Source organism: Carassius auratus, chromosome 31 (genome assembly GCF_003368295.1).
Source record: "Carassius auratus strain Wakin chromosome 31, ASM336829v1, whole genome shotgun sequence".
NCBI lineage: Eukaryota > Metazoa > Chordata > Actinopteri > Cypriniformes > Cyprinidae > Carassius > Carassius auratus.
In genome coordinates, this window is record NC_039273.1 from 15,451,486 (window position 1) to 15,595,664 (window position 144,179).

Genomic DNA, 144,179 nt, shown 5'->3' on the forward strand with positions numbered 1-144,179 from the left:
CTCATTAATACACACGACTTTAGCATTTCAATGCATCTCTATATTTAGGCAAACAATGTTATTAAGGACACTAATAGGGAGCTCAACAATTTTTCTCAATCCGTTTTATTGTTTTTTAAGCCACCTGCCATTTTTCTTCACCATGTGCACCTGTTATGGTTTCAGTTCACATTCAGTGAATTTGTGCAGCCTTGGTTGTTAATGCACTACACATCTGTTCTTCAAGGGACTCATAATCAAATTCGCTACATAGCATAGTTAGGATATTGTAATTATAATAATGTAGGACAAAACAAAAGAGATTGGAAAACTGACCAGGCAATGGTATTGAATCTGAATAACACAAGTTCCAATCTTCCGCTTCCTATACAAATGTGCACTTTATTCCATCACCAAGCCCCATAATTCATTGCTAATTAGAATTGCTCCAGAATACACAAATGCTCTAATAAAAAAGGGGAAAGTCATTAATTGAGTTCTCTAAGTGTTACACTGTATTCCAGTAGCTGTGTGTGTTTGTGAGCACAAGCATGTTGGAAAGACAGACAGTCATTATGCCACTAGATGACTTGTCTTTGTTAGTCACTGAACCATTGATTCAAACATATATACGTATTGATTCATTATAAATGATGTGTTGCTGCCCAGTTCATGTTTTGACTTCATTTGCAATATTGTGTTACTCAATATTAACTTGTTTATAGTTGAAAAATAAATTATATCATACTTGTCTGAAGTCAATATCATGCTTGTCTGCACTGAAAAAAAATGATTATGGCCCCAATTAAATTAAGCTTAATTCAATTGTGCTAGTTTAATCCATTTAAATTTAGTTTTTGATTTTAATTAATAAATATTAATTGGTTTTAAACGAATTACACGTGTGTTAAATCCAAGCCATGTGAATTAATTAAATTCAGTTTGAAAATATTAAGTTGAACTAATTTTGCTGAAAGTTAATTTTATATTTTGGTGATAATAAATTTGTTTATTTAAATATAGCTAAAATAAATTGATTGCAACCACTTAAACCACCATAAAAAATTTTAGTAAATTCAATGAATAATTTTTTTTTCAGTGTATTTCCCATCATGCACTGGGGCATGAATAATTAAAAATGTTAAGTTTACACAGAGTTTACACAGTATTTACACAGTTTTATGGTTGCTTTTGATGTTAGTTTTAGTGACATTCATTTTTGTGACGCCTGAAGTTCATTTTTTACTCAAAATGACCCATTTATACTCAAACACTATTCACTGATTGTTACCGTAATTGTGTGTGGTGTACCATGTATTGAGGTCTCTGAGAAACGGTGACTTCTGAGTTACATTACAGGCACTCTTGTTTGGGAGAGCAAAATATCTCTTGGATCAGAAAAATAACGTTAGAGTTGAAAATGATGGGTTTGCTTTATTTGTCTGAATATTAATGAAAGAGACTATTCTAATTAATTTTACTATGTAGAAATTAAACAATTAAATTAATCTGGTTGCACAATTAATCTGAGTAAATTCTACTCAAAAAAGTTTAGCTAAAATTATGAATATAATTAATCTGAAATTACCGAAAGAGATTAATAAACTCAATGTATAAAATATAAGTACAACCAATTTATAAAATATAAGTAAACTCAACTTATAAAATATAAGTTCACTCAACTTAAAAAATATATCTGGATTTAGATAAATTTATTTCGTGCAACCCCTTGACATAATAAAATTAAGTAAATTCAACATAACATTTTTTTCAGTGTGAATACTTGTCTGATTCACGACTTTAAGTAAATACAAATCAATTATTAAGACCCTATTGTTCATCAAAGGATTATTATTTTGTTTTGTTATATCACCTATTCATATTGCACGGCAAAAATTACTTAATTTAGAAAGATGATTTTTTTTTACTTTTACTTTTAAAATGAATAGTTTGACCCCAAAAAATCACACTTCTGTCATAATTTACTGGCCATTATGTCTTTTCATGACATTCATCAAACTTAAATTCATCTTTGAAAAGCAAATAAACATATATTTAATGACATCTGACACACTTTCTGTCTCTCCGTTTAAAGTCTACTTTGAACTTTTTTATGAAAAAGTTTGTAAAATGCAGTTAACCATGCTTCCGTTGACTAAATTAAATCTGTTTATCATATAAAGTGATAAACAAATATTGATTAGAAATACCTCCATTGGTGTTTTATGAGTTTGGAATGAGGGTTAGTAATTGATGAACTTTTTAAAAAAAATGGGGAAAAACTGAGGATTGTTAGACATTTTAACCATAAAACAAGACAAAAATACTAATGAAGAAAATTATTTAGCTGATCCTTCACATCATGCAACTACTTGTATACTACATTTATAGCAGTATAGTCTCCCTGGAAAAACCTTTTGTTCTCTTAATAACACTTGCCAACACCAACCGATGTAAGAGATATTACTGTGAAAACAGTAGTGAAATTCTCATTTTGCACTGCTGCGGTTTAACATACACATATACTTAACCTATGATTCATAGCTTTCATTACTCCTGCCACAATGCTAATTAAACAAATATAGCCGGTTTATAACAGCCTTGTCATATAATTAAAAATGTTCAATATACACTGTTCAAATAACACTTACTTCCGAGGCTCTGTTATATGAGAAAACACTCATTGTCCTGCCTCAGTCAAGCAGGCAGTTCAAAAAAGGCCTTTCGGTGGAGGTTCAACTCTGTTTGCTTCTGTGTAATGCAAAACCTTCCTGAAAGTCTGGACATCTGACAGTGGCTTGACGCTGAGCTGTGTTAATTACTGTAATGGCACGCATTCTCATTAAGACATTGTTTACATGTCCCGGGGCCTTGTGGAGTCCAAGTGTCGGTCTTGCTCACTAATTTTTTCACGACAACGATGGCCTTGTTAGTGTAGACAGCTGTTCCTCCCAGTCAAAGACAAGGCCGTGGCAGTGGGGGCAGGCTTCATTGGGTCAGGACAAGCAGTGGCACAACTTGGGAAAGGGGAGGGCATGAAAGCATGTGCCCCCACTGCATCAGAAATATCACAAGGCTGGAAGAGGAATAAGAAGAGGGTGCCCTAGGACACATAATTCACACAACCCCCCACCCTTTTCCAGAGACACCCACTTGGGTGTCCATGTGGCAGGCTCCCACAGACCCGCACCCTTTACTAAAGCAAACATGCATGCAACCACAATTGAAAATTGATGCAAGAAGCATCATTGGTGGAATTTGTATCTCTCATGCAAATATGCATATACAATGCCTTCAGGTGTAGCCTGAAATATTGTATTCATAAGATCCAAGCACATGAATGATCATGGAAAGTTTGCATTCTTAAAAATAAAGGTGTCAATAGGTGGTTTCCAGAGAAATGCCATAAAAGAACCATTTTGCCATTTCGTATATTGCCTTTCATGTATTATGGAATGTAGCTGTTTGTGATATTTGAAAAAAAAAAAAAAAAAAAAAAAATGTAATTATGATATGGACATTTTTTAAGCCAAAAGTGCACAATAAATGAAGTTATTGTCTCCCAAAGGAAAGAACTGACTCTGAACAGCCTAAATGACTTGTCAGTTATTTGAGTACCCAGTTTATTTGAACCAGCTGACTCCACTGAATCATAACCTGTACAGTAAGTATATATTTTTATATTTTCTATCGGAACTATTGCAATACAACTGCAGGCAGCAGCTACCCTAATCTTGAGCCTGATGAGGGAGAGACAGCAACAGTTGCTCCTGAGCCAATGGTTCTGGTGAGTCAGACATTGACAGCTGTAATATTGTGAGATAGTAGCATCTATGTAGTTGTGGTGGGGCCTATTTGGAGGAAAATCCAGGGCCGTTTTTTACTCCCTGTCCTTGGGCTCACAGAAAGGGGTTTAGAGAGACTAAATTTTAGAGCTGCTTTGAATTAATTGTTTGAGAATCATTGTAAAATGAGGTTATATTAAATGCATATTTTGAGAAAACTAAAGTGTTTATTGACCTTGCAAACATGTAAACCTATTATAGGAGACTCCCAAAACAATATTAGGAATCTTAAAAATTTTTATAATAGAGGCACTTTAACAGTCTGAAGAACCTTTTTTCCCCATATAAAATTGCAATGGAAAGGTTCCCTGGATGCTGGTTATTCTTCATGGAACCATTAAGAATCTTTATTTTTAAGAGTCTGCATTAATATTATTTAATACTTCCTAGATGATGTCTAACTAATGACTTGCAAAATTGTTGTTTTTCTTCATGCTATATTTTAATAATATCAAAATGCTATGTTGATATGAGTTTACAGACAATAAAATTAATAAAGTTAAATGAATAGATGTCTAAACAGCTGATACAGTAAAAACATCGCAATAATCCATGAGCAATCCACACGACTTATTCCTTTAATCACTCAACTTTTTAAGCATGCACAAACAATTAATAGAGAAATGACAATATTAATATCTCTATCTCTCTCTCATATGTGTACGTGCATGTGTGTGTAAAATAAAACATATATAATTGAAATGATTTAAAAAAAAATATTTAAACAATTACTTATTTTAATAGTAATATAGTTAACAACAACAAATGCCCATCTCGGAAGTAGCAGCTTCCCATGCACTCTTGATTAGCTCATGAGAGAAGTATCCTATGCCTACTCATTCACTTTTGCAATAACCACAGGTGAGAACATACGTAGGTTTATCCTCTACTCCACTGCAGACACCAAAAGCATGGGATATTAGAAAGGAGTTGTTCCCTCGCCAAAATCCAACCAAATCTTGGAAGAACTCTCTTTCACTCACTTCCGTCTACTGCTCTGAATGCCAATCAGCTCGTACCAACCTCCATTTTTAGAAGCTGGCATAGTAATCAAACCAGATGATGGCATATCTCTCTCTCTCTCTCTCTCAGAATTTTTTTGAATTTCTTAATGTATTATCACTATAATACATTAAGTGGGAAGTCGTGGCCTAATGGTTAGAGAGTTGGACTCCCAATCGAAAGGTTGTGAGTTCGAGTCACGGGCCGGCAGGAATTGTGGGTGGGGGGAGTGCATGTACAGTTCTCTCTCCACCTTCAATACCACAACTTAGGAGCCCTTGAGCAAGGCATCGAACCCCCAACTGCTCCTTGGGCACCGCAGCATAAATGGCTGCCCACTGCTCCGGGTATTTGTTCACAGTGTGTGTGTGTGTGTGTTCAGTGCTCTGAGTGTGTGCACTTCGGATGGGTTAAATGCAGAGCACAAATTCTGAGTATGGGTCACCATACTTGGCTGAAAGTCACGTCACTGTCACTATAGAATTTTTTTTTTCTTAATGTATTATCACTATCAGATGATGGTATTTAGATCAGTAGCTACAATTTGTCTGTGTCCATGGAAATGTGACAAAAAAAAAAAAAAAAAAAAAAAACATGTCTGCTTATTTAATCGGAGTGTGCTAGCTCTAAAGCTTTAATTTCAATATCATCTAGCTGAAAATGGTATTCTTTGTTGTGCACCCTTCTATTGCTGCCACAGAAAGCCTTTGAAAAACAAATTCAAGTGAATTAAAGAGAAAAAGATTAATTTGTCATTAAGGCAGAGCCTAATTGCAGTCAATTCCGAGCAAACCTAAATTCAATTTATGCTCATTAAAATGAATATGCAGTGCGTTTCTCCCCATCATTGCTTTGAGCTCGCAGATGAGAACAAGGGAATAACTTCATCCTTATTAAATAGAGGGGAGTTTATTTGGCCCTATTGTAGGCTAGCCACTTTGATTTTGGCACAGATCAAAGAGAAGAGCAGCTGGAGGAGAAATCAGGTTGAAACCAAGCCTCGGAAAATTGACGGAAACGTGAGCGCAATAATACTTAATAATTAAATTAACACATACAATGTCGAGCGAATAAAGTCATCTGCAAAGAAACATGCAAATGTAATTTGCATAATTGACACTGGTCCCCCTTCACCATACCGTTATCTCCATGCATCACGTCCTCCTCCCCCTCCCCTCATAAATGAATAATGAAGATAATAAAAGATGTTGCTAAAATTGGGCACAATAACAGCAAAATTTCATCAAGGCCCCCGCGCTCTGATTAATCTGCTCTTGCAAATCAGCACAGAGAGGAGAGAGAGGGCGGGAAGCGCGTGATTAACAACGCCGGGGACCGTTGCGCTGGGCACGCTGCCCTGCGCGCGGGCCGCCCCTCCGCGCGCAGCTGCGCTCGCGCTGTCTGGCGGTGCCGCCGCCCGGAGGAACACGACCAACTTTCCGCTGCCGTAATTTGTAATGTCGTTAACCCCTCGCGTACCGGTGCGTGGTTTAAAGCCTCATTAGGCTCTTTCCCGTTTCGTATTCCTCCTCGAGCACACCTCTCGCTTAAATTAGCCTACCTTGGAAACAAATGAGAAAGCCCGAGGCTTTTTTTCTCTGTTTATTTGGGGGTTTGCGATAGATATTGTCCCCCAACTTGAGGCTGGTTCTTTAAACGATTTAGTGCGTGATGAAATGGAAACTAATTTAGTTTGTTAGAAACTTGATTACAGTTCGTATGATGTTTTGTTGGCATTAAAGATTATGTTATTACCGCGCTCTCGTTGATTTAAAGGTGCTTGCACAGGCTGGTGTGTCCTTTAAATCACGGAGACTATGAAACACTGAGTGTAATAGAGCATAATTGTACAATATCTCTGCCATTTAATTTGATGAGTAAACACAGCATGAAGCCATAGGCTACACAGACTTCTGTGAATGCTTAAGAAAAATATGACTCAACAAGTGTTTCTCTCTGTTCCTCTATTGGTCAAGAAGCTGACAGTACAGCCATCATTTAAATAATAGCTGTGCTCATTTAACATTGTTTACCAGGAATGAAAAGCAAGCAGAATCACTAATTACGTTTGTCTTTAATAGTAGCTTGGTTAAATTCATGACTGTGGACTATAGCTTAATATCACTGAATTGAGACTCAACATGATTTTGCTTTATGTAAAGGTAGGAGTGTCATGTTCTTTTCTTGGTCATTGTCCATCATCTTTAAGACATTTTGCATATTTCCCCATTTTTAATGTACAGTGGGTATAAGTGGGTATAGAAAAGAATCACCCCCTTTAAAATAATCATATTTGGTTGCTTTGCAGCCTGAAATGAAGACAGACACCGTTTGTGTTTTATCCAACTCATTGCAATGTATACCATCCAAGTGAAAGTTTCAAAAGCTTTATCAACTCCTAGAAGCACGGTGAAGCCTATTAATAAGAAGTGGAAGGTATTCGGTACAACACCGACCCTTCCTGGAGCAGGACGTTTCTCCAAAAGTCTGCACAAATTTGGCTTTGTCTGAAAGGGTTCCAAGAAGGGTTGCCACATGCAGTCAGGCCTGAGCTTTGCCAAAACGCACCTTGATGATTCTGAGGCCGCATGGAAAAAGGTGTTATGGTCAGATGAATTATTTGGCCTCAACACCAAACTATATGTATGGCGGAAATCCAGTAAAGCTCACTACCCAAATAACATCATTCCTACTGTAAAGCATGGAGCTGGTAATGTCCTGCTATGGGAGTGTTTCTATGCAGCAGGGACTGGAACACTTGTCGGGATAGAAGGAAAATCTAAAATTGCAGAACAATTCAAAACCTTCCAACATAACAATGACCAAAAGTACACAGCAAAACTGACCAGACAGTGATTGAAGGAGAAAAAGTGAATGTCCTTGCATGGCCTAAAGTCAAAGCCCAGGCTTAAACGCCATTAAAAATCTGTGGAGTAACTGCAGTCCACAAACGGTCAGCATCAAATTTAATTGAACTTGATCCATTCTGCAAAGAACAGTGGGCAAATGTTCCAAAGTCTAGATGTGCAAAGTTGGCAGAGACAAATCTTAACAGGCTAAAGGCTGTAAATAAAGCAAAAGGTGCTTCAGCAAAATACTGACACAAGAGGGTGATCCTTTTTCCAACGTAGTGATCCGGTACTTTTGTTGTTGTTGTTTTTTTCCTGACATGGTGTTATATCTTGGATATTATAAGTTGCACTGAGTAAATACAGTTAGATAAAACAAAAACTGCATCTATCTTCGTTTCAGGCTGCAAAGCAGCAAAATGTGATTACTTTAAAGGGGGGGTGATTATTTTAAGTACACACTTTATTTATTTTTAATTACCTCACTTTACAAGGACATTTTTATTCATCGTCATTTTAAATTAGTGGCATTTTTGTGATTAAGAGCTGAAATTACTGTTAATGGTTAGTTGGTAATTGCAGTAGCAATAAGGTTGAGCTATGCATTTAGTATCAGATAGATACAAGCACCCCCCACCACACACACACCCCATAATCAAAAAGACAACAAATTAAAAAACAACAGATGGGAGACGAGAGCACTCTGAATGTGCGAGCTATCAGTTGCCATTCGCCCAAGTTCTTAAACACATATCACACAACAGAGAACACACATTAAGAGCACCTATATGAGTCAGATATGGGAATGAGACTTCAGAACAAAAATACAGAACAACTTTCACTCTGTTTCTCCCTCCCACTGATCGTCAGGCTGCGATTTGCTACGAAGCATTTCAGATGTTCAATAAGCCCACATCAGTTCCTTGAGATATTAATAAAGATATCGATGTAACAACTCGCCTCTTTCTTTTGCACTTTAGAGATGAAATACTAATGGAAATGAATTGCTGAAATAGCTAAACAATCATTCAGTGTTAAATTCTGGAAAGATGAGTTATTCAGTTAACTTCATTGTGAACAGTCATGGTGTTAAGAAATGTGGATTCCAACAAGTAAAAAGCTCTTGTCTGACAGAATTTATAGTCAGTTTTAAATCATTTGGACCATTTTATTCAGTAAGAATGCATTAAATTAATCAAAGGTGACATTAACAATGTTACAAAATGTTTCAAATAAATGTTCTTCTTTTCATGATTCCTGAAAAATGTATCTCATTTTTCGCTTCTTTTTTTTTTTTGAAAGCACAAGTAGTACAAAATGTTTCTTGAGCTATTTTATAGCTATTTTACATTGCAATAATATTTTATAATATTACTCTTTTTATTGTATCTTTTATCAGATTAATGTGGCCTTGGTAAGCATAAAATACATATTTCAAAACCATTAATAACTCTTACCCCAAACTTTTGAACCGTATTGCATATTTGGCTAATTATCTTTTTAATGATGACTACTTTAATATAAATGAATGCAAATGGACAGTTTTTTTATGATATTTGAAAAACTGAAAGTAACTCATGAGCTGTGCGGGACAATCTCAGTGTCAGTAGCGGTTCGACCTCCGGGTGTTATTTCTGCAGGCGTAGCTAACCACGAACCTGTCCATTGTGGCATTAACACCTTTGACATCATTAGCACTATAATCCCTCCACTCATTAGTGTATTAATAAAGGCTATGAACATCTGTGAGTTTCACCGGGACACAAAAAAGCACATGAATGAATGACACTTTCCCTTATTTAATGACAACAGTCTCCCTCAAGCACCCAGCAAAGATCACCCATGACTTAATATTCCCGCAAGCCAGCCAGTCATTGCCATAGCCTTTCTTGCAAATTCTGTACAATTAGTGGCTTCTTGCATAGCCGGAGACATAATTTTATTTTAACCTCCTCTGTCCAATTAACAAAATGTAGGTTGGGAAATAAATGGCAGACGCCGGGGCAAATTAATTATGTGTCCTGCAAGATGTTAGCCAGCGAGCACCACACCAAGCTGCCATTGGAGGCGAGGGTGTGTGTGTGTGTGCCATATGGCTTGTGTGAGAACGGACATCATTCGGGGTGCAACAGTGAACCCCCTGGATGTCTAGCAGATCTCACTTGGATTTCTCACTTTCGGTTGCACTACATGCAGAGTGACTTTGTCTCTTTAAAGAAGAACAACATTATATTTTGTTTGTTTGATGAGTCTGTGAAAGTTGCCAGCAGTTATGAAAGCTTTTCAAAATCTGGGTACAATTATATTGTTTGCTCTCATATGTCCTTCCAAAATTCTCTCTCTGCAATATAAACGTTTCAACAGAATCGGTTTGTGTGACTCATTGTGCAATATCGCCCTCTAGAGATTAAATTAAGAATTTTGCAAATCCGATTTCTTTGCAGCAATCACTGTTTGTTTTGTGTGTGTGTGTGTGTGTGTGTGTGTGCTATTGTTTTTGTGACATATCAGGACACAACTCTGTATAATGACAGGGAGGTATTCCAACGAGAGGGTGACTTATGAGGACATAGCCCATGTCCCCATTATTCAAAACGCTTATAAATCATACAGAATTAGTTTTTTTGAGAAAGTAAAAATGCACAAAGTTTCCTGTGAGGGTTAAGGTTAGGGTTAGGGTTGGTGAAGGGGGATAGAATATACAGTTTCTACATTATAAAAACCATTACACCTATGGGATGAACCCACTTTTCACAAAAAAGTGTGTGTTTATATATATATATATATATATATATATATATATATATAGCTTGGTTACACATTTTTCATAGTATGTTGAAAAACATTTGGCGCAGACACAATGCATCTTTCACTCAGAAATTGCTAGTAAATTTCACGATTAATTACAAAGTAATCACAAGTAACACGTTTAATTTAACAAGACATTTTGAAGTTGAAAAGTTGAAATAGAATTTTCTAGCCAAGCCAAAGTTTGCATGAAAAGAAACTCTAAAGTATGAAACCATTAGGGTGGAGAGAGTGTTATATTTTTAATAATATAATCAATGTGCATCCACTGAGGCCAAATTAAACAGACCAAACATACATTTTTCAAGAGAGAAGGCCTTTCACAGCTTTGCCTAAGCATGGAAAACATCAAAATGCATTAATTCCCCTGGCAGCTGAATGCACTGAAACAGATCTGCTTTCGTCTAAATATTTGATGCAGTTTTTGGTGGTCTGAGTTGACTCAGTGTGTATAAACATGAGGTGTGTTCTGTGCGTCACGGCTTAGGTGGCGGATTTGTAAGCTAGAACTCATGAATGTCACAACATCCTTGTTCATACACTGGCCTGTACCGTGCTTGATAAACATAACTACTGCCATCTGTTTCAGACTGCAAAAAGAAACGGAAGATAAATCGGTGATTACACATTGTGTTCTCGACCAGTTCAAAATGTGGCACATTCAAAACTGGAAAAAAGGGAAGATCAGAACAACAATAGCTTAGTCAGCCCACCCAAGGAAATAATCATCCTGCTGAACAGCAGATGGGTAAGGGACAAACAAGAGTATGCACAAAACAGACAAGGAAAGGTCTTTTTAAACACATGTGGTAAGTAGAAATGCAATGCATTTTTGTTTGGTTCATATGCTTTTGAACAAAACTTTGATTTTTCAAGAATCATTTAAACATTTCGGCTTGTTATGTTTAATTTTTTTTTACAAATACCAAGCTTTTGCGAATTCACATCTCATAATATTTTACAACATGAACTAATCTTGCCTTTCCTCTGTAATACTGTGAAGTGCTTTGACACACTTAAAAGCACTATATAAATAAAGGTGACTTGACTTGACATGAGAGTGAGTAAATCATAATAGAATTTTCATTTTGGGGGGGAATTATACATATTAGCCACAAAAAAAAAAAAAAAAAAAATGGATTATTAAAACTTTAGCTTTAAGATAGTGGAGATAAATTATGTGTATAAAGATATAAATGTAAAAACATAAATATATAAATGCAAATATTTATTTCTCTTAATTTTTTCTTTGTTAGTTTATAAACACATTGCAAAGTGACTGACAGATATTGCATGTTGTAATCATTTGTGGGATTAAATTCATGTTATTAACTCATTCAAATCAGAAATATCTCAACTTACAGGTAAAAAGAAACATGAACGAGGAGCTTTATCTGGTAAACCAGGGTTTGCTTACCTTATTTCTGAGCATCCGAGGTGACACGGGTAATTCTTTACATTTGTTATTTGCTCTGGTTAATATGGAGATTAAATTAGGTGCTGCTCCCTTTAACCCAGACATTGACAGCTGTGGTGTCTTAAAATTGATCTCTCACTCACATTCAAAGGGGATTAAGGATGAAAATGGCAAACGGTTTTCATGTGTATAAAAATGTATATCTGGCATAAGCTATGAATAAATGAGCTGGGGAAATGGTTATGAAAACCTGTGGATGAATGGTCAACACCTGCTGTGGTTTGAACTGCTTTTTGGTGGTTATTTTGCTTCAGCTCTTTGCCAGATGCAACATTAATCCGAATCGAATTAGAATCACTTTCATTTGCCACATGTAGAAGAATGTTAAAATAAACCAGAAAGGTATATGCAAGGAGCTATTTTCAATAAAAGCTCAATTAAAACGGCGTTTTGGATGTTTTATTAAATGACAGCCTTATATAACATGGTGTGTGTTCAAAAGTTTCAAAACATAAAAAACAGACTGTACTTCATATGTGGTGTTTGCAGAAGGTCTGTCACATATGCAAAAGCATGCAAACTCTACAATACAATGAAACATAACCAAATGTGATTTATGATGTAACCCAAGAGAACAGAAATACATCTCATGCTCTTCTGTAATTGGCCATGATGAATGCCTTTAATTGTTCGGTGCAGATAGTCATCATTCTAGGCATACAGGCTGTGTTTACATCATTCGGGGCAGCTTTGTCTTAATTAAGTGTCTATGTGTGCATAGATTTCAAAAGGGGGAATGGAGTGGATTTTTCTCAGATTACATGCTTTTAAAGCAGAGTTTAGTAGAGTTGGTTCTTATATATCAGAAACATCTTAAAGAGGAAATTATTTTATCCATTTATGATTATGCTTCTAATTTGTCCCTGCGAAGGCTATAAATTAATATTGTTACAATATGGTTAATATAGTTTATTTTATTTAAATTAAGAAAATGCATATATACATATACACACACACACACACACACACACACACACACACACATATATATATATATATATATATATATATATATATATATATATATATATATACATATATATGTATGTATGTATAGATGTATATATAATTTTGGTTTTAGTTTAGGATAACCCTTGAAAACTGAATTTACAGTAGATAGAATCATCGTTGACATTAATATTATAAGAGAGGAGAAAAGGAGGAATCATCTAGCCCTGAAGTCAGGTTGCCATTGCTTACAGGTAGAGCATCAAACACATTGTGTGCTTTATGTGTGATCTGCTCACAAATAGGTTTAAAGGAATATTTCACCCAACAGTGGAATTCCATTTAACAGAAAAATTTCCAGTCAAAGTTCGCCAAAAGAGTTTGTTTACCAACACTCTCTAGAATATCATGTATTGTGTTCTGTAGAAGAAAGAACGTCATACAGGTTTGGAACGGCATGAGGGGGACTATATGATGACAGAATTTTCATTTTTGGTTGAACTAGGCCTGCTGCTTTAAATTTCACGGGCACAAACATGATAAATAATTTAACTATTAACAATTAAAAATAATAATGAATTATGTTTCGATAAATAATTCCACTCCTTTGTTACATTCAACTGATTATTAATGCTCAACTAATACTTTAACATAATAATTTAATAGAGATCAATTTAATGTGTAACAGTATGAATACAAATTTGAGAATTATTGTTATTTTAATCATACACGCGTTCAAAACACTTGCGTTTCCACGTCCCTGTACCCTGAAAACTATTGCACTGGTTTCTTGAAACTTCGAAAGCTTTTTATACAATCACTGTTTATACATCAAATAAATAATAATAAAATCTAATAATAATTTGTATATCAAATAAATAATTTCACTCCTTACTGTGTGTTACATTCAACTGATTATTAATGCTAAATTAATACTTTAATATTATAATTGAATAGAGATCAATTTAATGTGTAACAATATGAATACAAATGTGAGAATCATTGTTATTTTATTAATTTTATTATAAAAAAATCTGTATATCATGATAAAACCATTTAAAACTATAACCAACTAAATCTTAATTGTGATATTACAAATTACCACTAGATGGCGTAAAATACATAGTAATGGCCAAATACATGGATTAAGCTTTTTTGTTGTTGTTGTTGTTGTTTAGATGTGATAAGCAATAATAATAACTCGAATGATTAATTCTTAAATATAAATTACTTGTGCCTTTTGTAATATGAATATAAAGTAAGAAATACATGTACAGAAAAAATACTAATAAATAATAATAAAATATTTTGCAAAACTGTTAATGTTTAAGGTTCCACTTCATTCATAATATTATTATTAATAATAATAATAATAATAATAATAATAATAATAATAACAATAATAATAATAATAATAAAAAAAAAGTTTATAATTCATAATGTCATTTAAAACAGCTAACATTATTACATTTAAAAAAAATGAATGTCTCAATGAAAAAGCTTAAGTGTAGAATTTATCACTAGATGGCGTAAAAGAGATGGAAGAATTTAGTCCTCTAATGTGAATGTTGTTACCTGACAGCACTGTTATTCCCAACACTAAAATGAATGTAGTATTCAGCAGTGTTTATACTCAGTGTTTGTACATGAGTCTGATCATATTGTGTGTAAATGTGTGCGTGATACAATGTTTCAATCAGTCACACAAACAACCATTGAGAATGACAACTCTCAGGTCATTTTTAAATCAGACTAAATTATGTCGTTCTTCATTGTGCCTTTATGCGAACTCAAGAAGCAAGGAGAGCAAAATATGTCAAAACTGTACAGATCTAAAAGCACAGCTGTTAACCCTATTCGAGCCGGCATGTGTCTCTCTCAGGTATGACAGTACAGTTAGAGAATCCCTCCTTCATGCACAGTATGACGCATCTCTGATTTTCTTGATTACTCATGAGTCATGAATCATGACCAACCTGCTCACATTGCAAAAAAAAAAAAAAAAAAAAAAAAAAAAAAAAAATTCTATTAATACCCCTGTTGCCCCAGAGACTGGTTTTACTGGTTTCCCTTGTGAATGCACAAAGCTAATGTGTCATTTATGCTTTTATGGTAATACTCTTTTCTCCATAAAGTTGTTAAAAGCTTACAAAAAGTTTATCTCAGTGACAAATCTTTCAGAACAGTAACACATGATTCCTCATACAGCAGAACAGCGAGTCTTCATTTGATTAACTGTGTAATAGAAATCTACAATACTCTGTCATTCTAAAAGAGGAACTCCTGGGATGATATATTGCCATTTATTTTAGTCCAATATCTAAACCCCTGTACTGAGCATATTGGTGTAACCTATATAAAATCAACTGCAGATTATCATGGATGATAGAGAAACACATGGCCTTACACAGGAAGCCCAATTGTTACCACAGGAAGTGTCTAGCTCTTAGCTCTTTGGGAGCTGGGAAATCAGAAAGCCAGTGGTGGTTTCAGAGGTTTCAAACAGGAGATGATTCCCCATGGTATCAACCAAATACAAACCAAAGTTTGACCAGAAAACAGAAGAAAAACAGAATGAACAGATTTATGAAAAATGTACAGAGATATCTATCTATATATATATATATATATATATATATATATATATATATATATATATATATATATATATATATATATATATATATATATATATATATATATATATATATATATATAGACATATAATAAACTAAACTAAAATATCATTCATCAAATAAAATATTTTTCATCGATAAAGAGGAGAGTAGACAACATGACGAGATGAATGGATCAAGCTTACAGTCCTTACAATTGGTGCATTATTTTTTGTTCTCATTTCATTATGTAACTGTCAAAAGTAAATGATTTACATACATACTATATTTGTGTCTTGGCTTGATAAAAAAAAAGGCAGAAAAACAGAAGTACTGTTTGTGTGTTTGTGAGAGAGAGAGAGAGAGAGAGAGAGAGAGAGAGAGATTAAAAAAAGCTATTTAAAAAATAGGCTAATAAATAATTTATAATATAATATAACCCTATTACACAGACACCCTATAACACAGGCCTATTATATTATAGTTTATTATGGCCTATTTAATATAATATATTATATTATTAATATTATTATTATTTATTATTATATTATTATTATTCATTACTACATATACCTTGTACTGTACATAAAACTCAGTATAAATGTAATAAATAAACAATATAGCCTATAAAACATCTATTTCCACATTTTTGACAGGCTGAAGCCTACAGAAAACACTGAGCACCAGCTAGTCTTGTGTAAAAATGTAATTTCACAAATGCATAGGAAATACTCTCTGCTGTGTCTCAGTAACTGTCAAACATTAAAGCGCTGATGTAATCTGATACACTCATCTAGTAAATATATAAGAATGATCAAACTCTATATTTGGCAGCGTGGATGGACGCTCATGGGAAAACGCTAGCAGATAGTCTCTGATCACATGACTGGAAGTGTAGGATCTGACTCCAGCTGGGAGAGAGAGAGAGAGAGCGCAGAGGAACGGAGCAATACACGCGTTCAAAACACTCGCGTTTCCACGTCCCTCTACCCTGAAAACTATTGCACTGGTTTCTCGAAACTTTGAAAGCTTTTTATACAATTGCTGTTTATATATTAAACAAGGATATTTGGGCAGCGTCATGGGAATTGGGAAGTTTACCGGCTGCGCTGTGGAATAGCCCAAGTCGTGGATCCGATGTGTCTTCTTCAGAATCAGGAAGAAATACGAGCTTACTTGGAGAGAAGTGAAGAGGTTTAACTTCTTACTGACTTTTCCTCCCCTTTGCTCTCTTGAGTTTGATTCAAAGTTATTAAGAGGCAAGATGGCGGCCGATCCCGTGCAGGTGAGAGAAGTATTAGATCTTTTATTTACCAACCGCGCGCTTTTATTTACTAACCCACTATGTTCGCGTTACCTTGGTTTTCATCTTCCCACTATATTAAAAATTCAACTCTTCTTAAGCATTATATAGTGACTTTCAACTGTATCTGAAAGGGTTAAATGTGGCCTAGAAATTTTGACACACAGACCAACTGTTACTTCAATCCCAGCATGTAGTGATTAAACTATACATTTCTGTTGCATATGAAATGTATTGTATGTATAATAGTATTGTATTTGCATAAATAGCTCCAGATGGCATTACTCAATGTTTTGTACCTCTTTGTGCTTATTCGCATAATCTCTTTTACTAACTAACAAGACCTTAATGTTATGTTTATTCATCTGCATATGTACAATAGAGCTATATGTTTACTATTTGAAAATGAAATTAGATTCCTTTTTGTAAACTGCCTAAAATGCACTAATATGTCCTTTCGTTTTCTCAAAAGAGAGCTGTTTTCATGAAGGAAATATTAAATGATTTACAACGTCTGTCTAAACAGGAGTGTATTTGTGCACAAGAAATAAATGTAGAAGCTGTGGAGCATAACCTCTTCTTTCGTGCCTGTGTCATGGGGGGAAATCTGGAGTAAAATCTATTATTAGTAAAATATCCTGAACGATTCCACCCTGGCAACTCCCTGAAACATTGAATGCTGTATGGCAAAGTCAGTGTTTGTTTGCTTGCTTTTATGAAACAAACACGTTTCTAAAAACACTCATTATAATTTCAAGATATAGAAGGCGCAATAGGCAAATTTTGATTTTATTAAGAATTAATTTAGATAATTATAAACTGGCTTTTTGCAAATTGAAGGTCATGTAAATGGATATTTTGCCTTATGTAAGGGTTTTAGTCCAGCTGTTGCCTAATTTGATCGTCTTCACATCATTGGGGATGCAACAAAATTTGATGTTTATTTCTTAAAAGACTTGTTTCTGTAAATATAATGTTATATTTTTATCTTTTGGCTTTTAACTATCGGTAGTTAAAACCTTTGTTTACTCAGTTGTGTGACAGTCTAGGCGTTGTACTGTAACAACTGTCATTCTGAGGACACAATGTTTCAAACAAAATGATTCAGGTGAAAACAATGCAAAGGAGTAAATAAGCATATTAAGTAGTATAGAAAGTGTAAATGGTTGTGAATCAGGCCTTTTGTGAACAGGATTATTTCTAAACTCGTGTCATTCTGTTGCTTTGAGAGGGAATTGTGTGATTGCTGTGTTTGGGTTGTGTCTCCTCCCCATCTAATTGCAGTGAGGCACAACTGAAACCCAGCAAGTTAAATGGTACTAGTTTGTATGTTCAGAGGGACTCCGGCAGGTTGGTTTTGGCTGGAGTGTTGGATAAGTATCCTCTGGCCCTTATCTGGGGCCAAATCGCCTGTGTTACTGAAGAAGAGAGGCATTAGCTTAGAAATGCCACAGTCTTTGTGTAGCTAGGGAAGATGCTGTACAGATAAGCACATTTTTATTTTCTTTAAAGATTATTTTTAAAAGTTTGATGTCAAACACACTGGCATAAGCAGTACAAAAAATATTTCAGTTTGTTTGCTGAAGATGAGGGCAGGTTTCATTGGAAAGGTGAACGAGTCATTATCTGGCTCGGCTCGGTGTTCATCTTCAGTTCTCTTTTTACAGCAGTTCAGTCAATGTACTGTTTGAGTACATTACTCCGGGATATTGGTTTGTTTGAACTCGGAGGAAGCCACATTAAAAAATTTAACAGCTTAAGTCATTTGTGGATTAATGCGTATTGGAGACGCAAAATTTTTAAAACGATTCAGTTCGATTTGGTGAACTGGTTCAAAAAGATCTGGTTACATCGAATGATTCATTTTTTCTTACTTTTCTGGATATGGACAGTAGACCGTGCACACAGCTTCAATGGAGGGACTAAGAGCTTTCAGACTAAATCTAAAATATCTTAAACTGTGTTCCAAAAATAAACGGAGGTCTTACGGGTTTGGAACAACATGAGGGTGAGTTATTAATGACATAATTTTGCAAATTGGGCGAACTAACCCTTTATTCTTCATTTTTACTTGGTAGGTCACCTGACATATATTCCCATTTAATCTAGTTCTATAAAGAACCCTGTGTAAGATGTTACCTGAATGATCTGTGTCAGAGCACAAGGTCTATTGGCTTATGTGTTTGCTGTGAGTGCTGCAGAGGTACTTAAGCTAGTGGGTTAGAGGAAAGGCTTTTCACTGGCGTGGGTGCTGGGGTCATGGTAAAACCATAATAGGATGAACTCTGAGATAAAACTCACAGGGTGATGCTCAAACCCTCATTGGCAAAAGTAAATCAGAACACATGGACACTAGAACTATAGGGATATATCAATAATAGTTAATGAAATATTATAAATATGAAAAAAATGAAATATATTATTTAAAAAAAAATAACAGTTGCCTTTTAGATTTTTTTCTTATTCTCTTTTTAATAATTCATAGTTTATATTTAATAATTTCCAGTTATATGTGCTAATACAACCCTCTACGGACACATTGGGAATTCAATCGCCATTGGCTAGTACATTTTTTAGTTTACTCGCCAGACTGATATATATATATATATATATATGTGTGTGTGTGTGTGTGTGTGTGTGTGTGTGTGTGAGAGAGAGAGAGAGTGTTAGAGAGAGAGAGTGAGAGAGAGTGTGTTTTTAAAGTGGCACAGCTTTTTAAATACCTGAATTACACTCTTAACTGTCAGTCAAGCATTATAATATGATATCTGGATAATCAAGTATTATTTAATAATATATCTTTAGTAATTATAATTAAAGCTTGGTAACCGTATACAAATGCATTGACATTTTAACGGAATTTAGGACTGGTAGTGGGGCTTTGTTGATCATTCAGTGTTTCTGTAAAAAAAAAAAAAGGAAAAGTGAACAATAATACTGATAAGATGATAATAATAATAATTATATTACTTCTGTTAATAAGAACAGTAATGGATTCATGAATATTAATCAGGTTGTCTGCGTTCGGTCAAACTGATTTGCTCAGTAGGTGAGCACCAGCCAATGAGATTGCCGTTTGCACATTAGTTCCGCCCACGACTAAGGAACTACGTTATTTTTACAGGAAAATACAACATAGAATATCATTTAGCACGTATATGTAGCACGTCAATTCTAGGGGTGCTCCGATCACGATCGGCCAATCGTTAATGCGCATCTCGTCAGTAAAGCCGGTTCTCTAATCAGCGGTTAATTCCATCAGGTGCGTGATTTCACATAGAGTAGCTGTTACTACACAGAGCCGTTGTTAACTGAGAAGATGCGCCAGTAAACGCTGAAAATGAACGTGGATTTGCGCAGCTTCTCAGTTAACAATGGCTCTGTGTAGTAACAGCTGCTCTATGTGACATCACACACCTGATGGAATTTACCACTGATTAGAGAACCAGCTTTACAGATGCGCATTAACGATCGGCCGATCGTGATCTGAGCACCCCTAGTCAATTCTGCATGTATGTAAGACTCTCAATCACTCTCTCGCTCTCTCTCACTATGCCGTGTGAGAGAAAGCGACGGCGAGTCATGCGCCTTCATTTTACAGCTCATGGTACGTCAAACACAGGTACACTGTGCATCCATTGAGATGAACTGAGAAATATCACAGATCACTTGACGAGAAAGAATTCTGAAGCGCGTAGTCAAAGTGTTCGGTGAGTGGAAATAAATGTGCGCTAAAATTATACTTAGCCGTTAACTCACACACTGGGTAGTAAAATTTGAGAATTTATTAGCAATTGGCTAATATTAGACATCCTTTAGTGGCCAGAATGAGAATTTAGTCACATTTGCAAGTGATTTACTCGCAATGTAGAGGGTTGTAATATAACAATAATAGTAATATACAGAAATATTAACCTGCATTATAGACAGTATTAACCTAAGCATGTAATGCAAAATAATCAATAAATCTGATTTAAGTGTTTCAATTCACTTAAACAGAGTTTGAATCATGAATCAACCTCTAAAGCCTTTTTTTTTATAAGGCAGTTTTAATCTTAAATTAATCACTAAACAAGAAGAAATACTGAAACTAGTAACAAACTAAAATGTTCTGGGAAACTTGATGCATTGTAGTTTTAATCAAAATAATAAATATTTATTTGAATACTAGTACTTTTCATACAATAAATGCCACTCAAAGTGCTCCACAAAAAGAAAGATTGTTAATAAAATTTCATTAGTTTTTTCGCAGATGGGAACTCAGAATGTCAAGGGGAAAGAGTGAATCTGCAGTATTAGTTTCAGTTTTTCTCTATCTGTTTGCTTCACTGTTGTCCAGTTTTGCATTTCATTGAACCAACTCTGACCGCACTGAGGAACACCAGTTTCAGAGATTTCCTCTTATTTAAATATGTCTTGTACGCATCCTAGCAGTTTGAAAATGAAATGTGCAGTTAAAATGCTCTACCAGGTGAGCTACTGAGAAAGTTTGCTACCTCAAAAAAACTATAAATAAGGATCTGGTTATGTGATGCAAACATTAAAATGTATTTATTTACTAATCATTCACAACTGTAGAAGTGTTTTGAGGTGTACAAGCAAAAAGCAAAAAAAAGTGTACAAGCAATAAGGATAACCGCACCCTGGAGAGGATTGTGAAACAAAGCCCATTCAAAAATGTGGGGGAGATTCACAAAGAGTGGACTGCAGCTGGAGTTAGTGCTTCAAGAACAAGACATGGGTTTCAGCTGTCGCATTCCTTGTGTCAAGCCACTCTTGAACAACAGACAGTGTCAGAAGCATCTAAAGACAAAAAAGGAATGGACTGCTGCATTTCTTTTGGAAATCAGGGTCCCAGAGTCTGGAGGAAGAGAGGAGAAGCACACAATCCATGTTGCTTGGGGTCCAGTGTAAAGTTTTCACAGTGAGTGATGGTTTGGGGTGCCATGTCATGTGCAAGTGTTGATCCACAGTGTTTTCTGAGGTCCAAGGTCAACGCAGCCGTATACCAGGAAGTTTTCCAGCACTTCATGCTTCCTGCTGTTGGCCAACTTGATTTCAATGACACAGATTTCATTTCCTAACAGGACTTGGCACCTGCACACAGTGCCAAAGCTACCAGTACCTTGATTAAGGACCATAGTATCCCTGTTCTTAATTGGCCAGCAAACTCGCCTGACCTTAACCCCATAGAAAATCTATGGGGTATTTTGAAGAGGAAGATGCGATATGCCAAAACAATGCAAAAGAGCTGAAGGCCACTATCAGAGCAAACTGTGCTCTCATAATACCTGAGCAGTGACACAGACTGATCGACTCCATGCCACGCTGCATTGCTGCAGTAATTTAGGCAAAAGGAGCCCTTTTACTCAACTAAGTATTGACTGCTGTACATGCTCATACTTTTCATGTTCATACTTTTCAGTTGGCCAAGATTTCTAAAAATCCTTTCTTTGTATTGGTCTTAAGTAATATTCTAATTTTCTGAGATACTGAATTTGGTATTTTCCTTAGTTGTCAGTTATAATCATCAAAATTAAAAGAAATAAACATTTGAAATATATCAGCCTGTGTGTAATGAATGAATATAATATACAAGTTTCACTTTTTGAATGGAATTAGTGAAATAAATCAACTTTTTGATGATATTCTAATTATATGACCAGCACCTTTAAATCTTTCAGATGAAAATCATATTTGAGGTGGATGAATGATAGGCAAGTGTTTGGATGTTAATAAGCCATTAATGATCTGTCAGTCATGGACTTCATACGTCATTTATTTATTCTGCCACACCAGAGCAAACAGAAGTGGAGCATAAAGAGAAAGGGCAACTCGAATTAAGTTAAAAATGTAAATATACAGCTTATAGTTTATTTATATAAAGGGTAAATTTGTGTATGAAGTTGGGTATCATTGTGTTATTATGATGCCCGGTCCCACCCACTCCAACTGACATTTTTTCCTGACCCGTCCCACTCATGTGATTAATAGTGATTTTATTTCCCATCCCGCGGGATTCACAAAAAAAATGTCAGCCTCTAGTTTGTTATGCAGTGTGGCCTCTGTGTTCCCTGTTAATGGATTTGTTCATCAGCCAGGTACTTCTCACTGGGTGGAGCATTTAATATGGGAGAAAACCCAACCAAGAGTGTTTTTGTTCTTTGTAGTGTTGTCAAAAGTATCGGTGTACTGAATGATGCCAGCATTTCAATTCACATTTTAACAGTTGTTGAGTGGACTTACAAACATCTCAGATTGGTCGTTGTGTTCATGCGCTCGACAGATATGTCTGTGATTGGCTAAAATGCTAGCAGGAAATGCTGGGATCTTCACATTTTTCAAATTTCAGGACCGACATTGGTGACAACACTAGTTATTTTTGTATATGTTCACCTCCCCCCCCTCCCCCCACCCCGTCTCTGACTCATGTTGTTGGCATTGTCTGTCTTCAGAGTCAACTCCTGCCTTTTCTCTTAGCTGCATTACTTTCTGTGTTTAGCCAGCCAAAGCCTTTACAGGACTCTCCAGAGACGGCACATAGAAGTTCCCCTGTCTCTCACTGCTATATTTAAGAAAGCTGAGAAGGTGAGGTTGTTCTCAAGTCACACTAGGTTCTTGGCTCTTAAAACAAGTTTACATCTTCGTCTCCGTCCTTGTGACCATTTAGATATAGTCACATTTACCATTGTTTGTCAAAATCCAGTCAGTTTAAATAGGAATCCCCTATAACAAATTTCAAAACATACCAAAATAATTTCCCAGGCAGATATCACAACAGGTTCAGGTTTGATCTCTCTTGCTTTTTCTAGCATGATGTAACTGGATTTAAAATTAGTAATAATTTGATGTGTGGTTCTGATTGGTTGAATTTAAGGAAGTAGATGTTTGATGTCTTTGACCCTGGTTATTTTCAAACCACCATGGCCTCAGTCTGAGTCGCCTTCATTCAACAGTAGATTAACAAATGCTTATCTGATATCAGGCTTACCTTGAATGGAGCTCTTCCCTGCCAAAACTAGCTTAAACGCTGGACTGATTTCCACACATTCACAGGCTCCTCTTGTTAGAAGAGCTTTGTGATGCTTTATATCTTTGCGTGGGAATGTATATTTTGAGACATTTCTGGACCCCTTAGATTGCTTCAAGGGTTTTGTGCTATTTAGAGAGAATGATGTTGGGGTCTGTGTGCGCAGCTGGAATCGTCAATTTCTTCGTAAGAACCAGTGGTTTATTGTTTGGTACATAGTCATTAAACACATTTTATTTACCTTTTTGTCATGTGTTTATTAGAGGTTGGCTTTGGGTACCTCATAAATTGATTCTGTTTTGATTCAAAGAGTCACAAGGAATCATACTTTTCTTTTTACAGACATTATGTTGAGGTGCAAATCGTCAGTGATATTCTTCATAAAATTCCAAAAAGAAGCCTAAAATACAAAAACAAAAAAAAACTAAAATTACAAAATGAAAAAACTATGTGCATGCATAATAACGTAGAATCAGACTTTGTTGTTGTTGATGATTTATCCAGAATCATTTGAGAAAGAATCTAGGCCTACAACAACCGATGGACAAAAATTATAATAATCCATAATGAAAAAAATAAAATAAAAATCATCAACTGTTAAGTTTTTTTCATTTTGCAAAAAAGGCTTGTTTTCATTAAACTTCACAGACTTCACTAAATGAGCACAATAAAAAAGCAGTTGTTCTGAATAAATGCATGTTTTGTTATATTAAATATGCATTTAGTTGTTTTTGAAAATTTAAATGTAGATTTAAAGATGTAACGACATTTGAGAGTAGTTACTCTAAAGGAATTGTTGTAATGGGATATAGGCCTAAATGTAATCTAATTCATATATTCATAGTGAATGTGTGTGTTTAGTCTGTGGTTTTGTTTTTCTTTACTATGACATGTTTTAAAATGTAATTTTTATATTTTAACCCATTGTGCACATAGCATATAGCATCCATAGAGACACCATCACTATTATCAGTATCATTTATCAAAATAAATGTTAGTAGAAGTGTGATGCACTTCTTTCTGTTTTTTGCTTCCACCGCTACTGAAAATGATATGATTTCTTCTGGATATAGACTAGCCTATAGCTTTATGATTTATGGTCTTTTGCACTTTAAAGCTTGTGGTGACCTTGGCTTTCAGACGTTTATTCCTCCCTTTTTTTTCAGGAAGCCTCTAGTTTTAAATCACACCATTTGGTGTTTTTTTTTTTTCTTCGCTCTGTGTGGTCACATCTAGTTGATTTGAAGCAGTTGGGCTCCTCAGTCAGTGATCTGTGTGCTGACCCCACCCTGCTGATAACACGCGCTCTGAATGCCAAAGACCATGTTTGCTGTATGTCTATAAATCTTTCTCAGGAGGGGTCTTCTCAGTCTCTGTGCTGGTATGTTTGTGTGAACTTTTAGAACTTCAGGCCAGGCTGTAGTGAGAAGGTGGTTTAACCAACATAAGTGGAAAATTATTCTCAGTTGAACTTGTTTTAACCTCACAAAATGAACACTTGAATCGTCTTATGTATTAACAGGTTAATTGTGTTGGATGGATGAGGGCAAACTGTCCTAAAGGCTGTAAATGTCTTATAAATGGTGAATTGGTGCAGAAGTGTCTTAAAGGGATAGTACACCCAAAAACATTTAGCATTTATCAACCTCAACGAGTTGATGAGTTTCTTTCTTCTGTTGAACATAAAAGAAGATATTTTGAATAATGTTGATAACCAAACAGTTGCTGGTAGCCGTTGACTTGCAAAGAATGGAAAAAATAACATGGAAGACAATAGGTACCAACAACTGTTTGCTTCCCAACATTCTTCAAAATATATTATTTTGTGTTCAGCAGAAGAAATAAATTCATACAGGTGTGGAACAAAATAAGGTTAAGTAAATGATGACAGGATCTTAACACACAGCCTTTTTATGTGAACATTGAGATTTAATGTACCGGCATTGATTGACATTGTTTGACCTCTCAGTATTTTTGGGGGGTTAATTACATGATGCTCATTTTTGATAATTTAATTTCAACAAATCAAGTCACTTGCTATTTATTACAGTGATTCCCAAACTGGGGGGTGCCATGGTTACCACCAGGGGTGTGCGAGAGAATGATTTTGATGATCTGTGTGCAAACATGCTGTGTTAGATATCGCACTTACTAAGGTTATAGTATCCTTAAATATTATTTTTTTATGACTGAAATTTTGATGTTTTCTAATATAGAGTTATATATAGGGCTTGACATTAACACCCACCAACTCGCCAAATGCGAGTAGATTTCAGCAGTGACATGTTAACTCCCATTTTGATGGGTTGAAATGTATATACAATAACAGAGCTCAACATTAATGCTTGTCTGGATTAATTCTCTGAGAAGAGAATTTTACTTGCTCCACCAGACAACGAGTCTGATTAAAACATCTAATTATTGGAGCACAGAAATTTTAGTGATGATTTTATTACATTTGGTATAAACGGCAATTGATAATGTATTGACAGTATAACAAGTTTGCGCCAGGTGAGGCTGGTGCAGCCTGTGTTTAAGGGAATCTCGTGGATAAATCAAAACAAATAAAGATAACTGCACACAAAAGAAACAATGTGGTGAATGTAGTTTTTATATTTATTACATACACGACATGACAAAGAGAGTGCAGTTTTCCCTGAAATGCACGGTTGAAAATTTAACATGATTCATGAAGATATTTTAGATTTAGTCCGAGAGCTTTCTGTCCCTCCATTGAAAATGTATGTACGGTATACTGTCCATGTCCAGAAAGGTAATAAAAACATAATCAAAGTAGTCCATGTGACATCTGAGGGTCAGTTAGATTTTCTTGAAGCATCGAAAAAACATTTTGTATTTGTATCCAAAAAAAAAACTAAATTATGACTTTATTCAGCATTGTCTTCTGTTCCGGGTCTGTTGTCAGTGCGTCACAACACTGCAGTGATGCTGCTGACGTACGACGCTGCTGACGTGTTATCTTTGTTATTGGGTGCACCAGAAAACACGTCAGCAGCATCGTGAACGCACACTACAAAATGAATCCCTTACTTGCATTGTCTGTACATCTGCGCCTTGTTCTTTAGGATGAAAGCATTTGTGGAATTCAGTCATCGAACGTGCACACATTCAACAAAGCTTGAACGTCTCTGATTTGCCATTGCATCCCTAAGCTCAACAGGATTTTATTCACAACTTTGAATAAAAAATATGAACAGCGATTATATTAAACAATGTTTCTGAACTCAGAAGATTAAATGTCAAAAGTTAATATCAATTTAAGAAATGGCATTCAAGTAAAAAAAAAGTAAATAAAATTTAGCAGCAATATCTCAGATATTGTAACTTATTCTGAATTTCGGTCAGTTGTGCAACCTTTTCTTTCAGAAGAGAAAACTCAGCCAGTAAGCTTCAATTAGCGACAACTTTATTGAGCGTCATCCTTTTCTTTTAGTCATGCAATATATGCACATACACATACAGCCTAGTGATACGCGGGTCGGGGTTTTTTTCAACCCGCGGGTCCCGCGTTTATGAAATAATTTGGCCCGCCCCAGCCCGCAAATAAGGTAACATTTCTTTACCCACCCCGACCCACGCATCATCGACATCACGGAAGATACGTTGCTACTAGATCCATATTTCTTGTTCACTGAAGCTCCTCCCTCCACAGCAGCTCGCGTGCGGACTCAGCTGATAAGCGCGTGCTCGGTGCTATAAGCAGCGCATGCACAGTTCGTGAACAGCTCTGTGAACTTTTTCATCCTGTCAAAGAGTTACTCAAGATGTGACGGGGCATGTGATTTGTTGAATGTAGTGAACGATTCTGCCCTTCACTGAACGAGATCGAGAGATCTTCTCATGCGTGAATGAGTTGAATGAACTGATACATCTCGTTTATGAACAAAATTAATGAGTGTACAGGGTCAGTGAGCCAAGCATGTAAATCTCGATCAGCAATCTGCAGATACAAAGCGCACTTATAGGTGCTGTGCAGATATGCTTGTTTTCATATTTAGCATACAGAACATAACTCCACGTTTAATCCCCGATTAATGTGAATATTATTTATGATGACCAAACAATTAAAATGTTAATTATGCACGAAAACCTTGTGCTTTGTTCATCTGAACAACTTATTTAAACTATTTAATGTGATTATGCACACATTTTAATAAAGCCAAATCAGTTTAGTTAAGCCACTAATTCTGGCATCTCGCTCGCTGTAGTGCTTTTTTGCTGGTTGCGTGAGGAGAAAGAACACAGACGTCCATAGGGAGGCATTGGAAGCGTGCGTTGCACACACCAACATGAAATACGTCTCTTACAAATCTGGAACGCAGTCATTCTTTGAAGTATCGATACTAATAAATTTAGGTATCATGACGTTTTTCATTTCCGAGAATCGCGATACTTTTGAAGTATCGGTGCACCTTGCAACACTAGATACAACATAAGCTAATTTTATTTTAATGCTGCCGTTAACACTTTCTATTCATTTACACTTTGTTAGCAACATACGTAATAGTTTTATTCTGTTTTATGTGTAGGGGCATTTATGTCCAATTCAGTGGCATTTTTGTCCCAAGACCCCGTGGTCAGCAGAAGGCTAAGCCTTACACATGCTCTGTCTATGTTTGTAGTTAATAGATTTGTCTGCTTTTAGCCTTACCCTGGAGTTGGTTCACCTTCTGCCTATGCACATGTATGCTTGCATGTATTTAAGGTGAAAAGAAAATAAGTTATTTTTGGCTTGATGGTTATGCCACATGGTATTTTTAGAGTCATTAAGAATGAAATATTTATAAAATCTTGTACAAAAGTGCTTTCAAATAAAAACAATTCCTGAATTACAGAGTATATTTTTTATTAAACTGAAACCAAATTTTATTCATATATATATAAGGGCTGTCAAATAATTAAAATTTTTAATCAAATTAATCAGAATTTTCAGTGGATTAATCAGGATTAATCACTATTTGCAATTACACCTGAATCCTAACCATTTTTTTTCTGAAATGCATACCAAAAGATAAATAACAGGACACAGATACATAATTTTCATGTATTGATTCATCAATATGTGGTTCTTTTTTTCTGAATTTCAAAAGTTTAACATTTACTTAATCAAATTTACCTGAGCACTATATCAAACCATGCCATTTAACTACAGATAGTGTAAGAGTTTTAGGTGAACCAGTGGTTAAATATAGCCACATATCTATGAAATTATGCATAGAGAAACTCGAAAGAATGAATTTAGAAACACAAACATGCGCCCTCTGCACTCTGGGCACTCTTGTTTTTGGGAGGTATTCATTTGCTCTGCCACAATACTTTAGGATCGATATTTTCACGTTCTGAAGGCTTCAAGTGCTAGTAAAACCAAGTAAAAATGCATATGCTTTTCCAAACAGCTGTAATTTTCGCTGCATTGCATGTAGGCGCAGTGTGAAACACAGGACGCTATAACAGGAAGAAGCTCCAGCATATCAACAACCAAAGTCGTCTCTGTTCATCGAGCTTGGCATGAATGTATTTGAGAGTAACTGGGGTAAAACCTTAAGCTTCTTCTGTGTTATCTTCGCTCGCCGCTGTTTTTTACTATCTTGAGAATTCAGAGATCGACGAGACTTTCCTGACCTGAATAATTTGTCACACTGCGCATGCGTGAAATGCGGTTAAAAATTTGACGTAATTAACGTCAAAAAACTAATTAACGTCATTAACGCGCAATTTTTGACAGCCCTTATATATATATATATATATATATATATATATATATATATATATATATATATATATATATATCTCATGTACACTCTTTGTCACAGCCACTTGCGCTTGTCTGAAGGTGTTGCGTTGTTCTTGTGAGGATCAAGCTGATTAGCTGGTGCTTTATTCCGTTGCATAACAACCTGAACTGGATCATACAAATGGTGCACTAGCATGTATGTGAAAGTGAATTTCCATCATTCTGCAGCAAAGAAGGAAATTACACACACAATACAGACCTCTTATTCTGAGAACTTGCTGTTACGTTGCATCTTGAAAACGATGCAACATTCCAGCATGCATTCTATCTAGTCTCTGAATGCCTCGGATAATTAACAAAATTTCTGCTATCTCTTTCTCTCTCCTGCTCCTCAGGGTGATACTCGGGGTCAGATGGTCTCAGAACGTCTTGGTCTTGGCCAAAATCTGGACCTCTCGGATACCATGGTCCAACAAAAGCTGGATGAGATCAAGGACCAGATAAAACGAGAGATCCGCAAAGAGCTCAAGATCAAAGAAGGAGCTGAGAACTTGAGGAAGGTGACCACAGATAAGAAGAGTCTGGCTTATGTGGACAACATGCTTAAAAAGTCCAACAAGAAGGTGGAAGAACTGCACCAGGACCTTCAGGAACTGAATGCACACATAGTGGTGAAGGACCCAGAGGAGGTTGCAGGTATGGCTGAATTCACTCCATCTGTGTCTTTAGCTTTTGTATTTAATGTAGCATTTGTTCTTAATCACTGACAAAATTGTACTGGAAAAAATTACCATAAATCCTTTATTTTTTTTATTTTTTTTGTGTAGTAGTATTAGGGCGGCGCGATACAACTTGAACAACATTTATATCTTGACATTTTCCAGCTATTTAATTATCAATGTTGAATTTCTTTATTTGCACTGAAATGGCTTAAAAAATTAACTAATTTAATCTGACAAACCATAAATTATAAGAGTAAAATTGCTTAAAAAATTGCTTCGGGGGTCCCGAGTTCGAGTCCTGGAAAATGGATGGCAAAACTAATCTGACATGGGCTTCAAGAAATGAAGAATATCTATCTCAAGCCTGAAAGGGTGCCATAGTAATAAAATGGTTTAATGGCAATGCCATGTTTTGGACTGAGATAATAAATACCCTAGCGTTCTTTGAACTATGATGAGGGACCATGTAAATAACATGGTATGTAAATATTGTTATCATAATGGTACGCATTCAAGTACCATGTTATTACCTTCTCATGATGTTACTGTACCTTGGTACAACCACAGCACTTTTTTTTTTTTCTACTTTGGTTGTACAACCAAGGACTACAACCAAGCAGTTATCCATGGATATTACCGTACCCTCTAATGTACTGCTAAAAAAAAATCACCACAACAAAGAACAATGATAATGATTTGCGGGGGTTTAAGGGATTATCCAAAATAGAAACTTTTGCATTTGAGCTTTTGGTTATACAAGAGGCTTGCTGTTGAATATTTATATTGTTGCTTTTTTTAACCATCAGGTAGTTTGAGAAGGCAGAACAAAGATTATTTATGTGGCTGTCTTTATTTCCCTGCAAACTTCATTGTCAATATTATTACAATAGTATAATGTGACTCAGATCCTGAAGTTAATCATCTATGAATGCAGATGCAGAAAATGCAATATGACAACAATGGATGAAAGTCTCATCTTTCAGATTGCGTCATTTGTTCCAGGAAATTCAAACAATAAATGCTGTTTTTGCACTCTTTGATGTTGGCACGACAGATCGCTGTGTAAACACCTTAGTTCAAACAGCAGCACAATTTTTTTCCTCTTTACTACTAGTTTTAATGCTAAATAAATGAATGAACATTTCAAACATCATGTAATTGCTCAGTCAGTGTTTCAACTGCGGAAAGACGACAATAAAACACCTTGTAAACAAAATGTTACACAGCATTTTATTTACCTTAGATGTACATAGCTCATCAGTTCTCTAGAGAAATTAAGTCTAGAGAAGAATTTTTCATGAATTATTAGACTATTTACTCATATTTTACTAAATTAATATTTTGATATGTAAAAATTGATAGCCTGAATTCACTATAAGTCGCTTTGGATAAAAGCGTCTGCTAAATGCATAAATATATTATATTTAATTAAATTGTTTTCTTAATTATTTAATGTTTAAATCTTTTATGAAAAAGTTATGAGAGCCACTATGTAAATAATTATATTTCAACATATAAAGATTTTATCATTTAGAAGTTAATTTGAAAACTGAGTTATGTGCAATTTATATGTTTTGCATTTTATTTTATTTATTTTTTATTTTATTTTTTTGAGCATTGATTGTTATATTTAAAAATAAATAGTAATCAAATTAAAATCTGTGCTCTGTTGTTAATTTTAACCTTGTAAAAGGGCTCCCTATTAGCTTAGGTAGGTTTTTATTCCTAAGAAATTCATTATTTTAATATATATAATAATTGCATTATTATATACTTTGTAAATTATGCAAAATTGCAGCATTGAAATGATAATTTTATTTTGTCATATAGTACCTCTCTCAGTGAATGGGACAAATATTTTACTGATACTAGTAAAATCCATTTATTGAATAATGTGTGTCAAATAATGTTCTTAGTCTTTTCTTCCTGTGGGGAAACATCCCAGCCAGAAACTACAACAGTTTACTATGAATTAAATGAAAATTAAATGCAATTAATTGTGTAAACAAAATACTAATAATGCCCAGAAAAAAAAGTGTGACTTTTAATTATAAACAAGCCCGAAATACACCTAATATGCATTCTTACAACCATCTAAAACATATTATATAAAGGTCATTAAGTAGACATTGTCATAGTTCATAAGCAATCGCTTGCAATAAATGTGTGCTATTCATTGATTGAGAATCACTTTGAAGCAGTATGAAGCACTATTGAGCTTGTAGAACCATAGACTGTATAAAAACATGGACGTAGTGTCTGTGACCACACCCATAGGTTTCCGAAGAGAGTTTTTGAAACCAAAAGTGGGTGGAGCAGGCTGTTTTAAATGTATAGCACTTTGGTGCAACGCTGTTGCTGTTAAATGTGCTTTAAAAATAAAAATGACTTGACTCTAGTGGCCACGCCCTTAATTATGCACAACTTTAAGGCTTGGAATAATTTAAACAGATGAGTTATAAAAAAAATTCACCCCCTCACAGTTGTCATAAAGGGCAAAATTTGCTATATAGACCAAAATAATTTTTTTGCACCAGGCTGTAAAGTTTTTTTTATTTTTTATTTTATTAAACCATTAAGTTTAATAATTGATAGGCTGTATTCGCACACGTGTTCCTTAAATACATTTAACAGTTCGCACACATTTTTATTTGCAACTGAATCGGCTGCACTGTCGAGCCCTGTGAAATATCCACCGCACACAGAACGAGCAGACAAAGAACATGCAGGCCGAGGGGAGATTTAACAATAGTTAATCGATCGCGGATGGTTTCATTATTTTGATTGGATTCAAAAATATATATATTAAACATACATTTGCATAAAGCATCCATATTTTTGTTTTTAAAACTCTTAAAAATATTAATTTAAGGTACATTTAAAACAGATAAAAATGTGCAATTAATTTGCGATTAATCACTAGTTAACTTATGACAATCATGCGATTAATCTCGATTAAATATTGTAATCTATTGATAGCCCGTGTGTGTGTGTGTGTGTATATATATATATATATATATATATATATACTGTATAGAGAGAGAGAGAGGGGGGTTTTTCAGGGCCTATATAGATTATTAAAGGGGGGGTGAAATGCTATTTCATGCATACTGAGTTTTTTACACTATTAAAGAGTTGGAAAGAGTAAAACTGCTTCAAATATCTCTGTGTTGTTAACTTAGCTATCGGCGCGTAAGCACATCAAGTAAACAACGTGCGATGTTGTCAACAAACTGCACTTTCCACATGTACAGCTTAAAAAAAAAAAAAAGACGACATAAAGTGGAACTTAGTCATTTTCCAAAACCGCGAAGCAAATATATACAGTTTCAGTAGTACATACCACATAGAGACGTCGTTGCTGATGCTGCTCTTGTTAAACCTTTTAAACCTGAGGTGTCCCACCGGCGGACGAAAAAAATTCTAAATCAAATTCCTAAGCAACCCCTGAATGAAATAACACAAAATAGGTATCATTTTAAAGCTTATAATCTCAGCTTTTTTATGAATGTCATTATTTCAACTCTTCGATCAACTCTTCGATCTACCCTAGCTGAGCAGTCCCTCTAAACCGAAGTGTACCACGGGCAGGATGCCATTCCCCCTGTGCACCAATATAACTAATCATAATTTTCAAACCACTACCTTGCTTAACAAAGTCTGTGCTTTACAATGAATGTAGACACTTTGCTTAACTCCAAAGTAGTGCCGAGTTATTGCTGATAAATGAAAAAAAAAAAAAAACATGTACTCTAATTTGTCAACAACATCATACAGCTTAGATAGTTATGTCATATGTCATTTGAAAGGTCTCATTGAGTAGAATAAAACAAGTATAATCTTTTCGCACGTGAGTTTAAAATATTCTAGCTGAGGCCCTGGCGTGAGTTTATTTTTTTTTAGACTGCCGTTATTTTAGAATTTATTGCCTTATTGTTTCCATGGCTGAATACGAGCTGTGGGATTTACAACACGCAAATTCATCATCTCCACGAGTTACTTATCTTGAGGCCACGAGTTGCTATCTTGAGACCACAAGATAGTTTTTTTTTTTTGGACAAAGTGGGACAAGAGGGGCTCCGTATTATTGCTTTTTCCACAGACATCAGCGTATATTTTACAAATTTTAAATGTATGTTTTTGCTAGTACCTATGTTAGATTAAATGTCTGAAACTTTAAATAAGCATTAAATGGTTGAAAATACTGAATATGTGTGATAATGACAAGCGTTCTTATTCGGAAGCAGTTTTGTTCTTTGAAAAGTACTGTAACCGTGAGCAATTTCTAAGTTTCGGTTCCAAAAACGGTTCTGGTGCAACATGTCACCAAGCGCTGTGAGCAGCCTTACGCCGGTGTTCTGAGTATTCGGCGTTTCCCGTAAAGGATGTCACGAACCGAGTAACAGACATGCCTCCCTGCCTCTTTAATTACTGAGCACATTGATTCCAATGACATGCATTCCACAGACTCGTTGCGCTGTCGCATTTTTAATTGCCGAACACATTGTTCCCCACGACTGTATGTGCACTCGCACCTTTGATAACTGTGCACATCATTTTGTGTGACTGTACATCTCACGGCAGCGCGCTGCACCTGCCATCACTAAATTACATTATATTTGTCTCATATTGTCATTAATATACATACTGGCCTCAACTTGGACCACTAAATAAATAAACTGCTTTTGTTATGCAAGTATGAGGTTTAAATTATTTAATGTACGGGTCATTTCAAGAGTAATAAACAAAGTGATAGAAAATATTTATTTTAATGCATTTTAAACATTTAAAAATGTGGAAACCACTCATTGCATCACACCATCTCCTGACTGCATTATTATTTGTAAAATAGGGACTTTATGGTATACATGTTTATAAGTTTAACCGTTTATACTTCATTAAGGGAAATTAACTATTGTCTCAGCCCTCAAGGGACTATTTGGCCAACAAGCTTATTCCTGCTTGAAAAGCAAAACGTTATTGATAGTGTAAAAAACATCAACTTTGAAACACATGCTTATTGATGGACTAGCTTTACTCAACACTACTTACTACCTTACAGCAACGATACATTCAGCGAAGGTAAAATAGTAAAAAAAAAACATAATAATAGTTCATTAAAATGGAACCAGAAGCCGAACCGGAAAATAAAAAAAAATACCCAACCCTACTTATGAAGATCTGTACACTGTTATACATATATATATATATAAATTAAGTTGACAGTAAGTAATAAACCGTATGGAGCATTGAGTTGTTTAGTATTGTGCTTTTTTCCTTACCACTATTTCTTAATAATTGTTTAATGATTTTAATGGAATCGGAATCAGAACCGGAACCGTTAGCTGGAACCAGAACCGGAAAATTTCTAAAGATTCCCAACCCTATATATAAAGCAATTTTATGTTTAGTTTTTTTCCCCCTGCTGTACCAAACCATGACATCAAGACCGAGAGATGTACTGAACCGTAATGTTTGTGCACTGTTACAGCCCTAGTGTGTAAATGTTGCATTATGCTCATGGCATTGTGGGTTATGACTTATAGTGTGACTTCGAGAACAATGAATGCAGACTCATAATTACAAGGCTGTATTTTTATTTATTATTATTTTATTTTTTTTCTGTAACTAGTGCTACAGGGGACTTCTGTTGTTTAAAATCATGACTTTTATTTTCTCTGAATGCTCATGGCATTTGTTAGTGTTTCACCAACTGTATGCCTTTTCTTAGTTTTATTAGCATTCACACCAACGAATGATGACTTTAATTCTAAGCACGCACTTCAGTTATTTTCCATGAAGGATTTTAATTGGCTGTGAATGTATTTATCAGTCATTACCTGGAGAGAAAGAAAAAAAAAACCTTTAAATAAAGGTCAAAGCTCCTTTTGTAATGTAGATTTCTGAGGGTGCACTCTTGTCATAAATTCATCTATTACTTTTCCTACATAATTTTTAACAAAGAATATTGGTAAAATGTATATTTGGGAGTCTTAGACCTTTCCGATTAGATTAGATTTGATTGTAATATAGTATAGTCAACGTAGGTGTCCCGTATACGGGACGGGGTGACATTTAACAGGTTAAAAGTGTTAAATAATTTCTATGTGTTGCTATATTTTTGGTGTGCTTGCTATCAAAATTAGAATATATATAGTTCTTGGTGTGAGTGGATCAAGCCCAGATATTTCTTCCAAGACTTTTTATTTGTAGTTTCTTTTTAATTTTTTTTCTGTTCAAGGTATGTTTGCTGTATATGGTGTATTTAGACATGTGTTTTATTGGTCAGGCAGAAGCAACCTGCCCATCTTCAAGAGGGGGAGTGTGATAGAGGGATTAGAGGAGAAGTAGGACAGGAAGCTTGTCTTTCCTAGCACTTAGTAGTGGGGAAACCCATGGCTTGTGTGAGACTTTTCCTGGTTCGTTACACAAATGCTTCATTGAATCACTGTACTGTTTATTTATAAATGTTATGTTATTTATGTATGTATTACTGCTATCCATTTTCAGTTTTTTCACTTATGTAGGAAATATTCAAATTGTATGTTGCTAATTGTATGTATGCTTCAAATGTGCATTGTGCTAAGATATTACTATAAATGCAGTATTAATATCAAATACAGATTGAATGTTGTTGCAAGCAAAAATACATTTACAAGCTTTTTTTTCTAATCTGAAAATGGTCTTATAAACTGTCAAGATAAGGAACATTTAAATTTATTAATTCAGTGTATCAAACAGAAAGGTAAGCACTACAAACTTTTTTTTTTGTCATGCACTCATGACTCATGACAAATGCACATGCATTTTAACAGGAAATTAATGAAAGTTTTTGCTTTATTGTGCAGAATAAGTGAAATGGAATATGTAAAGTATGTATAAATGGTACAAGTGAACATCTCCAGTATTTCCATAAGACAATAGCAAAATAAGCAAACATTTATATAGGAGTATTCTGAATTCTGATACTCTGTATGTATGTGTTATAAGAAATCTGAAATAATCACTTTGCGATCAAGTACAAAGAAGGAATACATGGGAATACCCAGCATGTGAATCATGCAGGGAGTTGTCCTATCCTTGGAGGAATCAATTGCATTCTTGTTTAGTCTATTTCTAACAAGGTCAAATTAAATATTTTTTCATCTGTCAAATTTAAATAACAGGCCTGCTTAATAGTCAAACCAAAGCAGTATTATCTAATTAGTCTTCATGTAGTAATGACTGCCAGTTATTTAAATGGTTTTATTTATATTTTAAAAAAATATTTTCAACAAAATACAGAAATCTGATGCAATTGTACTTCTATGATGTGCAAATCCAGCGTTGACATGGGCCTTGTTTATAAAACATTCGTCACTGAAATGAAAAGAACACACTTGATACACTCCGTTGCTGTCCCGGAAAAACAAACCGCATCCACTGTTCATGTTACGCTGAGTTCTTGGGGAAGCTGAACATGGTAAACTTTCCCTCACATCCAAAAATGCACTTATTTGGAGACATTCTCAAACAAAGCCTATGCAGCGCTTCCAACAATTTTGAAGCGCGTTGATGTGCGCAGTCTTGCTTTCCTCTGGTCAATGTGTGTTCATGGCCGCGTTTTTCTGGGAGAAATGCTCATATAAGGACTTTCGTTCTCGTCTATGTCATTAGATCCATGATTGAAAAAAAACACAAAACTTGTACCAACCCGGAAGTAAGATTTTCGGCACAGAAATTATCAGTCACTCTTGGAAATTATTTTTTAAAACTTTGGCCATGTTTAGCATGAGAATCCATCTTCTTTAACACTGTGAACAACTCTGAATACACGAAACACCATTGTATCCCCCCACCCCTTAATATTAAAGGGATCATATGATGCAATTTCAAGTTTAAAAAAAGCGAAAATACTTTGTTTGGTCTTCCAAAAGAAGACACAACTAGAAATCAGTGGTTAAGTTGTATTTATAACACTGTTCCAGAACAGTTCAAACCAAATAGTCGTGTTTGTGCAACGCATTTTATGGAGGACTGTTTCCTGAACCTGGGAGAGTAGCCTTCAATGCTGGCTTTTCTAACTCACAGCCTGTATGTTTTCATATTTAGATAATTTGCCACTGACGATTCAAATGCGAGTTTTGAACAGAGTTAGACTAGTGCTTGTCATTTCTCTGATCACAAATGCAGACATGGTTTTAGGTTAACGTGACGCAATGCAACACAACATGTAAAAACACTAAGTGATTATAATCAGTAATTATGTCGTACCCACTGGATGAAACAAATGCCTCGTTTGTAATGGTATTTATTGGATTTCTCTCATTGCGCCAGGACACAGCATCACATATGTTAAGGGGCGTAACATTTATGTTACACACACAAGGCATTCAGCCAATCACAACGCACTGGGACAATGAGCTTTGTAAAAATCGACACATTTCAGAAATATATATATATATATATATTTTTTTTTTTTTTTTACTTTAAACTACATAAACAGATTTCATTACACCAAATACACAATATAATGTTCTTTTTAACAATTTCATATAATCCCTTTAATGTTTTGCCTTTCTCCTCTATATGTTATGACAGAGTTGTCAGAAACAGGGCTTCCACTTTATCTTTGCAGGTGTATAACTTCTTGTCAGGACATGAGTGGATGATTTCATCATTCTAAACCTAAGATAATCATAAAACAAGCCTGAAGTTCATGGAATGTTTGTGTGTGTGTGTGTGTATGTCTGTGTCTGTAAGTTTCAGAGAGCAAAATTACAAAAATAGCCATAGGCCATTTATGTTAACAAGTTCTAAATTGCATGCATATTTTAGTAGTTTGAGTATTACTTGTTTCGGTACAGATTAAGCAACTTTAATACTGGCAATCCAGTTTTGCTCCCATCTTTCAAATTTTCTCTTGAGGTGTTTTCTGCTCATTTTTGTGTTTGCTCAATCTTGTGCAAGTCTTTCAATGATGGCCAAGTTGTTCTCACAGAGAGTCTTTGAGAAACTGGCGCACTGTCACCTGAGAGAACATTTGCATTTTTCCAGCCTGCTTGAAGTCCTTCACTGAGTGTTATTATATCATTGTCATTTCTTTTTATTACACAACTCGTTATCAAAAACTCAACCAAAAAAAATATTTGGCTACACCTTGCTGCACAAGTTCTGATTTCTTAAGGTTTTTAATATTTACAATGTGTTGAATGTACCGCAAATTTGTTTTAATAGTATTTTTTCTGTTATCACAACTCTTCATATATCATTAGGGTTTTTTTTCACCCTCTGTGTAAGCACTACCCCATTGTTTAAAAAAAGAAAGAAAGAAAAAAAAGGGGTTTACTTCTTTTTTTCTTCTTCTTTACTTAGTCTCAACCTCAGACATCACAGACCATTCACTGACTGTCTCTTTCATATGCAACCTAGAAAATATTTTCTTAATCTAGCAAGCTCTAATCTCACTGGTTGATTTAACACAAACCATTTTAATCTGAGCTTCTTAGCTTAATGGTAATTAAACAAAATCTGAATTAACTGTATATTTCAAGTATTAGTTCAATTCCAGAATAAAGATTTCCTGATAATTCTCTCACTCAAGATGTTCATGTCTTTTTTTCTTCAGTCGTAAAGAAATTAAGGTTTTTGAGGAAAACATTCCAGGATTGTTCTCCATATAATGGACTACAATGGTGACCAACAGGCTGAAGGTCCAAATTGCAGTTTAAATGCAGCTTCAATGTGCTTTACACGATCCAGCCAAGAAATAATGGTCTTATCTAGCAAAACAATTGGTAATTATCTTATATATATATATATATATATATATATATATATATATATATATATATATATATATATATATATATATATATATATATATATATATATATATAAAATTTACTTTCTAATCACAAATGCTCATCTTGCACTAGCTTGATTTCATGCATTATGTAGTCACGTTGGAAAGGTCAAGCATGACATAGGTGGAAGTACCCACACAGTGTTTACAAAGCCAACATACAAGGCATGTCAAATGTCCTTTACAAAAAAGTTAAAACAACCATGTCAGATGATTTTGAAGTTGGAGAAAAAAGTGAGATTAAGCTAATCCTTAAATCTTTTATGTCTGCTTGTGAGTAGGTAGTTTAAGTGGCTAGAATTATATAATGTTGATTGGACTGGACCTTTTGCCATTTAGTTAAAAGCCTGGCTTTATAAGACCTTTATCTAAAGGTTCTCAAACAAAAACATAGCTTTTAGCATCATCTGCCACATTTTATTTTTCAGTGTAGCTGTTTGTGGTTTACTTTAATAAAAATGAAAGTGTGCTAATGCTAGCTGTCCTGCGTTTAGCTTTTTCTACCTGCATTAAAGGATAATTCATGGGTTTAGTCACATTTCTCCCATATCTCCCATATGTTTAGTCACATTTCTTCAACATTCCCAGCATGCTGTATTGTTGTTTTAGTGTTTTGTTAACTCTTTGATGTCGATTTGTGTTTGTTCAATGTCAGAGTACCCACTAACCCCAGACACCCCCAAGAGCGAAGCTCGGACGTCCACCAACAGTGGCAGACTGGCTGCTCTGAAGAAACAAGCCGACATCGAGCTTAAAGTGAAACAGGGAGCGGAAAATATGATTCAGATGTATTCCAACGGCTCTTCCAAGGTAGTAGTCTGCCTTTAAAGGATCTGTGGTGTGTGGTTTGTCTAGACTAATGCTTTTGCTTCTGGTTCAAACAGTTATTTACATGGACATGGAATCTAAACTTGTTTTTTGTTTTTGTTTTTTATTACAAATCATAATTGCAAAAATAATAAGGTCCATTTCCAAATATTTCCAAAATCATTCCCACATTTTTCCATTAAGTAGTCCTGCCCCAGACTCACACCATTGGTTGAGCCAATGCAGTGTTGCGCTGTTTAGAATGTTTTGATGGCACCACGCTGCCACTGCATTTACATTTTTCAGTTAAATCAACATTAAAGTGAAAAACTTGTAACCTCTACATATTAAGGTGGAATAGGAAAAGTATTTCAAAATTCACTTCATCTTTATGTTACACTAAATACTTCTTTGCTTTAACTCCCAGAGAGGATAAGCCGTTTGATCTCTTAGATTCGTCCCAAGAAATGAAAACAGATGTTAGCAAACATGTCCTCTAAAATTGAGTGAAATCTCCTCTCCTATTTTCAAAAGAGGTAAAGGAAGCCAGACTAGACTCATTAATACACATATGCCAATGTCATGGTTGTAACCCCCAGGGTGCAGCTGACATTAAGGAGAACTGGAATAGAACAGTTCAGTTATGTTTCTCCACCCTCTCCCTCAGGAAATCAGGCTTTGGTGCTATACATGCAGTGTGTTTCAAAACATACATGTAGTATCAGTAGAATTGTTCTCATGGTTTGGCTTTGGTCTAGAGTGTCTGACCCTCCTTTTCTCTATTTTATCAAGGACGCCACTGTTAATTAAAGAGGCTCTGTGGCTAAAATTAGCATCTAAGACTCACAAAGGAGTTTTGTTAAATCAGCAGTCTTTTTGGTGATTTAACAGAAAAACATACTTAGCATTATGGCACAGGACTTTCTTTTGACTCGAACTGATTAAGCGACACTCCTTCATTTCTGTTGGCCAATGACTGCTCTGTTTAAGAACTTCAAAGGTGCCTTTTTTGCTCCACTTGTGGTGCCAAATGAAATTGCTAACTCTGTGTCTTCCAATGCTAGGCCAAACTGGTAGTCCCTTCCCAAACTCAGTTTAGTGGTTGGACTGTTAAAAAAAAAATGTATCTGTGTTATTTTTTTACTTTTTAAAGTGGTGAGTCCTGTATGCAACTTCCCAGTTGCTTTAGATTTCCGGAGGAAAGGCCTCTGAGGTAACGTCAGCCTCTAATGGCTACTTACAGGAAGTTTAGTCCATAGAGGTTCCTGACTCGCAGTCACTAGATTTAAATAATTGGTGTGACAAGGAAACATCTCTTTACAATTCAAACACATTATGTATGGATTTGTTTTTAATTTGTGGGTTTCAATTAAAAAAAAAAAAAAATGACAGAAATGTTAAGAATATGAATTAAGATTAAGGTATGAGAGGCCATGCTATAATGTATTGTGAATGTAGTTACAACTAAAGTGTGTTTGGTGCTACAGGCAGCCCCTTAAAGTGTGACTCTGTTTAAAATCCAGTAAGGCCTCAAGGACCATTTTTTTATAAACTGTACATAAAAAAAAAATCTGAACATTTTTATTAAATACATTTTTAAAGTTGTCAAAAGTGACAGGTGTTTAAGGATATGTTTAAAGGAGTTTTTAGGTTACCTCAAAAGGGAACTTAGGCTACGTTCACACTGCAGGCTGAAACGACCCAATTGCGATTTGTTTTTTTGCTCCTATGCGACCTGTATCTGATCTTTTCATAACAGTCTGAACGACACAGATCCGATCTTTTCAAATGTGACCCAGGCCACTTGGGTATGTGGTCCTAAATCCGATACGTATCCGATCTTTTGAAATGCGACCTCCATCTGAACGGCCAGGCCCCATGTATCCGACCCGTACGTCATTGATACGCTACAAACGTCATAATTCTGCATTGAAGTAGGCGGGAATGAGAAGAGCCACTCACATCAGTATCCCACCACTCCTGGCTGCGAGTCGACTCCGCACCCACATGTTTCTCTGTACCGATGTTGCTAACACTGCTCTACAAAACGCCATGGCCAAAAACCTTGCTGTCCTCCTCCTTTTCAATTTTCTTCTTAAAACGAGAAGATTGTAATTGTGCTGGCTCCGTTGGGAAAATAACTTTATTATTGCAAAAAGAGCTCTGCTGTTGACTACACTGTTGTTGACATCCATGTTTAACGTTAGCTACTTTCGCAAACAACGAGTGACGTCGTTCACCGTTGAGTACTCTTCTGCGCATGCGGGTCACTTCTGGGTCATTTCACGTTTACACAGGAGATCACAGAAGGTCGCATTTGATTGGAAATGGGAATGGTCTTGCAAGAAAATTGCATTTTTAAAAAAAAAATCGGAATTGAGCATTAAGCCCTGCAGTGTAAACGTAGCCTTTAATGTGTTAAATAAAAAAAATATGTGATTTAATTTTTAAATATTTAGGTCTGTACATCATTTATATCCTTCTGCTTGCTTAATCTTGTAGTGTCTGGCATGCAAACAGCAAAACCATGAGTGCTGCATAGTAATCTGTTGTAAAATATATAATATATAAAGTAATCATTGCTTTATGTACATGAAATCTTGATTCATACACTACTGTCCCAAAATTTGGAGTCTAAAAGATAATTTTAATCTTTTTTAAGAGTATCTTATGCTCACAAAGGCTTCATTTATTTGATTGAAAATATAGTACTATTGTGAAATATTACAGATTAAAACAAGTTTTATAATCTATCTAATCCTATTCTATTCACAGGATCCTTCAGAAATAATTTTAATATTGGTACTCAAGAATCATTTCTTATAATTATGTGTTCAGTCTCTTTACACACAAATATTTTTTAGGATTGTTTGATGAATAAAGGTCAAAAGAACATTTATTTGAAGGTGTAGATCTCCTTTTCTGTTTATATTTGTATATTTTATTTTATGAACTGTGGATCTGCATATAATGTGCTGCTTGTGCATATTTTATTCCTCTGTTCGTTTCTGAACCTCCAATGTCTTCATTCGTAGGACCGCAAACTGCTCGCAGCAGCTCAACAGATGCTTCAAGACAGCAAGACAAAGATAGAGTTCATTCGAATGCAGATTCTCAAAGCCAGCCAGACCAGCGAGATGAACTATGAGGACAATGACAGTATGTGGTCTAGCTGATTGCCTCTGTAATTATATCTGTGATTTGCAATTTAAATGGGCAGGAGTGTGGTAATAAAACATAAATCTGATGTTTGCAGTGACTTCAAGTAAGCCTATAATCAGTCCTCTGGACCTGAGGATAGAAGAGCTCCGACATCACTTCCGGATAGAGTCTGCTGTGGCGGAAGGTGCTAAGAATGTGATGAAACTGCTGGGTACAGGGAAGGTGACGGAGAAGAAAGCTCATTCAGAGGTCGGCTCCATTTCTAAATTGTAATGATATTTATAGTCGCTTCTCATAATTTTTCTGTAAGTCATATAAACTCTTTCATGTCTATATTTATTATATCCAGGTGTTCATTTAACTATGTACTTTTAATTGCCTAAAGAGCCAAATGTTTACAGCTTTATAGCATAATTGTGGTATGACTCGGGATGAATTAAAATGATTTAATTGTAGAATGCCTGTGGAAGTAATACTCTGTCAGTTTCCTGTCTGTTGGAATTATTTTTTAATTTAAAATGGGATACAACACATTTCAGACCTGCTACCTGACATTAAGCAGCTTTCTTAGACAACAATAGACTAGCAGGGAAAAAAAAAACATTCAAGCTAGTTTCACATGATAGCAGCCAATCAGAAAACAAGCCACTGAAAGAAATTTGTGTACTTCTGAATCAGTATTTGAAGATGTTCCTGTTTGCTCTCCTGGTAAAGCAAGGTTAAAACAAAATCAAAAAATAGATTGGTTAGGGCTGCACAATATTGGAGGAAAGTGATTAGGGGTGCTCCGATCACGATCGGCCGATCGTTATGCGCATCTCGTCAGTAAAGCCGGTTTTCTAATCAGCGATTAATTCCATCAGGTGCGTGATTTCACATAGAGCACCTGTTACTACACAGAGCCGTTGTTAATAGAGAAGATGCGCAAATCACGTAAATTTTCAGCGTTTATTGGCCCATCTTCTCAGTTAACAACGGCTCTGTGTAGTAACAGGTGCTCTATGTGAAATCACGCACCTGATGGAATTAATCGCTGATTAGAGAACCGGCTTTACTGACGAGATGCGCATTAACGATCGGCCGATCGTGATCGGAGCACCCCTAAAAGTGATGTTGCGAAGTGTTGTTTTTCTGTGATATTGCGAATAGAAAAAATTTTCACCACATGATTTGAATAATGCTATTTTGTAAGAATTAATCTATCTAGTAATTTATGGGATGACCATGTAGGGAAGTGCATCTGGAAATCTACATAATTATATGAAAGCTGAAAAACTAAGTAGTTTAAAACATTAAACACAGTATTGTACAGTAATAATTATTATTTTAACATTTTTAAATTGTTTTCTAATAATAATAATAATAGTAATAAAAACATCATCTTTAATAGTTTTTGGTGTAAGACCATTTTTCACAGAGAATTGAATCCTTGTTCTCTGAGGCAGCACTGTCACATTGAAAGAAATGAAAAATTTATGTCTGTATGCAGTTGTAAACACTGTCTGACTTTCTTGCAGGCTCAAGCCCGCTTGAACGAGTCCAGTCAGAAGCTAGACCTGCTGAAGTTCTCTCTGGAGCAGAGACTCAGTGAGCTGCCCAAAAGTCACGCGAAGAGCAACCTGATTATGGAGGAGTTAGCAATGGTGTCTTCCCCAACTCTCAGTCCCCGCCAAAGCATCATGTCCAACAGCAACAAGTACAGCACTGTGGCAAAACCCGCTGCTCTGACCGGTAACAAAGCTGAATCCGTACAGTCACATAATATTTACTGTCCCCATTTTAGATTGGTTTTAGAAATGACAGCTTGTAACAGAGTTAAAACCTATTTGTTCCATTTGAAAAATGTCCATTGAAAGTCCATTCTGCCAAAACTGTGATGCTTCAAAACGTTCATTAAGCGCTTGTAAAAGTAATCCTTATGAATTGAGGATTCGTAGCTTTTATTCAGAGAAAATACTGACCAATTCACATCAGATGTGGTCAATGGAAGCTCAAAGGTGCTTGCTTGTTGCACAAGTATGTTTGAACTGCCATTGTCCATTTTTGATGTGTTCAATGTATATACGTTGAAAGACTACACTGCGATTCACATGAATAACTTTTATGATTTCTTAATATACTTTTGAACGGTAAAGTTTTGTGGGTATTTCAGGAGCTGGACAGAATTCTTTCGGTTTTATTAAAAAAAATCTTCATTTATGTTTTGAACAAAAGCTATGGGTTTCAGATAACATGAGGGCGGGTAAATAATGACAGAACTTTCAGGTTTTGGGGAACTATCCATTTAAAGTTTGGTTAATCAACCAAGAAAAAAAAGAAAGCAAATGGATTCCACTATAAGTCTTCTTTTATTGTTAAGTGCTAGTTGATAAAATAGCACCCCCAATTGTACTGGAGTATATAGGACAAAATCCATATGCGTACATTTTATTAATAGATGAGTGGTAGATGGCATTGGATGAAGAAAAAATTCACCTATACATGGGAGAAAATTCTGCCAGTGTTCACACAAATTTCATCTCCATGAATAGATCCATGAGAATTAATTCATTGTTTCAGTTTATAGTCTTGTTCTCTGCCAATATTCACTCCCAGTGTGAATAGGCTCTTTAGGCTTTTTTCACAACACATGGTACTGTACATTCAGCCCTGTTTGAGAGGGGCAACAGCTGGCTGAGTTTAGGCATGTAAGAGCTACATTCAAATTTTTACACTGTGTCAACACACTTGGTCCCTTCCCCCACCCTTCCTTGGCTTTATCTCACACAACTTTGATCTTCACTCTGAAGGAGAATGAGAGCGCTTACTTAATAATTATAGACTCGTAGTGCATTCCATATATGGCTCTATAACTACTGTCTCTTGAAACAGACATTTACAATTGCTTGCACACTTATTATCTTGTGTTAATCAGAATAGATGTGTTTGGTGATTTACATCTCAAATTACGCAGCACTTTGGCTCTGAGTCGGGTTTCTGTTGTAAATCCACAGGCACATTAGACGTGAGGCTCATGGGCTGTCAGGACCTCCTGGAGAACGTCCCAGGTCGCTCTAAAACAGCATCTGTTCCTCTGCCCGGCTGGAGCCCCGGTGAGGCACGGTCCTCATTTATGACCCGAGGCAACAAGAACAAGTCTGGCAGCAGCCGAACCCTCTCCAAGTCAGATGATCTATCCAGTTGAGTGGCTTTATTTGTTTTAAATGCGTATTGAAAATCCAAGTTAATATCATTCCTTAAAATCTTGAATGGTTTCATTGTGAAGCAGAACAAATAGAGTAACCAAAAAAAACTAAATTTCAAAAACAATAGACTGCGTTTACAAAGTGAACCTTTTTCCATCCTCACTCATTGTCTCCGCCAAGAAATTGATTATACTTTTATTCTATACAGTGTTATTTTATATGGAATATAATAATAATAAAAAAGAATAAAGTGAATAAAATACCATTCAAGTTTGTCCGTATGATGTTTTTTATTTCTATATTTCAATTGCTATTGATTCATTGCATGATTAATAACTAAATTAATCACAATTAATAGCATATATCAACATTTGCTTAAATAATCTCCCTGTAAATTCAAAGACATGGAATCAAAGAATCTATATTTGTTTTTAGAGTATTTTTTTTTTTTTTTTTTTTTTTTTTTATCATTTGCTGACAAATGTCTTTGGGTATAGTTTAATTTTCATCACAGCATTTTTAAATAATAAATCGCATGAAATCAATGTATAAAATACGAATTTCCCTAATAATCATGTTTCTGTTCTAAAGTAATAGTTAAAAGTTGTTTTACACTGTTATGACAGATGAAATCAGTGCCGTTCTGAAGCTGGACAACACAGTTGTGGGACAGACCCATTGGAAGCCAGTTAGCAACCAGTCTTGGGACCAGAAGTTCACGCTGGAACTTGACAGGGTAATGCATGAGAAATTGCATAAAACGCGCTTGTCAAACCACAGTCTTATCCCATAATCCTCTCGACACATGAGTAGATGAGCACACATATACACACATGCTCTCCATTCCAGCCTCTCTCAATTAATTTAGGATATGTTAATCCCAAATTTGACCCAGTTCTTATGGAAACTCAGACAAGGCAGATCAGAAGTCATCGTTCATAATCTCTTCACTCTCACATATATAGTTTACTTTTTGTTTATAACATTATGTTCATAGTTCACAATCAGTATTGTTACCCAGTTTTTTTTTTTTTTTCGGCCTATCCCGTATAATGTATCTCCATTCCTCCACATTACGAAATTGGCTTATTTTGAGTTTGCTTTGTATTCTATTTATTTTTGAGGGTAGATTACACGTGACGGTTTGGGCTTGCTTTTGGCTATGTGACAACGTAAGCGTTTAATCTCATTGAGAGCAATGTCCCAGAGTTCTAATCAGCAGTTGTGCAATGGCAGACAGACTGAATAGACCTATAAAAGGCCTGTAAATATCAAACCATTGGCTGTGAACTAGTAATACTCCTAAGTGGTAACTGTTGATCAATAATTTAAGAAAAGCACATGAGTCAGTGCATTCTTAAATACAATTATTAACTGGCATATTAAAATTATAGTTATAAATATGTCGATCTTTTTATCTATAATTTTAAGTTTCAATTGAGTTTAACACATTTGTAAAATTTTTAACTAATATGTTGATTAATGAGGTTTTATTTTTTATTGTTTTATACTGGCACTACTAGTACTCATTATACCTTATTTGGTGATCGGAAGTGCAGTTTTTCCAAGCAACTACCCATTGCTTTCTAGCATCTGTATAGCAAGGCCCTGGCAACCACTCAATACAACAATGTAATGACACTATACAGAATTTTTCATTTTTAATGTTTTTAAAAGAAGTTAATTATGCTCACCAAGGCTGTATTTATACACTTCAAGGTAGTGTATGTATTGTGTGTGTGTTGTATACTTAATATCAGATACTAAATGCTGTTTTACTTGACCTGTAGTCTCGTGAGCTGGAGATAGCTGTGTACTGGAGAGACTGGCGCTCGCTGTGTGCTGTTAAGTTTTTGCGGCTGGAGGACTTCCTGGACAACCAGCGTCATGGCATGTGCCTTTACCTGGAACCTCAAGGAACACTGTTTGCTGAGGTAATTTGTTTTTGTCATCACAAACAGGCATGCCGTATACAAGTTTTATGGCCCTGTAGAGGATATTTTTATTGAGATTAGCTCTATCTCTTTGTATACAGGTTACATTTTTTAACCCAGTTATTGAGAGGCGACCTAAACTACAAAGGCAAAAGAAAATCTTCTCCAAACAGCAAGGTAAGGTTATGAAGTGGCAAATATGCTTCAGTGTTGAGAAGGCTTGACATGTCCACTCAAACAGATTAGATTAAGCAGCCTACTCTTGACACAATTCTTTGGTTCAATGTTGCACTGCTGTGGGGCCAGTGTTCACACAGTGAAGTCAGAATTAATTTTAACCTTCTTATTTGAACTTTTTTGAACCATTAATAACAAAGAAGGTTAAAAGCTGGTTGAGAGGCTTAAGTTTTGATTCAAAATTGTTGCCAAAGTCTCACGTGGGAGACTCAAGTCAAAAGTTTTCTGTTAGCGTTTTGCTAAGCTAACAGTGCAATAATGTTTTGGGCAATCTCCAACAAATGTTTTGCCAGGAAAATTTGGTCAGGTTTTTGCATGTGATTTGTCTGTTCAGAGCAATGTGTGGGGGGAAAAAGCTACAAACGGGCTGAATGATCATGTAAATTCAGTTTCTGTCAGTTGGTGGTGCATGGAAAAGTAGCAATATGTTTATCACACTGTGCATCCTGGTGTGAACAGTCTTTCACAAATATTCAGCCATCCTGGATTTGCTTTCTCATTGAGCTTGACAAAAAGTATTCTGGGATTGCATTGTCCATGAAGGATAAATGCCATGTTGTCTCAGAATTTTGCTAAAATAAGGTATCTTATACCTTTTGGATCAGCTCTGTCTACGGTGCATTAAAAGAGCGCCGACATAAATAGCATACTGGGAACTAATATGATCTATTGTTCAGAAGTTTGCTTCTGTTTTTTTCATCTCATACATAAACCTTGTTCCTCTCAGGAAAAACATTCTTGCGTGCCCCTCAGATGAACATCAACATCGCCACCTGGGGCAGGTTGATGAGAAGAGCCATTCCGTCAGTCAATTCCTCATTCAGTCCTCAGGCGGCTGATCTGGGCTCAGCATTGAGCCCTGAAACAGTACCCATCGGCCACCCAGACGCCCACTTCCTACCCAGGTACATATGTGTAACAATTAATTCTTATTCCAGCTCATTATTCCACACAGAATCATCTCCTAGAAGAGCATCTGGTAGCTGAAAGCCCTCACATTATTCTGCAGTCTTTGATAAACAATGACTAATCTGTCTGGAAACATAATTGGTGCTCTGTATTAGATAATTCGATGACTTCACCATTCCTGCTCCGTATCCCAGCGTTCCATAATGTAGCTAATTTGTACATTTCCAGACCTCCAACTGTTTAAAAAGGAAATTTTTATGATTTATCTTCTCTCCTTCAGTGACCCCACTGTGACTAAATTAGACTTTGACAAACCAGCAACCCCTCACTCAAAACGGCACTCCATCGAAGTGGAGATAGAGGAACCTTCATCACCAGATAAGACCGCAGATGGAAAAGAGGTGCAGGTAATGGGGTGGTTGCATTAAAGGAATAGTTCACCCAGAACTGAAAGATATCATTGTTCACTCATGTTGATCCAGACCCATCAGATTTTTTTTCTTTCTGTGGAACCCAAAAGGAAAACTTTAGCTAAATATTGATACCATTCTTTTCTATACAATGAAAGGGGATGGGATGGAAATGGGGTGGAAAGCTTTGGTTGAGGAAAATATATCTTAATCGTAATTCAATGATAATCTTGGCAGCAGATTATTTAAATATACATCAAGGTGTAAGAGATTTGAGAAATTTAAGTATGCCATGCCAAGTTGTTTCATATGCAGTTTGATGTCAGTTATTTCAAGTGTTGTTGGTTCTTTATTTTAACAGATAATGTGTGAATGTTTGATAATGTGTGCTGCTTAATTTGAATAATATAGATACATTCCAGTGGTTCTCAATTAGAGTACTGAGAACCACTAGGGGCCTTGGCAAACTTACAAGGGTGCCTCAAGATGATTTGAAACCATTTAAAATAAGAAAAAACAAGCTTTAAAAAAGCAACTGAACAACTTTTGGATATTTCTAGAGAATCCCATCTGTAATGTGCAATTTCTTTGCCTGAAGGAGTTAGAGAAATTATGAAAATCCTAAAACGTATATATGCACTATTGGGAAGAAATAGTGAGAAAAGTATGGACACTCCTGGTACCTGTAAATAAAGAAAGGTTGAGAACCACCGGCATATTCAATAATATAATCCCATTACATTTAAATTATATAACATTTAGTCATTTAGCAGACACTTTTATCCAAAGCTACTTACAAATGAGGACAATAGAAGCAATCAAAGCCAACATAAGGGCAATAATATGTAAGCGCTGGGACCTCAAATGTTAGAGGGTCTTTTTTCTTTTAGAAAAATGCTATATATGTGTGTTTAAGTAATCACGTGAATAAGATTATAAACAAATGCTTGTGTTTTTCCCCCCCATCTATTCATCCCACAAAGCAATCATATGGCTTATGACTTGGAATTTAGTGCAGAAGTAAATGGTGTCTTATTTTGGTCCTTGAAAAGTATGTTATGAAAGCCCAGGTTTCTTTGACATTAACCTTCAGCTCATCTGCATTTTTTGGTCTCTTGTTTCTTATTTTCCTCTTGACAATACACCATAGAGAATGGGGTAGCAAACTGACCAGACCTGAACCCCATAGAGAATCTTGAATCCCAGAATGGGGTTCAGGTCTGGTCAGTTTCCTGGCCAATCGAGCACACCAACACCATGGTCATTTAGCCAACTTTTGGTGCTTTTGGCAGTGTGGGCAGGTGCCAAATCCTGCTGGAAAATGAAATCCGCATTTTCAAAAAGCTGGTCGGCAGAAGGAAGCATGAAGTGCTCTTAAATTTCTTGGTAAACGGGCGCAGTGACTTTGGTTTACAAAAAAACAACAACAGTCCAACACCAGCAGATGATATTGCACCCCAAATCATCACAGACTGTGGAAATTTAACACTGGACTTCAAGCAACTTGGGCTATGAGCTTCTACACCCTTCCTCCAGACTCTAGGACCTTGGTTTCCAAATGAAATACAAAACTTGCTCTCATCTGAAAAGAGTACTTTGGACCACTGGGCAATAGTCCAGTTCTTCTTCTCCTTAGTCCCAGATAAGATGCCTCTGACCTTGTCTGTGGTTCAGCAAATCCCTTGACACGTCTGTGTGGTGGCTCTTAATGCCTTGACCCCAGCTTCAAGTCTATTCCTTGTGAAGTTCACTCAAATTCTTGAATTTATTTTGCTTGACATTCCTCATAAGGCTGCGGTTCCCTCGGTTAGTTGTGCAACTTTTCCTTCCACAATTTTTCCTTCTACTCAACTTTTTGTTAACATACTTGGATACAGCACTCTGTGAACAGCCAGTTTCTTTGGCAATGAATGTTTGTGCCTTACCCTCCTTGTGAAGGGTGTCAATGATGGTCTTCTGGACAACTGTCAGATCAGCAGTCTTCCCCATGATTGTGTAGCCTAGTGAACCAAACTGAGAGACTATTTTAAAGGCTCAGGAAACCTTTGCAGTTGTTTTGAGTTGATTAGCTGATTGGCATGTCACCATATTCTAATTTGTTAAGATAGTGAATTGGTGGGTTTAGTTTAAATGTGAGCCAAAATCATCACAATTGAAAGAACCAAAGACTACTTCAGTCTGTGTGCACTGAATTTATTAAATACATGAGTTTCACAATTTGAGTTAAATTACTGAAATTAACTTTTCCACAAAATTCAAATTTATTGAGATGCACCTGTAGATCGTATGTTAAAGAACAGCTTGAACATCCTGCCCTACATGTCTTTCTTTGAGGGGCAAAAATCATTCTTATGGGTTTGGAACAGTATGATGACAGAATTTTCATTTTTGTCTGAACTGTCCCTTTAAGGCAAGTATTATTAATAAGGGGAGTTCTCTTACAGTACTTAAGAGTGACTCTATAACGCCTCTCACCTACAGGATGCCCTAGCGACCTTTGACTTCCTGAACAACACAGTAGCTAAACCAGATTATAACAGTCTGGTTGAAAATGAGCAGCATGACCTGGAACTGACCGAAGTTCAACGAAAAACTGAAAGGTAGTCTGTTCCAAGTTTTTGGATGATTGACATCATGGCCACATATAAACATGCATACATTAATGGTAGTCAAATGCTCAAAGTGTGCGGTCATGCCTTTAGGGAAGAAGAGGAAGTTCAATTCAGTGTGACAGACTTCAAATGTGTAGCTGTTCTGGGGCGTGGCCACTTTGGAAAGGTAAACTGAAAACTTGCTTTTACATATGCAATATGGTGAGCTCTGTAAAATGTGCAATTGCGCCATAAATGTACAGTACATTAACCATTTGTGTAATAATATTGCAGATTATCTCTGCATGCTGCCACTTTGTGATGCATACAGTTTCAGCTCTTTAATTATTCAACAGGTTTTACTTGCGGAGTACAAGACCACTGGAGAAATGTTTGCTATTAAAGCTTTGAAGAAAGGTGACATTGTTGCAAGGGATGAAGTAGACAGGTAAAGGCTATCTATGTGTGTTTAAATAAAATAAATGAACAACTTATGATGATGCTTGAAGCATTTGTAGATGCATCAGTAATCATATACAGTGGGGACTGTTCTGCTCCTGTTTAATTTCATTTTATTATTAAAGCCAAAGTGTCAGAGTAGTACTAGACATGTTCCTTGAGAAAGTTGCATTGACTCAATTTACAATCAAGTTACAATCTTATTTGACTGTTAATTCTGTTCATGAGATGTTTGAGTCTGGCTTCAAAGCTTTATACAGTAGTGAATCCTCCCTTTTAAGAGCCTCATGTGATATATTTACAGAAACTGTTTCTGGGAAATCCATGGCTTTAGTTTTATTAGATCTGAGTGCTGCTTTTGATCTGGTTAATCATGAGGTTCTGTTGACACATTTGGAGACATCTGTAGGTCTACGTGGCACGGTCTTACAGTGGTTCCATTCCTACCTGTCCAACAGATGTTTTCGTGTTTGTATTGGTCATCAGTCCTCCTCAAGTATACCTCCTAACTGTGGAGTGCCACAGGGGTTAATGGATTGATATTACAATAAAATAAATTAAAAAAAAAGCATTGGTCTCACTACATGACAATATGATGTAGAAAATATTAAATATAGCACCTAAAGTAACTATGCCTCATCTAAATTTGAACCAGAAAAAAAGAAATGTTTTTTAATTGACATGTTTTGTTAACTATCCGTTTACGCTTCATATTAATATCTATCCACAGCCTCATGTGTGAGAAGAGGATCTTTGAGACAGTGAACAGTGTTCGGCATCCGTTCCTGGTGAACCTCTTCGCTTGTTTCCAAACCAAGGAGCATGTGTGTTTTGTCATGGAATACGCAGCAGGAGGAGACCTGATGATGCACATTCATGCAGACGTGTTCTCTGAGCGGCGCTCCATGTGAGTGACAGAATTTACTACTGCTGCTGTCACTTTGATATGATCGTTTCCCATATAAAAAGCAAAAAATTGGATTTCCATCTGAAACGACTTGTTTTTATGTCCTCAGTTTCTATGCTGCTTGTGTAGTCTCGGGGCTGCAATTTCTGCATGACCATAAAATAGTATACAGGTAAGTGTCAGTCCTCGGTGTAAAAACCGAAGGCTTCATGAACGTTTTATGAACTACATCATGTGACTGTCATGAGTTTAATTTTGCAGGGATTTGAAGCTAGATAACCTTTTGCTGGATACTGAGGGATATGTCAAGATTGCAGATTTTGGTCTCTGCAAAGAAGGTAGACATAGTGTATTTTTATTACTAATGTTACTAATGTTTGAGTGATTTGTGTTGTCGTCAGTAATGTGGGTGTAACTCATTCCATCTCCCATCATGTAGGAATGGGCTTCAGAGATCGCACTAGTACATTCTGTGGAACTCCTGAGTTCTTAGCTCCAGAAGTTTTAACCGAGACTTCATACACAAGAGCGGTGGACTGGTGGGGTCTGGGAGTTCTCATCTTTGAGATGTTGGTTGGAGAGGTATGATAGATGGATGGATACTTGATTGATCCTCAAGGGGAAATTTATTAGGAGTAAACTTAATGCTGTTTACTTGATTGGTTTAAAAAAATAAGCTAATTCAATGTATCATATCACAGTAAATTAATTGCATGACCCCTAAAAAGATTATTTACGTTAATTTGCGTGACTAAAATTAAAACAATTTCTGTTACATTATTACTTCGGATGAGTAAATCTTTAAAAAGTCATAAAATGTGACTTAAAATTTTTTGTGACTTGAGAACTCGTCGTATTTACTGTATGTATAACTTAACCTAAGGCTGTCACTGGTTCACAGTCCACAGAAATCCATGCAACAGAGTTTGTCAACCTGCCTGATGTAGAGCAGTGGACCGTTCGCACAGAACTTTAGACATTCCATCTGTGCTATTTAATGTCTCACTAGCCGGGTTTCCATCCAAAGTTGTGAATTTAACTTAAACTAAAATTGGAATATCGAACAAAACATTTGCAAACAAGCACCTTTCTCATCCAACTAGTTAAAGAAAACAAAATTATCAGTTCCTGATAAACTTGCACTATACATCACTAAGAAAAGTAGGAGAAGCTACTGGATATAATGATTTTGCTATATAATTACTTGCACCTCAGAACAAGCAGAAGAAACACAATGAATGCAGTTATTGCTTTCGGAGGTGAATGCTGCTGTTTGGGAACGCAGTAATTTAACAATTCTGGGAGGCAATTGTACAGAAATACTTTGATTGACGGACTTTTCTCTGGCATTTTACCGGATGACAATATAACAATATTTCAGATGCTGTGGAACAAGAATGGTCCGCTGATTAGTCAGAATTTGTCGTCCCATAGCGCAAAGTCACATTACTTTTTTGATGCGTGTGGAGGAATTTATTTGCAAAATGCATTTCCATCTCCCATTATTTACATTGATTTTTTTTCGCAGAAGTCAGAAACCACCTCAAGCGAGCGTAAAAACATTTTTGCGAATTAAGGCATTTTTATTGGAAATACAGTGTTCAAACAATACATCACTTGATTCTAATGTGTGCACATAAAAACAGGGTGATGGAAACCCAGCTGGGCACCATGTTCTTAACACAGTGTGTCAAGCAGTTCATACTTTGCAAAACGTATTTCAAGTTTTCTGCATTCTGTTCCATTTTGTTGCACTCCATCAAACTGTTGTTGTTGTTTAAAGCAAGACTGCATCCCATGTGAACAGTTCTCAGTGTGATTTGGTTAGGCGTGTTGCTTGTGGCAGTTGCAAACTAAAAAAAAAAAAAAAAAATTCCTTGAACGTTCTGTCTTAAATTGTGAATATACGTACAGGTCAAGGGGCATAAAGAATGGTGTGCATTTTTAAATTGCATAATTTAGTTTAACACTAATTGCACATTAAATAATTATTAACTACAATATGTATCATTTGAATAGACTATTTTCCCCCAGTACTTCATTATCTTAAATATTCTTTATATTATTTCAACTACAGTCCCCGTTCCCTGGTGATGATGAAGAGGAGGTGTTTGACAGTATTGTTAACGATGAAGTTCGCTATCCAAAGTTCCTCTCCACAGAAGCCATTTCCATAATGAGAAGGGTATGTTTGGATGTTTCCTGCTACCAGTTAAACCAATTTTCCTAGACTACAGCTCATTTTATAGCTTAAGGCATTCCTTAAAATCACAACACAGCTTTATTAGAAAAGACTGTTTCTTTTTTGCACTTTTATATTCTCTATTTAATTTACCAACTAACGATGTTTATAAGCTTTAAAGTTTCTCTTCCTTATCCAGTTATTAAGGAGAAATCCAGAGCGGCGTCTCGGCGCTGGGGAACGAGATGCAGAGGAAGTAAAGAGTCATCCGTTTTTCAGAGTAGGCCATCTGTTTAACCTCTTTTTTAATTTTCAAATGTCACTGAAAATCTCCTTACCACACATTTGTTTATTCTTCCTCAGGATATGGATTGGGCTGCACTGCTGGCAAAGAAGATCCCGCCTCCATTTTTGCCAACTATCAAAGGCCGTGAAGATGTTAGTAACTTTGACGATGAATTCACCTCAGAGGCACCTATATTGACTCCGCCTCGTGAGCCGAGGGTTCTGACAGTCAGCGAGCAGGAGATGTTTGTAGACTTTGACTACATTGCTGACTGGTGTTAACGCAGATCCTCAATAACCCTGTTCAAACATGCTCAACACTGAACCAACCGAACAACTCCCTCTCTGTAGGACATATTGGAAAAGAAACTGCTTTCCGTCTATGCTCTTATTGTGCCATTTAAGGGATTGGAAATAACCTGTTTTAAGAAACAATAATTTTTGGGGATTTTCTACACAACTGAAGAACTGAACCTGACTAAGACATAAAATTACAAATTCTTCACTCCGTAAAAGGAGCATCTTACAAGACGAGTAAGCTCAAGAAGAGTTCCCTTCAATGCCTTAAATTCTTTACATGGCTTCCAAACAATAACTATCAGATACAGAAAACCTTCCAAAGCATTCCTGCCAAATGTTGTTAAAAAAAGACCTTAACCAAGAGCACAGATAAATAAACTTGAATTTTATCAAGGAAAAATGAGAGAAAGCTGCGATTTAATCGATCTTTTGAGAATTTCACTTTTATAAAAGTATCATTCCTCTCTAATCATCAAAGGAAATGTAATTTATAGTTTTATACTGTATTTTTAGAATTGTAGCCATTTGAATCTACTGTTGTACACATAAATATCAATTGTAAGATTATCATTTTGGAGAGGGCAGCTCAAAGTTGAGAACAATTCTGAACTTTTCAAATGGAATGTAAAAATGTATATTCATCTAAACAAAAACAAAAAATATATATATTTTTGGCATGTGGTTATGCCAAAGCTGGCTGTATGTTTTATTAGTTTACATTTTCTAAGGATATTTGTAGTCTGTTCCAGATCTTTGTAATTTTGCAACGATTTCTCACAATTTAGCCATTTTGTGGTTGTATGTCAACATTAAACCACCTTTAATAGAAATGGTTTCATATATGTCTGTGATGACCATTCCTATTTGTTCAACACATTTGATCCTACAGTGAACTCATCCCTCTCTGAGGAAACTTATGATGGACTCCTGCCAACAATTCCATTCAAATGTATCATGAAACCTTCCTCAAATACATTCTGTACACCAACTGACAGCTGGTTTCTGTCTATTCCTCTTGTCAAGAGCTTCAAAGAAGAATGTGTGTGCTCCAAGCAAATTAAGACACTAGCTTGCTATTACTAGCCTTTCTGAAATCGCCTACCCTAAAAATGTGTGCTGTCAAACGACAATCATGATTAATCGCATCCGAAATAAGTTTTTGTTAACATATTAAAGGTCCCCTTCTTCGTGATCCCATGTGTTAAACTTTAGTTAGTGTGTAATGTTCTTGTTTGAGTAATAAATAATATCTGTAAAATGTTAAAGCTCAAAGTTCAATGCCAAGCGACATATTTTATTTAACAGAATTCGCCTACAAAAAACGACCCGTTTGGACTGCATCCCTCTAGTTCCTGCAGTAATGACGTCACTAAAACAGTTATTTGACTAACCTCCGCCCACATGAATTCACAAAAAGGGAGGCGTGGTCTTGTTGCGCTCCAACCAGGCGGCAAGGAAGTCGACCGGAAGTTGAAGTCGGCTGCGTGCTGCCTTCTTGTAGCAGAACTTCACTTGCGTTAGCATTCCCATTGACTCCCATTCATTTTGGCGTCACTTTGACAGCGAATAACTTTACATCTGAGGCGTTTAAAGACTCCGTTTGTCCATTATTTATTTCTAAAGATACACGACAATGTATAAAGGGCTCCATTACCTTCTATGTTACATTATGGCCACGTAGAAACAGTTTTTGTAAAAAATAGGCTAACGATTGCGTCATAACCACTCAACTCTCTGTCACATTACTGTACAGACAGGAGGAGAAGCTCGCAGGCAATTAACTTAATATGGCTTACTGGCGTTACATTTAAAAATACTATACAAAATAATTAATCAGAATACTTACTCCTGCTCACTCACGCCAAAGAACTCCCTGCTCAAGCTCGCCGTCTCTGCAAGATTAACGATGACAGTTTGCACGCACATGTACTAGAACATTTACATCTGTCAGACAGGTTGCTGACGTCATCAAGCTTCGTTTGAGTCTGCGCGTCAGAAACAGAAGTGCTAAAAATAGCTAAAAATGGCTTTCAATTGTCTCAGTTGAGTTCCAATGGGGTTGCTGTGTCCATTTCTTTTACTGTCTATGGCTCCAACAAAGAAGGAAGAGCTGCGTTTTTGTTTGCCATGTCGTTGAAACGCTGTTATTTTCATCTTAGAGTCCAATCATCTTTGTTTGGGCTTCCCAGGGACTCTGTACTTGAAGATTAAAGGTTACAATTTATGTTTAACTCGGTTCCCGAAAATTATAATCCACATGTAAAACTATGTGCACATTTTGCTTAGGACAGCTTGCTGAGGACAACTTCCTCAATCTCAATCAGTTTAATGCCGGATTCGCTCAAAGATTATTCTTGAAAGATGGAGCAGTTCCCTCTTTGTCTGGAGAAGGCGTTGTTTATGGACCACAACTGGTAAGTGTATTTTATTATTTAAATTGGTGCTTTTTAAAGTTTCTGTAATTTATTACACAAAGGGCAACGCTGTTTAGCTTTGTTAACTAGATGTTAGGGCTGTGCAAAAAAAAAAAAACGAATACGGTTTTCATGCGCATCTCTTCAGTAAAAACACTCATGTGATTATAAGTACATCTCCAGCACGTGCGTTCTAGCCCAGTCACGTTAGCAGGAGGGCAGTGCACGCTCAGTTGCTGTTGAATCACAACACAGGAACCGCTGGCCCAATCAGAACTCGTTATGTATTTCTGAAGGAGGAACTTTATAGAACAAGGAAGTCATTAGCCCGTTTTTATTACAGTGGAAACAGCGGTATACAGATAGGTGAATTGTGTGAAAAATACTGTTTTTTTTTACACGCAAAAAATTTACACGTTATATTGTACACTGTAAACACAAAGCTTCAATAAAGTGCGAATAAAGGGACCTTTAACATATAGGCAGCTGACTTGTAGCCCTATCAGGCAATTACTTTGCAGACAGCATTTCTGCACAAAGGCACCTTGTGAAACAATTTCGGACAGGCTTCTGAGGCAGCGTAATTGTTTAATAATCTACAACCAAATAGAATTTTGGTGATGACTAAACAAATATTTAATTACTATAATACTGTTTTCTCTATAGAATTAGCATCAAAAGTGCAAAAAGAAATATACATTTACAAACAAACTGACTGCCAACACAACTTTCAAACACCATCTTTATTTTCAAGCTCAACCGTCATGGAATGAAATGCATGGGATTGTGGGATATCAAAGGCAACGAAGGATACATTCTGCTCTCAAATGCTGCCTTTTCAAATGTCTTTTATTTTGAATGCAATTTAATCGTTTGACAGTAGCCTACTACTAAAAATAAAGTTTGTCCGACAAAATGTTGTACTAACGTGTTCACTAATACCATTTTTAACTATGCCAATTACAGCTTTTTGGATGCAAACGCGATTCATCTTTGGCATAATTCTGACCCTGTTGACTTGCCACAAAGGGAGGAAAATAACTGCACATAACTGTAACTTGTTCACTGGCTGTATGAAGAAATAAGATTTGATGGATTTGCTACTTGTGGGTTATGTAAATCTTCTTACAGGTGGAAGACGTTACCTGTCTAGTCAAACCTGACGGTCAAGTTTTAGTACTTGCTGTAACCCTATTCTTGTATCAGTTGTAGATGAAAACCGGCTGGAGAATTTACTAAGAAGCTATTTTTTACCGTTTCCTGCTGTGGGTGGCGCTCGATAAATAAAAAATACAAATGTTTGAGTCACGTCACCTGTATACTGAGTGGAAGGAGAAAAGTTAGCGTTCTGCGGGTCTAACTGGTCTTTCTGGGTGTGTATGTGAGAGTCACTACATGAGTAATAAGAGTTTCCAATAGAAAACGTTTATTTTGCTTCATCGACTCTGTGAACTTCCATAACTCCCTCCTCTCTGTGTTCAAGATTAAGGTGATAACGTTATGTGTTTGAACATCCTCCTCCGCCCAGAATCATAAACACGAAATAGTCCCACTGTGCTAGTTCTTAAAGGAATCCAATTATTTGGTGCAAATGTTATCCAGCATGACTTGAGAACGTCCCAAAGAGCATTGCGCTTCAGTGCTCATGTAGCTTCTATGGAAGCTAGAACGTCTGACCATTTGCATGAAAGAGCTCACATGATGTGGCAATATGTATCTGATTACTGACACAGAAATGTCTTAAATATCAAATGTTCTTATAAATAATGTTTTAAAATAATAAAAAGGACCTGTCATGATCCCTTTAAAATCTGTTTCCAGGTTTGAATTAGATTTAAAGGCAGATTTAAAAACTGGACTCGTACTCTTGAACAGCAGCGTTAATCTGATTTTGCTGTCTGATAGTCAGTGACCAGACGTTATCTTGAAGATTTGTCAATGAAGTAGTGGGGTACATGCTCTCCGGGGGATAGTCAGGACATGGAACAGATTTACAGACAGGAAGAGGAAAGGCAGGCTGGGAAATAGGTTGAATAAGAGAGGCTCCGTCCTTCACTTGCTGGTGCTTCAGAGAACCTTTTATCTACAGAAAGGAAGTGAACTAAAATATAGGAGGGAATTTTGGTGTCACTGATTGGAGGGGTTTTGGGTCCCCTTAAGTTCTGTTCACCGAGGGGCCCACTCAAGCACGAGGTTGCACCAGTTACACCACCCTAAGGATGGCCCTCCAGTTCAGCAAACAATCTTAACATCAATCTACTCTCTTCGCACTTGACTGACCTTCGCTGCTAACAGAAGAGGTCAAAATCAATTCATAGTTCAATAAATATATGATGATATTCTATGTCTCACGCCTATCCTGAATATTTTCAGGTTGAATGATGCCATCTTGAGGTTGACCAATAGTATTGCACAAAAAATTAAATTGTTTGTTTTGGCAAGACATTAAAGAGTGACAGATTTATTGGAGAAGTGAAATGAAATGCAGGTCAGACTCAAGCCTGTGTCACTCACATGAGCAGTACAGTTCAATATGCCAGCAGTATATTGCACCAAAGCACTGATATGATTTGTACTTTCTGGGTCAAAGTTATTTACTGTGAAGTTGTGAACATTTTGATTATAAATCCACAGAAAAACACTGGGACTGAATAATTTCTCAATTTTGTATAAATGGTCACAGATGTTGTAATCTACGAGCACCTTTTACACATTTGTATCTACATTGCCATTGAATTGTTTGGGGTTGACATGATTTTTATCAGGTTTTTACAGTCTGTTGTGCTCACCTAGGCAGAATTTATTTAATAAAAAAATATGCATTTATTATTTTTTTATGGCAATTTTAATATATTCTGAAGTGTAATTCATTAATGTGATGAATTTTCAGCAGTCATGTTATTCCAGTCTTCAGGATCACAAGATCCTTCAGAAATAATTTTGATTCACTGATTTGGGACTTGAGAAACATTATCATTATCATCAATATAATAGTGCTTCATACTCTTGTGTAAACAATGATAGCTTTTCAGGACTCTTTCATGAATATTATTATTTATTTATTTTTAAGTTTAACTAAAATAGAAATCTTAATCCCACATTAATTCCTTTACTGCCACTTTTGGTCAATTTAATGTGTCCTTACTGAATAAAAGTACTATTTAAAAAAAAAAAAAAAAAAGGAAAGAAACCTTACTGAACCCAAGCTTTTATTTACACACAGTTAACTGCTGCTTGATAGAGTACACAACGTATCTTTAAAAAGCCAGACAAAAATGTTAATTTCCCCACATTTTGTTTTATGTACAAGCATTAAATTCAGCAAATTTAATACAACTAGTAGCCTGTGACAAAACATAATTCATAATCCCAACAAATTTCCCAAAATGGCTGATTCTACTAACTGTAAATACAAACTCTATTAACACTTGAGCTGCAGTTTAGGTCATTATAAGAGGATTTAACTATATAAAATTCAAGTTAAATATGTTATTAATTGGACCCATTACTGCATAAACAGGCTTTCAGAAATCAGTCTTTGTTCCAGAACTTCAGAATGCTATCTGCTGCATCCAAACTGCTGTCTTGCTGTGGTTAAAAAACAAACAAACAAACAAAAAAACCTTAAATAACATCAGCACTAGTAAGGCATTCGATTTCATTTGTTATTTGAAAATGATCTTTGCAACTTCCAGACAGTTTCAGAAAGGAAATGCAGCAAAATCTATATTTAGCTGTCTTTAGATGGCTGAATGATCTTCTGCATTTCCTGTAAAAGCCTAAAATGAACCCACTCCTTTCCTTGAGAAAACACAAATGGATGAACTTCTCAAACTGCTTTACTGGAGCTTCCCCTACAAAAGCTGTTACAGGAATCGCAGCCAGTTTCTAAGCATTCAAGAAATTGAATGAACAAATATAAAAATAAAACTATATAAACTGATTCCTAAAGTAACTGTATTAAATTCCTTCAGTCAAGACCAGCGAGTGAATTTTCTCTCTTTTTTGTTTTGTTGTTTTATTAACGTTAAAGGAACAGTTCACCCAAAAAAAAAAAAAAAAAAAAAAAAATTCTGTCAGCTGTCTGTCAATTTTGTCATAGTGTTTTGTTTTTATTCCACCATTTACTCACTCAAAAGTACCTGAATTAGTTTTTTTTTTCTTCTTCTTCTTCTTCTGAACATAAATGCTATTTTGAGGAACGTGGAAAACCAAACAGTTGCTGGTCCACATTGACTTGCAGAGTATTTTTTTGCTACTATCAAATCCAACGTGGACCAGCAACTGATTGGTTACCCACTTTCTTCTAAATAGCTTATTTTGTGTTCAGCATGAGAAAGAAATTAATACAGGTATGGGACAATGTGACAGTGAGTAAATAATGTCAGAAATGAAATTTTAGGGTGATCTATCCCTTCAAAGAGAGTATCATGTTTATTAGGCCTACGGCCCCTTTAAGACATGCACGCATCTAATATACAGCATGTATTAGTATACTATAATACAGAAATTAGTACTAATAATACAGTATTAGTATACTATAATACAGGCACATATACGTTTTTCTTTCAACTGTTTACTTTCATTTTAGACATAGCCAACTGAGTCTACATGTAAATCTTATGTGTTTTGACAGTTTTAGCGCAAGAGATAACGGTGAATGCAGCGCTCAGAAAAAGCATAGGTCAGACCAGCGCGCGAATGAAACATTTAAAAGCACATGCAGATAATGAGAGTAGCTCCGCAGAGTTAACACTGCTGTAAATGCATGTGTCATTGTACAGTGTATGACGGAAGCGCCAGAACTGCAGCATAATGACAATGACATAACATTGTTTAATATTTGAATCACAGCTTATATGTTGTTTTGACATTGATTCCACCTGAATGTTTTATATATATATATATATATATATATATATATATATATATATATATATATATATATATATATATATATATATAATTAACAAAGCAAGAGCAATTTGTGCACCAAGGTCTTTGAAAGATATAAGGACAAACACTTATAATGCTCACTTGAATTTAAATGAAAAATATTGTAAACAAGATATGTGATAGTGGTTCTTATTATATTATTAATATTAATAAATACATTAATAAAAGAAAAAAAACAACATTAAAAAGCATTATCATTCCATAATCTGGTAGTTATGCAGTAGGCTGATTCCAGGTCCTTGTGAGATCTTCTTTTTTTTCCTTCTTTTTTTTCCGTTATATTCACAAAAGTGTGACACCAAAAAAGTACACCCTATTGAAATTAAAACCAAAAAATAATTCATTTCTAATAAATACACTCCTCTGTATCAACCTCATGGTGTCTTGTTACTGTTTTCATAAGAATATTTTTTGTAGTTGTTTTAGTCACAGAACTATAACAGAAAACATGCTATTGAAATTCAACAATTAAGACAATGCTAGCAAAGAGTATTGTTTTGCAGTTGTTTTAAAATTGTAATACATTAATTTATAACACACACAGTTTTATTACACAACTTCAATAGTTATGTCTTGTTACAGATTAGACAAACATTTTGACGGTGGTTTAAGCCACAGAACTATAACAGAACAAATAGATAGATCAAAATGTTGTTCGAGAAACCAGTAACAGTCACAGCTTTTGAAGTTAAGATAGAAGAGCACATTCAAACATGGTCAAAACAAGTGCAATATCTTCCTCTAGGGGGCGGTAAACTGCACAATCTCTATAATGCTTTGCAAGCTTATTCTCAATTGTTCCATTTCAATAACTTTTGTTGTGCTATAATTCTGTGAATAAAACCAACATCTAAATGTTCTTTTATGATCCAGTAATAAGACACTCATTATATTTCATATTTTTTTAATACATTCCTCAAGTGAAGCTTTTAGATGGAATAATTGTGCCTTTTGCTCTTCGTTTTACACTTTGCAGACGGACCCTATCCTGCACTTTTACACTATAAGGTCTATCCATTACAACACCTTAAGGCAGATTAAAACAAATAAAACACATTGTGCGTTCTCTTAAACATTTGAAAACAATTAGAACACAGCATTTTTCTTGTCATTGTGGCAAATCAAAGAACTATTGAAGATTTCCTATGCTGAATGTCTGACAAATGTCAAATGTCAAACGTAGAACCAACTTTATATCGGTAGCCTGCATAGTGCTGAACAAAGATCCATATACTTTAACCAGGATCTGGCTGACGGTCATAGACTTTTCCATATACTTTTGAAACGGCTTTAACCAATGTTGGTTGGCCCTGAATTTAGAAAAGGCTCAACACACAACACAGGGTAAAGTAAAGCGTGAATAGAAAATACAAAAGACACGCATCTACTGATTCAGCCTGTCAACAATTAAGCCTGAGACCTCTTTCAGATAGGAAGGAGGAGGAATCAGTAACAAAAATATAAATAGTATATAATTTTGCAATGTCGAGCCAAATTATAAATTAATCATGGGCTGACTTTGTCCCGTGGGCCCTGGTTTAGACATCTGTGATCTATGAGCTTTTTATATCATTTGTCGACATGCATTTTAACACAGCAGATGGCGCAGTAATCACAGATACATTATAAATATTAGCCTAATACTATTTCAAGCAGGTAATGCGTCTCAAGATTTAGATTCCACGGTTGTCAGAACAAAAGTTTTTGTATTGATCATCTTGTATATTTTACTTAGACTTGGAATATAGAACTAGAGGTTAATCCTGCTAACCAGTATAATATATATATATATATATATATATATATATATATATATATATATATATATATATATATATATATATATATATATATATTACATTTCTGATTTTTAAATAAACTTCAAACTAACTAAACTAAAAACTAAAATTACATAATTCTTATCAGTCCATTAATCAGAAATATAAACAGACGAACATTTCATGGGCGTACAAATCTCCCTATTTTGCCTATGCAATACCTTTACAGACCCCTAGGGGTCCATAAAACCCTTACATTAAATAATAGATGATATTAGTTGTTTGTACCTTTTGGGGCAAATTATTCTAGATTAAATGGAATTCATATTGCCTATATTACATTTTTTTCTTACGCATTTATTATTTAATTGGATTCTAGTCAGCACTGAATATTTTCAGTGAAAAACTGAATAGAGATCACTCACAAAACACACTAGAGCGCCTTGAGTTTTTTTATGTTATTGTTTTTAAAAATAAACCCATGATAAATTATATATATAATACAACAATAGAAGGAATAACACAAGCTACACTATTACTACACAATTGTCATGTATAAAAAATAAATATTTATTTAAACAGTTGTCATAAACCTTTTTTATTTGATCTTCAAAAAGCTTCATATATGTTGTAAAGAACTTAAATTATTTATTATGTGAACCACTTTTTAATATATGGACCAAAAAATGGGTAAACCCTATCTACGTATTAGCACAAATGCTTTGTAATATAAAAGCTGAAGTCTTTAAGTTGTTCAACAATTTGAACTTTGCAATATAAACTTATAAATACTGAAAAAAAAAAAACTTTTAATTGTGATGATTTTTGGTCACATTTAACAAAAACCCACCAATTCACTATCTTAACAAATAATATAAATCAAAAATATAAAATATTATAAATAAATAAAATAAATAAATAAAATATAAATAAAATACTTCATAAAAAAACATTTTTTTTTTTTTTTTAGTGAACTGTTGGCCTTCTGGAAAGTGTTCATTTACTGTACATGTACTCAGTACTTGGTAGGGGCTCCTTTTGCTTTAATTACTGCCTCAATTCGGCGTGGCATGGAGGTGATCAGTTTGTGGCACTGCTGAGGTGGTATGGAAGCCTAGGTTTCTTTGACAGTGGCTTCAGCTCATCTACGTTTTTTGGTCTCTTATTTCTTATTTTCCTCTTGACAATAGCCCATAGATTCTCTATAGGGTTCAGGTCTGGTCAGTTTGCTGGCCAGTCAAGAACACCAACACCACGGTCATTTAACCAAATTTTGGTGCTTTTGGCAGTGTGGGCAGGTGCCAAATCCTGCTGGAAAATGAAATCAGCATCTTCAAGAAGCTGGTCTGCAGAAGGAAACATGAAGTGCTCCAAAATATCTTGGTTAAAGGGTGCAGTGACTTTGGTTTTCAAAAAAAAAAAAAAAAAAAACACGATGTACCAACACCAGCAGATGACATTACACCCCAAATCACCATAGACTGTGGAAACTTAACACTGGAATTCAAGCAACTTGGGCTATGAGCTTCTCCACTCTTCCTCCAGACTCTAGGACCTTGGTTTCCAAATGAAATACAAAACTTGCTCTCATCTGAAAAGAGGACACTGGACCACTGGGCAACAGTCCAGTGATTCTTCTCCTTAGCTCAGGTAAGATGCCTCTGACGTTGTCTGTGATTCAGATAATTCCTTGACACATCTGTGTGTGGTGGCTCTTGATGCCTTGACCCCAGCCTCAAGTCTATTCCTTGTGAAGTTCACTCAAATTCTTGAATTGATTTTGCTTGACAAAAAGGTTGTTTTGATGTTGCTTGGATTGACATGAAGGTAAGTTAATAATGACCAATTTTTTGTTTTGGGGTTTTTCGTTAATATGGCCCTTAATTACCCAAATACAGAGAGTGAGAGAGAGAGAGAGAGAGAGAGAATATTTGGACATTCCCACCTCCAGGAAATAAATCACTGGGAAAGAACTATTTGGTGGGTCATGAATTCTGTCCTTGACATGATACTTTGGAATGTCTGTGCAATTACAAAACTGAGCTGTGCAGCTCAACAACACAATGGCAATTTTAACACACACACACACACAAAAACACACGCACGCACGCACACACACACACACACGCACATACACACTTGTTTAAAACTAATTTGAGTCTGTACTGTGAATATTTTTCTATTTAGAATTCTGTGCTTTAAATTGGTTATTTCATGGCAAGAAATGTATTTGATCTTGGATCACAAAAGTTTCCAGAAAAGCAAAGAGTGATGCAATGATCAGTTTTCTGACTTATTTTCAAGGGAACTAGCTGTGGAGTCTTTCAACAGAGCTGAAAGTGCCAAGGCCTTACAGTGAATAGGCTTTTAATTGAGGAAGACCTTCTAAAGTCTCTACCGCCCCAATGTCAAAGAGGGTTTCCGGAGAACAAAGAGGGAGCGTGCAAGCAAGTTTGAGGCAGATGGTTCAGCCAATCAGACACACTGTAAACATATGATCTAGTACAGAGGCTATGGAGACAGTGGGCTGACATATTTAAGTTAATGTCTGCTATGGCTGGAGGAGGATGGCAGTAATGAACAGCTTGTGTACACTGTCATGGATCATTGGCATTAGTTCCCATTTCTGATATCTTTTGAAAATAAATACTAAAAATAAACACTACACCGAGTTACATTACTCATCTTTTAGAACTTGTATTACATTTCTTGAATTGTTGTTCAATAGTTCCACTCTCTTTTTGTCATTTAACAATAATATTATATGGTCAGGAACCCTGTGTGAATTACAGTGTTTTACAATAAACCACTGCCTCGCTTGATACATTATCTCTCGCTTGATACATTATCTCTCTCATTATCCCATCTTTTTTTTAAGGTTAAGCAAGGACTGTAAACAGTTAAAGCCATAATTAACTTTAGCGTGACGCATAGGAAATCGCTTCATGTTACTAGTTAAAATGCTGGGGATGTGGAGGATATGCCCCTGAGATATTCTGTAACATTTGAGGTGCTTATGGGTCAGATATAGGCTATGTAACACGAAAGAGTAACGCGCACAATCTAAACGGAACGTGAGAAAGGCGGTCCTGGGAATGCTTTGGTCATGAACCGAAGTCCCGCCCACTGACGGCAGCTGGAGGTGGAGGACAGAAAGTGACTGAGCAGCGGCCACAAGGACATGCCACAGTGCCTGCTAGAATCTTCAGCTGTAGACGCAGAACGCGCCTTCAGTCCATTTAAAGGTTAGTGAAAACCGGGACCGTTTCCTTCGAGCTGTAGGCGTTTGCGACCAAATGTTAACATTCCAGATGTTTATGTTGAATAATTTCATCTTCATGACGTAATTGTGGGATAGTCGTTGAAATATTGAAACTCGCTCGGTGCAGCGTTTAACTTTTCAAAATCCTTCAGGGAGAAAAACGTGGTAACGTTACAGTTATTGTTTTAAATACGTGATAGCGAAACGAATTTGTTTAATGACTGGGACTAAAGAAAATTGAGGACCGCTGGGAAATTGTCGATATTGGTCATAGAATATAATGTTAAATTAAAAATTTGCGTCACTAAATGTTTTTTTATTATTCTATTTTTTTATTTGGATTATACCTATTTTACATTATTTACTTTATATCCATAGGGATTAGACAGAGGGGCGTCTATTTAAAATACTTAATTTAATGTACCACGAGACATTCAAAACAAATGTTCAGATTTTAACGTTAAATTAAATAAGAATCGCGAGTAAGCGTGCGTGCTTTGTCCTGTGAGAGGCAATGATGTTTATCTCGATTTCCGTTATTATTAGTAGTAGTAGGCAATCGTCTTCACGTAAGATTACAAAACGGCTGTCGAATGTTTTTACCGATCCTTCTGGAAGTGAGCCTTCATCCTTTATGACTCAGACGTGCAGGGTTTTCTTTCTTTTTTTTTCTTCCACGACTATATTTGAGAATCACACCATTTCCTGGCAGGAAGAGCTGCTCCAGGAGATGATAGATCCCTTATAAAACTGAGTTTAGTTGGATACTAAAGCTATAAGATTAAATAGAAAGTCTGCTGCAACATGCATAGATCCCCCATCCATTTCTGCACTGCTTATTTCTTGTCTATAAGAACTCTTTGGATTTTTCCATTCAGTCTGCCAACATTTTATGAGTTTACATCTTGTAGCATCTGAACATTGGATATAGTGCAGTATTTATCTAAAATGTCATGAAATTGTATTTTTTTTAATTATTATTCTTATATATATAGCTATATATACTTAATTTTGTTGTGCTCCTGGAGGTGTAAAGGGATTTATGTGCATTTTTAGAAGTTTCAAACCTACGTGAGGAATATATCTTGTTGCAAAATCAGCCGGGAATCAGGTCCAGACACTTGAACTGCTGCAGCTGTTCATGAATGTCCAGATATTTTCCACGGACTGAAGAAGGCTGCCTGTTCATATACAGCAAAGTTATTTTATCCCGGTTTTCTTTTTTATAACGGTTGTTGTGGCTACTTATTCTGTGCATTGAATACAGGCAGATTGCATCTAAATATGCAAGCTTTGATATTGTCTTTTTTTCTTGAAAAAATTAAATTATCTTATTTATAAAAGTACAAACTGCATCTGGATACTGGAGTATATTTTAAACTGAATAAGACCGATTGTGTTTACCCTGGTGTAAGCACCATTGAACTGTTAACATTTCCAGCAAGTAAACAACTTGAAGATTTATGATCAGCTGAGGTCAGGTTTGCCTAATTCATTTGCTGACAAGTTTGTGATGATTATGCTACTAGTACTAATTGTGTGTGAACAGGTTTGGCTATACTTGTGTACTTTTTTGTATACCTTATAAATTAGTGTATTTAATTGTTCATTATAAACCATACTGTATTTTTTTAGCATTCATTTATTTTAGTGCATTCACATTTTGACTACAACTGGGTACTTATCTGCATTTTGAAAGGTGCCTTAAAGGAACACTCCACCGTTTTTTGAAATAGGGCTTATTCACATTATTTCCTACACTTAGATAGGTGGGCAAATGCATTTTTGTGTCAGTGCATGCATTGTTTTAGTTTGACTGGGTCGGCGTTAGCTTAGCTTAGCACAATGAATGGAATCCTTTGTTGCCAGCTAGCATGGCCGTAGTAAAAGTGATCGAAAAAAAAAAAAAAACACCTAATTACTTCTTGTGGCCTGCGTATTCACAACGAGTACAAATTGCGATCCAGATTAACACTAGGCGATTTCCTAGGCAGATATTGACTTGGGACTATATTATGGGGAAGCACAGGCGAAGCACTGCTACTTCGGCGCAGAGATATCACGCAACACATGAAAACATCAACTCTATGTGAATACAGGTATAATATGGGTCGATCTATACATGCGTCATGATTAAAATAATCACTTACTCTGTGGACAGCTGTCCATTTGGTCCATTCGGCGTGGGGCGTTTTTTCCAGTTCACTTTGTCACACTGGAAAAAAAATCGAGTACTGCAGAATGGATCAGCGCCGTGAAATCCTATGTAGATGTGACACAACTTCGGGCACGCTCATCTTGATCTGACGTGTTGAGCCTGGTCATCAATGGCAAAAACATGTCCCACTCTCTACAGCACAGACACTCTATTTCCGTCGGTTATAGATTGGCATATTCCCCCACATTCACACCACCAGTTCATGTTGGCTCTCATCCTCACGTCCTCAGGGTGTTGAGCGAACGCAACCTCCTCCTCCTGTCGTTCTATTTCCAAAGCACGCAGCTCGTCTTCTGTAAACTCTGGTTCAAATAGGTATGGTTCTGGTTCTTGACTGTCTGAGAAGTCACCCTCTTCGTCTCTCTCAAAATCAGCCATGTTCATCGCCATTCGTGTACTGTAAGGAAAATAGCCAGGCAGCTACTATTCACGCCGGTGTGTTGACGGAAGTCGTGGGATTTCATGTGTTGCGTGATTCTCTGCGCCGAAGTAGCAGTGCTTCGCCTTAAGCAGCAGTGCTTCGCCTGTGCTTCCCCATAATATAGTCCCAAGTCAATATCTGCCTAGGAAATCGCCTAGTGTTAATCTGGATCGCTATTTGTACTCGTTGTGAATACGTAGGCCACAAGAAGTAATTAGGTGGGTTTTTTTTATTTTTTTGATCACTTTTACTCAGGCCATGCTAGCTGGCAACAAAGGATTCCATTCATTGTGCTAAGCTAAGCTAACGCTGACCCAGTCAAACTAAAACAATGCATGCACTGACACAAAAATGCATTTGCCCACCTATCTAAATGTAGGAAATAATGTGAATAAGCCCTATTTCAAAAAACGGTGGAGTGTTCCTTTAAGCCTTTACTCTTTAGTAGTGGTTTAAATTATGTGCAGTAGTTCTAGTTCTACTCTACCCTTCCTCATGGGATTCTCTTTAACTACTTTGTTGTGTCAATGCTCTCTATCTGTGCAGGCCTTTTATAGGTGTATAGAGTCAAAAATAGGTTTATATACACACACTAGGGGTTGTACCGACTAGCAGCGATTATTTGATTACAGCCGTTAAAGGAAACCTCTCTCACGCGCTCTACAAGCTCCTCCTGCTGGAAGAGAATGAATTTGCATATATGCCGACACAAATAGAGTGCAAGGCATTTTTTAATAAGCGTGTTTTGCTTTGGTACCGAAACTGGTACCAAGAACTGTGCATTTTCACTGGTATTGGTACCGAGTACTGGAATTTTGTTACCATCACAACACTACTCTGCCATGGTGCTTTAAGTTTGACGTCAACTAGTCGCTGGTCCTATAGAGGGCGCAACAGGATAAGAAGTCTTTGAAGGACTTCCACATTTATGTTCCAAACAGTTAAAATTACAAATAAATACATACTCCAAAATCGCTTTACAAGTCATGTGTGATTAAATTACTATATGCTCGAAATTGAACGGGAGAATGCATGATTAAATCGCTTATTGTACAGGTAAGTTAATCGCCGTTCTAATCTAAAGGCCTGTTCACACCAAGAACGATAACTATAAAGACAACTATAAAGATAACGATATTAGCGTACACACCAGCGAACGATATTGTTTGTGTATTCTAATGGGACGCATGTATGCTGCTTTAAATTCAGAGCTCATTACAGCATGATTGATTCTGATTGGTTGGCAATGTTTTTATCGTTCATCGGAAAAAAAAATAGTTGTGAAAGTGATTCCAACAATATCGTTTCTCTGTGCCTTTATCTCTGTGCCTATATCGTTGTGGTGTGGACTCCGCTATTCTTTAATATTGAGAATGATTTTTAGAGCTATATCTTTATCGTTATTGTGCTTGGTCTGAACGGGCCTTAATGCACTGCTGCACTGTAACGCACACACATAAGCTACAGACAGTAATGCCTTAGCAGCGTTTGTGAGTGCAGGCTCAGCGCTTATTTGATTACAGCCGTTACAGGAGAAAACTCTCACCGCTCTACAAGCTCCTCCTGCTGGCAGAGAATGAATTTGCATATATGCCAACGTACAGATCGTGGGGACGCTGAACCAATCAATCCAAGAATCAATAACCGAATCCCACAGCATCACTACTAGTAGAGAGAAGCTGCCAGGTAGAATTAATTCACTCACACAATCGATCTCACCAATGCATTCATATGAATGTAATCTTTACTGTGCTACTTTATCTGAAACATTATCTGATTTACAACGAGTAGAAATCTGTGAGAAATATAATGACCCAAAGACTAAAGAACTGATAAAAATGAGCTTTTATAAGAGCAACAACAAAGCTCCAGGCTTATGTTCATTAATTACGTCATCAGTGATCAGTCGACTTCAACAAAAATGTAATCACATAAAATAAAATATTCCTCTTTTTTGACCAGCCGACTGCTGCAAAGTGAAGCATATGCAGCAGTTATCTCAATAATTAATAAGACCAGTGGAATATGCTTTGTGTATTATATGATGCAAAAAGTGCAGCACAATAGATGTTAGAGGAAGCCTGGCAGACTGCCTACATTAGGAATGATTAGAATGTAAGAGCATATTATGCTGGTCTTCACGAGTGTTGTCCTGAATACTTATTCAGTGTCTTTCAGGATTCACAGGTCTTTCATAATTGCACCTCAACACATTTATTTATTACAATAATAATATATAAAATATTTTAAGTTTTTTTACAATTATATTTTACATATTACCAGGATATTTGCCAAATAAATAGATGCATGGATTTGAATTTACATTTATTTCATTAGATAACTTGTGGAGAATGTGAGGGAAAGAATATATAGCTAATGTATGAGCAGCCCCAGCCAGTTATAAAGTGGTTCGCTCGAAAATGGTCATTATTCAGAAATATTTCATTGCTCAGTGTAGTTCTTAAATCAAGAGTCAACTTATTTTTCAGGTAGCCATTTAATAATAATAACAACAATAATAAGCAAAAGCAGTTGAAATGCACATTTAAATATTCAAATACAAATGTGTTGTTCCTGTGTAAACAAATGTTCCTTATTGAGGTTATAATTCTTTGACTATTAAAAAATTATAGAGCATGAAATACATTTGTGTTAATGGATTTGCCAGAGGCTTTTAATCCAGAGAATTTTGGATCGGCTATACATTTGATCACACCAAGCATTCCCTGGGAATTGAGCCCATGTCCTTTCCATCATGCTCTTCCAGTTTGGCTATAAGAACCAACTTATTTTGAACAGAACAAGAGGATAATATAATAAAAAGTAAAATTCAACCTTCTGCATACTACACTGAAAAGAGTTTTTCAAGCAGTACTTCATCAAATAAATAATTAGTCTTTCAATTTAATTTACCATTATTAGTTTTTTTTTTTTTTTTTTTTAACATTGATAAATATTTGTCATTAAGAACTCAACTAAGACATATTTGGTTACACTTTATTTCGATAGTCCACTTTAGACATTCTACTGACTATAAGTAATTTTGTAACTACATGTCAACTACATATCAACTAAATCTCAGAAATTTGCAACTACATGTCTACAAACTCTCAGAGTAGACTGTCAGTGTAGGTTTAGGGTTAGTGTTAGGGGTAGGTTTAGGCTTAGTATAAGTTTACAATAAGTTGACAAAGAAAGTGTTAGAAGATATTAAGCAGACAGTCTACTAATACTCTACTAACTGCTAGTTGACATGTAGTTGCAAAGTTACTTACTGCTAGTAGAATGTCTAAAGTACACTATGAAAATAAAGTGTTACCACATATTTTTGACGAATGTAAAATATCAGGTTAGATTAACTCCTATTTAGTTTATATCAAGACCACGCCTCCTCACACTGGTGCTGCGAGTCCGTTAACGACACCGTTTTGTTACAGTAATGTGATTGTGTGTGAATTCAACAAGCTGTGGATGAGAAGGTGGAAACTTTGTTTAAGATAAGTTAATAAGTGTATGGACGTTATCTTCCGTCATTTACCTTTTTGTCGCTCTTTCTTTTCCACGAGAGACTGTTTGTGGTAAGTGAAAATTGTTGTTTGTCTAAACGACGGGACGTCAGTTAGTTAACTAGTTTTCTCACCTGCCTTTAGCAGACATAACCGCGCTTGAACCCCAGACCAGCAAGATCGACTTAATTATTTTCATCTTTACGTTTTCTTTTTCTGTTGATGTTGTTCATGAGGAGTGTAAGTTAATTTTACTCCTACAGCAGCCGCGATTACAGCGGAGGAGAGACAATGGTGGCACTAATATGGTGAGTGCAATAATTTAACGACAACGTTTAATAGACATGGCTGTTTGAAAGATTAAGTTTGATATAACATTAAATACAAAAACGGATTAATACATTTTTGTTCTATCTAGGTTCAGAGCCCTCTTAATGACTATCGTAGAAAGACGGAAGAGATGCCTTGGAAGTGTAAGTATGGCCCTAATTACTGTGCAATGAGAGCACAGCTAACGTTATATAAACATCATCCCCCGGATTCTCAGACAAGTTTTAGGCTAAATTGCATGTTCAAGCGGTCTTAACTGAAAATATCATGTACTGGCACATCTTAAAATATGTCAGTGCCATTGTCATGTCTCAAGATGCACACTAGTAAAGTTTTTAAGGCATTTTTTATAGAAGTAATTTATTTAAATCCTGTCTCACAGCAAACAATGTTGTTCACATCAAGCATGTACATACATTTAAATTACCTTATGCACTAAAATGTATACTTATGCCACCTCACAGCAAAACTCCAGATCAGCTGTATGTCATGTGGGTTAACTGAGACCTGAACTGAGGAGGATTACTTTATTGATAGATATACTGCACAATTAAATGTAAACCCAAATCATATGCCCTTATAAAGACTGTAACTTTAATGTTTGATCTTCACAGAAAAATTGTCAATGTCAAGCCTGACATCATCACCAATTTTTACAGAAAACCAGGTATGTATAAGTGCATTGATCCCATGTTATATTTGCCATAATTACATTCCAACTTGGAAAAATAATTCATATCCTTGTAGAAGTCATAATTACCATCTGCAATCTGGGAATTTTCTGAGAGTTTCTACTTCTATCACGTGACTGTACCTAACTGCTGCAGATTAATTTAGGCATCGATAGTGTTGCCATAGAAATGCACAGTTCCTGGTCCAAGGACATGAACAGCTCTAAGTAGAACATGGTGTGAACCACTGATCTATATATGACTGGATCGCTCATCGGAAGTGTTCGATCCGCCATCTTACTAATCACTACCGGCAGAGAGCACCATTGAGTCATATTCAAACCGCTGACCTAAAATCACCCGATATGAAGCAAATCAGTCAAACGGGACTCGTTTTTATGATATGTCTATGTAAATTAATGTTTACTTCAGATGTTATCAGCAGTTTTTACGGTCTTTTGGGGCAGGAAAAGTGATGTATTTAAACTGTTTAGGTGGGTGTGTCTGCTGTGCACTGACGACACAGGTGACTGATCCAACACAAAATATAGCCTATTTCTTTATGAACATAATTATTCAGCAATTATTAAACATGAACGTATTAGTATCAGAAATGGATTTGAATATATACAATGAATAATATAATTATGTTGTTAATATTGCTTTATAATGAAACGAAAAGCTTAACTTACTATCTTGGAAATAAAGCTTTATGTCTTTAAATCCGTACTGTATATAGTTATTTCTCTCAATAAATTCAGATTTCAGAATAAGCACTTTGTCATTTGTTTTATATGTTACCAATATGGCAGTGCGGCGGCTTCACTTTCATGACGTCATGAGCAATCCAGTTCTATATTATAGATCAGTGGTATGAACACAGCATATGATCTTGAGTATTTGACAACAGCATTAGCTAACTGACTTTATCAAGCTGTTTCTTCCTCTGTTAGGATGTAGCTGACAAGACAGACTCCAGTAAGAATCTTCAGTGTTGATCCAACAAGTTCACAACTGAACCCATCTAGAGTGGGAATCATCTTGGAAGAAACATTTGAAATGGATGAACCGACCGATCTCAGGCCTTCTATATCCATTTTTTTCAGACTGATTTATGCCCTGTACCTGGACTAAGTGTTTAAAAAGCACTTTATATTTTATTCAGCAGGTGATGCACAACTTCGGAAAAGGCACCTATAATTCAGTACTGCCAATAAAACGATATACAGGTAGTTTTGATGCCGTTTGTTGTGATTCTGAGGTAAACTGTTTTATGTTAGTTTGTTAAACTAGATTTGTCATGTTTTATGGGGAAATGTTTGCAGATAAAAATTCATGTTTTGTTGTGTTTTTAAATTAACATTTGGAATTGAATTAAAATAAAACTGAAAACTGCACGAATGTTCCTTTTATTTGTTTGCTTTTTTTCTTAATTTTCTAGTTTAACCAAATTGGAAAAAAAATCAACTGATATAGATTTAAACTTGAAAAATAGTTAACTTGCCCTAAACAATATTTCAAGTTAAGTCAAGTCAAGTCTGCTTTATTGTCAATTATTGTACAGTAAATACATGCAGAGAATTGAAATTGCGTTTCTCTTAGACCCTTGGTGCATACAGATAAAACCAGCAGTAGAAAAATAGCAGTAGTAGTAGAAGTGTGGATGGGGGTTTCTGAAGTTCAGAGTTCTGTGGTGCATGGGGAAAAAGAAGGGAGGGGGGGACAAGGTCAGGAGGGAGACCAGCTGGCTGACACCCTCATGAATGAAGCTGTCCTTCAGTCTGCTGGTCCTTGCCTGGAGACTCCGCAGTCTCCTCCCTGATGGCAGCAGACTGAAGAAGCTGTGTGACGGGTGGGATCACCTGCAATGCAGAGGGCTTTGCAGGTGAGTCGGTTCCATAAATGTCTTGGAGGGAGGGGAGAGAGAAACCAACGATCTACTCAGCTGCTTTCACTATACTTTGAAGAGTCTTCCAGCAGGATGCGTTTGGAGGCACCATACTACACAGTGATGCAGCTAGTCAGGATGCTCTCGATGGTGCCTCTGTAGAAGGTGTAAATGATAGGGGCGGGGCTCTGGCATGAAGTAGAGATGCAGATTTGCTTTCTTGGCCAGTTCTGCTGTGTTGTCGGTTCAGGAGAGGTCCTCTGTGATGTGCACACCCAGGAACTTGGTGCTGCTCACTCTCTCCACAGTCGCACCTTCGATGGTCAGAGGAGTATGCTGAGTGTGCACTCTCCTGAAGTCAACAACAATCTCCTTCGACTTCTCCATGTTCAGAGAGAGATTGTTGTCACTGCACCACCCAGCCAGGTGGCTCAGCTTGCTCCTGTAGTTGGTCTCATCTCTGTTGCTAATGAGACCAACCACAGTCGTGTCATCTCCAAACTTAATAAAGAGGTTGGAGTTGTGTGACAGTCTGCAGTCGTGGGTCAGCAGAGTGAAGAGGAGGGGGCTCAGCAAACATCCTTGGGGGGCCCCAGTGTTCAGTGTGATGGTGCTGGATGTGTTGCTGCTGACCCGTACTGCCTGAGGTCTTCCAGTCAAAAAATCCAACAGCCATTTGCACAGCGAAGTGTTGAGCCCTAGTTGGACCAGTTTGTGGATGAACTGTTGAGGAATGATTGTGTTGAATGCTGAATTAAAATCTATGAACAGCATTTTTGACGTATGAGTCTTTTTTTCCTCCAGATGTGTGAGTGCTGAGTGGAGGGTAGTGGCGATGGCATCATCGGTCGAGCGGTTGGACCGATATGCAAACTGGAAGGGGTCCAGGGAGGGGGGAGGGAAGACTTGATGTGGTGCATGACTAGCAGTTCAAAGCACTTAATGAGAATGGGGTAGGGCTGTCACTTTTAGTTCGAAAATCGATTGCACAATCGATCGGACCAACCAAAAAAAGTTTCGAAAATGAAAATAGGGAATCGATTTTAACCAAATGTGTACACTATTAATTTTAAAATAATTAAACAATTAAAAAATATAGATGTAACAAAACTCACAAACAAGCAGAAACTCACAAACTGCGCCTATAAGACCCAGTGAAGTCGAAAGCGACCTCTTATGCTGCGTTCACACCCAACGTGAATAGAGCGTCTGGCGCGAATGATTTCAATGTTAGGTCAATGTAGAGATGCGTTTAGGCACGTCTGGAGGTCTCGCGGCACGGTAGACGCAAATTCCCCTCACGCATCTAGTTACAGTAGATTCTGAGTTATGAAAAGGACCATTGCAAGCAGACAGCGGTGGAAAATTGGCAGTAATACCCCCACTTTGCGCAGCTGTACCGGAGTGTCCCTGGGACATCAGTGCGGTTGGAGCACGTTTTCTTTTGTTTGAAATGGATTGAATCATTTTTTTAAATAATATTGGAGATTTTTGAATTGCCTAAATCATAAATGCAGCTGGGTTGAAGTCTGCAGTGATGTTTTTTCTTTTGTCATGGCAGCCATCCCCTCTGCATATATATTTTTTAGAGAATGTTGCACTTCTGTTGCAGTTTGTTAGTCTGCACGAAACTTCATGCCAATAAATAAGAAATATTGCAGACTTGTGCGTTTCCAGCGCTCTCTTTATGTTCGTCCGTTATTTGATGTTGAAAAGGAAACATCTTGTTTTTTAGACATGGAAAATAGATTTTACAATCGATTCAGTTAACACTTATGTCTTAAAAATTGAAAATGATTTTTTCACAAAAGTGACAACCCTAGAAGGGGGGTAAGTTCAACTGGACAGTAGTCATTGAAGCAGGATGGAGATGGCTTCTTCGGGACTGGAATGATAGCTTTGAAGCATGTGGGGACAACAGCCTGATATAGACTATGAAAATAAATTTCTTAAATAAGAATTTTTGTTTTTATTTAAATCTATATTTTTTTTTGTTTGGTTCAAAAATAGAATTTAAATTAATTTACTTTCTTCAACAATAAAAATATACTTTGTCCCAAGTTTTATAAAATAGTTTTCACAGACATAGAAAATATTGTTTAGGTCAAGTTATTTATTTTTCATTGGTTCAAGTTATAAAATGTAGATGTGAATCATTACGCTAAATGTTTTTAATTTGATTAATGATTTTTTACAAAGTGAAATGCTGGTTGACTGTCATACCATAACTTATTTATTTTAAACTCCCATCAATTAATATTTAGTCTAGCATGGTGTTGTAAAAAATACAATAAAATACCATGGCTTTCAAATGCTTCCATGCACACAGCAGGCTATATTTGTGTTCTTGGCCTGTGAAGAGCATCAATTTTTATTTTGTTTACAGTGTGTTTATTTTTTAAATGTTACGCATTGTAGCCAATTGCACTGCACATTGCAGTTTATGAGGAATGACTGATTTTGAATGCAAGAATGAAATCAGAATTGTGATGATTGTGTAATGTTTCTTTTGTCTTCATTTTATTACTTGCCCTTTTTAAAAAATGTTATTAATTGAAGAAAAAAAAAGAATTTATCAAAAACTACAGAAATTTTGTTATTAACTGTAGGCTAGCATATCAGCTGTTTTTTGTTTTTCAAAATTTCTTCCTATTCATATTCATTATTCTTCATTCTGCCTGTACAGAATATGATTCCAGTGACCGAATTCCGGCAGTTCACGGAACAGCAGCCAGCATTCCGGGTTCTGAAGCCATGGTGGGATGTGTTCACGGACTACCTCTCTGTGGTCATGCTTATGATAGGTGTGTTTGGATGTACTCTGCAGGTAAATATTACAGTTTTTTCTCCTTAATCCACACACTAAAAGAACACTTTGGTCTTTCAAGGTTTTTTACTGCTGAAAAGCTGACATCTTAAGGAAAACTAAGACATACAGTCTTCATTGATCCACAGCAATAGAATAATGAATGACTTCACACCATAGATGGAGTTCCTCTGTGCATGAAAAGCCCACTGTTGGAGAGTGCATGCTGCATTTAGAAGTGGGAGTTTGTTAACAGAAAAAATTCCACTCACCCCACTCGAAAAGATTACTCCTTCCCCTCAGGAGGCCCCTCTATAAACACATAATGACTCCTGTGGTAAAGCTACTCAGCCTCAAACTAGTGGGTGGAGCTTCAAGCACACGTGCCCTCGAGTTTCAATTCCTAGATGATCCTAATTATTTTTAGCCTCAACAAACACTAACAGGAACCAACTGTTAGGGTGGGAATATCCCCCGCTATCGCTGGAGTTGTGCATCAAAGAATGGGACAGTCACATGATGTATTGCAATTTCTGAATTGAGATTGGATGTTCATGATGCTCCCAGTGAAGGCTGTATTAATTGATCTAATTAATGCTTTTACTAATGTCATGGCATAGTCCTGTGGTTCTGAGGGGGGAATAAATAGCCTCCTCTTTGCTAAATGACCATGTTTGACTGGGGGCACTTTGAGTGGCCATGTAGTGCATAATGCACATTTTATTAGGCACTTGGGGCTGCTGCACCTCACATCCATTTTACTGCAGAGATGCCATATTCAGAGCTGATGCTTCATTAGCAAGCTTTACTCAGCAGCCAGCCTGTTGTGTTTTTGCTACACTATAATGCTGTGTAGAGCTCTCACAATCTTTTCCCTCTTTTTTTTAGCTGAGTTCTTGTTTCTTATTACCTTTCCAGACAGAAACCACATGGTGTAATTATTAGACATACTAAAACAGTTTTGCAGGAAAAGGGGGGAAGTGCACACATCTTGAACTGTATACAGAATGCTTTTGTTTACTGCTTTTCAGTTCTAGTGAAAGGTAGTTTTTTATTTATTTATTTATGTATTTATTTTTGGCCTGGTTTGTTGAGTAGTCGTTGAGCACCTTTTTCTCCTAGCCCAAAGTTAATTAATCTCCCTCTTATATTTAAATGGCCAGTGTAATGTAGGGCTGGGTGAAATTACGTTTTTAAGGATGAAATTAAAAGTCTATCGTTTCATATTATGCTATATAGTTTATTTCGTGGTGCCACAAAATACATTGTTTATGGCAACACTTTTTCATTTTATGATGGCAGTCTTACATGCATTACATGGGGATGCAGGCAGATATGTAAATAACAGCATGCGTGCTCATGTCACATTGTTGTGAGTGTAGTAATGAAAACATAAATGTTTGCACACGTTTTTAATCACTGCAGTTTAAAAACAACTGATTTTAGGCCGTTTAAACACAAACAACAGAGCTATATGCATGCACTGTCTCTGTTTCTGTGTGATAGGAGTGCATAAGCCACACAATTCAGGACAGGTGCATCTCAGTAAATTAGAATGTCATGGAAAAGTTAATTTATTAAAATTAGTTCAATTCAAATTGTGAAACTTGTGTATTAAATAAATTCAATTCACACAGACTGAAATAGTTTAAGTCTTTGGTTCTTTTAATTGTGATGATTTTGGCTCACATTTAACAAAAACCCACCAATTCAATATCTCAACAAATTAGAATATGATGACATGCCAATCAGCTAATCAACTCAAAAAACCTGCAAAGGTTTCCTGAGCCTTCAAAATTGTCTCTCAGTTTGGTTCACTAGGCTACACAATCATGAGGAGGACTGCTGATCTGAAAGTTGTCCAGAAGACAATCATTGACACCCTTGACAAGTAGGGAAAGCCAAAAAAATTCATTGTGAAAGAAGCTGGCTGTTCAAAGAGTGCTGTATCCAAGCATGTTAACAAAAAGTTGAGTGGAAGGAAAAGTATGGAAGAAAAATATGCGCAACCAACCGTGGGAACCGCAGCCTTATGAGGATTGTCAAGCAAAATCAATTCAAGAATTTGAGTGAACTTCACAAGGAATAGACGTGAGGCTGGGGTCAAGGCATTAAGAGCCACCACACACAGATGTGTCAAGGAATTAGCTGAACCACAGACAACGTCAGAGGCATCTTACCTGAGCTAAGGAGAAGAATCACTGGACTGTTGACCAGTGGTCCAGAGTCCTCTTTTCAGATGAGAGCAAGTTTTGTATTTCATTTGGAAACCAAGGTCCTTGAGTCTGGAGGAAGAGTGGATAAGTTCATAGCCCAAGTTGCTTGAAGTCCAGTGTTAAGTTTCCACAGTCTGTGATGATTTGGGGAGCAATGTCATCTGCTGGTGTTGGTCCATTGGTGCTTTTTTTGAAGTCACTGCACCCGTTTACCAAGAAAACCACTTCATGTTTCCTTCTGCTGACCAGCTTTTTGCTGATTTCATTTTCTAGCAGGATTTGTCACCTGCCCACATTGTCAAAAGCACCAAAAGTTGGTTAAATGACTGTGGTGTTGGTGTGCTTTACTGGCCAGCAAACTCATCAGACCTTAAACCCAGAGAGAATCTATGGGGTATTGTCAAGAGGAAAATGAGAAACAACAAACCAAAAAATCCAGATGAGCTGAAGCCACTGTCAAAGAAACCTCGGCTTCCACACCACCTCAGCAGTGCCACAAACTGATCACCTCCATGCCACGCCGAATTGAGGCAGTAATTAAAGTAAAAGGAGCCCCTACCAAGCACTAAGTACATGTACATTACAGTGAATTAACATACTTTCCAGAAGGCCAACAATTCACTAAAAATGTTTTTTTATTATTATTTTTTTTATCATTATTATTGGTCTTATGAAGTATTCAAATTTGTTGAGATAGTGAATTTGTGGGTTTTTGTTAAATGTAACTCAAAATCATCACAATTAAAAGAACCAAAGACTTTAACTACTTCAGTCTGTTTGCATTGAATTGATTTAATAAACGAGTTCCACAGTTTGATTGCTGCTTTATTGGCTTTGAATGATTGCATAAACACATATATGTGTCCAAATTCCCAGCTTTGCAAGTAGCCTATCCTCATAAACAAAGCCATTTAGATCTTAAGGGATCGTAAACAGTTACGAAAGAAAGCTCCAGTCTTAAAGGGTAAGTGTTCCAATATTCATTCTGTCTACCATTCATGTTAGAATAAGAAGAAAATAAATAAATAATGTTAATAATTATGGCGATAGATAGATAGATAGATAGATAGATAGATAGATAGATAGATAGATAGATAGATAGATAGATAGATGGATGTAATTTACAGAGTGAAGACTAATATACACAATGTATTTCTTATGTATTGTAGTTTTTTGTCCTATTGCTTGTCTTATTACTGACTGTTTATTTATCTCCAGTGAACTTCTTTTTTTTTCTTTTTTCTTCTTGTATTAGTTTGATATCAACATTGGTGACGATTATGAAAATGATATGGTATCAAAGATTTTAATATCATAAAAACCTCATTAAAAGAAAAAAATAATAAAGAGTGATATATATCGTTCTCGTGATATAAAATGACTCATATGGTGATACAAGATTTTGGCCATTTCACCCACCTTTAATGTAATGATTTTTCATTTCCTGTCTGAGTCAAAACAATGATGTCAGAGGACCAAAATAGTTATCTTAAAAGAGATGCTCCATGTCAGATAGTGTTACACTGTTCCTGGTAATCTATGGGTGGTGTGGAATTGTAATTCAGTACAAGCAATTGCCTTGTCTGCTATCTTAAAAACTCTTGAGGTTTATTTATTTCCTCTCTGCATTTGAGGTTCATTAGCATTTACTGCATACTTGGGGATATTAATGTAATTATACATAAGTTAGAATAGAAGATTGCATAGTTATGATGTACATGGAAAGATGTTGGTTTAACTATCCCCCAACTACTTTAATACAAATTTCTGTCTCTTCTCTTTCACTCTTCTGTCCATTTAGGTGATGCAAGATAAAATCATATGCCTTCCTCAAAGAACATTCTCGCCAAACCAAACAGAGCTGATGTGCCCACCTCCTTCTACAAAAAATGAATCAATAGTGCCTGTCCATGAGTTGAAAGGACTAAAGACGAACTTGGATATTCAGCAGTATAATTACATAAACCAAATGTGCTATGAAAAGGCACTGCATTGGTATGCTAAGTACTTCCCTTACCTGGTTCTCATACATACTGTCATTTTCATGGTGTGCAGCAATTTCTGGTTCAAATTTCCTGGCTCCAGCTCTAAAATTGAGCACTTTGTATCCATTCTGGGCAAGTGTTTTGACTCCCCATGGACTACGAGGGCACTGTCAGAAGTATCTGGGGAGAATCCTGAGGAGAAGGACAAGAAGAAGAACAGTGCCAGTAGGTCAAACCTTGATACTCCAGTTGGTGAGGGCAACCTGGAAAAGACTCAGTCTTTGAGATCCATTCCTGAAAAGATTGTTGTTGAACAGCCAGTAGCAAGTGTCCTTGACAAGAAGGAAGGAGAGCAAGCCAAGGCCTTGTTTGAGAAGGTCAAAAAATTCCGCCTGCATGTGGAGGAGGGTGATATATTATATATGATGTATGTCCGTCAGACTGTTGTAAAAGTACTCAAATTTATCCTTATAATTGCATACAACAGTGCTCTGGTGTCACAGGTTAGGTTCAGTGTTACCTGTACTGAGAACATGCTGGACATGACAGGCTACCGGTACTTCTGTTGCAATCATACTATGGCCCACTTGTTCTCCAAGCTCTCCTACTGTTATTTGTGTTTTGTTGGAGTTTACGGACTTACCTGCCTTTATACATCCTACTGGCTGTTCTATATTTCTCTCAAGGAATACTCTTTTGAATATGTCAGGCAAGAGACCGGAATTGATGACATCCCAGATGTAAAGAATGACTTTGCTTTCATGTTGCACATGATCGACCAGTATGATCCCTTATATTCCAAGAGATTTGCAGTTTTTCTCTCAGAAGTGAGTGAAAACAAGCTGAAACAGCTCAACCTCAACCACGAGTGGACAGCTGATAAGCTTCGGCAGAAGTTGCAGACCAACAGCAATAACAGACTAGAACTTCAACTCTTTATGCTGTCGGGTCTCCCAGATACCATCTTCGAGGTGACAGAGCTGCAGTCTTTGAAGCTTGAGATTATTAATAATGTTACCATACCAGCAGCCATTGCCCAACTAGAGGATCTCCAGGAGCTTTCGCTTTACCAGTGCTCGCTCAAGATCCACAGTGCAGCCACCTCCTTCCTCAAGGAGAACTTGAAGGTGTTGCGAGTTAAGTTTGATGATGCCCGTGAACTTCCACAGTGGATGTATGTGTTGCGAAACTTGGAAGAGCTCCATCTGAGTGGCTCTTTGAGTTCTGATGCATCAAAGAATGTGACCCTAGACTCTCTACGAGAGCTCAAAGCGCTGAAGACACTGACGCTCAAGAGCAACTTCACCAAGATCCCTCAATCCATTGTGGATGTGGCCAGCCATCTACTACGCCTCTGTGTTTGCAATGATGGCACCAAACTGGTCATGCTAAACAACCTGAAAAAGATGGTGAATCTTACAGAACTTGAGTTGGTGCACTGCGATCTGGAGCGCATACCACACGCCATTTTCAGCCTGTCTAATCTGCAGACTTTGAATCTGAAAGAGAACAATCTACGCACCATTGAAGAGATTGTCAGCTTCCAGCACCTCAGTAAGCTGACCTGTCTGAAGCTTTGGCACAACAGCATTGCTTTTATACCTGAACACATAAAAAAACTCACCAGCTTGGAGCGCCTCTACTTCAGTCATAACAAGATCGAGATCCTACCTTCACATTTGTTCCTGTGCAACAAACTCCGTTACCTTGATGTTTCCAATAATGACATCCGTTTTATCCCACCGGAGATAGGCGTTCTCCAAAGCCTTCAGTACTTCTCTGTTAGTTGCAACAAAATTGAAAATATTCCCGATGAGCTCTTCTTCTGTAAGAAGCTAAAGACTCTAAAGCTTGGCAGAAACATGCTGTCTGTCCTCTCACCAAAGATTTCTTTCCTAGGTGTACTGACTCACTTGGAGTTAAAGGGTAATCACTTTGAGTTCTTACCAGCTGAACTTGGCCATTGTCGCGCCTTAAAGTGCAGTGGACTTGTCGTAGAAGACGCGCTGTTTGAAACGCTGCCTACAGAAGTCAGGGAACAAATGCAAGCAGAGTGATGACTGTTTTGCTTTCATGCCAAATATTGTAATCTGACTCCTTAAGAGGCAAGACTCCAGGGGTTTCGTCCTGTAGTATGTATAGTGATCTATATGGGTGAGTACTTGTAATTTCATGTTTAGAGCTGGACTTGTGCTTAATGGCCTTTTAATGCAAAAAAGAGAAAAATCTAGGGATGAATACCTTTTAATGCCTTACATTGTATATTATGGAAAAGATGCCATGTAAACATTTTAAGATACATGTAAGATACAAAGATACAAAGATTTTCTATACATGTAAATCATAAAATTAGACAATTGACAGGGATTCATTTTAAAGACAGTGGGATGGAATTTCATTGCATTCTTTCACGGCATTTGACTGACATTTGCTTTAATAATTCATTAAGCTTGTGCAGGTCAAGTACTGTACAACATGTTTTGCACTGGAAATAGTGATATTAGAATTTGCACTAGAAACTTTAACATTCCTTTTATTTGACATGTTATGTGTATATAGGACTTTGCAAGGATTTGAAGTATGTATTATAGGAAAATAGTTAATGTAAACATTTATACTAGTAGTATTTGTTTAGTTTTTTTCTTCCTGCATATTTACTCTGATAATTGTTAAGCTTTTGGAAAGCAGGATCCTTATGCATGTGTTCTAGGGTAGATTTACATGTTTATCGTAGCATTACTGTTTTAGTGATGAGTTTGTCTGCCGTTGGCAGTAGATCCTGGGCAGATAAAGGTAACCACATTTCAGTATACCTCTTATGTTCTAGTTGTACCTAGCTTCAAATGTCACAATATGCATTTCTAAAGGGTTTTTTTTTCTGCTGTGGTTTGCTTAGTTTAAACAGTACTTGACTTCTCTGGTTGAAGACAGAATGCAGATGAAGAAAGCATTTTTCTTACCTGAACTTGGTCTTTTAATGTACACACCTTTTTCTTATAAACCAATAATGTACTACAAATAGACATTTCTATTTATTAATCATATTAGTCAACAGTATTTGTCATTTAAGCTTGAATTGTAACCTGTTTCCATTTTATGCAAACTAAAAGAAAACATTTGCCAGAAACAAAGCTCTAAACATATAAACAAAAGCATTTGAAGAAACGTATTCTTCTATAATGTCTATAATATGCAAAAAAGGTATCTCTCAAGGTGCACTAAGATAAATCAGGTTGGTAGTAGGCCTGTCTCGATAACAGCTTTTTGTTGTGCAATATATTGTCCCATCAATAATTGCGATAAATAATATTATTGTCATTTTAAGACCATCATAATATAAAAGCATAACAATGCAAGAAGACCTACATACTTTCAAATGACAAAAAACTTTATATTCAGATACCTTAAAAACTTGAATAAATAGTAAATAAACATTTTCTAAAAAAAACGGCAAAGTAACAAGTAGAAAAAAGAAATATTCATGAATAATTTTTTTTTTTTTTTTTTTGAACTAGCACCAACTACACCATGTTATGTACGAGAAGCTGCAAAGACACTGGCGCAAGTGGAATGCAAAAAACATGGTGACATGAATGTTTAAGTAAATATAATGGGCGATACATTGTCACTAAAATTTATTGAGGTCATGTACATATATTGTATGATAAGTCGATATATTGATTATTGCGACAGGCCTATCAGGTAGACTTAGTTCCCACAGTATTTTCTCTCAGCTAGACAGTGGCGATTGATTATGAGTGTGTGTGTCTTTTCTTGAGGTCATGTACATGGCAATTACATCATCTGTTCTGATCTGATCTTGCCTTGTGAGAGGTGACTTATCTGATGTACTGAGATCAGCATGTGGCCTTTTCTTAATAGACTGCTGTTACATCGCCATCATAAGCAAGTGTCATTGAATCAGTGTTTCATGTATGAATTCCAAGACACTGGTAATACACATCTTTAGTTGCTTTAAGAAGGTTAAAACTGAATACTTGAGCTGTTTAGATTACCAGATCTTTGTGTGTTTTGCATGTATTCTTTTATTAAAATATTCACAAATGACTTTGGTGCATTTGAAGTGATTTTTATTTTTATTTTATACATTTTTTTTGTCAGTAGACCTGTCTTGGGTCAGGAAGGTCAGTTCCTGTTCAGGTCTTATGTCTGGTCTGCATGTTAGAGGTTATAGTGATGTGAATGCGAAAGCTTCAGAGTGGACTTTTTTTTATTTAAAATCTGTGCATAAAAGGAAGGATTTGTTTTCCATTAGATAAAAGTGCTGACATAATATAGTCACCTTTATTTATATAGCCTAGTGCTTTATACAATACAGATTGTGTCAAAACAGCTATATAGTGCCGCCATATGCCTTATTTTATGCCTTAGTTTTGTATTATTTTTATTCTACCAAAGTGTTTTGATTTGTAAAACAGCATAAATAAAATGCATTCTTTGTCCTTTGTGTTGAGTTCAGTTGATGTTTTGAAATTCTGAGGGAGAGTTGTCACACAGGTGACAGTATTGTGCAGAAAATGCAACAGATTCGAGTCTATCCAATATTTAAGGATAATTTGATGATTTCCTAAATGCCTGCATACACCAGAAAGTTTAACACATTGCTGATATTGTAAATATTTTATTTATTTATTTATGTGGGATGACAGTATTTTGAATTTTGAAAATGAAATGGACACAAAAATTTGCACATAATTATTTACATAATTTAAAGCTGCAGTAGGTAACTTTTGTAAAAGTATATTTTTTACATATTTGTTAAACTTGTCATTATGTCCTGACAGTAGAATATGAGACAGATAATCTGTGAAAAAATCAAGCTCCTCTGGCTCCTCCCAGTGGTTCTATTGCCATTTGCAGAAAGTCATCCGCTCCCGGTAAGAAACAACCAATCAGAGCTGCGGTCCGTAACTTTGTTTGTGTTCAAAATGTAGAAAATTGTATATAATAAGCGAGTACACCATGAATCCATTTTCCAAACCGTGTTTTTAGCTTGTCCTGAATCACTAGGGTGCACCTATAATAAGTGTTTATATTCTGACTATTTTAGATTGCTTCGGGGGGGGGGGGGGGGGGGTACTGCGGTGGAGTAACCCAGTACCTTTGTGATTCTTCATAGACATAAACAGAGAGAAGTAAATCCGGCTACGATGTTCTTCCACAAGACGCAAGCAGTTCTGTTTATTAACCGCTAGAGCGTCAAAAGTTACCTACTGCAGCTTTAATTGTGTAACATAATAGGGGACCTATTATGCCAATTTTACTTTTATTAACTCACTAAGGACATAGTGGACTAATTTTATTCATGAAGGGAATAGGTCCAAGAAAATCGCTAAATTCGTATGTGTTAAAATAATGCTAATTATTACAAACTTTGCAAACAAGGGCCAACAAAAGTTGATTCTTATTTATGGATCCAATACCAACTGTTCGTGATCCAACTTCATATCCGGGACATGCAAATACCTAACTATTAATTTTGCGAATGTTTGGAAACCTTTCTGAATGTGCTTCTTAACACATTGTATCTGTATTCAAAGAGACCAGAGCTATTTAATTTAAATTTTTAACCCCAAAACACCATCTCTATAATTCATAAATGCAAATCAATTGCTTCTTAAAAATAAATAACAACATAAGTTAGCTCTGGTCTCATTGAATACAGTAACTTTAGCCACATTAGCCATTCAGTGTGCTTACAAACACATTCAGAAAGTAGGGATGGCTGAGGTGAAACTTAAAGGGATAGTTCACCCAAAAATGAAAATTATGTCATTAATAACTTACCCTTCATGTCGTTCCAAACCCACTAGACCTCCATTTATCTTCGGAACACAGTTTAAGATATTTTAGATTTAGTCCGTGAGTTTTCTGTCCCTCCATTGAAAGTGTTTGTACGGTATACGGTCCATGGTTAGAAAGATAATAAAAACATCTTCAAAGTAGTCCATGTGACATCAGAGGGTCAGTTAGAATATTTTGAAGCATTGAAAATACATTTTGGTCCAAAAATAGCGAAAACTATGACTTTATTCATCATTGTCTTCTCTTCCGTGTCTGTGTGAGAGAGAGAGTTCAAAAGTTTACAAGTTTAGTGATATCCAGTTCACGAACGAATCACTCGATGTAACCGGATATTCTTGAACCAGTTCACCAAATCGAACTGAATGTTTGCGTCTCCAATAAACACAAATTAACAATTAATCCACAAATTAGCTGTTAACTTTTGTAATTTGGATGACACTCCCTGAGTTAAAACAAACCAATATCCTGGAGTAATTCGTTTCCTCAAACAGTACAGTGACTGAACTTCTGTGAAGAGAGAACTGAAGATGAACACCGAGCCGAGCCAGATAATGAACAAAAGACTGACTCGTTCACGAATCAAGAACCGGTTGCATCGGTTTTCGGATCACCAGTAGAGATGGGAAGTTTGGTTCTTTTCCGTGAACCAGTTCTTCCGGACAGTTCGATTCAATAAACGGGTTGAAGAAAATGGTTCACCAGTTCTTTTGAGCTCAAAGTAATGACGTCATTGGCGATGATTGCTTTTGATTCTTTTCGGTTGCTCTTGAAATCCTTCGATTTACCCGCGCTCATAACATTAGCACAGAATCAGATAAGAATCAATCACCAAAAGAATAAGTTTGGTTCAGACGCTCTGTGTGTCAGTCTGCTTCATAAGAACGAGTCAATCCTTTCGTTCATTCTCTGGCTCGGCTCGGTGTTCATCTTCAGTTCTCTCTTCAGTGTACTGTCAGTCAGTGTACTGTTTGGGTACATGAATTACTCCAGGATATTGGTTTGTTTGAACTCAGAGGGAGTGTCAGCCACATTAAAAAAGTTAACAGCTTAATTCATATGTGGATTAATGCGTATTGGAGACATGAACCGTTTCAAACGATTCAGTTCGATTTTGTGAACTGGTTCAAAAAGATCCGGTTACATCGAGTGATTCGTTTGCGAACCGGATATCACTAAACTGCAGTGTTTTGAACTCGCTCACATCAGACCCGGAAGAGAAGACAATGCTGAATAAAGACGTAGTTTTTGCTATTTTTGGACCAAAATTTATTTTCGATGCTTCAAAAAATTCTAACTGACCCTCTGATGTAACATGGGCTAATTTGATGATGTTTTTAATTACCTTTCTGGACATGGACAGTAGACCGTACACACACTTTCAATGGAGGGACTGAGAGCTCTCGGACTAAATCTAAAATATCTTAAACTGTGTTGCGAAGATGAACAGAGGTCTAACGGGTTTGGCGACATGAGGGTAAGTCATTAAAGACATAATTTTCATTTTTCAGTGAACTAACCCTTTAAGTTTTGACAATGCTGCGCAAGTGACCACTAACTTAGGTGCCACAGTGGAGACGAGAGTCATATTGTTTCGAAGCCTCAACACGATTCGGCACATTTGTTTCAACTGTTTCACAAAATATAAAGTGTGGTATATTTGTGTGTTCTGGATATGAAGTTGGATCACGAAGAGCCGGTTTTGATCACAGACAGTATAAAAACAGGTATTAATACATCTAATACATTAATACATCATTAATACATCATGAATTCTATACACTGTGCGACTTATTATTGGAGAGTATCCGAAAGCATGACTGTAAAGGCTTCGCCCTCTTCTGGAAGAAGAGTGTGGAGCAGCAGGTCATGTTTCTGCTCGCACCCAAAAAGGGAAAGTTTGGGCATGATATAGTAAATGATATGTGGGGTATTTTGAGCTGAGACTTCACAGAGATATTCTGGGGACACCTGAGACATTACATCTTATAAAAAGGGGCATAATAGGTCCCCTTTAAAGCCAATAATTTAATCTGTATAGCATGATTCAATGTTTTTTTTAAATTCTTAAATATATTCAATATTTCCTTTTCTAGCAAAAACTAATTAATTAAAAAAATGCATTGCGTTCAAATTTACTTTATTTTCATATGGTCATTAAGAGAATGCTAGTAAAAGATGATGCTGTACAACAGTTAGGCCTAATTTATATGAAAGGGAATTATTAATGTCTGACGTAGCAATCCTCTGTCTAACGGAGGTATGTGGGTGTTGTCTCCTATCTCATCTCATGTTCCAGCACCAAGTGGGGATCAGAGAGTGTTTGCTTGGTCACATGATCAGCTGTGATGGATATATGGCTATTGATAGCTGAATCATGGTCTGGTCTACAGTAAAAATCAGAGAGGACAAATACTATAGCTACTGCACCTTTCAAAAGCATCACCTCTGCCTTGCATGTAGTTGTTTAATGTAAATGATGCTACATTTGAAGGTAAAATTAGTATTTTATTATTATTATTATATTATTATTGAAATCAGAGAATTAGAAAATGCCCTCCATCTACCTCTACCTGTACAAAACTCCAAAAGAGATGGAAGCAAATATTTTGTCACAGTTTTGCTCTGTATGCTGGCATGTCATCTAACTTTGACAAAAGTGGACAGCGAATGCCTTTATATAGAACATATCTTAATTACCATCCTGAAACACAACACCACATACAGATCTAAGGCAGGCAAGTACTTGCACCCTAAAATAGAAAGTACAAGTACACTATTTTGCCAACAAGATGGAGATGTTTAACTTTCGCCTGATCCCTTGTCATCACGTAGTCTAAAACATTCCATATACCAAATGTAGAATGTAGACTCATTAAAAATAAGAGCTTCAACAGGTGATCCACGAACCCATACAGGGACCACGTTTGCACTCCATGGCGTGCAGCAGTTATTATTATTAATAGGATAGTTCACACAAAAATTACTCATCCTCATGTTGTTCCAAACCTGTAAGACCTTTGTTCATCTTGGGACACAAATTACGATATTTTTGATGAAATCATACTTTTCTGACCCTGCATAGACAGCAACACAACTGACACGTCAACATTACGGTTGAACCACTGATGTCACATGGACTATTTTAATGATATCCTTACTACCTTTCTGGGCATTGAATGTGGTAGTTGCGTCACTGTCTTTGCATGCTCAGAAAGCTTTTGGATTTCATCAAAAATATTTTAATTTGTGCTCCAAAAATGAATGAATTTGTGTAATTAGTGACAGAATTTTCATTTTTGGGTGAACTATCCCTTTAAAGCTGCAGTAGGTAACTTTTGAAAAAATATATTTTTTACATATTTGTTAAACCTGTCATTATGTCCTAACAGTAGAATATGAGACAGATAATCTGTGAAAAAATCAAGCTCCTCTGGCTCCTCCCAGTGGTTCTATTGCCATTTGCAGAAATTCATCCGCTCCCGGAAAGAAACAACCAATCAGAGCTGTGGTCCGTAACTTTGTTTGTGTTCAAAATGTAGAAAAATGTATATAATAAGCGAGTACACCATGAATCCATTTTCCAAGCCCTGTTTTTAGCTTGTCCTGAATCACTAGGGTGCACCTATAATAAGTGTTTATATTCTGACTATTTAAGATTGCTTCGGGGGTACTGCGGTGGAGTAACCCAGTACCTTTGTGATTCTTCATAGACATAAACAGAGAGAAGTATTTCCGGTTCTTCTGCAAGAAGCAAGCAGTTCTGTTTATTAACCGCTAGAGCGTCAAAAGTTACCGACTGCAGCTTTAACTATTAATATTTATATTAACAAATGTTTAATGCAAAATAGAGCATGTTGATGGCAAGTTCATTAATCTGTTGTCTGAAGAGTTTTTGCAGGTCTGTGATTTGTAGTGCATTAATAACAAATCAAGAAGCACCAGACCTCAGGCCTTTACAAACCTGACAAACTGATGACCCTGGACAATATGATCTTGAAAATGTATCCAGAGGACAAGACTGCTATCTGTTCAACCATGAAAAAAGGCAAGGTCCAGCAGCTGTCAAAGTGGAGCTGAAGATAGAGGCAAAAAGACACTTTAAGCTTGTGATTAGAGACAATCTTTTTTTTTGATTTTTTGATTTTTTTTTTATATATATTTTTTTGACAAATTTATTTTGCCATCAATTAAAAGCAGACAGTTCTAAAGCCTTTCTCATTTAATCTATAGAAACAAATTTAAATTGTCATTTTAAAGACAGCATCACTAAAGCTAAGCTATAGAGCGGCCTATTATAGCTGAAGAACTTGAATGCCAAGAAATGTCCGCATGTACCCAGAATTTGCCTGCGGCATGAATTGGAATGTGGGATTCACCTTGTCACCCTCTGTTTCAATCAAACTCTGAGACTTTTTTGTGTGGTTTTCTGATATTCTTTCCTTTGTCTCCCTCTGTGTGTGCAGGTGGCTAGACACAATGATTAACAACACTACTGACCCACACCAAATCATTCATGAGGCAGTTATATACCCAACGCAAAAACCCTCTGGACCTGGTTCTCTGGTGGGGTGGGGAAGGCAAAGTCTGTTTAATCTTATTTGCAACCATATGTTTCGCTTGTAAAACATAAAGGATCTCATTTACATATATACAAGACAGAAAGCTTACAAATGCATGCATTTACGATGAAAACTGACATAAGGTGAGTTTTGCTCCATATTATTTTATGGTGTCTGGTAATAACTACTCTTTGTATTTGCTTGTTGTTTTGATTCTAAGAACAGTAATTGCATATTTGAAATAGTACTTGACTCTAGCAATTATGGTGACAAACTCAGCAAGTACAGAGTTTAACATTTAGCTGGTTTACTATAAATAAATAAATGTAGAGTTCTTGAGTAGAGAGTTCAGCCAACTTTATTTTAGAACTGAATGCTTAATCTGTAAAATAATCATTGGTGCTAATTGTATGTTAATTTCTTCTGTTTAAGTACTGACTGCATTCATAGGTCTCAACCATTCAACACAAGTACTATACCAAATAACTGACTAAAATACATAACCCATGATAATATATAGATAGATAAAAATAATCAGCAGTAATTACAAACCAATATTTGTAGCAAACCCCTTCTGAGTGACATCTTAATTTTGGCTGAATTTGCAACAGTGTTACTCATTTTATCATATTTGTATTTGATTTATTTTTACAATTTATAAGGTGTATAATTTATTTATAATATATAATCCTATAAGAAATGCTAAAATGAGCGTGTGGAATTGGACATAAAATATATAGAATTGAACATTTTCTGATGGTTCAAATCCAGTATTTACCCTATTCGTGGAAAGTGCTTTCAAACCATAGACAGTAGAAAAACAGTTTCAAACATGTAACTATTCATGTGTAACAAACTGGGTTTGGTTGCTTAGTAACTTCAAGACACCGGTCAGGTGTTTCGCGCGTAAATCCTCCCGTAAACTTTAGCTCCGCCCACACGCACTTCCTCTATTTGACAGTACATTTCTGTTTATCAGAGACATTTTCTCATTCATCATTTCGTACGCATGGATATCGTGGCAGCGTTGACGGTTTTAAAATTACAGCTTTGTTTTGAGGTATGTATCAGCCTGTAAATGTGTTTTTGTGCGGGTTTAAAGGTGGCGGATATGCAGTGTAGAGAACTGGTGCAGACTGGTTGACTCTGCTGTTGTGCGCGCAGCTCTGAATGTACCATAAACAATGAGATGAGCGGGGACCCTTACATGTGCATAAAGCCCTCTCAGGTAAGGATTAGTAAGTTGTCCTTTTGTACCGACACTTTTACCGCTTTAACACAACAGAGTCATACGACTTTCAACGGTTTCCTGCCTGAGCGGCGTTAATCTGCACAGAACCGCGAAGACATGACAAGTCACCGGATTGCGTTCACAGGGATTTACAGTCCGTTCCTGTAAATCGCGTTTTGCTCGCGGTTTACGCCTTATTGGGAAGCAAACCCTTGTCGTATATATGGCGTGACCCGGTATAGAAACACAATGGAGTGAATGCCCTCAAAATGACGTCTCCCAGACGAGTGGACCGCATATTTGTGAGTCCCCATTACTGCAGGGACAAGTGGATAAAACTGTGTTTCAGATTCTCAGGAATTAAAGTGCTGCATGGATGACGTTTGATGACGTTTATATGAGACAGTAAGTATGTACGATATGTTATTCATTAATTTCTGAAATATTACAAATTGTCGAGGTTTTTTTTTTTTTTAGGTTATGTTTATGAAGACTGTCAGAGTAGTATAGTTCAGTCAAAGCACGATGGTTTGGGCACTTTTCTAAGGAGACTGTAATTGACTGTTCAAACAGTTGCACAGGCTAATTTATAACAAGTGATATGAATGTCAGTTATCTTGTAAGAAGTTACTGATTTATCTAATTTTAGGTAATTCATATTACATAATTTGTTTCATAATATTGTACACTATTTCATATCCCCAGAATTTCATCCAGCAGGACAGTTGTTGTAGACACAACCACTGCAGTCAAGTTGATGTAAAGTGTTAATTTCAAAGAGTTTGAATTTAGGTTTAGATTAACATTTTTTTAGGCACATTTGGTGATGTTGGATTATGTGCAGAAGATATTTAACCTCAATATTATTCTTGAATTTCTGATTTTGATTTCTTACACTTGACTTGGTAGGTATTGTTCAGTTTCAGCCTTTAATCCGTTTTTCCCTCTACACATATACATACACGTTCATACACGATTACAATAACACTTTATTTTAACTCACTGACAGGGAGTACTGTATACTACTGTATATGGGATATACTACTGTATATGGGATATACAGTAGGCTATATGTATATTTCAATAACGTCTATATGGGACACATATGGTTGCCCCAACACTGAAATGTGCAGGATAACATGAAGAGACATGATTGGTTAACAGCATTGTCATTTAAAATTTCTGTTTGAGACACAGCAAATGAGAATAACAGATGCAGCCGTGACCTAGTTATGGGGTAAAAGCCCAGACTGAGGTTAAATAAGGCTAGCTGTGATGGTAATAGTGTCTTTTCATCACCATAGACTGGTAAAAAAATGAGTGAAAGACCAGAATTCATTTTGCAGCTCTGATTTATTATATTATCAGAATACAGCTATACTCTCAAAGTTATATTAAAAAAAAAAAAGAAAAAAGAAATTTAAAATAAGAAATTTAGACAACCTGTTTCCAAATAAGCCAATTCAATTGTTTTTTCCATCTTTTTGTTTCAGGAAATAACAATTAATTAGATTTCAGGCAGAAACATTTGTTTACCTCAAGTTTGTCTTTATAAAAATAATGTGAATAATTCCTGTGTAACTTGCAGCTTTAGACAAAATGGCAAATCCTTTCCAAATAGCTTTTCTAGACACTCCAACATACCGTTCAACCCTCTACATTGCAGCTACATCAATTATATATATATATACAAAAGTGATGATAAAGACATTTATAATGTTACAATTTCTATTTCAGATAAATGCTGTCCTTCTAAACTTTCTATTCATCAAAGAAACCTAAAAAAATATATACTCAGCTGTTTTCAACATAATAAATTATTTTTGAGCAGCAAATCAGAATATAAGAATGATTTTTGAAGGATCATGTGACTGGAGTAATGATGCTAAAAATATAGCTTTGAAAGGAATAAATTACATTTTAAAATATTTCCAAATCTAAAACAGTTATTTGAAATAGTAAAAATATTTCTAAATGTTACAGTTCTTGCTGTATTTTGGATCAAATAATTGCAGGCTTGGTAAGCAGAAGATAATAATAATAATAAAAGTTAAATATTTGAATATTAATTAGGTGAGTCTGAGACAATTATTTGACAGTGATTTCACATTTATTGTTTGTATGAAGGCTAAATAAATAATAAAAAAACATTTATTTATTTGTGCTGTTTTTTTTTCTTCTAAAATATTATATGGTTTTAAATGAGGTGTCATAGACTTGGCAAATACATTTTTCATAAGTTTGTATGCTCAGACATCTGCTGTGGGCGTTCTTGGCAGATTTTTTTTTTTTTTAATAGTGTTCAAATCGATATCAGAATTATATTGTATCGACCAAACTTAAGAACTCTATTGTGATATAAATTTTGGCCATATTGTCCAGCCCTAATCTATACCAGTAATAAGGTAATTATCAGAAGATGTTTGTGTAAGCATTTCCTGTTTGTGAATGCTATAAAATTACATTCGTTTGAGAATCCGGATTATGTCATATCCTATCAATCCATATACTTTATTTATTGCTTGTAGTGAAACAGAGCATTTATGTTGTAGACTCTTCAAAACATTTGCAAACCAGCCTGCTTAACATCTCTGCTCCTAGGGTAAGTGTGTGTAACCTTCCATCTTATTTTGGATAGACAATGGGAAAAGCAATTCTCAGACATTCTCTGATGTCTTGTTGAGTCCTACTTTACCAGTCTTTGAGCATTACATTTATAAGGTGACTTAATATTATTCACAGTCTTGCTGGTGGCTGTGTGCTCAATTTCCACTTTATGTAATAGGCTGGTATTAATTTTTACTTTAAAGGACTGATTTTTTCTTTTTTCACAGTAAAGTACCATCAAAGAAGTGATGAGCTCTGCAGATGTTAATACTTATAAAATGACAGATCTACCAAAATAGATCACCCTGCTGAAATATCCAGCCAGGATCTAGATTTTTGATTTTACACTGTCTATCTATGTGCTTTGATGTAAAATGCATCTTTACGTTATTATGTGCCCTTTGAGAAATCACAAGTGCTTTTCTAACCCAATGGCTACACACTGAGAGAGTAGTAATTGTTGTTTATGGCAATCTGACTTGGCTAAATAAGATATTGTGTAATTGCACTAAATTAGAGACTAATTAAAGCAGATTAAGGACTTCTGCACATACAGCTACTACTGTAACTAATGCCAATCTTGAACTGGACTGCACCACTTTAAAGGTGTTCATCTGTGACACACACTATTTATTAATTATTTTACATTTATTGACTGAAATACAAAATGATTTGTATTATTAACTTCAACATTTTCTGCATGCTTCTTAGATTCTTACACCTTCCTTACAGTTGACATGTTAACATCAAAGGCATAAGATTTGAACGGAAGATCAAAGTACTTGTGACTTGGATGGAATGTGATTGTCTTGTGAAGCAAGTCTAGACTTTGTTTTATTAGTAGAAAGGCCTCATGGAAAAAATACAAGTATTAAGTAATAGTACATGTAATCTGATAACACTTTCCTTTAAGGAGAATTAACTCCAATAACGAATTCATGTTACTGAAAACATTTATGATGTATATACGTAACAGCTTTATTAGCCAAGTAAAATACAAGATAATTAATCCTTAATAAGACATTGAGTCAGTTGTTTCCTGACAGTGAGAAGGTCATTCAGTTTGGCCTGTTGGATGTTTATAGTTAAGTCTTACCAATGTGAAAGCTGAGCTTCTCACATCCATAGAACGCCTGCGAAATGCCTGAATATTAGTGCAGGGACTTGCAACTTGATATGAAAGACAACATTGTCTTTGGCCAGGTTTCGCCACTGCAGGACTTTTATCTTCATGCAGTACAGTATGGGCCCACTAAGACTGATAATCTAATGAGAAAGTCTAATGCAGTGCTTTAGAGCCTGAGCAGTGATCAAGCTCTGTGCTGTGAAAACCGATATAAGACAAAGACACTAGGATGTCTCTCCAAGTGATGGGACCATTTGTTATCTCTAGTGGTGTAGTAGGCCACTCCTTGCATTTGTAGATTGATTTGATGAAAAATGATTTGTTATGTCAAGCCTGTATTTCTCATAGCAGTGAGTGTAACATTGAGGCACTTGATGTGTTTATTAGCTTAAAGAACGAGCGAAAATGAAAATGTTGTATATTCAAGTCATTGTATAGAATTATGCATTTTATTATATTAAGGTGTGTGTGTGTGTGTCTGTGTGTGTATATATATATATATATATATATATATATATATATATATATATATATTTATATATATATATATATATATATATATATATATAAGATTTTAATAGATGTTAAATATCAGATAAATTTGACGTCTTTGACAAGGCAAGGTTAATTGAGGTTGTAAAATGGCATGTGGTGTGACTTTCCAAATATATATATATATTTGTTATATATATATCACTTGTTATATATTACCTTTGAAAAGATAACTTCTTGTTGTTTTTCCCACATGTGTACACTTCATGATAACACCAGAAATGTATTAAATAAAAAAATATTCGTTTTTTTCAAAGCCATGTTAAATCAACATTAATACAGAGTACATATATAATAAGTTACATGTATTTTAAATGTTTTTTCTCGTACACTCTTATTTGTCATTGATAATACTGTGTACTAAATACATGTTTATGTTTTTTTATGTCTTCATATAGGAATGTTTACCCTCACAGAAGTTGCCTCTCTAAATGACATCCAGCCAACTTATCGGATACTAAAACCATGGTGGGACGTCTTTATGGATTACCTGGGTGTGGTCATGCTTATGCTGGCCATATTTGCTGGGACAATGCAGTTAACCAAAGATCAGGTGGTTTGCCTTCCTGTTCTGGAATCATTGGAGGACCAAACCCCTGTGGCCATAGAAAGGCTCCGAGAGAAAGCCCTTGGCTCAGGGACAGGAGGAGGCCATGTGACATTGGCAGCTGCACCTTCAGCAAGCAAAGAACAAACCGACAGTGTTGTCCAACACTTCTCACAGTCGTCTCCTGTCAGGCAACCTCAGCCTACGGGTTTACGAACAAATCTGGATTTTCAGCAGTACGTCTTTGTTAATCAGATGTGCTACCATGTTGCCCTTCCGTGGTATTCAAAATACTTTCCATATCTAGCTCTTATTCACACTATTATTCTCATGGTAAGCAGTAACTTTTGGTTCAAGTATCCAAAGACCAGTTCCAAAATTGAGCTTTTTGTGTCTATTTTGGGTAAGTGTTTTGAGTCCCCTTGGACAACCAAGGCATTGTCTGAGACAGCCTGTGAAGACTCTGAAGAGAATAAGCAGAGATTGACCGGAGCCTCTACATTACCAAAGCATCTTTCAACCAGCAGTCAGGAGGGAAGTCCAAATCCATCCACACCCATGCTTGTGAAATCTAGCATTAAGTTTTCTGCAGAGAAGCCAGTCATTGAAGTTCCAAGTATGACCATACTTGACAAGAAAGATGGAGAGCAAGCTAAAGCACTTTTTGAGAAGGTTAGGAAGTTCCGTACACATGTAGAAGACAGCGACATGATTTACAAACTCTATGTAGCTCAAACAATAACAAAAACGGTCAAATTCATTCTCATTCTGTGTTACACCATGACCTTTGTCACGTCCATTAAATTCGACCATGACTGTGAGCCTGAAATTAAGCATTTAACTGGATACGCAAAATTTAAATGCACCCATAACATGGCTTTCATGTTGAAAAAACTCCTTGTTACCTACATTGCCCTCATTTTTGTTTATGGCTTGGTTTGCATTTACACACTTTTTTGGCTATTCAGACGGCCTCTTAAAGAGTACTCTTTTGAGAAAGTTCGAGAAGAAAGCAGTTTTAGTGATATCCCAGATGTGAAGAATGACTTTGCTTTCCTCTTACACATGGTGGACCAGTATGACCAATTGTACTCTAAACGTTTTGGTGTCTTTCTCTCAGAGGTAAGTGAGAACAAACTGCGGCAAATCAGCTTAAACCACGAGTGGACCTTTGAGAAACTACGCCAACACGTGACTCGCAATGCCCAGGACAAGCTTGAGCTGCATCTTTTTATGCTTTCTGGCGTTCCTGATGCGGTCTTTGACCTCACTGATGTAGAGGTCCTAAAACTAGAACTCATCCCAGAGGCACGTATCACAGCGAAAATTTCCCAGATGACCAACCTCCGCGAATTGCACTTTTACCACTGCCCCGCCAAAGTTGAACAGACTGCATTCAGTTTCCTCCGCGATCACCTTTGCTGCCTTCATGTCAAGTTTACGGATGTAGGAGAGATTCCCACTTGGGTTTACATGCTAAAGAACTTGAGAGAGCTCTACTTGGTGGGAAACTTGAACTCCGAGAATAACAAAATGATAGGATTAGAGTCCCTCAGGGACTTGAGGCATCTAAAGATCCTACATTTGAAGAGCAACCTTACCAAGATCCCGACTAACATTACGGACTTATCACCCCACCTGATCAAACTTGTGGTTCACAATGATGGTACTAAACTCTTGGTGTTAAATATCTTGAAAAAGATGATGAACCTTGCTGAACTGGAGCTGCAAAATTGTGAATTGGAACGGATACCGCATGCAATTTTTAGTTTGACCAACCTGCAGGAGTTGGACTTGAAATCGAACAATATCCATACCATTGAAGAGGTCATCAGCTTCCAGCACCTCAAGCGGCTTAACTGCCTCAAACTGTGGCACAATAAAATAATTTCCATTCCATTGTCCATAAGTCATGTTAAAAACCTGGAGTCCCTCTATCTGTCACATAACAAACTAGAGACCTTACCTACCACTCTGTTCAGTCTTCTTAAACTTAGATACCTGGATGTTAGTCAAAACTCCATCGTAGTGATTCCTCCAGAGGTGGGTTTTCTCCAGAATCTACAGCACTTTGACATCACAGGAAACAAGGTGGAAGTGGTACCCAAGCAGCTGTTTAAATGCACAAAGCTGCGTAGCCTATACCTTGGGTACAATTGCATCTCATTGCTGCCAGAGAAAATTGGGCAGCTGCTGCAGCTGACTCATCTTGAGCTGAAGGGCAACTGCCTGGATTGCCTGCCTTCACAGCTTGGCCAGTGCCGACTCTTGCGCCGAAATGGCCTCATTTTGGATGATCACCTTTTTGATTCACTACCCCTAGAGGTCAAAGAGAGCCTAAGTCAGGAAACCAGTGCTAATTTTGCTAACGGAGTGTGATTTTTGACCTGGAAAGAAAAACCCCGGTAAGATGGTTTTCTGAGTGAATGGAATTAGAGAGCGCAAAAGGCAGTGTTTCAGTACTTTTTTTTTTTTTTTTGTCATTTAAATTTTTGTCCAGAAGTTTTATCCAGGACTGTTACATGCGTACGGAATGAGTCCAGTATCAAAGCTTATGTTATTTGTTTGCACAGGCCTGAAGAAATAGCCGGTAAGCCGAAATAAACATTTGTGAACTTTATGCTTAGTGCATAGAATTCTGTTAAAAGTATTCAAATGTTTGAAATTTTTATGATTGTTATATTTTGTTATTTTAGAAAAAAAAAATATTTTTTATGATTTGCCCATTTTACAGTGGAAATATAATTCCGATCATTTATGTTAACATTTTCACAAGCTGTTATCCGCACAGTCTGCATCACATGCATTGTGTACTGTGGTGCCATTAATGATTGTATTTATTGTTTGGGAGAACCCAGAACAACTGACATTTTATTATAAAGTTAATCTAAACTAGTGTATCTGTTAGTCTAAACTACTGTACTTGGCTATAAAGGGTAAAAAAAATAATTATAAAAAATAGTTGAAAAGGTCCCCCTGGTACTCCTCAAAAAGGAATTCTCATTTGGGTTTAGTGAAAAGTGCACTTAAGCAATTTATCATGTGCACTACGTAGTATTTAAGAAACTGAATGTTTGCATTGATGCAAAGTTATCATATCCATCTGAGATTCACTCACACTATATTTTATACCTCAGTTAATATCTGTTTGATTTTTTTTTATGAGATTGTTCCCCTATTTGATGTCTATTAACCAAAATACATGGAACTGAATAACAATGTTTGTTGATGGAGTGCATTGCACATGATGCCTTTAGTCTGTGCAAGTTTTGGCAATAAAATAGCCTTTTTCTTTTAGCATCATCTTTTTATGTGGGTTACAGAAGTAATGCATAAGTTATGGTGAGCTCATTTGACTTGTGCATGTTTTGTATATAACACCATATGATGGGACAGACCTGTAATGTGCATAGACTGCATGGTCCTTCATGCTCAAAAACACCAGTAGACATATATATATTCTAACATATGATATATATTCTAACATCATATGTTAGCCTGTAACTGTATGAATACAATCTGCTTTAATGTATCCATTACTGGCTGGTAAAGGTAATGAAAATGCTTGCATTGTGTGAATCCCTTTTAAGTTACCTTGCTCTTGACATACTCTGCACTGTGCATGCCCATGCAGTCAGCTTTTGAGGCAAATGCACAAAAAGGTGACTTGACAGATGTTAGGTATCGATATTCACGCAAATGTTGGGATTACATGTTATGTTATATAACTATAACCTGAACCTTTGTTGTTTCATTTTGCTTGACAAAGTAACAGATCTGTCATAGACAAATTAATGAAACATGGTCAAGATTTAATAGTTGTTTTATAGTTGAACCAAAAATAAAGATTGCTAACATTTACTCATCCCGATGCCATTCCAGACATCTAGACAACCTGTATGAAAGAATGAAAGTTGTTTGGATCACATTTACTTTTACATTTTAATATAATATTTCATTTATTATTATTATTTTAGTTTATTTTGTGTGTGTGTGTGTGTGTGTTTGTTATCTATAGGCATAGGCATAGGCAAAAAAGGCATACAGGTTTGAGACAACATGACGTCCATTTAATTTCTTTTTCTTATTTTTATTAAAACATATTTTCAAAAGGACACTCACCTCACATTTTTGTGTTTGAGTCGTCTAGTCATTCTGCGGAATTAGACTTCCCACACTGTTATGTTTGTCCTTCTGAAATGCTGCAGGGTCTGATCTGTAATTGGTATCTTTGTGACCCCTCAAGAATCTTTAGACTTGATGTCATTCCAGATGAGGCTTGAAAATAATTTTTGATACATGTGTGCATAACAATAATTATAACCACACGTGACTCTAGAGAAGTTTCAATGTTTTGAGTGATTTTGAATTACATAACTGTCATAGGTTTTATAAAATGTAACTTTGTGTTCTGTTAGATGTTTGAAATTAAGGTTTGTTTGTTCATTTATGTGGAGATTCATTAATTTATGTTCCATTTCCTAGTTTTACTACAGTGTACCTGATTTGAAATGATTCCACCGAAAAAAAATACTTTGTGTCTAATCAGGTACACAAAACACTTAAATGTTTGTTCTGAGTACTATATGTTTTATTTTTCAGCAAGCTATTTTAGGGTGTATTGCTCTTCAGCCTTGAATGTAGCCTGATACTGCAGCCCTTCATGGTTTAGCCTTTCCGTTTTTGATGGAGAGGAGAATGAATTTGGCTTTGCTTCTAATCACGTTTTGTTTGAAAGGATGTTAAATTTGCAACTTGCTATTTTTAATATAATAAATATATTGAAAATAAATATATTGGTGTCTGTGTTGTTTGAAATGTTAAAATTTACATTACAGCAGTGGTTCTTAATCCTGGTCCATCTCTTCAAAATGTGCAGATCTCGGCAAATATTCCTGATTATACAGAATAAGGAACTAACAGCTAAGATATATATTGAGAAGGTAAAGAAGATAAAATAATTTATAAGAGTAGTAATGGACAATATGGCTTTTAATATTTATAGTTATATTAATAGAATATTTCAAAACAAGACCCTTTAGATTTTCAGAGAACAGTACAAAATAATAAAGGCAGTTCACGAACTCTTTAAGTGGAATCCTTGCACATTAGGTTTGAGCCCCCTCTAGTGGTAAAGTAAAGAAAATGTGCACCTCTTAAGTAAATGAATGAAAGAAAAACAATTTGATATGGTCTCCTTTCCCACGTACTGCCAAAAGCAGAAGCATTAACCGTTACGCTTTTTTTGCCTAGAGGTTGCAGACTTTCCTTCCAGTGGCTTGGTGCTGAGCTGATCAGGACAGACCAAACACAGCTGTTTGTGATTATTGGAAAAATCGTGTGTTTAATAGATTTATGACATTGTAAGGCTGTATCAATCCGATTATAAAGACATGTTTTATAGAACAAATGCCCCCAGTGAGACCAAAAGTATCAACGATTTGAATGGGCCCGAGCTGGGGTCTCAGCATAAGATCTGTTTGTGAAGCACTAGCGTCCTCTGGAGCATGAAGCATGTTGTTGCAGACCAGCCCTAAAGTTTCCTTACACCGTCGCTTAGTTTGTTTCCAGGGGGAAATGATTTCAGTGACACCTGCTTTAATTGAACGCGGTAGGACTGATTAACTCTCGCTTATGTGGTAAGTGCTTTATATTGCATTTCGAAATAACGTTACTTTTGTTGAAAAAGAATCAGTGAAACGAAAATAAATAAATAAATACAAATAAAATAATTGGTACGGGTTAAATGTGGGCCGAGTTCAGTATTCACAATGCCTTGCAAAGGGGTTAGACCCTTAGCTAGGTGTATTTTAATCACTAAATGCGTTGTTTTTGGTTGAAAAAAAAAAAAAAGTTTAAAAAGTATAAGTTTTAAATGACAGCATGTCTGGAGTTGGCAGGCAATGTAACATTTCCCACACCACAAAGCACATATTTTATTTTAATAAAAGTATGAATTGATGGTGCAAAATGGATGTAAATACAGCAAGGTGGTCTGTTTTAATCTGACATGTAAATCTTGAACAGAGTGTCAAACACAAGGGCTAAAGTAACACTGGAGTGTTAACTGTTTTACAAAGGCCTGTTCACAATCTGAATTATAGAGTAGTTTATGCTGTTTTTTTTTAATATATATTTTTTTGCTGTCTACAAGTGTTTAATGACAAATCTTAACAACTTCACTGGTGTGAAACTAGCACATACCCTTAATGCTTAATTGTATTTTCTTACATAAAAGCTATCATAACAGAAAGTTTTTTGTTCTTTTTTTTTCTTTATCATTTTTTCACTTCTGAAAACAACATGGGCCTTTTTTCACAGACTGTGGTAATGCATTTCCACAACAGTTAAAACTTTGTTATTTGTGAATTGTTTTATTTATTTATTTATTTGGTCTTTGTCTTATGGCATGACATTGCAAAATTAATGGTTTCCTGTTTGCCTTTATAGAAGTTTACCCTGCTTGATTGTTATATATTGGCCATTAAAAAAAAGAAAGAAAAATAAACACTGGTTGACCCCTAAATACAGAATCCTTTATGAAGTACCATAGAAAAGCTTAACAAGGTAACTGCTTAATTATAAAATATTATATAAAAATAATTATACTTGCTAGTAATGTTCAGGTCTTTAATTGTGACATTTTATAATCTGTTTTTTAAGGTCTAATAATAAGAATGAAATGTTCCCATCATCAGCTGAAAATTCAGGTAAATAATTTTTATTTTGCTACAATGTTATGTACAGCTGCCTTGTTCTTGTTTCTGAATGAGGTCAATTCCCATAGCACTCTCAAATAATCACTGTCACTTGTCAAATGTCCAGGGAAATGCTACAATCAGCCATTATTTGGATCGTTTGCATCTTCTGAGGACTTTGAGACCAATGGCTCTGACAGGTAAGAATTGTCAGAGGATCTTTCTTGTGCTTTTCTGAAGAGGCAACAGAAATAGCTCTCCTATATAAAATGCTGGAGACATTTGACATTTTTATTTTAAAGGTAATCTGTTCGGTAATATTTTATAATAAGTTTTGGAAAAGGAAAAAAAAATGTTTAAAAATAAATATAACAATTATATAAATTGTAAATTAAATTAATATTTTTCAATATGTTTTTCTAAATTATATAAACTTTATTATATATGTTACTTTTTAATCCAAAAAAGAAAAAGTTTTATTGTATAATAATGCTACCATTTATTTTTTTCAACAGATATGGTGCCTATGAATCTTTTGGACTTGGGGCTTTGAACACTGAAGAAGCAGATAGCGTTTTTGATCATTCTAATGGAGGGTACAGTGACACTTGTTCATCCTGGGGTGCAGACGCCTCGTCAAATTGCATCAGGCCCTTCGTCATGTCTTCCCAAAGGTCCAGGTCTCCGTTTTCGGACAGTGGCAGAGAGAGTTCATACTCCACATCCAATCTCTCCGATTACTCCAGCCTGAACTCTCCTTCACACTCTTGGTCAACTCCGATTGGCTCACGGGGCAGAGACATGCACCCATATGTGCACAGAAACTACCAGGGAATAGGTGCTGCTGCACCTGAGGCTAAAGGACAAGATTTAGGGGTACGTCTGGTGTCTAGATTATTAACTGAGCAAAAGCAATGACTTTTAGTGTTGATCTCTTTTCTTCCACAGTGCTCTAGTCAGAACCCGTCTATTTGCATAGAGAGATACTACTCAAAATCAGCTGCTTCGGTGATTCGAGGGACCAAAAGGAAGATGATGGAACCAGTACCTCCTTGCAAGTTGGTAAAAAAAAAGAGGATAATCAGAGCTACTCCCAGCATAAGCACTATTGTGGGTATGTGATCTGCTGCTTTGTTAGACCAAACAGTTTCCATAGTTAAATTGTTGCACTTTCTTTATTGTATTTTTCAAAAATGTTGCCTTGCGTTGATGTTTACGATGCTTTTTTTTTTTGTTCTTTCTTTAGGACCGCACATTTCAAAGGTAAGAATTCTCAATCAAAGATGCCTCAAAATCAAACCTGTGATACTAGAGCTTTTCTTTTCTGCAGGAGAGTTGTATTTCTTCCCATTCCAAGGAAATGAATAAAGAGCATGGTATGTAATGGCTTTTATATTTCTATTAATTAAATTGGAAAAGATTAAATTAATCACCATACTTCAGTGCAAGCATGGTTTAAAGGGTTACTTCATAAAAAAAAAAAAAAAAAAAAATTGTCATTAATTTCTCACCCTCATGTCATTCCAAAGATGTACATGGTCTGTTTTAATGATGTCCTTACTACCTTTCTGGGTCTTGAACGAATCACTTGCATTGCTGTCTTTGAAGGGTCAGAAAGCTCTTGGATTTCATCAAAATATCTTAATTTGTGTTCCGAAGATGTGTTCTAAGGTCTAACGGGTTTGGAACAGCATGAGGGTGAGTAATAGTGACAGAATTTTCATTTTTGATGAACTAACCCTTTGATATTTGTGTGCAGAGCTTGGTAGGAAAGTTCGAGCCAGAGAGAAGCGCAGAAGACGACGCAAGAAGAATCATGAAAAATATGGAGACAAGCACAGGTGATTACTAAAATTTTACTCATCACTTGTGTTTTAAAACACTATCTAGATTGATTTGCTGGATATAAATTTATTATTTAAATCGATTATAAAAATAAAAAAAGCAGTGAAATGATGACTTGTGATATGTAGAAAGGCCATAGAATTTAAACTGCAACTACAAAATCTTTCAAATTACCGTATTTTCCGGACTATAAGTCACACTGTTTTTCATAGTTTGGCTGGTCCTGCGACTTATAGTCAGGTGCGACTTATTTATCAAAATTAATTTGACATGAACCGAGAGAAATGAACCAATAGAAAACATTACCGTCTACAGCTGCCAGAGGGCGCTCTATGCTGCTCACTGCTCTTGCAGTCTACACTGAAAACATAGAGCGCCCTCTCGCGGCTGTTGACGGTAATGTTTTCTCTTGGTTCTAAATAAATGCGACTTATAGTCCAGTGCGACTTATGTTTTTTCCCTCATCATGATGTATTTTTGGACTGATGCGATTCATACTCAGGTGCGACTTATAGTCCGAAAAATACGGTAGACATTTGCATCAGTTATTCAAAAACATTTAGCAATAAATGTCGTTAAATGCAAATTTCTGTCACTTTAGTATTCATAGCGTGTAATTTATTTGTTTTTTAGGTGGGCTTTTACATGTGCTTTTTGTAAATTCCACACATTTGAAGACAAAGACATTGAGAAACACTTTGGAAGCACATATCACAGAGAGACTCTTGACTATATACGACGGCAGGCCAAATTTGATGACAAGGTCATCAGTTTTTTGCATGTAAGACTTTTTAAATAATTTTCTTTCCTTCATGTTTTAGTCTTGATTTGTATTATATTTATTCATGTACATTTACCCCATTCTGATATTGCACAGGATTGCATGGTTCACAAGTTTCATAAAACTGTCTCTACCCTACACAAACTCAAGTCTACCTGTGGACGAAGCAAAGATGAATGGGCAAAAATAATGGAAGGTATGACTCTGCTTAAGCCAACATCACATTATAAAAATGCATTGTATGATAAATAAATACATTGATGTATTGTAACTCATTTCCCATCATTCTGCATACTACAAAGACAAATATTGACAGTCTAAACCTCTTCTTACAGGCGTGACAGAAGATGATTACATGACAAGAATGGAGGTGGTCTACTGTGTTGCATGTGACATTTACATTCCTGTGCTCTTCAGCTCTGTACAGCAACATCTTCATTCAGTCACACACCTCAAGAGCAAAGTGGTAACAGTACTCTGTCCTCTCTACTCTAAATATCATGAACTGTCATTTTCATCTATATATATATATATATATATATATATATATATATATATATATATGGGCTTTTTTCTCATTTCATGTCTCGTTTTTTCCCCTCCTCTCAAAGGCTTATAAGGACCAGTTAAAAAGAGACAGCGTGGTCACAGCTAAAGCCATAATAAATAATGATAATGTGAAGGTGCGCTATGAGAAGTACATGAAGGTAATGACGTTTGTGGTATATTAAAACAATTAAAATTAAAAAATATACGTTTCTTTTAAAAGAATATTTAAAGGTTTATCTCTTTTTGTTTTACAGGGAGAAGACCCATTTGCATTCGATGCAAGTGACACAAGTTCTGATTCTCAGGATCCTGAGAGATCTGATGATGCGGAGGAAGATGAAGAAAATAGTGCCTCATAATAATGGACAAAAGGAGAATTGAATGGAGAAAAAGAGACAAGAGGAAAGGACTCTTTGTACTGTACTTTTCTTTAACTTCAAATGCTCAGGAATCTATACATTTCACATCACCTTGCAATGTCCTCTGATAAAGTGTAGGCATTTTTCTCCCTTTTTATTATTGTATTCACAGTGCAGACTCCGATGAATTCCGTCTACTTGGGTCAGATTGTACTGTGTTTGTAGTATCTGTGTGAGTTTGTAATAATATTTTTCCACTGTTCTGAATGCCTTTAAATTTTACAGCTTCATAATTAAATGCAGATGTTACATTTTGTTCCCTATAATATTTTGGATGGGACATTTGCCTTTTCACTGTTTGGTTTGAGATGAGATGGTGTGTTTACCATTAAATTTTCACTTTAAACTAGACGTGCTTGTTGTGAAAATATGTCAGCATTATCATTCATTTTACTCATTAGAACTTTATGTAAGACCATCTGTAAGAGTACTTGCACCAGCTGCACTGGAAGTTACTGGAGGAAACAATGACCGCTCTGAGCAACTTCTGTTTTACACGCGTATTTTACTGTAGAGGTGCATCTCAATAAATTAGAATGTCGTGGAAAAGTTCATTTATTTCAGTAATAAAATTCAAATTGCAAAACTCGTGTATTAAATAAATTCAGTCCACACAGACTGAAGTAGTTTAAGCCTTTGGTTTTAATTGTGATAATTTTGGCTCACATTTAACAAAAACCCACCAATTCACAACAAATTAGAATATGGTGACATGCCAATCAGCTAATCAACTCAAAACACCTGCAAAGGTTTCTTTCAAAATAGTCTCTCAGTTTGGTTCACTAGGCTACACAATCATGGGGAAGACTGCTGATCTGACAGTTGTCCAGAAGACAATCATTGATACCCTTCACAAGGAGAATAAGCCACAAACATTCATTGCCAAAGAAACTGCCTGTTCACAGAGTGCTGTATCCAAGCATGTTAACAGAAAGTTGAGTGGAAGGAAAATGTGTGGAAGAAAAAGATGCACAACCAACCGAGAGAACCACAGCCTTATGAGGATTTTCAAGCAAAATCAATTCAAGAATTTGAATGAACTTCACAAGGAGTGGACTGAGGCTGGGGTCAAGGCATACACAGCCACCACACACAGACGTGTGCATTAAATTTATTTGATACGTTTCACATTTTGAGTTGAATTACTGAAATGAAATTTTCCACAACATTCTAATTTATTGAGATGCACTTATGTGTAGTAAATGTGTGTGTGGATGATACAAACCTACATTTTTATAATTCATGACTGAAAACATTTTGTAACATGATTTTGATGTGCCATTTACATGGTAATGCAATGTCTGATTTTAAAATGGGTTTTAAAGGATGAATTTTGAGATTTTATGTTTTCAAGTGATACATGACTTCTGATGATTTCTAAAATGTGATAGAGAAAAAGGCAACGAGGAAGTCTTTTTTTTAAACAAAGCAGCTCCTGCAGCTGGAGTCAGTGCTTCAAGAACCACTACACACAGACGTATGCAAGACATGGGTTTCAGCTGTCGCATTCCTTGTGTCAAGCCACTGTTGCTGAGTGGTCCAAAGTTTTGTTCTCTGATTAAAGTAAATTTTGAATTTCCTATGGAAATTAGGGTCCCAGAGTTTGGAGGAAGAGATGAGAGGCACACAATCCACATTGCTTGAGGTCCAGTGTAAAGTTTTCACAGTGAGTGATGGTTTGGGGTGCCATGTCATCTGCTGGTGTTGATCCACTGTGTTTTCTGAAGTCCAAGGTCAATGCAGCTGTATATCAGGAAGTGTTAGAGCACGTCATACTTCCTGCTGCTCATTCATTTTCCAACAGGACTTGGCACCTGCACACAGTGCCAAAGCTACCAGTACCTGGTCTAAGGACCATGGTATCCCTGTTCTTAATTGGCCAGCAAACTCGCCTGACCTTAACCCCATAGAAAATCTATGGGGTATTTTGAAGAGGAAGATGCGATATGCCAGAACAATGCAGAAGAGCTGAAGGCAACTATCAGAGCAAACTGTGCTCTCATAACACCTGAGCAGTGCCACAGACCGATCGACTCCATGCCACGCTGCATTGCTGCAGTAATTAAGGCAAAAGGAGCCCCAAATATGTATTGAGTGCTGTACATGCTCATACTTTTTATTTTCATACTTTGCAGTTGGCCAAGATTTCTAAAAAATCCTTTTTTTGTATTGGTCTTAAGTAATATTCAAATTTTCTGAGATACTGAATTTGGGATTTTCCTTAATTGTCAGTTATAATCATCAAAAGTAAAAGAAATAAACATTTGAAATATATCAGTCTGTGTGTAATGAATGACTATAATATACAAGTTTCACATTTTGAATGGAATTATTGAAATAAATTAACTTTTTGATGATATTCTAATTTTATGGACAGCACCTGTACACACACACACACACACACACACACACACACACACACACACATATATATATATATATGTCAAATTTGCCTTACGATAAAAAAAAATGCAATAAAAAAACCTACAATTATCACTGTGCTAACATTAGCACATGCTTTAACTGGGTGGGTTGGGAAAATGTGTTACTTGCCCTTTTTTTGTAATTGTTTGTGAAAATTGCTGGCAGTTTCTGAGTTAAAATTGTTTCTACATCAAATGTATATGCAGACAAGTGACAGATTATACAATAAATGCTTGTTGATATTCCATTAGTCAAGACCAAAAAGAGCTACTTTTGATATATAAAGATGTTAAGTGTTGCTTCTGAGTCGAGGGCAAGTGTTTTTTCTTCTAGATGCTGAAGCTCCCATTTTAATTGGGCATTAAACCCAGTGAGAGATTGATTGTAAAACTTTTATCTAGGATATGGCCTTGGATTTATTTGTGTGTGTGTGTGTGTGTGTGTGTGTGTGTGTGTTGCCCAAGGGAAAAGCGCACAAATCCAGAACTGGCACTTTGTAAGCACTTGCACAGATGATGAGCAGTAATTATGCTTTAATGATTTCTTAAGGGCATCTCCCCCTCCCTCCCTCACTAGTTCTCTCTTTATGTCTTTCTTCTTACTCACTCCCCCTAAATTAAGACTTATTTTGAAAACATTTGGTGATGAAATGCAGCTTAAGTTCTCTAATTGCCACACAAACCTCATGCGGGCATTTTCGCTTGGCATCTTTGATGTCACAAGCCCCTGCCTGGGTAGCGATTGGTGCTTATTGGCTGTAATTGGGACAAGTTGTTTTAAAAAGGGCATCCGCTGCATGACTTTGATGGCTGCAGTGGCCTCGCCATTGCTCAGAGTGGAGGAACCCTCCCCCCAGCATGGACACACGAGCACTAAGGCCCTGTCACTTATTAAAGGAGGTTGTCACCACAAAGTGACAGATGTCCTGATAGGATCTGGCTGAGTCTTTGGCCCCCGTCTGGCTTGTTAGTACACATGGTTCAAGGGAAGAGAACTGTTGGTTGTTTTAATAACTGTTACTTGTATTCTTCGGAGGCCTCCATCTTTCCCACCCTATGTTACTTGCTCATTCTTCACCATAAATCCATCTCCGTCTCTTTCACTCTCCTGCTAGGAGGTGTTTTAAACCCTTCGTAGCTGCTTTTAGATTCTGAGCTCTGTTTTCGTTCTCTCCCTGAGGTGCTGGCCTTGTCATGTCAAGGGTTCAGTGCCATCCGAATGTTTCTAAAGCTCCATTTTCGCTCTGCGCTGCCCCCCTGCTCGTCACATGAAGATGAGGATGGTGTCCTGGGGTACACACCTGGCACTCTCAGTCCCTCACTATCCCCCATCAACCCTAAGCAGCCCTCTGGAGAGCGGCCCGTCCTTTTAGGTTTTTTTCCACAGGTAAAATTGTGAAAAACCTTGCAAGGCCCCTGGTTCCCCCGGAGGTAAAATCTATAATGGAGTTTTGATTCAAGCTACAAGGGCCTTGAAAATGGACTGTTTTAACCACATAGCTGCCTTTCAGAAGGTCAGCGTTGCACCGAGACAAGAGAAAATCATTGGGCCAAACAGGGCTGGAAAAGGCCAGAACTGCTCACCACAAATTACACACCAGAAGAATGCCATGCAGAAATGCATTTTTTCCCATAGCAGGAACTTTTATTTGTGCAGTATGGCTTTTTAAACTTTCACATTTTTCAACATAAATTATTCAGAATGTTAACTTATTGAATTACCAAATTAATAACAGTTTTCATGCATGCGGTGCTCCACTCTCAAGGATAAAATGTGGTGGGTCTGCACATGTAGGATATCCTTTGATGATTGTGTGAGGTCAGAAGTAGCTATAAAGAGAATATTTTTATTGGTGTCCAAATGTGACTTGTAATATTTAGTTCTCTATTAGTTGAAAATATTTGTACTAGTAGCAAAAGACAGAGGGCGCTATAGTATAGCGTTGCAGTATTCAGTGGAAGAGTATTTTTTCTTTTTTTCATTTTTCTTTTTTCTTTGTTTTACATATTCAAAGGTTTATTTCAGTGTCAGTCAAGGTTTTTGTCATTTGATGTCAACTGACACATAACTGTTCTCTTTTGTAAAGCTCTAGTTATATTCAACACAGTCTCACTCTCTACTCGTCAAATGTCTGACGCATGGTCAAGTGATCTGGCGTCACTTTTTTGACGCACTGGGTATACCTTTGGCGTTATTTTTCAACGTGCAGGTTAGTCCGATAGACTTCTATAGAACTCAGCAGCGTTTAAATTTGACGTCTTGGTTCAGCACACCGCAACTACACTGAATAAATAAAAATAAATAATAGGCTACAAAAAAAATTATATATGACAGAGATCGTTTTTATCTGGCCCTCCAACTTGTTTTTAAGGGTTTAAATATTCTCGCAATCTGATATCAAAGTGATCTCTGTGCCAAAGCTTAGCGCGTTCATCAGTGGTGAGTTTAACAACACTCAACTGCAGGTAAAACAGCACTCAGCGGTGAGTTTGACCAAAGCAACGCTCAACTGCAGGGAAAACGACATAAAAAGGTGAGTTTAACAACGCTCCAAGGCGCGTGCAAGTAAGCAGTTTAACCGTTTTCTTACAACCCATTTCGCTTATCGCTTATTCATAGTTCATCATCTCTATGAAATCACGTTCAAGAAGTCTCATTCAGCACACATCGCGATACTTGCCATCAGTTTCCATGTGCCACAGGGTCGGTGAGTAGATATAATTACGCTCTTTTAATGCCTGTTATAAAATGTATTCTGTCTTTATTAATCAGATTAGCGCCATATTGTTTACTCGCTGTATTATATCAGTCATCCGCGGCTGTCTTTGAGTTTCATTGCGTTTAACTAAATGAACACACCTGCTAACTAGTGTGATTAAACCCTGTCGGTCACGTGACGTGCCATAGACTTTCAATATATTCATTTCATGTCAAAGATGTAAATTTGTAGTAAAATCATGGTAACCACGACACGTACAATAGCAACAAATTAAATTTGAAGTTAAAACCCAGGAACGGGACATTTACCATGTTTTTGCCACAGTAACTATAGTTCTACTATGGTATATTAATAACCAATACAACAATACAATAATCATCAAACTAACTTTGGTTGTACAACTGTAATGGTAGTTTTTGATGTGCTTTTATATGACAGATATCACACATTTACTGTACCATGCTTTTGATACATTTTTATGTAAATCCAAAAAAAGTAAATAAATAAAAGGAAACATTTTTCCCTTCCTGCAGTTCATTCATATCAGTTTATATTTTAAATATTTTGCTCACAAAACATTATTAAAATTCTGTTTATAATTCTATTTTATTGTACCCCTCTCCCTTTCTTATTTTTATTATTATGTATTTTTTTTTAGCTGAAAAGATGTAAAGGAAGCAGTCATCCCTGTGGTGTTTGTGGAGAGGTTTTCCTTCAGAAATGGAGAAGACTGAAAGCTGCGGAGGCAGACATTTGCAGCAGTAAGTCTGTGTTGTTTTTACCTTTTTATCAAACTGCTGTTATAAATTGCACAGCATTTGTTGTTTCTTAAACTTTTGCACTGTCCAAATACCCACACTTGCCATCTTTGCACTTGACCAATGGATTATTTATTTGACGTATTTCCTATGTTTAGGCCAAGTGTTCGAGTGAGCATGATGACCACAAGTGTGTGTCGAACTTTTCATGACCTGATGACTGTGTTTCCCAATCCTGATCCTGGAGAACCCCAGCACTGCACGGTTTTGGTGTCTCTCTTATCTGCCTTGGAGTCTTCACTGATGAGCTGATGATCTGAATCAGGTGTGTTTGATCAGGGAGACATCTCAAATGTGCAGTGTTGGGCTTCTCCAGGACCAGGATTGGGAGCCACTGCCTTATGGGACACACTTAAGTGTTTACAGAGATTTTTAGTTTGATCATTCAACTTTGCATTTTAAAATAAATTAATTGAAAAATTAATTTCAATATCTAATTATTATTATTATTATTATTATTATTATTATTAATATTTTACATACATTGTAAAGGTTTCCGTGACCCCTTGTGAGATCTCGACAAAAGGTCTCACAATTTATTCCAAAAATTGATGCATGATGGGATACACTAAGCCTGGTATAGAGCTCCGGAGCGGTATTGGAGATAATGTGGGTTTAGTGTTCATTAAGGGCACTGCGCTTTGGCATTATTAAGACTTGCGCACTACTGATAACAGTCCTGTTAGCTTGTAATAATTTTTTTTAATATATATATGAATATAGCTGTATAATTACACACACACATACGCACAGTAATGTATAAGATGCATGTAATGTAGTAATATTTTTCTTTCTTTCTGTCTTACAGGATTGTTTGCAGATAATGCTGTTCAAGCTCAACAGCTCTTTTAAGAGCTAACCCTCACAAACCTTCCTAAAAACTAAAAGAGCTATTACTGAGTCTCAGCGAATTTTGCCATGATCAGCTCTTCCCAGGTACATTTGTTTAAAATATTTCTGAATCAACATTTACTCATCAAATGCTCTGGTCTGAATCTTATTTTAAATTAACTTAATTATATGTTTAATGAGCAATGTTAATTGCACACAGAGTAAGATTATCTTGTTTTTCAGAAGAGAAGGAAGACCAAGGAAATGATTTGCTCATGAGGAATAAAGACGGCCATCTTGAGCCCAAACAAAGACTGAAGTCCTCTGGTATGTGTGTGTTGAAGCAATGCTGTGCAATGCTGTGTTATGTGTTACAGCACTTTATGATTTTATCTCACAGGACTGTTCATCTCAGCCGTAATTTATTCTTTCTATGTTTTTATTCTTAATAAAAAAAAAATTATATACAGCTATTACAATTAAATCATGTAGGCAAAGTGTGACCCGAATATTTTTAAACTTTAAGTAAAAAAAAAAAAAAAAACACCAACTGTTTGTCTTAAATAAAAGAATACAAGTTTTATAAATGTTGTATTATAAATTGTGGATTGATAGTTGATTGGTTTGAAGCCAGGCCTTACACTAAAACACATTTGTGAGAGAAGTCAGGAACTTTGAAGATAGATTAGAGAGGGGGAAAAAGACACATTTACTGCAACAATAGATGAATTATAGAGGCAAAAAATTCTGTCACATGCTAAGGGGTGTCTCATGAGCAAGTCTTTGCCTTAATTCTTGCAGAATGAAATTTTTATTGCAGTATTTTAATTTGTACAGATGATCTCATCAACCAAATGAGGGGTTTTGACCAAGTGATGCTCTTGAAAGGACTGAAAGAAGAGGATGTGGTAAATTGTCTTCAGAGAAAAAGCTTCTCAAAAGGTCTTAAAACAGCTTGAAGAATGGTAAGTGTACAGTACTACAAGGGTCATAGTTGCTCACCCTGCTAAAATCACACAGAACATAAGCTGAGCTCTCTGTCAATTAAACAACTTAATCTGTATTGTGTGTTTCACTTTGACCAGGTCTGGGATCTTAGGACTGAGAGATCCTCTGGCTGAGAAAAGGCTACACCACACCAGTGCTGGATATCAACCACAAACTGTTTCCAGACACGAGAGAAGAAGAACACGATGGGGAGATGAAACCAGTTTAGATGTGATGATGGGAATCATTATTTTCTGGAACAGTATCACATGTCTTAAATGTATCACATGATCTGTATCACAGTTGACTGGATGGATTATTTTTACTTTTAAGGACATTTCATCACTCATCTGTGTGAACTGATTAATTTATGATATTAATGAATTTTTGATCCATTATTATTTTCCTTGAACTGTGTTTGTCTTGAAGCTACTTTATCAACTTCATAGTCTATGCTTCAATAAAAATAATATGGTGAATATTGTGTGTTGAAAATTCTTGGTAAATTCATAATTTTACTAGATACTGTAGGCTACTATGGGTTTATTCTACACTTGAAAAACTACATATTAATTACCAGGATTATTTTTTGCTTAAACATTAATGACACCTGGAACAACAATACACCAGAAAGTTAGTATTGTATATATTTAATCACAAATATGCCTATATATATATCTATATAAAGGGATTTACTAGATGAATTATTTTGAAAAGCCATTTACTTTATAGTTACAAACACTTGAGGGATAACTGAGAATGTAGCAGGAATGATCAACATGGATCTTGTACTGCATTAAATCCAAGAGCACGCACATTACTGATGTTCAGCATCTGAGGACCCAGATAAGGGGATGAGGAGGACATTTTTACACTGATTGTTGCTAATTAGTTAATATATATAGTATTCTGAGTACTCCATGAATTATTCCTTGTGGAATAGTGAAGTATCACAATGTGTATAAATTGTCCTTGATTATTGCTTAACAGTGGGGAATAGATAATGGCATGTTGTTGCAGGTTTATCCATTATATTTATTACTGTTAACTTCAAAAATAAAATAAATAATCTATAATTTTTATTATTAAATCATTTCTTTCTAATTTTGCCATGTTTCATCAGATGGCCTCACCATGTCCTGTCAAAAGCTTTACTGCTCATGACATAAGAATAAGAAAAGGTTAGTCTGTGAAAACTGTCAGATATAAATGTGACTCAGCTCAGTTTGTTGTCCATTATGAGGAGAATACATACATGTAGGTTTTACTGCCCTTCTACCCCCAGGGGCCCAGTAGCACCCCCCGGAAGAGCCAAAAACTGTACATTTGAAATGGCTGTAAATCAGAGTCCAATTAATGAATCAAAGAGAAAACCAGAAGAATTTTTACTTATGCTATGCTGATAAAATAATGTCGGGCACAGTTTTCAGAAATAAATGGAAATGTTTCATAAAGCCATTTTAAATATTGCTCCCTCTAAAATACCAAATTTCACTCTGTCTTTCAATTATATCATAGAGGTTTACACAATGAAACTATTCATATATCCAGTTTTCCATTAAATATATTATTTATTTCATTTCGTCAATAAAACGATTTAAACTACATTACCCACAAGCCTCCGTCGTTCTATATATGGAAAGGCGAAACTAGGGGCTGTTTTTTGTAGTTCATCGAAGTTATGATTAGGGTTAGGGTTAGGATCTCGCTAAAGAGGTAATTTTCCTCAACATAGCAACCCTTAATTGTTGACTTAATATATTACTAATGTGATAATAGTAGCAAAACGTTCTTTTGTAACACGATGCGCTGTTTAGTATGGGTTAAAGGATAGTCCAACCACAGACAACCCTGCGATGACAAGGGACATTGACAGCCAATGATATCAAAGCTGAGCAGCGGCGTCACGCTTCCTTATCCATTTATGACCGATGACTTTCGTTTTTCGGCTGAAGGGATAGATTGGTTAACAATCAATAACATTTGCTACCTATTAGATTGTGTTTTATTAACGTCTACACCTTCCTCCAACAATAATGCAAATGCGCTAATTATTGTTTTCAGCTTGACAAAAATTGGGCAATATTGATGAGCACATGGCCAGCATTCGCAGTTCTATCGAACCGATTCCTCTCATTAAATCTTTTTCTTTTTTTTCTAAGACAGGTGCATTTTCTAATCAAATGATTAGCTTGTAACATTTAAATTGCATGTTATGTTTTGTTTTAAATCTATAAAAATTATTCACTTTTGTTTTTCTGTGATTTGCCATTCTTTACCAATTGAAATCTAGCAATAAAAACAGAGTTAAAAAAACTGATTCAAAGACAAATTGCCCATATAACTGCACTGCATCCTCTGTCAATAAGTTGTTTTTGCCACTATGAAGAATACAAATTCTTTGCAAATACTTTTATTTTAAAAAAAAAGTAAATACAGATAGTCTTTCAGAGAACACTGAAGAATTTATTTGACCAAAAAGTGATACAACACACTGTTTCAAACTCAGAAAATAAAGACCATGAAGACATGCATGTCAAGTGTGCAATATCATCTATAAACCTCCATCAGCACAGCATCAAATAAACACTGATTGTCCGAACAAAGGAAGAAAGATAACGTTCAGGAAAACAAACACCTGCTACATAAAAATGCAGAAATAAAACTGACAATAACATCATTCACTTCATGACTGGAACTAGGGGATGGCTGTGCATGAATACGTCCTTTACGAAAACTCCTGATGAGAACTGATGTTTGTTTTTTTATGATAAAAGCACCAGAAGTAAAGTTTACTGTATGAAGCTTGAAAAAGAGAACACAATGCTTTATCAATATAAAAATACTATTTTCAACCATTGTTTTGATCACTGGTTCTGTTTACAATATATGGGTTGCTGGAAGGTCACAATGTATTCATTATAAGCTTAGAACTAAAACAAAACTGCACTGCAAAGTCTAAACACTAATCAAGGGAGCATTTCTGTGTGTGTTGGGAAGATAAAGAGTTAAAGAGGTGAGTCCTTGTGCATGATCGAGAAGAACATCATTATCTGCGAACAATCCTGAAAGACAGAAAGGAAGGAAATATTATTACATGCTACTTTTAGACCATAAAACCAGCCTCTGTAAAGATGCTGTATAATTATATATTAAATGCATCTATTATTAAAAGCTAGTCAATAATAGCAAGCTATATTCATATGAATTATAAAAAAATATATTACATGCTTAAAGGAATGTAATCAGTAGTGTAATTGATCTGCTCACGGAAACCTTTCCAATGTATGTGAAATATTATTAATAATAATAATAATAATAATAATAATTAGATACTGAGAATAATTTGGTAGTAAAACAAAGTGTTGCATGTTTTCTTGGTGTACAGAAAAGTATATTTATTTTGTACATCATTTGCAACTGCTTTTTTTTCACTTAATTAGAAGCCCCCAAAATTAAATTGTCCTCTGTAATAGGGACTAATGAAAAGAGAATTAGAATTTATTTTAAAATGCAAAGTTGAATAATAATCAAAAAAAAAAAAAAAAATCTCTGTAAACACTTAAGTGTGTCCCATAAGGCAGTGGCTCCCAATCCTGGTCCTGGAGAAGCCCAACACAGCACATTTGAGATGTCTCCCTGATCAAACACACCTGATTCAACTCATCAGCTCATCAGTGAAGACTCCAAGACCTCAAAAGTGTGTTTGTGAGATAAGAGAGACGCCAAAACCGTGCAGTGCTGGGGTTCTCCAGGATCAGGATTGGGAACCACTGTCATCAGGTGATGAAAAGTTCGACACACACTTGTGGTCATCATGCTCACTCGAACACTTGGCCTAAACATAGGAAAGACGTCAAATAAATAATCGATTGGTCAAGTGCAAAGATGGCAAGTGTGGGTATTTGGACAGTGCAAAAGTTTAAGAAACAACAAATGATGTGCAATTTATAACAGCAGTTTGATAAAAATGTAAAACCAACACAGACTTACTGCTGCAAATGTCTGCCTCCGCAGCTTTCAGTCTTCTCCATTTCTGAAGGAAAACCTCTCCACAAACACCACAGGGATGACTGCTTCCTTTACATCTTTTCAACAAAAAAAAAAATACATAATAATAAAAATAAGAAAGGAGGAGGGGGGTAAAATAAAATAGAATTATAAACAGAATTTTAATAATGTTTTGTGAGCAAAATATTTAAAATATAAACTGATATGAATGAACTGCAGGAAGGGAAAAATGTTTCCTTTTATTTATTTACTTTTTTTGGATTTACATAAAAATGTATCAAAAGCATGGTACAGTAAATGTGTGATATCTGTCATATAAAAGCACATCAAAAACGACAATTACAGTTGTACAACCAAAGTTAGTTTGATGATTATTGTATTGTTGTATTGGTTATTAATATACCATAGTAGAACTACAGTTACTGAGGAAAAAACATGGTAAATGTCCCGTTCCTGGATTTTAACTTCAAATTTAATTTGTTGCTATTGTACATGCCGTGGTTACCATGATTTTACTACAAATTTACATCTTTGACATGAAATGAATATATTGAAAGTCTATGGCACGTCACGTGACCGACAGGGTTTAATCACACTAGTTAGCAGGTGTGTTCATTTAGTTAAACGCAATGAAACTCAAAGACAGCCGAGGATGACTGATATAATACAGCGAGTAAACAATATGGCGCTAATCTGATTAATAAAGACAGAATACATTTTATAACAGGCATTAAAAGAGCGTAATTAATTATATCTACTCACCGACCCTGTGGCACATGGAAACTGATGGCAAGTATCGCGATGTGTGCTGAATGAGACTTCTTGAACGTGATTTCATAGAGATGATGAACTATGAATAAGCGATAAGCGAGAATGGTGTGTAAGAAAACGGTTAAACTGCTTACTTGCACGCGCCTTGGAGCGTTGTTAAACTCACCTTTTTATGCCGTTTTCCCTGCAGTTGAGTGTTGCTTTGGTCAAACTCACCGATGAATGCTGTTTTACCTGCAGTTGAGTGTTGTTAAACTCACCACTGATGAACGCGCTAAGCTTTGGCACAGAGATCACTTTAATATCAGATTGCGAGAATATTTAAACCTCAAAAACAAGTTGGAGGGCCAGATAAAAACGATCTCTGTCATATATATATTTTTTTTGTAGCCTATTATTTATTTTTATTTATTCAGTGTAGTTGCGGTGTGCTGAACCAAGACGTCAAATTTAAACGCTGTTGAGTTCTATAGAAGTCTATCGGACTAACCTGCACGTTGAAAAATAACGCCAAAGGTATACCCAGTGCGTCAAAAAAGTGACGCCAGATCACTTGACCATGCGTCAGACATTTGACGAGTAGAGAGTGAGACTGTGTTGTTATATTCCATCATATGTCACACTGTCATAGCAGGAGGGAGTTCTATCCATTTATCCAGATAATCACTAAATCCAAACATCAAACAAGCACAATGTTGTTTTTTATCAATTAAATTCAATCTATTTCATTTTTCAAATCGCTATATTAGAACCCAAACAATATGAATTACATCTGCATGTCGAACCCTAAATTACATTACACTTTAACTTCATTCTTTCAAACTGGGAGTTGATATAAAGAGTCAAACAAGGCATTCAATTTCCATTGCTGCTGGAATCTTCGACAATCATTGCTTTATTGCATGTTTGTTAGAAGAAATAAGAAATAATAAAATAACAAACAGCTGCCAAGAGTAGTCATTGCTTCCTGTTAAATTCAGCTTCTGACAGAACCAAACTTGTTGAATTCCCACAGTAGTTAATACTCTAAATACTCATTGTTACAATCAGTTAAACATCCCCTGGAGGCTCAACAGAGTTTCCCTTTGAACAAACACCCGAGGGAGGCCGGCCTGGGACAGTGCCAGAACCTACAGGTCTTAATGGCTGGAGCTTCTGGGAGTTTATGTAATGAAGCAATTGGTAAATTCTCCTGCGACTGTTGGGAGAAAAAATGTAGAAAAAGAGAGGCGAGAAAGAGTTGAGAGTGTGTTTTAAGTAAGAATCTTTACCGGGCTTAATTTCCCATGCTTGAGCAGAGTGGAGGATTTTTTTTTTCCTCCTTACAGATCTTTTTGTCAGATCCTGCCTACCCAAGATAGACCCAGGGGCACTCTAAGAACATACACATCACCTAGATTTGCCTTCCAGCCCACTTACCTCTCCAGCGATCGTTCCCGCGATCCCCAACGGCTTCTTTGTGCAGCAAAGACGAGAGAATGTTTTAGAAATCAAATTTCACTTTGTCGGGGGAACCTGTAACAGACTCTAATTAGAATAGATTTAATAGAGCATAACTGTTGCAAATACATAATCACACATCTCCCCAGATTACTGAAAGCTCGGACAAAAGAAAGCTTTAAAATGTCTAAATGACATCTCCTGTTAATGCAGTGTCAGTGGAATAGTGTTTTGTAGAATTCTGAACAATTTCCCACAGAAATGTAAAGTAATTGTTGACTTGCTATAAACGTATAGTTTTAGACTCACAGGTTTATTATGACCACACCTTCACTTAATCTAGTCATATTCCCAGTGGTCAATAAATTACATGACACTTTTTCTATAACAAGTAATTAAGTAATAATTAAGTAATAAGTAATTATGATAATGATAGAAAAAATCATTCTTCTGGAAAATAGTTATTTAAAGTTATTTATTAATTAATAAGATTAACACTAGTCTTTTAGTATTATTTCTTTGAAATATTTCTTTGGAATGATATTTTAACAAAACTGCCATGTCTAAATGCTTTTTTTTTTTTTTTTAAACCTGGTGTGACTTTTTAAAAAAATACAGTAATTAAATAGCACATATGAACTAGATTTGATATTTATTTATTTATTTTTCCTAATCATAGAGTCTTACGTAATTGCCCTCTCTTTGTATTCTGAGCTGTCATTGTAAATTCTGGTAGGTTAGAATCATTATTTTTTTTCTTGATTTTTTCCGCACATGAACACCTCAACGCCTCTGTTCTTTTGAGAGCATTCCTCGTGTTTGTCACACTAGCATGCTGACAGACTTGTGGCCCACTGGGGGATTTAATAATGCACAGGTTATCATGAGGATAAGTCAGTCTACTGAGACACAAGGGATGTAGAAGTGGTCTACAGAGAAAGATGTGGGCTTGGGGAGGAGTGTTGGTGTGTGGGGGGTTTGGAGGAGACACACATAGGTAGTGTATTCCTCCATCCTTCAGCACCTTGCCTACATTGACCGGAGTGTCCATCAGTGTGGTCTCTCGTGTGCTGTAGGAACAGCAGTGCTGACAAAAATAAAAAACTCCCCAAGAAAGTGTTTTTTTTCATGGCCGGAATAGGAGTGATGGATTAGGTCAGCATGAGCACACAATGTATTTGTCACAAAAAGAAAGAGAAAACAAGGTCTGGCAGAAAAACCCTCCACTGGAAGTTGGCACTGAAATATGCAAGAAGTAATATGTACTGAAATATATAATGGCTCTGAAATATGTAATTATAAACAATTATGGGTTGAATATTTGGATATAATTATTTAAGATTTCATGATGTATCTCATTTGCAAATATATTTGTTTCATTATAAGCATAGGTTTGACTTTTTTGATAACACATGGGTTGCTTGTCCTGTGTCCTTGAATGATATCTGATTTAACATGGCCCTCTGTGTATTGCATATGTCTTCTAACCTTCATCGTCCCATGAAATGTAACTATTTGTGGCTGCTGAAACTTGTGAAATATGTTCTCCTGAGATTTGTGTAAAGGCAGGCTACCTGCCAATATGAACCACCTTTCTTTGCAATATTTGTCCCAATTTCCTTTGAAGAAGGCAATCATCCCGGATCTTCACCGAGAGCTTATTTAGGGATATCCTTTTTTACATCAAGGTTATATTAATTAATGCATGCCTTAGCTCAAATTAGCCCTCGGAGGAGCAATAACTCAAATTCTCGTATTTATTTAAGTAATAGTAAAAAAAAATACATGCTAAACTGAAATAATTATGCACTCCAACACTTTGCTTTGAGAATAAACTGCTTGAAAAACCTGATAAAATATGAATGTGTTTAGGGTGCAAATTTGTAAAATATTTACAGCCTAGTCTTGGTGGGGTACAGCAGTTAAGTCGGCAGTCAACTTCAATAATTACCAATAAATGAAACCTTTTCACTGAATTTATTGTTACTCACCTATTTGTGAAGTGTTTCGATGTTTATAACAATAATTACTGATCTGGAAGGTAATCTTGGGAATGCTGGAAGTGCAGAATACTGTTTCAAAACACAGTGCTTAGTTGTGATGTGAGAAATCAAGTAGACTGCATGAGACTCAGAAAGAAGCCCCCAAGGGGACTGATCTTATGTCAGGAGATTGCAGATTTTTACGCTAAAGAAACTACTCAATCTCTCCAAAGACTGAATTATTAAAAGCCCTGTATGTTTTTCAAAGGCTGGGTTCAGCTTTTAGATGAGAGTGGGGGGGGTGGGGGAATGTTTCATTCTGGATCATATCTGTCCCACCCCCCACCTCTACAATTCTCTCTATGCTTGCTCAAATGGCCCTTTACTTTCTAAGCATGCTTTTACTGCCTTTGAAGACTTATTTTTGTTGATGAAAAGGATATACCGGCTTGGTAAAGTGAACTGCGGCAATTCGTTCGCTCGTTTAATACTCCTCCCTCCTAGGTTTGGTTCATAAATTTATTATCAGTAAAGTATATGAGCGGTCTCATGCCTTAGCGAGGCCTGGAAGCTAAGTGTTGCTGATGTGAAAAGATTGAGAGCCAGACAGAACAAGAGAGAAAGCAAAGAGGCGAAGAGAGGGAAAGAAGAAGGAGTGTTCTGGTTTGTGCATTTTCTTTGACTGACTGACGGCCGGGTGTGAATTATTAAGCTCTGGCTTCATCGATGACTCTTTCATTGTGAGCTGTAGAAGAGCAGCCTGGCTTCATTCCTCTTCAACTGAATGCTGTAGCTGATTAATTTGCATTGTACATACACATTCTCACAGCAATTTGAAGTTTATCTGTCTGAATAGAAAGTCACTTGCATATTAACTTTAACCTTTAATCTAATATTTAAATAACATTTCACCCCAAAATTAAATTCTTTCCTTTTTTGGAAGGGATGGGCGAATATTCAAATATTTGTTTTTTTAAATGACGTTAAAGGAGAAAGACGTAATTTTTTATTAATCAAATTTTATTCACCATTTCTTAACAAGCGTATGATTAGGCATTATAGACAACGTCTTCAACATATTATATATATAATTTCTGTAATCTATATAGCCTACCAATCAACAATTTTTGAACAGTAAGATTTTTTATGATTTTTGAGTCTTTTTTGTTCACCAAGCCTGCATTTATTTGATCCAAAGTACAGCAAAAACAGTAATATTGTGAAATATTTATTATATATTTAAAATAATTTGAATATATTTAAAAATATAATTTATTTTTGTGATCACAGCTGTATTCAGCATTATTACACCAGTCTTCAGTGTCACATACTTCAGAAATCATTCTAATATGGTGATTTGCTGATTATCAATATTTTAAACATTAGTATTTTTTTCAGTATTCTTTGATGAATATAAGGATCCAAAGATCAGCATTTATGTGAAATAAAAAGCTTTTGCACCATTACACTACATACACTACATCATTCAAAAGCTTATTGTCAATATAATTTTTGTTTTTCTTTTGGAAAATAAATTATAGAAAAATGAACACTTCTATTTAGCAAGGACTCTTTTGTGGGTTCGAGTCTCAGGCAGGCAACACCACAACTGAGGTGCTTTTGAGCAAGACACCGAACCCCCAACTGCTCCCCGGGTGCCACAGCATAAATGGCTGCCCGCTGCTCCGGGTGTGTGTTCAGGGTGTGTGTGCACTTTGGATAGTTTAAATGCAGAGCACAAAGTATGGGTCACTGTATGTCATGTCACTTCACTTCACTTCACTTCACTTCACTTTTCTTTTGATGATAAAGACATTATTTTTCAAAACATTTCTATATCAAAATAAATTCTGCTCTTCTGAACTTTCTATTCATCAAAGATACCTGAAAAAGCTTCTTCTTCTTTTTTTTTTTTTTTGAGCAGAAAATCTGAATATCAGAATTATTTCTGAAGGATTGTGTGACTGAATTAATGATGCTTAATATGAAGCTTTGGAATCTCAATAAATTACATTTTGAAATATATCCAAACAGAAAACAGTTAATTTAAAAAGGTTAGTAAAAAATATTTCAAAATGTTTCTGTTTTGCTGTACCTTGGATCAAATAAATGCAAGCTTGGTGAACAGAAGAGACTCCTAAAATATTAACAAGCTTACTGTTCAAAAACTCTTGACTGGTAGTGGATACTATAGGATACTATAACTTTATTTTTTTTTCTAATTTCTAGCTTAACTGTCACTGTCCCACCTGTGGGACACTCTTTTTTGTTGTTGTCTTTTTCTCTATATAATCTTTTAGTAACCATCATAAATCATATATCATTTGAAAGCTTAGAAGCCCAAGATTCATTCTGTGAAAACCATTTTGAAATCGGACATTGCTTTACCATGGAAATTGTACTTTAAAATCTAATAGCGGTCACCTTCCCCTTAGTGGGAAGGGCCAAGTGTCATAAAACAGAATGCATTACGGTCTTCTAGAACCCAAACTTTTTATAATCTTGGCAACAAAATTATCATTGGAAAGGTCTGAGTCTCAGGATTTGGTGGTTATTTTGAGATAAAAGTAAAATTCCTAGAGAAATCTAGAGAAAAATTCATTAAGCAAAGTTCTAAATAGTTTTGATGACTCCCAGTGGCTGTGTGTGGTATGAAGCCCTAAATAAAATTTAGGGCTTCAATTTTTTTGTCATATCAAATTCAAATTTATAACATAACTTATTATTTAGGAACAAGGCTTTAATTTTATACCAATTTTAGAGTAAAACCTGTTATGTAAAATATTTATAATAAATACAATTAAATTAAATTAATATAGTGTATATTATTTACAGTACATTTAAACTTCTATAACTTTTTGATACTTAAATTTCTTGAAAGAAATCTGCTAATTTTCTTCTTTAAAAAGAGACCAACCTTATGTTTATATTCCAAAGTATTCATAAATTACAGCAATTTTAGCTTGGATAGTGCACTTTAATGCCTATTTAAAAAATGGGGGGTGGGGGGGGGGGTGGTGACAGTTAAGGGGTTAATTGGCTTAGAAATCTATAACTGCTGGACAGTGACAAATAATAATGATTTGTTTATAAACTACAATTTTTTTTTTATCACATTATAAGGCAGAATAGTTTCTATTCTGTAATAAATGCTATGTCAATTAGCACTGCATTGTTCATACTTTATTTATCACCTGCTGGAGATGACTTGAAAATATATTGTTGCAATCGTATGTTTAATGTCTTCATGTTTACAAAAATTGCTGGGCTTTTTTTGCTGTGTAAAAACTGTTTTCATATAGTGATATCTGGACGCTTTTGCCCGTATTAGGAATTTCCTGATTTGACTTTCCCTCTGGCTTCGAGAATGAATGAAACACACTGAATGTATGAATGTCCATCTCGCTGTATTCTAGGTCCGAATAAAATATCAGATCATGTGCAGGCTATCCCGTCTCATTGATTTTCTTTAAAAAATTTAATGCAAACACACTTGACCGAAAAAGTGCGGGGGATGAATTTCTGTGATATTAAAAGTGGGGTGGACACGTCCCCCGCGTAATCTACGCCCCTGATTTCAAGGTTTTCTTTTAGCTGAAAATGTGTGTAAACAAACAAACAAAAAAACAACAACATATTCAACAATCTGGCTTTCTTTGTTTAGGGGTCACACTTGGCTCCTTTGCAGTCAAAAGTGACCGGAGGGCGTCGATGAGCTCGCAGTTGCACAAACATCAGCTGCATGAACATCAGTCACACAGAGATCAGTTGCAGAAGCATCAGTTTCACAAGCATATTATGCCTAAATATTATAACGAGCAGCATTAATGAGGAGCGCAGCTCACGCAGTCAGCTCTCAGGAAAAATAAGGGGGCAGATTGTGCTTCTTCATATATGTGACCAATCACGGAAAGTAGGGACACAAGTCGGTTCTGGGGCATTTTGAGTTATTCACAGATTCTGAAAGTGTAGTCTCCAAGCTTTCCAACGATGTGTAACACATGGAAATCTGATAATATTTGGAGAAGTTGTAGCCATTTGAAGGTAGGCACTCAAAAAAGCTCAAATAGCAGAAATAGCCTCTGAAGATTGTGCATTTCTCACTGCTGCAAGTGACAATGGGGCTCATTTACATCTCATTTTGATAAGCCATACCCCCTGCATAGCAACGACAGACACAACGGGAAAAATCTGACCGCATATTATTAATAATAAAGGAGAATGTGCATTGTAAATGTCAGTAATTTATCTTTTTTGACTTATATAAAAATGATTTAGAGGCTGAAATATATGAGTTTTATCTTTTTATAAAAAATCTTTAATCTTTCAAATGTTATTATTTTAATGTTTATGTAAACAAAAAGTACATATTGATGCTAATTTTATTTGTTATTTGCTGGTTTTCTACATAAAACTTGGTGAATTGGTTTCGTTGTGTAGCATTAGGACTTTTTTAACAGGATTCTGTGATAACCGATGAGCTAGCTAATAACAATAGGTAGATATGGGAAGGTCTAAACATGGACTAAACATGAGATAACGTGTACGTGTTCTTAGAATGAACACAAAACGACAAACTTTGATGTTTATGGAAACTCACCCCATAAGAAACAGAAAAGTAGTCTTGCAGATCCGAAGTTTGCACTGTGCGCCTGTTTGCCTCTAAATGTTACGGATTTTCCCCATTTCTCTGTCTTTATCCCCATCAAATGTTACTATCGATATAGCCTCTGATATCTTACGGTCCAACTCGTCTGACGCCAGTCCAATACATTCTTCCTCGTCGTCATCTTCGCTCAGTTGTAGATTAGGGATATTATACAGTCTTATTATGCCGCTTTCATCTTCGCTCAGATCGTCTCAAAATCAGTGAGCGCTTGTTCGCTAGAGCCGGCCAGAGCGCTGCATACTAAGTAGCCACGCTTCCCTCAGAGGGCGGGGGCAATAACAAAAGAAAAAAAAGCCGACTTATCCAGTATGGAAATACAGACAGACAATGATGTTTTATTATTATGTTTTTTTGCAAACACTGCATTTGTGATGTCTCGTTGAATTTCTTTTTGGCATCTTCGATCCATTCTATATGACAGTGGTCTCAAACTCAATTCCTGGAGAGCCACTGCTCTGCACAGTTTTTCTCCAACCCTAATCAAACACACCTGATCCAGCTAATCAAGGTCTTCAGGATTACTAGAAACTTCTGAGCAGGTGTGATTTGGAGCTGGTTGGAGCTAAACTCTGCAGAGCTGTGGCTCTCCAGGAATTGAATTTGAGACCACTGCTATATGATAACCATGATACAAGGATATTTTAGTTAAATCATTGGCTTGATGAGTATAAGATTTATCCATACTACAAACTCTGCACACACGCTTAAATTAGCTGATACGTAAACTCTTAACTAAGGTTCTAGGATGGAACTATCGCCTCTTAAAATAGTACTGTGATCCGTTCGTTTTTGGTACAGATCAGTGTGGATTTTCCCGTCACATATACTTGAACATCAAGAAAACTTATGCTCACTGGATCACATTCCATAGTTAAATTCAGATGCTCAGTCCTTGAGTTAAGATAATTCAAAAAGTCAACATCTCTGCAGGTGTGGCCTTAGTAATCATAAAAATGTCACCAATTTACCTTTTATAAAGCAAATTCATAGGGAAAAAATAATTTGAATATTTAAAATAAAGTCGTTTTCAAACACTCCCATATACATGCAAGCATAATTAGGTGCCATCTTACTACCAATTGCAGTACCTTTAACTTGTAAATAAAAATTGTCCTGAAAACGAAAAAAAAAAAAAAAATTTAAAACAATACTTGCTAAATCTGATAAGCATGTTGTACTAGGTTTTACATCCACAGATCTTTGTGTTAAAAATTGTTCTAAAGCAAGTAAACCTTCAGTGTGAGGGATGTTGGTATATAAACTGTGAACATCAAAGGTAGCAAAAGCACATCATCAACAGCATAGTCAACAACATAATGATTCAATAAAATCCAGAGTCTCTTACATAAGATGACAACATGGGTACAAATGGTTTGATATAAAAATCCACATAAGAATAAATATTCTCGGTGAGACTACAAATACCTCTCACAACAGGACACCCTTTCAAACCATTTGTACCCATGTTGTCATCTTATGTAAGAGACCAGGGTTTCCCAGCCTAAGCCAGATCTGAGGGCCATACTTCAAGCTGGGAGGTCCTCAGCTAAGAAGTCCTGACGCGTGTCAGTCATGACTGCAGAGGGTGGCCCCTACTAGGGTAGAGTGGTGTTTACACGCATAACACGGTGCCCGTCTCTCCTCAGTGCCCTCGGGAAGTCGATCTACCAACCCTGCCAGAGCTCCAGGTCTACCAGCTCATATGGTAATAAGACTATTGCATTCAGTTCAGCTCTTACCGCCGAAATTCAACAGGGTTATTCTGACATTGGTTGAACCCGAGCAGGCTCTGGTTTCGGAACAAAAAGTGAATACCCTATTAAGGAAGGAGGCCATTGAGGTGGTCCCTCCTCAAGACAGGGATCCAGGTTTTAACAGCCGGTACCTCTACCGTGGGAGCGTGGGGTTTGCGTCTTATCATAGATCCATGTCAGTTAAATCGCTCAGTTATGAGGCTGAAGTTCAAAATGCTCATTATAAAGCATGCTGTATCACAAATCAAGTACGAGGACTGGTTTGTCACGACAGATCTCATAGATGAATACTTCCATGTCTCCATCCTTTCACAACACAAGAAGTTTCTGTGAAGTTTCAATGAAGCAGAATCTTAGTCGCTGGATAGTTGAGGCTATCAACGTTACCTAGGAGTCCTCTGGTGTCCCCTCGCTGATGGGAGTCAAGGCTCACTCCACACAGGGTATGGTGGCCTCCAAGGCCTTCTTAGCAGGTATGTTCATGCTGGACACCTGCAACGCTGCGGGGTGGTCCACGCCCTCCACTTTCGTGAGACTCTATGGTCTAGATAAGCGAGCCACGCCCTTCTCTTCTGTTCTCTCATCCTAAGCTGTGCCCTGTCCTGTTGTTATATTATGCCCTCCGAGGTCCTGAGCCACAGCATCAGGACTCTCATAGCTGAAGTCTCCTAAAACGATGGTCCTCAGACTCACATCGTCTGCTAGGAAGACTAGACCAGAGCCTTCCTAATATTAATATAATAATATTATTATTATTAGATTATAACAATATAATAATAATAATAATTAATTACATTTATGCAGCGCTTTTCTAGGCACTCAAAGCAATTTACATAGTCAGGAGGTATCTCCTCATCCACCACCAGTGTGCAGCATCCACCTGGATGATGCGACAGCAGCCATATTGCGCCAGAACACCCACCACACACCAGCTTATTGGTGTAGAGGAGATAGAGTGAAGCCAATCAGCAGATATGGGGATTGTTAGGAGGCCATGATGGTCGGAGGCCAATGGGTGAATTTAGCCAGGATGCCGAGGTCACACCTCTACTGTTTTCAAAAGACATCCTGGGATTTTTAATGACCACAGAGAGTCAGGACCTCGGTTTAACGTCTCATCCAAAAAACGGTGCTTGTTGACAGTATAGTGTCCCCATCACTACACTGGGGTGCCAGGATCCACACAGACCACAGGGTGAGCATCGCCTGCTGGCCTCACAAGCACCTCTTCCAGCAGCAACCTAGTTTTCACAAGAGTCTCAGAGATTTCTGGGTCTGATGGCAGCTGCGTCCAATGTAAATGCTATTGGCCTGCTGTACATGAGACCCCTACAGCGGTGACTCAAGACCAAGGGGTTCTCCTCGAGGGGAAATCCACTTCACATGCTAAAGGTCACACGGCGGTGCATAAGTGCCTTAGATATGTGGAGAAAATCTTGGTTCTTGTCTCAGGGCCTGGTGCTGGGAGCTTCTTATAATGCTAGCGATGGACGTAGCCCTCACTGGCTGGGGCGCGGTATGAGTGGCCACCATGCCCACTGTCTGTGGAGTGGCCACCATCCGACATGGCCTATCATCTGCCTGAGGATGCTGGCAGTGCATTGAGCACTACATTACTTTCTCCCAGACCTAAGAGGTCAACATGTGTTGCTGCGCACCAACAATACAGCAGTGGTCTCTTACATCAGCCACCTAGGAGTTCTGCGCTCACGGAGTTTATACAAACTAGCAAAACAGATCCTTGTGGTCCCAGGGCGAACTCCTCTCGCTGAGAGCAGTCCGCATTCCTGGGCATCTTAATATGGGAGCAGACATCCTGTTGAGGCAGGGGCCGAGGCCTGGGGAATTGTAGCTTCACACCGAGGTGATGAAGCAGAGTTGGAGAGGTTGGCCAGACTTGGGTGGATCCGTTTGAGACTTGAGAGACATTGCACTGTCCCCTCTGGCTTCCTCTGACTCATCCAGCTCCACTGGGGCTGGACGTCATGGTACAAATCTGTAAATGTTTTACCCCGATTGCTCTGCTCCCTTCTCCTGGGAGTTCTGGAGAGAGTGCACTGGGACAGAGTCCAGCTGTTGTTAGTTGCCCTGTTCTGGACGGGCTGGGAATGTTTCCTGGGCCTGATTTTTCTTTTTGATGGCACTCCATGGGAGGTCCCCGTCAGGAGAAATCTCCTCTCATAGGTGGATGGTGTGCCCCCGCATGGAGCTTAGAGGCTGTAGGTGTGGTCTCTGAGGAGGTTGTTGAGAGCGTTCTCCAATCCAGAGCTTCCTCAATGAGGAAACTGTATGCCTTGAAGTGGAAGCTTTTCACTTCTTGGTGTGGAGACCGACAGCTCAACCCAGTTAACTGCTCGGTTGGTACAGTGCTGGAGTTCCTGCAGATTCTCCGCAGGGTTGACCCACTCCACCCTGAAGGTCTATGTGGCGGTCGTGGCAGCCTACCATGCCCCTTTCGGTGGCCAGTCAGTGGGCAGAAACCAGACATGGGGACTTGTGACTTGGTGACTTGGACTCGAGTGGACTCGAGTCGCTATTTTTAGGACATGAGACTTGACTTGGACTTGGAAGTTAAAGACTCGGGACTTGACTTGACTTGAGACACGATGACTTGAATGACTTGAGTGTTAATCACATCATGTTTTCAGTTTGAATATAAAATATATAAATTATTTTTTTTTTAAATAAAGTTGATTACTCAGCTGGAGCGCAGGCTGAGAATAGCGTCGTGACTGGATCAGGACACTATCATCAGTCATGCCCTCTCTACCTTACACACACCACGCCCACTTAAATCAGATATCACATCACATCAACATGTCAGCCTGAGGGTTACCGACGGTCATCGCTTTTGTCTTCAATAATTCGCGCCTAAAAACGCGTGGAAAACGCTGGGTGCGCCGCTTTCTCCTTCTTTCCAAAGCGCTCGGGCAGAAGTGCTCCTGGGGCGTCTGTCGTTGCTAAGCATCCATGACACGCTCTCTCTCAATGGAGACGCGGAAATTTCAGCAAAGGATAAATGGATTTGCAGCACTAAAAATCGCTCGCAGTAGCTCTGCTACTAAATTCATTTCAAAATGGCAATCCATATACAGCTATGAACAGCTGTTCCTTCATCTTAGCTGAGCTTTCAACGTTGATACGGGAAAGGATGTTTTTAACTCGATGCGGTGCCTTCCATTATGAGCGTGCATACCGCGCGCCTACATTGGAAATAGCGAACTTGCGCGCGCAAAAGACGTGATGTGAACGGCCCTTAATGATCCGCTAGCAGGCCGTCAAAAAAACGCATTCCAGGGGCGGCGCTAGGGCTGGGATAAGGGGGCATAAGCCCCGAATATTTTGTTACCTTTATATATATATATATATATATATATATATATATATATATATATATATATATATATATATATATATATATATATATATATATATATATATATATATATATACAGTACAGAATATAAATATGACGTATTTTAAGTTGTTTCATACTTTTTTGTTATGTACAGTACAGGCCAAAAGTTTGGACACACCTTCTCATTCAAAGAGTTTTCTTTATTTTCATGACTATGAAAATTGTAGAGTCACACTGAAGGCATCAAGGGCTATTTGAGCAAGAAGGAGAGTGATGGGGTGCTGCGCCAGATGACCTGGCCTCCACAGTCGCCGGACCTGAACACAGTCGAGATGGTTTAGGGGTGAGCTGGACTGCAGACAGAAGGCAAAAGGGCCAACAAGTGCTAAGCATCTCTCGGAGAACTCCTTCAAGACTGTTGGAAGACCATTTCAGGGGACTAGCTCTTGAAGCTCATCAAGAGAACGCCAAGAGTGTGCAAAGCAGTAATCAAAGCAAAAAGTGGCTACTTTATGAAGAACCAAGAATATTACATATTTTCGGTTGTTTCACACTTTTTTGTTATGTATATAATTCCATATATAATTCCACATGTGTTAATTCATAGTTTTGATGCCTTCAGTGTGAATCTACAATTTTCATAGTCATGATAATAAAGAAAACTCTTTGAATGAGAAGGTGTGTCCAAACTTTTGGTCTGTACTGTACATAACAAAAAAGTATGAAACAACTGAAAATACATCATATTTATATTCTATACTCTGAGAGAGAGAGAGAGAGGGAGAGAGTGTGTGTGTGTGTGAGAGAGAGAGAGAGAGAGAGAGAGAGAGAGAGAGGTGTTCAGAGAGGAGTCTGTTGGATGTTTAGCTGTTATTTGTTTTATGGACTCAATGTTGAATATATAAAACATTTCAAACACTGTTGGCAGAAGTGAAAAATAAATAATTTTAGAAAGTTACAATTTTGTTTGATTCCATGATGTATTTTACTGAACATGAGTATTTACAATGCAAATCCAAATTATTTTAATTTACTGACAGTTACTTATATCTTGTCTTTTAACTTTATTAAGATCAGATTCTGCAGGTAAAATAACAATATTAAGGTGACTTGACTTGGACTTGACTTGACATAGCTTGTGACTTGACTTGACTTGACTTGCCCAAGAAAAAAATACTTGGGACTTACTTGAGACTTGAAGGTTAAGACTTGAGACTTACTTGAGACTTGCACATGTGTGACTTGGTCCCATCTCTGGCAGAAACACTCTGGTTACATGTTTCCTCGATGTTGTGCTGAGGCTGAGGCCTCCGGCCATAAGTAGCTTATGCTAAGAGGTGATGAGGATGCTATCCTAAGCCTCGAGTCATCTGATCTCCCCTCTCCTGGGGGTCAAGACTCACTCCTTCTGAAGTTTGGCCAGTGGACGGGTTGTCCCCGATTACTGTCAGGCTCCTGTTTCCTTCTCTTGCTTTAGCTGTGCTGTTCCACACTAGGCAGAGATTTGAAAGTCTGGTGACATGGGCATTCTCGTTCCCCAAAGCGTTCTCGACACAGCTTGAGTTCCTGAAGAGGAATGTCTAAGGTTACATATGTTACCCTGGTTGCTTGAATGAACGAGACGCTGCGTCGCAGTGCCACACTTCCGGCATTTCTGGCCGGCGCTTGCTTCATCCTTTGATGTTGGTTGCAGGCTTCACCACTCATGCTTTTATGCTTCCTGGCCTCTGACGTCACCCGCCTATGACGTCTCGCCCATCCATTGGACTGATAACACACGTTATTCAGAGACGTCACACTGGAGGTGTTTCCCAAAGCGTTCTCCACACAGCGTCTCGTTCCTTCGAGGAACCAGGGTTACATACGTAACCTTAGATGTTTTCTGTTCTTATCAGTGGTGTCAAAAGTATTGGCATTCATTACTCAAGTAGAAGTATAGATACTAGGGTTTAAAAAGACTTTTGTAGAAGTTGAAGTATCAACTCAAGCTTGTTACTCAAGTAAAAGTGTAAAAGTACTGGTTTAAAAAACTACTTAAAGTATAAAAGTAAAAGTAATGTAAGAAAAAATGCCATTAAGAACAAAAGCTTGGGCCGTGCCAGAGGGGCCTATTGTGCAATACCCCACCTCTCAAAAAAAAAAAAAAAAATTTCTAAAGGCCATAATGACTATAATGTTATATTAAAATGTTCATGTTGAAAAATTTGTGATGCACTAGGGCTAGGCTACCTTTTTTCAGCCGCATATATGCCCACTGAAAATGAACGCATTTTAGTACAATGCAAATACATTAAAGAGCTAGAGATATGATGACTAGTTGCCAATAACTATTGTTATGGTGCAAAAAGTCAAACTTCAGAGGCATGTCATCAATAAGCTTTAATGGAATGTAAATGTACATCCAAGCTTAGCTGCATGAATCTGCGAGGGCAATGGACAAGAACATTGGTCCAGGCTTAGTAACAATTACCCTTGTATGGTTGTCTATATACAATAAACATTATAGTGCTGTCAAAATTAATGATTAATCCACATTGTTAATCAAAAACTAAAAATAACTCATAATCCTGATACCTTCTTGATTGATAGCTTCCTCTATTTGGTACATATGTCTGCTATGTCCAGTGTTCGGGGTTACAAAGTTGGTAAAGCCTAGTTATCACAAAATTGTCAATCGCGTCGTCATTCGCAAACGATAATTTATTAAAACGTCTCGCTACCGAACTAGCTACAGCTTAATTTGTGGAGGATGAAGAGAAAGCCCCCATTTGGTAAATGAGCCAGTGAGAAATAATAACTTTTAAGAAGGGTCCAGTGCCTTTTTTGATACTTTTAAAACGGTACCGGCGCCTAAACGGTGCCTTAAACGATACTTAAAAAAAATAACCTAAAAAAACTATGGATAACATTAGAGAATATTATAAATATTTACAATAAATCCATAGCTTTCACCTTGGATGCTCTCATTTCCCAAGTTGTGCTTCCCTTAATAAGGCTAATAAATGTATTTCACAATCTGGGTCATTATTTAATACAAAAGCACACATAATGTTTCTACTGTATCTCTGTCACTCACTCTGATATTTAGTTAAGATGAGTGCTGTCTGTCACTGTCTTTAATCAGTCCTGTGAATTACTGTATGGTCATTCTTTATTAAGTAGCAACAATGTCGTTTTTAAAATACAGTACTGTGCAAAAGTTTTATGGAAAAGAAAATATAGTATTTTCACCCCAAAAAGAGTGTTTTAAGTCAGTTATTTATATATTTTGCTGTAGTGTGTCCTTAGGAAAAATCAGTTTGCCATTAATTTTAATAATAATCTAGTGCGATTTTGAATGCACAAGCAGTTTGACGACGGCAAAATGGATGTTAGGAAATATACACTGATATTTTATACTGACACACCATCATGACGAACACCATTCTTTTAAGTGAAAATACTAACGTGCCTAAGACTTTTGCACAGTAGTGTATTAAGTATATTTAAATAAGAGTAATTAAAGTATGCGTTCGTTCATATGTGTTAAGGGCTAGATTTTCGCTGGAGGAAACGGCTGTGATGAGCGCGCGGTGACAAGCGAAAACTTTATACTAGATGAGATTCTCATCATGAGAAACCGACTGCTCACTCGTGACCTTTTGTAAACTGTATTTATGACAAAGAACTGCACGGATACAGATATTCTAACAATCTATCGAGAAACACACACCTTGTGTCCTCTGTCTCTGTTTGAGCTCGCATTGAATCACTGTTTCACGGCTGATCACTGAGCTCGGATTGCAGAACGCGGTGAAAGACAGAGAGGAGACCGCGGTCTGACGCCGGTTTCATATGAAATTTAAGGGGACTGACTCTAAGGCGATCGGAAGCCAGTTCCACCCTACTTTTAAGAAATATAATTTTTGATAAACGAACCCAAAACCGGCTATGTCCTTGCTGGAGTGTGATGTGATTTGTGTCATGTGCAGGTGCGATGGATGGATCGCCTACAGACCAATAGGGTGGGTGTCGGAATGGTATATGTTTAGGGGAGACCGGGGATGGTTGTAACACTTTTTTCTTCAACGCCTAAAATTACCTTTTTCTTTTGGCTACAAGTCTAAAACTTCTAGGCAAAGTACCCACATGTTTATACTACAAATGGCAACAATTTAAATGTATTCAACTATATCACAGACTTTGTGAGATGATGACAAATGGTGGTCCTTTGTTACAACCTACCCCACTACTGGGGTAGGTTGTAACACATACTGGGGGAAGTTGTAACAGGTAGACAAAATATACAAAAACTAAGGGTACTCCAAGTGATTTGACACAAAAACAGTTTTATTTTAAATGAATGACTCCAACAATAAATATGTGTTAATATGGGGAGTGTATGAGCATATTGTGTGTTTTTGTGCATGTGTGCCTTTGTGTGTGTGCATGTCTGTACGTGCACATTCGTGTGTGTGTGTGTGTGTGTGTGTGTGTGTGTGTGTGTGTGTGTGTGTGTGTGTGCGTGTGTGTGTTCTTATTTTTGTGTCATATCAGGACACAACTCTGTATAATGACATGGGTATGACACAGGTATTACAAGGAGAGGGTGACTTATGAGGACATAACCCATGTCCCCATTTTTCAAAACACTTATAAATCACACAGAAAGAGTTTTTTTGAGAAAGTAAAAATGCACAAAGTTTCCTGTGAGGCTTAGGGTTAGGTGTAGGGTTGGTGAAGGGCCATAGAATATACAGTTTGCACAGTATAAAAACCAATACACCTATGGGATGTCCCCACTTTTCACCAAATGTGTGTGTGTGTGTGTGTGTGTGTTTGTGTGTGTGTGTGAGCAAATTAACAGACGTATGTTTATCCATACTCCAGAGAATGAACAAATGAAATGCATTCTTCACCAGTCACAAGTTCTAGTAATTCTGTAGAATTGTTAAAATCACAAAAATGTTCTTGGTTGTATGTAAGGGGATGGTTGTAACACTTTCAAAACACGTGTTACAACCTACCCCTTCACTGTCACCCAATGTTTAGCAAGCTGTATTAGCATGGTGCTTTGAAATTGGCAGAAGGTTGATACACCATTCTTTACTAGAGAAACTACAGTTTGACCTGATATAACTCATACAACATTATCTACAACGGTAGAAGTACTAAACAAAATATTATCTTGTTAATTTTTTTTACTTTCTGACCTCAGAATTAGATTTTCTGCTGTAGCTTAAGGAGAGATAGCAAAACAGACTGGAAAACCTCCATGTGGGATTGTAAAGGAAGCCTGATGAAACTGAAATTGTCACATGACTCCTATCTTGCCCCTAAATCATGGAATTGGTAGTGTTACAACTCTCCCCGTGTTACAACCATCCCCGGTCTCCCCTATACTTCTCATCCAACCACAATCAAATTCACTCCATCCGGATGGCGCGATTTATCTGGATATTTTTTTTTTCTCAATTATGAGAAGCCAGAATGAAAACAAGCCGAAATAAAATAGCAGTAACGAAGCTATTTTTAAAATGTAAGGAGTAGAAAGTACAGATACTTGCGTGAAAATGTAAGGAGTAGAAGTAAAAAGTCGGCTGAAAAATAATTACTCAAGTAAAGTATAGATACCCCAAATTTCTACTTAAGTACAGTAACGAAGTATTTGTACTTCGTTACTTGACACCTCTGGTTCTT

At 36.4% G+C, this 144,179-nt stretch overlaps 4 protein-coding genes across 7 annotated transcripts; all 4 read left to right on the forward strand.

Moving 5' to 3' along the window:
- The first annotated feature begins 16,423 nt into the window (after positions 1–16,423).
- On the forward strand, positions 16,424–58,537 carry LOC113050644 (serine/threonine-protein kinase N2-like). Of its 2 annotated transcripts, none has more exons than XM_026213841.1 (22): positions 16,424–16,808; positions 30,007–30,307; positions 40,833–40,987; positions 44,020–44,143; positions 44,241–44,395; positions 45,664–45,877; positions 47,140–47,325; positions 47,958–48,067; positions 49,122–49,265; positions 49,367–49,442; positions 50,230–50,407; positions 50,692–50,818; positions 53,303–53,421; positions 53,524–53,599; positions 53,769–53,860; positions 54,602–54,778; positions 54,888–54,950; positions 55,040–55,116; positions 55,218–55,360; positions 56,856–56,963; positions 57,160–57,240; positions 57,324–58,537. In XM_026213841.1, the coding sequence occupies exons 1-22, from the start codon at positions 16,788–16,790 to the stop codon at positions 57,525–57,527; spliced, it is 2,931 nt and encodes a 976-aa protein (XP_026069626.1). In that variant the 5' UTR covers positions 16,424–16,787; the 3' UTR covers positions 57,528–58,537. The 2 variants fall into 2 exon arrangements, with proteins under 2 accessions (XP_026069626.1, XP_026069627.1); XM_026213842.1 differs by having other exon boundaries at positions 50,692–50,812.
- An 11,255-nt stretch (positions 58,538–69,792) lies between these two features.
- Positions 69,793–90,456, forward strand: LOC113050646 (volume-regulated anion channel subunit LRRC8C). Its single transcript, XM_026213843.1, has 3 exons — positions 69,793–69,938; positions 81,676–81,816; positions 85,813–90,456. Exons 2-3 carry the CDS (start codon positions 81,679–81,681, stop codon positions 88,051–88,053), a joined length of 2,379 nt encoding a protein of 792 aa, XP_026069628.1. The 5' UTR covers positions 69,793–69,938; positions 81,676–81,678; the 3' UTR covers positions 88,054–90,456.
- Positions 90,457–97,294: 6,838 nt separating this feature from the next.
- On the forward strand, positions 97,295–106,559 carry LOC113050647 (volume-regulated anion channel subunit LRRC8D-like). 3 transcript variants are annotated; one of them, XM_026213844.1, is made up of 2 exons: positions 97,295–98,017; positions 102,296–106,559. In XM_026213844.1, exon 2 carries the CDS (start codon positions 102,298–102,300, stop codon positions 104,821–104,823), a length of 2,526 nt encoding a protein of 841 aa, XP_026069629.1. In that variant the 5' UTR covers positions 97,295–98,017; positions 102,296–102,297; the 3' UTR covers positions 104,824–106,559. The 3 variants fall into 3 exon arrangements, with proteins under 3 accessions (XP_026069629.1, XP_026069631.1, XP_026069630.1); XM_026213846.1 differs by having other exon boundaries at positions 97,295–97,609; XM_026213845.1 differs by having other exon boundaries at positions 97,295–97,441.
- A 1,343-nt stretch (positions 106,560–107,902) lies between these two features.
- On the forward strand, positions 107,903–113,218 carry LOC113050648 (DBIRD complex subunit ZNF326-like). The gene is made up of 14 exons (XM_026213847.1): positions 107,903–108,083; positions 108,895–109,011; positions 109,108–109,154; positions 109,270–109,342; positions 109,658–110,018; positions 110,091–110,256; positions 110,389–110,405; positions 110,473–110,518; positions 110,902–110,983; positions 111,621–111,768; positions 111,865–111,964; positions 112,104–112,234; positions 112,380–112,475; positions 112,572–113,218. Exons 3-14 carry the CDS (start codon positions 109,127–109,129, stop codon positions 112,674–112,676), a joined length of 1,353 nt encoding a protein of 450 aa, XP_026069632.1. The 5' UTR covers positions 107,903–108,083; positions 108,895–109,011; positions 109,108–109,126; the 3' UTR covers positions 112,677–113,218.
- Positions 113,219–144,179: the final 30,961 nt, after the last annotated feature.

Excerpts from the sequence above, each read along its gene's own strand:
- LOC113050644 (XM_026213841.1), top strand. The coding sequence starts at position 16,788 with ATGGCGGCCGATCCCGTGCAG. Across the intron at positions 49,443-50,229 it reads AATCTTCTCCAAACAGCAAG|GAAAAACATTCTTGCGTGCC; the intron begins GTAAGGTTATGA and ends TGTTCCTCTCAG. Across the intron at positions 56,964-57,159 it reads CCATTTCCATAATGAGAAGG|TTATTAAGGAGAAATCCAGA; the intron begins GTATGTTTGGAT and ends TTCCTTATCCAG.
- LOC113050646 (XM_026213843.1), top strand. The coding sequence starts at position 81,679 with ATGATTCCAGTGACCGAATTCCGGCAGTTCACGGAACAGCAGCCAGCA. Across the intron at positions 81,817-85,812 it reads TGTTTGGATGTACTCTGCAG|GTGATGCAAGATAAAATCAT; the intron begins GTAAATATTACA and ends CTGTCCATTTAG.
- LOC113050648 (XM_026213847.1), top strand. The coding sequence starts at position 109,127 with ATGTTCCCATCATCAGCTGAAAATTCAG. Across the intron at positions 109,155-109,269 it reads ATCATCAGCTGAAAATTCAG|GGAAATGCTACAATCAGCCA; the intron begins GTAAATAATTTT and ends TCAAATGTCCAG. Across the intron at positions 110,519-110,901 it reads GGAAATGAATAAAGAGCATG|AGCTTGGTAGGAAAGTTCGA; the intron begins GTATGTAATGGC and ends ATTTGTGTGCAG.
- LOC113050647 (XM_026213844.1), top strand. The coding sequence starts at position 102,298 with ATGTTTACCCTCACAGAAGTTGCCTCTCTAAATGACATCCAGCCAACT.